Below are 110,744 nucleotides of genomic sequence, written 5' to 3'. Positions count from 1 at the left end.
GTGACTGCCAGCAACCGCTCACCAACCAGCTGGAGAACTTTTTTCCTAGCAAACGGTGAGAGCCCTTTGGGACTGGGGCAAGATAATAGCTGTACTTATTTAAAAGGAAAAACAATCAGAAACAAGAGCACTCAGAGAGGGTAACTCCAGCTTGATCTGATTTTCACCAAAATTAAATTAGCTATTGAGCTATTATTGGTATCTGCTATCAAACACCATTTGAACATGATATCTTGAAAATTGTGGATGCCAGACTGCCAAACATACCTTACATACTCCATCCCTTCAGGGGGAGAATCGATCTGTTTCCAAAATGCCGTCCATTTTCAAAAGCTGTGTTTGTTAATAAAGCATAGAAGAATCAGTTTGTAAAAGTGTTGATGTTTACTTAAATGACTTAAGACTCATTTAAATTTGACGTAGTTTCCCTTTTTAAAGTTGTGGTTGTCTTATTTTGAAAGAAAACCATGTCAATACTGACGTACAACTTGGAGAAACATTCAGTAGCTGTGGCGTAATCAATCCAGTGTAGTCATGGTGTAATAGACCCTCTCGTCAGTATCAGTATGTGTGATTATCCTAGAAAATCTTGTACGTGAAAACCCAGCATTAGAGCGGAAACTGGTTTTATTCTTAGTAATGTATTATGCTCCCAACAAAAGTAATTTAAATGTTTGCATTATAGTTGAACCTTTTGGGTTTTTTAACATGTTATTTTTGTGACTTAATTCCCAATTTTGACATTTAAAGAATGTACGTGGTATGGATAGTCTAAATACAAGTGATATCAGTTGACTGTTAGAGGCCAACAATAAATCAGAATGAATGTAAAATTCTTGTGAAGCAATGTAAGTGGGTGTTCAAAGGTGTTTTTGAAATACAATGAAATATTCCAAGTCAGGTCTGAATCAATAGGAACATTTCTGCCATATACTGGATTTTTTTTTCTTTACCATACATGGCAAAAGGTTTTTAATAAACAGGGTTTTCAGGTGCCGTTGATCATTTGTTACACTGATTTCACAGCCAAGCAATACAAAAGGACATTCACGCCTGCCTCCATGCAAGTCTTACTCATGCATTTGACTATTTGAGGTAGCTGAGGACGGGGATGTTCTCAGAGCTGCCACACAAGTGGGAAGTGGGAACTGCTAGTGTAAAGATATATTTATGTCTTCTCGAGTCCACATCTTACAAAACAAAAAATATAACAAGGCCAGAAATTATGCATATTGTTGTGTTTTGGTAGTTGTTCGTATTGTCACACACTTCCAATCAAACTTTATGCACTATTTTCCAATACGCATATCTAGTGGGCTGAACTAGCTTATTATGTCACCTAATTAATCAACTGTGTCAGCAATCACCTGATCTGATAATCACAGTATTCAAAGGTCAGTTGAGATTTTTAATCAATACTGCGTAGTCACGATCTTTGACTATTCTTGTTTTGTGAATGTTTTATTACCTCGTTAATACTGTTTAAATCACTTACTGTATATTTAACTACAGCACACCACATTTAACCATGAAGCTCTACTGTTATACTGCCAGTTAAAGCATAATGTGACCAATACACATCTGGACTGCAACATCGGTAAAGATTAAAAGAACGCTCCTATGAACAGTGTTGTTCACAGCGATAACTGGAATTTGTTTGATCGCTGTTTTTTCATTATCATAAGATCCATTTGAGTACCTATTTTACCTAAGCAATGTCATGTGTTATTTTCAATACAGGATTACTTTGTTTTTAAAAAATGAACTTTTTCTTTAAGTGGTTATCATGTACTGGGAAGTTTCTGAGCAACTCACTGAATGTTTTCCATATGTTATTTTTGTGTTGTGAACTGCAGTTCCCATATTGTTGGTGCCCTGCAAAACCTTGAATCCTTAAAACGGCAGTAATGTTTCACTGTGGTCCAAGGTTCATGACAGTGTCCTTGTATCTGCAACTGCTCTAATGTTCATACAAGATTTCTACAAGACAGCACAGGCACACATGTACAATGATCACCTGTAGTTAGGCCCAAGTCACACACACCTGGAGACCAGTCAGTGACCACCTGACAACCAGCTGTTACTGAAGGAAAATTTTTATTCCCCGACCATTTGGTGAGTGGTTGTTGGATGTTTCTGACAGTCACTAGGTGAAATTGGTTACAAAGACTGCCTAGTCTGCAAATATTTGCCAACTACTCAACAAACTGTATGAAACTTGAAAAAGTGCAAATCAAATTGGAAACTGAGGACTTTGCCTTCAAAGTAAAAGCTGTACCTGTTTTAACCAATAGTCACAACTTTTACTTTGAAAGTGAACAATTGGAAGGCATTTGTAGATAAGTTGACATCTTCCTCCCACACTACGAGTGACCGCGGCAAACTGCTAGCAACCAAAAGCGACTGTCAACGACCTCCAGTGAGTAGTATCCGTCTTATCAATGGAAGGTTGCCAGAGGATCATTGACTGGTTTCTAGGCCTGTTTGACTGGGGCTTTAATAGACTTCACTAACATTCCAGGAACAAATGTAACACAATTTACACATTAAACATTTTTTAACTTGTTTACTCACTGACTTTTTCTTTTGCAATAGGTAGACAGACACCTGACATATGGTAGGGCCTATTGTGGCAGCACTAAAAGTGACGAGCACATAATCACAGAAACATTTCTAGAGCGCTCAGTTGACAGTAGCAGTTTTGGTGCTTTAAAAATACACACACACAAAAATACACACATTGTATATTTTTGTTCCTAATTTATACTTACAGATGGTTGTGTTGTCCCCTCACTACACACACACACACACACACACACACACACACACACACACACACGCACACGCACCCCTCTCAAACACCACCCCAGATGGTATCATAACACAGAAGAACCTTTGAGCTATGTCAAAAGACCACTTTGATATCACACATTGGAGCTTTTGGGACCTTCTGTTAAAAGTGCGCTCCAGCTGTACAGAAGTGAAGTGTGATTATAGTGTCAACATTAAAGTAATGTTTTAATAACTCTGCCTTGTGCTTACACATTCTTAAAACCTAGATGATTTGCTGCTTTTGCTCCCAGTGAAACTGTATCTCTCAATTCATTAAGACATAATGCTTACATTGGAAGCCAAGTTTCGATAATTGATATGAATGCAATAGTTTGCAGAAATTGTTAAATTTCCCTCTGAATATTAAATATAGAGTCAGTAAAGCATTTGTTGTTTAGATTGATCAGTGGAAAGCACTCACACACACACACACACACACACACGTATATATGTGTGTGTGTACATGTTTAACATCTTGTGAGGACAGAAAATTGGCACGTTCCTATACTTGTGGGGACCAACAGTCACTTACAGGGACAAAATGGCTGTCCCCGTGAGTTTGAAGGCATTTTTGAGACTCAAAATGTGGTTTTAGTGTCAGGGTTACGATTAGGTTATGGTTAGATTTAGGCTGAGGTTTAGGATTAGGCATTCATTTTTGATGGTTAGGGTTAGGTTAAGCGGCTTGGGAAAGCATTATGTCAATGAGATGTCCTCACTAAGATATGAAAATGTGTGTGTGTATATTAACTAAATAATATCAATAATATCAATCTGCTACAACTAAACTCATTTACACCACACAATTTCTACACTCTGTGCAAATCAGTTTCTTTAACTGTGGCCTTTCTTACGCTCATGTGACACACTCATGCTCATCTTACAAAACCTGGATAAGTAAAGGAGGTGAATCAATTCAGCAAAGAACTAAGGCCCCTCTGTTACGTTTAACTCCACAGAGAGCCTGGGGCTTGTTGATAAGAGCACGGCATGACAGAATAAAAGGACAGAAAAACTTAACAGAGAAAAGATTTTTTCCTCTTTTATGTGTTTGGTAATAACTTTGCATTTAAAAACTTTGGAAAAACATCTCCAAAATACATCAAAGTACCCAAACTATAGAGGGCTGACTGGGGACACATCCTTATACACACTTACACCCCTAATCTTTGACTTCAGGTTTTTCCAGTCCCATTGTCATATATTTGATGATCAACTGTAAGTGGTATTATTGCAAAGTGGAAGTGTTTAGGAACCACAGCAACTTGACCAGAGTTGGGGTTGTAGAGTGTGGAGGCATACACTGTGTAAAAGTCACCAACGTTCTGCTGACTCAATAGCGGTAGAGCTCTAAACCTCCTCTGGCATTAACATCAGCATAAAAACTGGGCTGGGAGTTTCACGGCATGGGTTTACAAGGCAGAGCAACTCCAGGAGGAGAAGGTGGCCCCTCCTGGATTATAAGTGCCCCAGCATTTTAGTCCACAAAATAAATCCTTTTGCTGTTCACTCTTCTTTTTACTTAATTCAATCCATCCTGCACATGTTACTGTTTACAGTTTGCCTTTCTATCAAAACTTGAGTGTTAACAAGCCTCTGGGAGCTCTGTCATTTTCTTGAAAATGCCAGGAGACATTTTTGTTAATTAGCAAATCATGTTTCCTTCCACCAAAGTGATTCCCTCTGGAAATTAAATCAGCACAATAACCTAATTCAGTCAGATATAAGGGCACAGCTATGGCGAGAAAAAACTTCAGCAATGACATAAAAAGAAAAAAAACTGCATGCTTTTTTTAAACATGAAATAATGCAACAACAGTCCATCCACAGGGGAGAAAAGTACGTTTAAGTTCGAACTTGCAAACAGGCAAATGCATTGGAATAAAAAATTAAGTATACCAAAGGTTTCAATTCAGAAAATCATCTAGAAGTCAACCACTTTGACATAGTTTTATAGTTTTGCTTACACAAACCCAGATGTTGGGAAGAAAATCTACTTTTTAAAATAAACATGTTGGGAAGAATTAAAATTGGGCAGCGACAGAGTTGAATAAAACCTCAAGCAGAAATGCAAATGGATAGTCCGATTCATTTGGTTCCATCGGCCCTTTGGCTTTATGGTTCACATATGGTTTATCTTTCTTGTGGTATGCAGATAAATGAAATGTTCAGCTTACTTCACTGAAAAAAAGTGTGTGTGGGGTCATTTATAAAGAAAAGCAACATATTGATCAGAAATGTTATAAAAAACATTTATTTAATGGAATACTGATGTAACCAAAAATGAGCCTAATTTTCAGCAACCATCACTCCTTTATTACAATGTTATTAAATGCAAGGTAATCATGTTACGAAAAGATGCTATCAGTTGCTGATAAGTTGATTACAGCTTCCAGTACTATTGTTTTAAGAAACTGAGACTTCTTCTAATTCAAATAAAAAATATGAAAAACAAAATGCTTATTATCTCACATACAACTCAAATGTCATTAAGTACAATTTATTTTAGAGGTCTTTTCTTAAATATCTGTTTAATTTTAAAGTCATGTTTTGGCATTCTCTACCTGAGAAACCAAAAATAATTCATTCAATAATTCCCATCATTTTTATCAATCACTACTCATCACAGTAATAGTACACCAGCTTCTAGCTATAATCACACAAGGTAGAGTGCATATTTTCAACATAAGTGGTAACAATGTTTCAGTCCTTTACACAAACTACTCAGCTATCAGAACTTCATCTTTTGGGCTGTGCCCTCAGAGAAGTCACCAGCATCACCAAAGTCCTGTTGTTCATATCGATCTCTTTTCTGCTTCCTCTTCTGAGCTCCACTTTTTTGCTTTGATTGTGTAATTTAAAATACAGCTGCGCCGGCTAACTACTCTATAAGACATTCACTGAAAAAAAAATCTTTGCTTCAACAGCTTCAACAGATCTTCTTCACAACATTTTTGAAAAGTATTAGTGGAGTGTAAAATGACTAAAATTAAATTCATAAGGAAAATAATCCTGCATAAAAAAAGTTAGCTTTGAATTAAACACACAGTATAGTGAAACTTTTATAAGTCCACTTTAACATAATGCTGGCAATACAAGTATCCAGTGTATTGTAGAGGAGGGGCCTTAGCACATTAACATTAGAAAACTCTTGTTTTTCCCCAATAAAATGATATTTATTTGAATAATTTTCACTTCATATTTGTTACCTGATTTTCCACACCCACCTCTAGTGGCCCACAGTTTGAAAACAGCTGTTCTAATCAAAAATCACCAGCAATGTAATAAAAAAATAGATTTTTACCATTTTTAATAGGAAAGGAAAGAACAGACTAATTGCCAAAACTATATGTTGACCATGCATTTTAAGCAGCATTTTGACCTGTTGGCATCCATCACCAGATTAATGAAAACCTGTTTAGGGTTAGATTAACATCCATATGTATTTTTCATATATCTACTGAGGGTTAACTCAAAAGAAGTATGAGGCCAAATGCGTGCGTGCAAATTTAGCTTTGTGTAGCACGTGACTACAACACAACCTACCTAAAAACGTCAGTGGCGACTCAATGAATGCATCAACAAAGCTTATCTGATATTACTGTTCAGGATAGTGACATCAGCAGGCAACGTTCAGAATAAATACTTTTAGACTAGCTGATTAGTAACTGTTAGTATCTAAGCTCACACTAGCATACCCACAGAATCTTGACTAAGACCCTCTTCTCATGTAATAATTTTCAACCTTATCATCAAGCTCACCAACAACAGGCTTATAGAACAGTTGACTGATGGTTTGAAACAGACTTACTCAGGTGCTCTGTGTGACTTCAGCAGCAGACAAAAGACGCAATTATAAGAATGCAATTATACAATGAATGGATTGTGTAAGCCCTCTCTGCTGCCACACCAGTAGTGATACAATTCTTGGGGTTCATGAAACGTGCATTGCTGGACTAAAGGGAAGTTTAACATGTCTTATTCAATTACTCAGTTGATTTGACTTCTGACTGCAGAATCGGTTCTGCAATTACATGCATGAGGACATATATACAGTCATACATATCTTTTATGCGCGCAGTAAACAGAGAGGGACTGTGCCAGTTTTTTTTTTTCCTTGTGACTGCAATAAAAATAGGAGCCCAGTGAGAAGCTTCAGATGACAAGCTGTCGAGATTTCATAGTCTCTGACATGACAAAGTGAACAGGCTGCATATTCTGCTGCAGATGCATTCAATATGAGCTGATGCTTATTAAAAAAAAACAGCTGATAACTACGTTTTATGAGTCATAAAGTGAGGAAATGTGGGAGATTTCTGTATTTACAGGAAAAATGCACTTGTGGCATTTAAATGAATACAATTGGTGTTTTTTTTAAGCAACAGCTATACAGTCATGGTGTTCTTTGGTTTGATGTACCTGGAGGGCTGAGGCATTTTGAAATATGCTACACTATAGTTAAGTATTTATAGGTTCAGTTTAAAGAGCATTACAATAACAGTAGATGTTTACTGGAGTGTTGATCTCATGATAATTTCTTAATGCAAAGAAGTCATGTAGCATTTCTAATGAAAAGGCAGCTATGTTAATTATGAAGGGCCAGAAAAGATCACAACACATTCAACTGTGCTGCAGCCAAGCTAGATGTTAAACAAGGGAGAAATTTCCAATTGCAAAGCAACTTAGCCTTGATTGTTGTGGAGCAAATGAAACAGCACAATCTGAGACTTTCTGAAAGGAGGCACACAGAGATTAGGAATGTGGAGCTCCTCTGAGAGATGCCTAGACAGCAGACAGAGACACAGGGAAGTCTTTCCTCTAGATCAAGTCAAAAGAAAGGTCATTGTGTTATTTTGGGGATAGGCACAGTTGAGATACTCTGATTACCTCAGAGAAGCAATGCAAAACCTTTGGAGTTTGTGATAACTTGGGTTCATAGTGTTTTACCTTATTAATGAAAGTTGCTTTATTTCAGCTCCTCTACCAAATTTTGGGTGTTGTATTCCTGCACACTGAAGATTTGATTCAATCATAACGGTGAGTGCTGCTGTTCATGTTTTTTGTGCATAAAAGTAAGATAATATAATGATATCAGTATGAACATAATAATTGTAAATTCATTAATTTACCTAAAAGTTAAGATTTCACTAAATATGGAACTAACTGTACTATAAATGCATACTTGTGTTGTGCTTTCATGAAGATATAAATACAGTTTGCTATCAGCCTTCTTTACTCCAGTATTTTAGTGAATGTTCTTCCTTGTCATCTACTAAGAGATTTCAGTCAATCCAAAGAAAAGTATACGTGTGACTGTGAGATAAGTACACCTGGACCTCCAGTGTTGTTTGCGTGTTGGTCCCAAGTCACATATGAAATTCTAAGGAAAGTATGTTTAAAAATATTACAGCTTTAAGATTTATATTTGATCGTTTGTTTCCCCACCTGTCCTTCAAACCTTGCTTATCCTTGGACCTGGTTTGGACCCAGAACTGCCAAACCACTCCAGGTCCTTTTGGAATCCTTTTACAGACAGATTCCTTTTATTGTCTACCTTTTAATAAAAAGAGCATATAATTTTTTTTATAGTTTGTTACTTTTTCTGAGCTTGAGTTGTTCCTCAGTTTGGGTGCACTTTAAACGTGCTGCTTCATTGCTGAAAAGGTAAAAGAGACACAAAAAGAAGCTTGGACTTTAAAAGTCCCTCTATTTCTGCCTCTGCTGCTCAGGCATGTCTAACAATATCCTTTTGTACTTTAGCTGTAAGCACAGCAATTTTTAAAGTAAAGTAACCATTTTATTTCTGAAGTCTCTCCTTGAATGTACCCACAACATTAAAAAAAACCCCAGAATGAAATCCTTTGGAAGCAATCTACCCTAATTGCATACTTAATAATAAATTGCAAAGTATGAATCTAGCAATTATGTAAAATGAGAGTAAATGTAAATGTACATAAACTTAGAGCACTTGAAAATGTGTCTGATCCTCTGTGGAGTGCTTAGTTAATCAAGAAATGTCACAGAGAGGGGAGTGACAACTGAAAGCAAGCTGATGAAATTCAAAGTCCTCTGCAGCTTAATAATATCAGTGACTTTGAAAATGAATGCTTGCGAACCTTTTGGTTCACAAGAAAATTAAACCGGCTCCCAAATTATTCTGCAAACTCAATCAAGGCATACATCGATCATTTTCTTAACCATTATTCCAACAAGGGTTGTAGAGGGGTGAGAACCTTTTTTTTAGCTAACACTGAGCAAGAGGTGGAGTACACGCCATCACGAATTCTGTAAGGCTACATGCTATTGTGTTTTATTTCATGGTTTACTTTTCCGCTTGTACTAAAATTGAAACTTTCCAATAATTTGACATACTACCTTCAACACAACTCAATTCTGAAATGCACACAGCCCATTAACATATATACATACAAAGCTTTTCTGTCACCTGCAAAGATATCTTGTGTGTCTTTATGAGTTGCTCAGCACACAAAATATCACACCTCTCAAATATCTAACCTCATTAATTAAATGCCACTTCATGTACTGTTCAATCTAATGACAATGTAAATGAATGCCTAAATGAAACAGGCAGTAACAGTAATGCAAAAGCCACCCATGTCATTTATGTCTAAACTGACATACTGCCATCACTTTAACACACTGACAAAGCTAGCAATGATATGTACCCCATTTCTGCAAAGTCCTCTGCAGCTTAATAGTATGGACTTAAAAATGTCATATGATGTATTAATTTAATTTCCTTCATTTCTGTGTCAGCTGATCTTTTTTTCCCATTTACTGGTGGCAGTTCATTCAGGTTGCAGACATGGCATATAATTTTTAGGTCTCTTTGTGCTTGGAGACTGGCTGCACCTCTTTATCTCATTTCTTTCTTTCACACCCGTTCCATGAAAGGTTTCTCACCTTTGCTTTGGCAGTCTCACAAAAGTCCTCTGTGATGGTTAAGCAGCAAAGTCACATAATAGACCCAGCACTATAAAATTCTTGACTTTATTTTGAAATGTAGCAGGCCACCCTTGGAGCAAAATTTAAAAAAACAAACAAAAATAACATATCAGCCAGCTAATATCGATCCACACACTTAGAAAGGGAATTTATTTTGCTGATAATTTATATTTTAATTCCCTACAGTTCTCTCTAAGAGTTAAAAAAAACAAAACAAAACAAAGATATTTCACTGCATGCATATGAAATAAGAAGGAGAAAAACGGCGTCCCTACACTGTTCATTAACAATAAGTGACAGCAGCCCATTACAGTAACAATTCTCTTTCAGGAGAGAAACAAAACTAGAAAATTACAGCCCAAATAAAACAAGACGGGAAGAAGCAGCTTTATATTTCTCCAGAGGAGCATAGCAGTTGGCAGAATTCAAAAGGCAGAAACAGAACCCATGTTGTCAGCTAAAACGAGCTCTTCTGCAGTGAAACTACTGTTGGACTAGTTAATAATTCATTTATCCACTGTCTGTAAGGAATTCTGACTGTAAAGTAACTCTGAGAAAGAAAAAGAAGAGCATGTTGCGAGTTTTTACCGATTTAAACTGCTTTGAAATGCTCTTAGTTTTTCCCAGTAATCCTAGAATAACATCTCTTTATGTAGACATTAGTCAATAAAACTGCTGAGGCCCAGTTATTAAGGTTTTAAATAAAGCTAGTAATGGATTGTTTTGGAATTAACCTCTTTATTTGATGAGGTGCCACTATTTCGGGGCCTGAAAAAGGTCAAACCAGTGGGCCGTTTTGGTTGGTTTGTTTCAAGAAAGACCTCAAGGATGGTCTAGGGGCTTGTTGATAGAAAAAGACATACTACGTTTTATATGAAGGGCATACTAGGAGTGCGTATGTTCTCTATTTAAAATTCAAACGAATTGATTAGCATGCTGCACAGCTCTTTCACAACAAGAAGGTCTTCTGTTCAAATGCACTGACTTGTTGGAGCCTTCACTGTGCCTGCATGGCTTCTCTCTGGGTACTCCAGACTCTTCTTGCAGTCCCAAAGTATGCAGTTAATGGGGTTAGTTTAACTGGTGACTCTAAGTTGTCCACTGTTGTGAGTGTGAATTCTCTTTGTTTTAGCTCTGCAATGGATTGGCAAACAATGTAGAATCCTGCCTTTTACCCTTTAAAGCCCTCTCATGGCTGTATGATAAAGCCAAAGTGATATCTATGTGCTATAAGCTGTCTAAGAAAAGGAACTATTAAAATATTTCCATTGTCCCATAGGCACAGTGTTATTTTTTTTTATTATTGACCTACACTTCTATCCACATTTATACACTCTACTGCCTTAAATGTAGAGCAGGAGCTGCGGGCTACAGACTGCTAACACAAAACCAGTTCTATCATCTTGCCCTGACACACATTTTTGACTTGACCTACGTACAAAGACAGGAGTGGATAGAAAAGTATCCTACGTGTTTTACCACTTCAGGAATATATATTGTGTATAAACTGTAAGACGACCACTGAAGTATCTCAACATTCTTGTTGAAGATTAAATAAAAAGGCATGTCAGGAAAGTTTGCAGGACCAACTGAAAGAAGGAAACTGCCACGCGTGAAGGTTTCTTACTGTAGTGTGACAGGGTCCAAAGGTATAGTAAATGTCACAATAGTGATGAGGACTTGAACAAGAGAGACAGTGAGGTTTTTTTTGTTAAGAAGGATGAAGATAAGAATGTAGAATTCTTTTCAAGGATGCAGTACAGGAAATTGTTTGATTCTGGCAGAAAGCTTTGAAAGGCGCCAAATTCACTGTCATTTGGAGAACTGATGTGACATGCACAAACACGCTGCTAAAGTCGCTGAGTAAAGGTAAAGTTTTGGCATTTTTTAGGGAACTGTCTCCTCAAAAAAATGAACATGAACTACCAGAAGACACTCTCTATTAATAACAGACCATGTAGAAAAAAAACAGTCAAGATCGGGTCTGCGGCAACTTTTCAAAGCCAAATTTTAGGAAGCATGCCGAAATTGCAGACAAGCCGACAACTAACATTAGACAAAGGAGATCAATGATATGTCATTATTAATGTGGCTCCACCTGTGTCTGGCCCACAGGCCTCCAAAATTGGACCGCACTATAAGTAAACTCACTGCAAATCAAATCCACACCCTTCAAACGGCATTCACTTCAATGCATTTGAAAGGAAGGTTATTACGAAGTCCTTATAATGTTTGATATGTAGCTTTATTAGTAATATACAAAATAGCTAATATAACTTTATATTTCCATTTTTGGGTTACGCTGTTCACATGAAGTTGCATTTACTCATGTGAAGATAAAAAAAGGTATAAATGAAGAAATAAATGAATGAGAGACCTAAATGAAGCTTCAGATTGTCTGCATTTCTACAGGGATTCAGGAGCTGCTTTTCTTCCCTCCTCTCAATGAGATCCAGGTCTCTTCCCAGTTGCCTAATTCACACAGACATTAGTGTTTGGTTGTGTCTCTCTCACCTGTCTTCTTCAGCTGACATTGTCTAGGTGTTTCAGTTTCATCCTGGATCCCCTGAGCATGGCTAAATGGGCAGGATGACAGTGAGGGGAAAAAATGAGAGCGTTTCAATGGAGTTTCATTTCAATTCAGAGCATTTTCTTTGATGATATATAAATTGACATGTGTGATAGCAGTTTACTATAAATCAATTTAACCCTGAAGTAGCCAAACTATTTTTTCCCCTTGTCAGGATTCTTGTCTATCACTGCAAAATATTTTTTTCTTTAATAAATAGAAATAGAAGGGCATCAAAAAAACAAAAAACAAAACAAAACAGCCAAATCAAACATGCAGAGGTATCTTGTGTGGTGACCTATTGTGCACAAGGGACCAGTAAAAAGTAACTCATGGTCAGGTGTGCTTTGACATTCTGTGATAAACATCTTGTTTATGTAGATATGCAAAAGCATTTAAAAGCTTTTGCAGCAATAAATCTTTAAGTACTCGAGGTCTGCTAGCCAAGGTTTACTGCAAGGCATTCATTATAATGTTAAATAAAAGATACTTGTCACATCTTGTACATATTGACAACAATTCTAACCAAAAACCTAATTTGGATTCATCACTCTGTAAGACCTCTTACCCCTGATTTTCAGTCTAAGCCTCGTCTAATCTGGTATACATCAACTTTTGTTTCATTTCCCTTCCTTAAGGATGGCTTCTTGACAGCCACCCTTGACATTAGATGGATCAGCTAAAGCCTGTGATTCATCTCTCACGTCATGTGTCAGGTTTCTTGCTTGATCATTTCTATTTCCATAGACATAATCTTCAGATACTGTTCATCTGCTGTACATATTCATTTAGGTCTGATACTTTTCAGCAAATAGCTCTTTAGAAATCACCTTGTTGGTGCAAAAATATAATTTTATATATGTCAGAGTGTGTTATCTTAAACTAAATATATGGGAACAAAGTGTATTTTTGTAACAGGCGGCATGCAAAAAAGCATAGATAGGTATTCGATTGGCTATGGCAGCGCACACATCCAACGGTTACAATGTTACAATAGAAATCTAATCTGGATCATCAGCTGCATAATTTGGTCACATCATCACAGTCAATTACCAAACAATAGCCAGTTCCAGCAGATTCCAGATGTGGAAACTAAATCATTGAATTCTCTTTCCTCCTTGAAAGCAGCAAGTCGACTGTGAGCCCTGGGTGTTATTAATAGCCACTGCAGGGGTGTTGAGGGTCTTTTTACTGTCAAAGGGTGAGGTGGCAGTGCTTTCAGAGTAGTACTGAACCAAAGGCAACTGAACAATGATTTAAACTCAGATAAAACACGTCTCTCTTTTACTAATTTGTTTTTAAAATGTAAAGGGAGGAGTGCAACAATCTACCAGAGGATGGCAGTGTTGACTGTCACTCAATATGAAGCTCTTATATATGTTTATCATGATGTGTTGTTCCCACTTTAATCAGAGACAAATCAAACAATTTGGGTCACTAAAGTCTCTCCACTTCACTAATAGCAGATTATAAGAATAAGAAAAGAGATCACTTATTTAACCTTTCTTTTTCCAAGTAAAAAGTTCTTTCCCTGTTACAGCAACAGAGCACAGAAATGAAAGTGCTCCTTTTGGCTGTTTTCCACTGTGTTATGCGCAACAGATGAGAGCAGCAGGAGGGTCCAACATTAGTCATGTCCTGAGGCCCACTACAGCAGCACAGGAGGAGTAATCTTTGGTTTTACAGCTTGTTTTTTTCTTCTTCTTTTGATAGAGCTATTTCTTCACCGAAGTTACTACATTCAGCTGGTTTTTATGTACTTCTCTTAGACTCATTTTAGAATCCTGGTGGTGTTTGGCTGTCATTGCTTTTCTAAAATGAAGCAGTTAATACCGCACACAGTCTTTTTAGTGTTGGTTTGTCACATAGCGTTTTATGTTTGAAAAGACAACAAGATAAGTTGTGTGGTTTCAAAGGTGAATCAGCTTGGACTGTGAATTGAATACCAGCCAATTAAACAAAAAAACACAGAGAAAAAACAAAGTACTAAAGTCTGAGTCATAATCACTTTAACAAGCACAGCAACAAATTTTCATCTTCACTTGCTAAATGGGCATGTTTAATTGTTTTTACTGTGATGTTGAAAAGGTGTAGGTCATTGGATGGGATGAGAGTGACTAGATATATGTGTTTTACTGTTAAAGATGCACAATAGATAGATAGATGGACAGGCAATGTAGTATAGTATATATTTCCAAATCAGTTAAACCTAATAAAAATCCCTGAAAACCCAGTTCAGTTTAAACTTGTATGATTTCTGTATCCAGATAATGATTACAAAAGTCTAAGTTAAACAGGCCTAACATAGCTGCAGCAGGATAAGCCTGTGTGTTCATTAGCTACAGTGTATGTGTTCTAATACTTTATCTCTCTAACTGGCAATCTCAATTATTGGCAGAGTAGCAGAATTAATATTAGTTTTAACTCGGATGAGCATCCAGCTGCTTAATTTAGATTAACATCTTGCTTTCTAGGCAATTTCTCTGCTGTTAAACAAGTAAAAAAAAAACGTATATAGAGTTATTTGAGAAAATTATTCTTCCTTAAACAAGACAAAGCCCAGTCAAAATACTACAACCACAGCGACAGGCTTTCCCGCTGACTATTAAGATGCCTCTCCTCCACCAAGTGAGCTCATAGCAACCGACCAAGCTGGAAACCTCTGTGTATGCCACAGAAGGAGCCAATCAGAGGTGTTTGTCAGGGATGCAAAAATCAAAGAACAGCTCGCTGCAGCAGCCATTCTCCAAGTTTTTTTTCCATATCATTTAAAAGAAAAAAAAAAGAAATTCACTTCAGAACAAGAAAGCTGCTTTCCACAGTTGATCTAGTGAAGCCTAGAAAGACACAGCAAAATTCATAGATCTGCTTATCACTGCTGCTCATACTCTATTAAGCATTTACCATTTTGGTTAGTATAGGAGAGGCTTCCACAGAGGAAGACAGTGCTGTTGGACCAAGATGAAACAGCAAACCAGCAGTGCTCCCTACTGGCAAGAGAAAATTCTAATTTTGTTTATCTCAGTACACTCTGCAGCCTTTATCAGAGTTACACGCATGGCAAAGGTTTCAGTCAGGACACATGATCCTTTCATATGGGAAATGTTGAGAGCAACAAAAATAAATATGGTGTGCATTTCTTTTCAGCGTGGGTCATAAAAGTATTATTAGATACCTAAGAAACAATGTGTGAACTCTAACTTTGTGCCACATGTATTAATCAACACAAATATCTATTAAAGATCAGTTAAAAATGTTTATTTCAGATAAAATTTAAAATAAGACTACAATACACACACCAAGCTCCATCTGATTTAGATAAATGCTGGAATAAACATAACTATCACTGATATTAACGTATAAATCTGCCAGATGTAATTATCAACAACTGAAGAAGGCTGTGCTGCACATCACGTAGACTTCTTAACAGATAATATTTTGCCTATTTGTGGAATGCAGCAGTGGACAAGATTTAGCAAACAGTCACTACATATGTAACATAATGTTTCTTCATATTGTAACAAATTCAGTGTTGGAAAATTACCCAGTTAAATTAAATTAAATTAAATTAAATTAAATTAAATTAAATTAAATTAAATTAAATTAAATTAAATTAAATTAAACTAAATTAAATTAAATTAAATTAATGAGTAAGCAAAAGTATTATCCAGATTTGGTTGGCCTTCAGAACTTCAGCATGGTTCTCTAAAGATCTCAGATATGGGGAAAAAGAGCAAACACAAAGTTAGTCATTACAGTCATTGATAAGGAAATTGACCTCTGGAACTGACCCCATCCTGCATTATGAACTTTGTGAATGAAGCATTTCTGGCACTGCCGTCACAGTTTCTATGTCACATGCAGCTTTTGTCAAAACACATACATCTTAATTTTTTCAAACATAACAGATTTGTTTGAAAAATATTGTTCAATAACAGATGACAAGAGGTTATTGCATATTTAATATGATGTATGCTTCCAAGTTTAAGTTTGGAGGTGAAATATATTTTCAGTCAGTTTATCCTTAGACAAATGTTCCTTTGATAATGGATTACCTATAAGCAGGAAAAAAACAAAAAAAAAAACTGAAAAACATCATAAATTCAGTCAATGCTCAGTGCACTGGGTTCATCTTATCTCTTTAACACTGTATCTCAGTTAAAATCTACAGTAAATGCACTCAGTGGCATGACTCTGACAGCCACCTGGGCTGACAATATTTGAGAAAACTTACAAAGAAATGAGATACATAAAAAGACAAATTTCAGCACAGCAAAAACCGCAGTGAGGAATGGAAAGTCTATAATATTCTCATTTTGCAGACTTTGCTATTATTATGTTATTATTATGACACTGAAATGATCAGTATTGATGCTAGGAAGAAAAGTTTAGAAAGCCCAACTGAAAATTCTAAGAAAAAGTACATGAATAAATGTACTTACTAACAACTCTGATGGAAATGAATGGGTTAATGGTGCAGAAAAAGTGGACCTGACCAAAAAAAAAAAAAAAAAAAAGAAGCTGGGGGCTTGGTGGACTTTTCATTCTGCATACAGTTGCACAAGGATCAGTCATTCACTATTACACAGGTTGTCTGCCTTAAATCATGACCTCTGAAACTCAAGGTAAACAATCTTTTCTGGCCTTTAACTATTAACAATTTTAGAATTGAATGTTTATTTCTTATTTCTTAACCATATTTTGCATTCTATAATGAATTTATGTATTACATTTTTACATTTACATGTTAATATTCTCTCCACAGCTGGTATGCAAATCACTGCGCTGATGGTAGTCTGGATACTGGGAACATCACTGGTGTTTCCACAGTCGGACACAGCAGCTACAGAGAAGGTGGCTGAAGATCCCATTCCCTGCTCTAAGGTGTGCACCTGTCAATACGATGATTTCATCTCGGAGCTCAACATGTACTGCAGTTCTCGCAACTTCACACAAGTACCAACTGACATGCCACCATCCACTTATTCTCTCTGGCTGGATGGCAACCGGTTTACATCGCTCCCAGCCGCAGCTTTTCGGGATTTGACCAACCTGGACTTTTTAAATCTTCAGAATGGCCAGCTGACGACAATTGACCCTCAGGCTTTCAAGGGCCTTGGGTCACTAGCACACATTCACCTTGAGCGGAATCGCCTCCGTGTATTACCAGGTACAGTCTTCCAGAATACACCCAACCTTGCTTCACTTAGTCTGCATAACAACCAACTCAGTCGCATTGAGGAAAGACTGTTTGCAGGACTCTCACAAATATGGCTTCTTAACCTAGGTTGGAACTCATTAACGGTCTTACCTGAGACAGCTTTCCATGACCTGCAAGGTCTACGAGAGCTGATACTCGCAGGAAACAGACTTGCTTACTTGCAGCCACAGCTCTTTCAAAACCTTGGTGAGCTCAAAGAGTTAGATTTGACAGGAAATTACCTGAAGGTGATCAAAGCTAACGTTTTTCTTAAACTAACTAAACTGCAAAAGCTTTACCTGGCACAGAATCAGATTTTAACAGTAGTCCCCAGAGCTTTTGCAGGCATGAAGTCACTTAGATGGCTGGATCTGACAAACAATAAAGTGACTTCTCTACATGATGACACCTTCCTTGGCCTGCACAATCTCCATGTACTTCGTCTTTCTCACAACTCTATCACTGGAATTAGGCCCAGGACTTTCCGTGATCTGCAGTACCTAGAAGAACTAAGACTGAGTTACAACAGGATTAGAACTCTGGGCGATAGGATCTTCGAAGATCTTGGCCATTTAGAGGTCCTAGAACTAGAACACAATCAAGTGCAGGAAGCACACGTGGGGGCTTTCACAGGCCTCTCTCATGTGGCTGTCATTAACCTTTCTGGAAGCTGCTTCCGCACTCTACCAGACCAAATGTTCAAAGGTCTGCCAAGGCTTCACAGCCTACATCTGGACAGAGGCTGCTTAACTAAGATAACAACTCAAGCTTTCAGTGGACTGTCTGGTTTAAGGAGGCTTTTTCTGCAACACAACAATATCTCTGTTGTGGAACACCAGAGTTTTGTGGATATGGTAGGTCTATCGGGACTAGATCTGAGTTTCAACAAGCTGGGTGCTCTCACCACCCATACATTCTCTGGCCTCAAGAATTTGGAGTACTTGCTGTTGTCCAACAATGAGTGTAGACAGTTTTTGCAAAATGGCACAAGGCAGATTCTTCCAAGGCTGCGCTACCTAGACTTGAGAGCTAATGCTTTAACAAGCTTGGTCCCAGACTTCTCTGATAATATAGAAAAACTATTACTGTCTGGAAACAGGTGGAAATGTGACTGCAGCACCCTCCCACTTAGAAACTACGCGTTGAGGAAGTCACAGGTGATTCCTCGGCTAGTGGAGACCCACGCAGAAGGTGAAGAGCCTGATACGACAATCACCATATACAACAACATCACATGCACCAGCCCACCTCGCCTAGCAGGTCAGGACTTACGGGATGTGGACAGTGAACACTTCCAAAACTGCTAAGCTGCACTACAAAGACAGTTTTACGGAGCTGGTTGGTTAAAATTCTGCTATCAGCATTAGCATTTCAACATTGTAAATTAATTAAGTTTGATTTGAACATCAAAACTGCAATACTGAAATGTGTTTCATGTTCTTATATAGCTATTAACAGATAAGCTCCTGCCATCTCATGCTTTTACAGAAAATGCTATTTGTTTCTAAACATATCTGGATTCTCTTCAAAGGAAATCCCATGAAAACCAATATTCCTTTTGCTTCATTAGTTATGTTAAATATGTGGTTGTGGTTGAATGTTATGACAGTTGGCAGATTGTCAACACTAGGAAAAAGAAAATGTGATGCAGCAACTTCACAATGCTTTGTGACACATCAATTTATGTTAGTATTAGAGAACATGATGGAATGTGAAGAGCTCAATTTGTAATACCTTTGCTGAAGTGCTTCATATGGATATGAGTTTGCCTGAGATATTTAATAAAACATTTCAAATGTGCAAATGTGGTTCATTTACTTTTGCTAAAATAGTTATAAAATGATCTGTAACAGAGATAACTTAACTTTAACACAGAATGTATTAACATTATGATAAGGCCTGACAGTACTTTAATTGCAGAAATTTCAAGCAAAGTAAAATAATAATATTAATAATTATGATCATCATCATGGGCCTTTGAAATATGAAGAAATGTTTGAACATGAATATCTCAAAAACTATCACAGATTAAATCCTGGCATTTTCACTGGCCTGGCTTACCACAAAAATGAAACAGGATCTGCAATTTGGAACAAATGCATCAAAAAATGTCTGAGTATTGGTTAGTTAAAATTAGAAAAAAAATATCAAGCAATCCTGTAAAATCCTAAATTTGAGCACACACAATAGAAATACATAGTGACAGTTTTAGAATTGCATATAGTTGCATTTTACGATAACGCATGAATGTCATGTTGGGTTGATCAAATATGACATTGTACCATACAAACGATATATCGGTCTAATCTAAATAGAACAAAATTCTGGAGTTTCAAAATGGTATTCTAAATAACTGAGAAAATAATTGTGTTAAATATGTGTTTTGAGCCCTACTTTATAAGTATGCATATTACCCTTGAGGAGTCTGATAATTCAGATTAAGTTCAAAATATACTAAGAAGCAATCAAATTTAACTTTTCATATAGGTATATTACATTTCTTGCAGTATTCATTGAAGCAGTCAGTACACCGATTACCTGATCTTTGCTTGCCCATAGCAGTCGTGACACTAGGGTTAGCCTTGGGTTAGGGACTTGGGGAACTGTACCACACTACCAATCATACTATGTTGACATGGCAACAGCCTTGCAAGACTACTCATGTGAAATTGGTTACTATTCCCCTTTTCATGCTATGCTATATGTTTGTTTTTGTTTTTTTTAATGTACAAAAGTTTAAATTGTTGCTTGTTGAGTTTTTAATAGTATATTTTAAACTTAAATAGAATTATAAGACTCCTTCAGGGCAGTAGGCCTTGAAATAGTAGGTAGAGTATGGCTATGCACAGCACCTGTAGGGGTGTCCAAATTCATAGGCTGCATCCACCTGAGGACCCGGCCTTCGCGGTCTACGTGGGCCAGGTCCTCCGAAGGCCGGTGAGGCCGGAAGTAAGCGGCTGTGAAATTGGACGGTCTAGCCTTCAGTTTTGCGTCACCGGCTGTCTCGGTGGAGTTAAATAAACTCAGCTGTCTGCTCCTTTCTGTCTAAAATATAACAGGACACTGGCGTAAATTTTCGATCATCTCACACTTCTGTTTAATTGGTTTTCTGTTTGACGTTTATTCAGCTGTGTGAAAACTACAACTTTAACCAATTTTAGCACGGTAGCTAGCAAACTAGGAAAATTTGTTTAAAAAGTCATAAAAAAAAGAGTGTTAGCCAGCATAAAAAGAACATTTCCCTATATTTAGAAAAGTTACAGCCTGGTGAGCTTACCTGCCCTAACACACACACAACACAGCTTTGGAACACTATGCCAATTTAGTACTCGTTTGCTTTCATATTTTCGCGAAACTTTCGCGTTTCAGTATGGGAATTTCTGGCAGCATTTGAAGGCAACACTGTTGTGAAGCTTCTCGTTTCCAATGGTAACCAAGAAGTACCCAGGGACTAACAATTACACGTTCAGCGCAAAGAGACACTAACAACACAAAAAACGTTCTTACTTTAAATTAGTTTCTTTTTATACATTGTTACAAATGGATTTTAACCGTTCTTCGTGTTGGAATTCAATTTCGGAGAAGGTTAAACCAAATATTCCTACCATGGACTTTGACTTTTCACCTGTAAGTTGTGTTTTTAAACTTAAATCTTGCTAACGTCCTCTAATAACTATTTTTTTAATATAATTAATGTCGTTTTAACGTCGTATAGCCAGAGAAAGACGAAATTATCGCCGTATATCAAAGACCAGCTGCTCTTTCACTGAAGCTTTCTGAGGACTTCAACAGTTTTTCAGTAGATGCTGAATTTGAGGTCAGTGAATATTTTTTTCCCTCTGGGATTAATAAAGTTTCTGTGATTCTGATTCTGAATGATTATTGTTATTTCTTATTTTTCTTATTTGTATTTGCCTCGTTTCCCTTAAACAGGAGCTCCCAAAACCATTCTCCGAAGAGATTTGCAAAAAGATGGATGTTAGTGAAACTGTAGAAAGCAGTACATTAGCCTGTGTGGATGATGCTGAGGTGGGATATACTGGTCTGGTTAGAGCACAGCACCATAAAGCCACAGCACTTTAAATGTACTTTGTTTTCTTGTTATCATTAAAGGCGGGTGGTGGTGAGGATAATTCTGAGGTGTTGAATAAAGGAGTCAAGCTGAAGGTCTCTTTAAAACCATACCTGGAAAATGTGAAATCCTATGATGGTTGCCCTGTTCTCTCATTTGCTGTGAGTTTGAAAAGTAGAAAAACATCATATGAAAACAGTTATAAATAATGCAAGTAAATATTCTCTAAAAAATTACATTCAGAGGCTTGACCAGTGGGATTTGGATGATGCCCTTAAAAATCTAAAAGAGAACAGGCTGTCTTTGCAGCCCCATGTAACAGTGGCACCCCTGAAAACGCATCAAGGTAAGTCATTATGAAACGATTCACTGAGGCTGTAGTGATCGATGACAGGTTTATGAACTGAATCTTTGTTTTGCAGGTGGTGGCATAGACAAGTTGCAGGAGAATACAATGGATAAATTAGCTGCTTTCTGTAAGAATCAGTCTGCGTCTGTGTTAGAACCTGTGAGTCCAGACTCCGACAGGTAAGTCATATCACTGCCCAGGATCCGTAAGCCTTTAAAGATAATATTATTATAATAATCGCCTTTTTCTTGCAGAGAAAATAGAATGTCGAGCAGATCCGTGGAAAAGTGTGGAATAGATTTGCAGTTAAGCCACCGGGAATGTCCCACTGTTTATATTGACCTGCGTTGCCCTGATCCCTCAGTAAAACCAGCAAGAACATCCCCAAATCTTCCATCAGAGTCGTCAGCCAAACACAACAACACTCACCAGAAAACACCACCTGCAAAGAAAAACAATTTAAAAGTGCACACTGGATTGCATATGGGAGGCAGGTAAATACATCCTGTGTCAGGAACATTGGTCACACTTCAGTTTGGCTTGTTTTCTTTCAGCTCATGTTGTCATTGCTGTGCTTGCAGGGAAGAGACTGGAAAGAGTATGTTGCTTAAAAAAATAAGGGAGATGAATAGAAATGAGAATAAATATCCTGATAAACGTATGCGTCATCCAGAGCTTGGCGTGGAAGCAAGCACAGATGTTAAGTCAGAACATCTGTGGGTAGATAAACAATCCGAACCTGAAGTGGAAAGCCCACAAACTGTTTTGGGACGTTTAGTTAAAGAACCAAAACAGCAGAGGTATGGAGTTTGTTTTGTTTGCCTTTATTTGTATTAACTCTTATAAACAAATATGTTAACCGCGATGATGACGAACTATTAGGGACCAACTGAGACGACGGGTTAAGAAGGCGTCTCACCATGAACAAGCCCAGGAAACTCTTAGGCAGCTGGAAAAACACCGTCCAACCAAATCTGTGTCCGGGAAGCAGCCAGCTGCCGAAATGACTGATGTTCTCTATGAGTTTGTAAGTGTCACTGAATTCAGAATAAATGCACAGTGCATTTCCCTACACTTACTACTTCCCGTTTTTCAGGAAGCATCTCATCAAGAGCCAATCAGCACACTACCAGCAGGTATTGAAAGTATAGGCTCTATGCTGCTGAAAGTCAACCTCTGCAGTGCTGGTGTGATAGAAGACAGAGGACATGGGAAGAGAAAATATCCAGCTGCAACCAAATTACACATCTATAACACTTTAGTGGCATGGTTTCTGTCTCTGATTAGTGGATAATGGCTTCTATCTTCTTATGTTAGCCATACTGTAGTTTGTTGTTTGAGTTCTTTCCCCCCCTGTGTTCCTGTTTTGTCAGGTCGGCCCAGAGCCATGTAGCAGTGAAGACGAGATCAGTGCAAAGGTCCCATTCTGGGTTGCAGGACTTCAACAGCTGTGGACAGAAGATGGACTGGCTTTGCATGTTTTAATTGTGGCTCGTCACTGTTATCCAGCAAGGGTACATGCAAAACAAAAGAGAAAGAAATTACACACACAAAAAAAAACATTTAAACTGCACAAAACTGATCTTTTAAATTCTGATTTGAGCCAATTCAGTCCGTGGCCTAAATCAGACACAGGTCTGTATATAGTTTGCAAAGATTGTAGGTGCATCATGAGTTCAGACTGAACAGTAAAATCAGAATTCATGCAGTCGGTCTCTAACCTGACCTGAGAGTTGAGTGGAGACGTGCTGGCAGACACAGTAAAAGGTACTTTTTTTTCAATTACCCCCTGCAACTTTAAGCTAAAACTTTCACCACCAGGATGCAACATTTTATCAGTGACTCTTTCTGCCTTTGAGACTTCTTTGAAGCTAACTTAGTTCCTCAATGACACTCTACCCTTTCCCAGACTGGCATTGTAAAATGCTCGTAGGTTTTTTTTTTAGTGCTTTGCCTGCTTAAATAAAGGATAAAGTGACATGGTACTTGGCATGACATGAAAGTATGGCCTGGCTGTAGTTCAGCTGCACAGGATATCGCTTCAACAAAGTTATCAGATGTTTTGGATATAAACTCGTAGTGATTATCTTTTCACATTACAAAAATGTTTTAGCTCTTTTTCGAAGGATTTTTACCGTCAGATACAAAAAGCTTGACTTAAAAAGCAGACTCTCTTTATTCTCACTCTTCTTTATAAGCTTCTCACAAAGTTGCTGGCTTCCGCTGTACATCGACTTATTGAATTGCTGATTTTATGTATAGGTCTGTAAAACAGTACGGCTTTGTTATTGAATGGGCAAACAAACAAAAGGATGTAAACGGTGGCTCAGATTTGAGTGCTAAGGCTTGCAGTGTGAATGTAGCCTTTGTCTCATGAATTTGACAGTGACACAGATCTCATGTTTGTTTTCTAGAAACGGGACACAGACGTCCATGCACCTTTCTATAATGATGTCTGCAGGTTCCTCTCTGAGACCTCACTCACTGCAATTACCAGCTGGCTGCCTCACATTAAAAACCTGTTGGACCAGCAACCCTGCACCTCTCCCATTCACCTCCCTTCATCCTGTTTAAATTGTTTTATCTCTGCCACCTCCAACCAAACGGTGGGTTGCTACAGCAAGGTTGCTTTAAGACTCCCAACATCAGAGTGCTCAGATGTTTTTCCTTCCTGTCTTTTGTTTTTTGTTTTTTTAGGTCATAGAGAGGACATTTGGTCTAAGTCCAGGTTTTTACTGGCAGACAGTGGAAACTCGGGATCGTACTTTTAAGGGGAAAGAGACCACACAGGAGCTGCACACAGAGGTGAGCAGGCTGTCTTTAAAAGTGCTATCTGCAGGAGTAATTGTGCTTTCTTTAACGGCTTTCTTTTGATTGCAGGAAGCACAGAGTCAGAGGAACAGCAGGGACTAAATTTATTTTTACTCGACTTTTGTTGTAGGTGTCAGTTGTTCTGGGGTGCAGTGGCTTCTTTCAACATCCTCTTCTAACACACTACGCCCTCCAGCTGGTCCTAGACTCAGGACTCGATGTGTGTGGTCTCCGGCTGCTTTATCCACCACAGGAGCTTCTGAGTGAGCGCTTTGGTAGGACATAACTAATACCATCTGTGCTTAAAGTTACTCTACTTGGCCTGGATGCTTTTTTTTTACTGATTAAAAAAAGTCTTTGAAAATGTCTCCTCTCATTCAGGTAGCACAGCGGGTAGTCTGAGAGACCATGAGCCCTATCATCCTGTTGTTACTCTAGCAGTTCGAGGTCCTTATGCCCACTCCTTGTTGAAGGACATAACTAGTTCCTTAGATTCTCTGCGACCCAAAAAGGCAGAAACCACTTCCAGCAATGGTCTACACTGCAGAGATCAAGAACCACCATTCATCTATACCCCCCAACCGGCCAGTCAGGTCCACAGTGAGCTGTGCCTGTGGTTTTCAGGAAGACTGCAGGGAGGAAGTGCACAGGATTACAACAGGTGTGTGGAAAATGTTCTTTAACTATGTCCATGAAGTTTTTTTTTTTTTTATCAAATAACTGATTATTGCACATTTTCCGCCACCCTGGACAAATTCCAGGGTATTTATTATATTGAATTGATGCCATTAACTGATGGGTGTTGGTGTAATCCTGTGGGGATGACTGGAGCTTAATTTAAAGTGTTACAGTGTGATGTTTTTAGAATCAGCTACCTAACATTTTCTTTTTAGAATTGTGCCTTCAGATGACAGAGCTGGAGCCATCCTGTCTAATCCAAGCAGATCATCTTCTTTCCTGTGTGCCACAACTAAAGGTACGGTAATTCAGCGAGTCCAAACTGTCACAGTGGGGAAAATTTGTCAGTGCTCACCTTGCATTTTAACTTTTATCATCCTGAGTCAAAGTCCTTGTTTGTATCAAGGATGAAAACATTTTACTTGAGTGGAGCTGCTCATCTTTCTCTCCCTAATTCTTGTAGCTGATTTCCTCCTCTTGGTGTCACCTGTTGTTCCTCCATGCTGCTATGGCCAGGTGCTGGCTGTATGTGAACGCAGAGGCTTCAGTCTTAGAGGGCTGCAGAGGCTGCAGGTTCATAGCCATGGGGCCTCCCTTCTGGGCCTCAGCAGCTTCCAGGTAGAAGAACCAAGACACTCACTCAGTACATAGAGCCTTAGAGAGAAAAGCTCTAATCAATCAAATCTAAGCAACAAAAGTTTGGAAAGTGATTGTCTTAGGTCTCAAGAATTATTCCTTCTATCTGTCTCAAAGGTTCACACTGAATTTGGAAAAAGAGCATTCAAATGCAGCTTTTTCCTGCTGGAATCAGCTGCAGAATCAACTAAAACTTAAGGAACTAGCCTCACCTAATGAATTTAAGGCAGTTCAGGTTTCAAATGTTTTGTCTGAAACACCTGAGTAATTAGTCATTATTATTGTACTGCTGTTTGAATTATTCTTTTTCGTAGTTAAATAAGGGTTAATAATAATAATAATAATAATGATAACAATAACAAAAGAAAAGAAATATAATATGACTTTATTTTTACTCATAGGTACAAGTCAACCAATAAAACATATAATAATATATAATTTGTTGGTAGGCTGCTTGTAGGAGTGCGATTTTTTTGAATATTTGAATGGAAACAATAACATCAACTGTTTGACTCTCAGCTGATTAAGGTGTACCGTTTACTGAGGAAGCAGATACTTCTTTTTGTACTTATTCCATTTTTGATGTCATCAAATCTTGAAGTCTCTCTGTGTATGTTTTAGGCATCTGTGTTCTGCAGTCCACCTGCTTCCACTCCAGATCACAAAGAGCTAGAGCCGCCCTCTCACTGTCTCGTGTTACTGCTGAGAAAAGAACATGCATCGCGTCACAGTGTCGGTCTACCAGCAGGTCTCAAAATCTGTCTCAACCCTTTAACATAATTCATCTCTGTAACGTGAAATGTCAAAATGTGTGTCTTATAATGCAGGAAGTCTTTGCTGTCAACATAATCTCGTCCAACTGTCATATGTTTCAGCGCTAATGAAAGAATTCAAAGCTCAAAAGCTTCTGGGTTACATTCACTCAGGAAAGGATGATGTTCACACATCAGAGCCAAGCTTGTGTTTCCACACTGTACCGATCAACAAGAGCTTATTCCAAAACTTTGGTAAGCAGTTTATGGTCAGTACAGATACGAGAAGAAGATCCTGTGCTGAAACTCTCTACTTATTTATGTTTTCTTTGTAGTTAGTTGCATGTGGGCAGTGCCAAATCCCTCCAGTGTGATCCTGTCTCATCACAGGTGTTCATTCAGACCTGACATGGAGCAGGTAGTAGTTTTGACTCTGTGTGGGAAGGACTTGACCCAAGGCCTCAGCCTCCTAAACAGAGTGCTGTTAGGAGAAGAAGGTAGAAGTATCTGAGAGCACAACTAGCTAAACAAAGCTCATTCTGAGTGATTTTTTTGGCCTCTTCACAATTCTCTTAATTACCCTTATTGTTTCTGATTGGTTGCAATACTTTTTTTTAATGTTATAGGTGATGAACAACATGCTAGATTTAGGCTCCTCAGCCTGAAGTGGCTTCCTGTGCTGACTCGACTTCAAGCCCAGGAGCTGAGCCCATATGAGGTGGGAGATCCGCTCTGCTACACCAGCGCGGAAACACTGATGTCGTCTCCAGCTCTAGTGTGTGCTTTGAGAGGGTTTGTTGATTTTTCTTCGTTGAGGAAGCTCCTACCGCATGACTATCCTCAAAGCCTGAGTGTCCTCATGTCTCCCACACCTGAAGTGGCCCTCAGACAAGCCTCCCTTTTTTTCTTTGAGCATGAAATGATTCCCGGTAAGTTTGTTGTGCTCTATGAAAGTTGCTCTCAGTGATACTTAAGAGCAGCTAACTTTCTGTTCAGACCCACAGATGCTGCTCACCGTGTGCCTGTTGAAACCACGAGCCTGGAATCACAGTCTCACTAAAATAGTCAGCAAACTCCAGCAGAGTGGCCTCACGTTGGTGGGCCTACGGGTAGTGATCCATGACAAAAGTGGTGCTACTTCACTGCTGCGTGCAGAAAGTGGGCACAACCTGTGCTCTGGCCCCTCGCTGGCTTTCTGCCTTCAGGGAGAAAATGCTGTGAAGAGGCTGCTGGACATGCTGAGCCAAGAGGACTCTTCAATGTGGATGACCTGTCATGGTACGACCTACTTGTAGCTTCTGTGATCACTGCCCTTAACTGTATACTCGTACACTTTCGAGAACAGGATTGCCATGCAAGTATTATGTTTAAAATGTCAGTAACCAACGTTACAGGATCAGAATCGTATCAGCAGGCAATTATGGATGTGAGGAGGTTTTTTCCTGAGGGGCTCTGCTGTACTGAGACCAACACAATGAGACAGGAGCAGGTATGCTTGTTAAACACAGGACATGGGTAACCAGACTTCAATGTTGAGTACAAGGGTTGTAATTTTGGCTAAAACCAGATGATTTGTTTTCCCCAGATACTCCGCTTATGTTCAGACCCTTTAGCCTCCATAGAGCGTCAGCGGAGCTGCACACTGACTCAAGCGGCTCGGAAAAGTCTTTCAGTCTCCTCTGAATCACGACCAAATGGAGGTTCTGGTGTTTTTTTTAATATGCCTGTATTATACGGTATTGTTGCTGACAAAACAGAGCTGTGAGCAGCTATGCCTTTTAATCATAACGCATTAGTGTACTCATATTCATGAATCCACATCTCCCCGTTATTAAATATGACTCAGTTTAAGTGACAACAGTGAACATTGCAGGGCACACTAGTTATTTTTAAGCAAATATGTCCCTTTAAATGATTTATCTTTTTGGCAGAGGTTCTCTTGGAAAGGATGTTGAAATATGACTCAGTTCCAGGTAACCTTTGTAAGCTATACACAAAACAAATGTTCTGTTTTGCTTGTTTGTTGGTACTAGGGTCCCTGAAGCACAGGCAAACAACCTGTCTGCTGATACCCTTGAACGCTACACCAGGCAGCCAAGTGCCTTCCCAACTGGAGATAGTGGAGCAGGTGCTGGGATCAGACTGCCATCTGGTGGCAGGAAGGATGAGCATCCTAGATGATGAGCAGCAAAAACATATATCTGAGACACTTAAAGTGTCAAGCATAAGGGAGAAGGTGAGGAATGGGGCCTTGATACAGGTTTATTTGGACCATAAATTCATGCAGAGTGTGCAGTCAGCTGCTGACTTTGGCTGTTGTCTTATGCTTTCAAAAGATGGCTCCTTTTTACTCAACTCCTTGTCTCATCATGGCTCTCCGAGGAGAAAATATCACAACAGAGTTTGGCCTGATCCTTAAAAGGTATGGAGGAAAAACAAACTTGATAAACTTAGACTTTATTTATTTTTTTAAAATTTACTTAGATGTAAATAACTTTCTGTTTGCATTATTGCAACAGGATTTACAAGGCAAGGCCAGACCTGGAGCAAGTAGGGAAAAGCATCGTCTTCCCAGAAAATGAAAAAGAGGTACACCTGAAAAATATCAACTTTTGATTCTTTTTTATTCTTAATATATTTAAATAAACCACATCCTCAGCAGCTTAATAACCCTAACGATGTGTTAATATACATTTGAAGTTTGTCCATTTTATATTCTTTTCCAGGCTATGCTGCTGATATGCTACCTATTTCACACCTTGTCTTCTGAGAGCTGTGATGTCACTGTGCCATAAACATTCAAATGTGTGCACGTGTAAGCATATTTTCCAAAGATTGCTCCAAAAAGTGCAAAGAAATTTATAGCTTTCACTTGTTTTAGTTTTTAGATATTGTTCAATAAATATTTATTCAAAAACAGCATTTCGCGTCCTCTGCTAGTCCACTTCCTCTTTAAGGCGCAAGCCCTTTTCTGTCAGTTGTTTGAGACAAAAATTAATCACACATTTCAGATGAAAAATTATTTTAATTCTCAAGATGATAAAAATAATTTTGTGAACTCTGTAAACCATTGCATAACTGTAGTGTAACAATTTAACAAGTGTTAACAAACTAGTAATACACTACAGTAAATATGCGGTACACAATCCTCAATGTAGAAAAGAAACATCTAGTATTCTAAGACTTGCACCTGTTTTTGTGTTCACAACACAAAAATATCAATATATACCAACAGAATAATTTCTACAATTATCAGTATAGAATTTCCTACATATCCATACAGCTCATCACAAAATAAGGGACATATGTTTTAATCTATAATGTCTAAACCCACTTACATTAAGTAAATAGATCCATGAAATGCAGTTTCCTCAGATTTAACATTCTCTAACAAATCACTGTTTTACCCTGAGAAAAATACATTTCTTTCTTTATAGTTATTTTATGATTATGCTAACAAATAGAAACTTGAAAACTTGCATTTGTTTAAGTTCTAATAAATTTTATTGAATAGAAGTTCACAACTAGATGCTACATCATCATCATCAATTAACTGCGCTCCATAATATCCAGTGACCTATTCATTGAAATTCTAATTTAGAGCAATACATTCAATATTTCAGGGTTTCAATGTTAAAATAACATTTTTACTGAAATTTTCTAGAGTACATGGAACAAGTGGTTCCACATTAAGATCATTTACTTTTGACTTTACACTAATATTTCTTTTTTTTTACTTAATTTGAACAGCTCCATACATCATACATGTACAAGATTGCATAAATCTTCTGGCTCCATTTTTATAATGTTGAAAAGAAACAACAAAAAAACAAAGAAGACACAACAACTAACAATAATGCAAAATAGATTAAACTATTCCAATGCAGAGCATAATGATACATCTATTACAGTTCATATACAAGATTCTCCCTGTTTGGTGCTTTTCTTTGCAAACTGTTGGGTTTCTGATATCAAATGACAAATCCACATCAGATCTGTGTGTTCAGTGGTCGGGCGTTGCTGTGTTTTCTTGAAGTGCATGGCAAATACAGACGATTATCAGTCAGTTTGAAAAAAAAAAAAACTGCTTCATCCTCTTAAACTGGTGAAGCAAACCTCATTAGATTAGCCTTTTTCCTTTCAGCTGAAGTAGGCTGAATGTATGAGACATTTAGCGATCACATTATGGTCCACAAAATACTGTAAGGCACTGAACTTTTGATTCCAATTGAGAAAGTTATATTTTGTCTCTTCAATCAATCCACATTACAGAATTATTAAAAGGCACAGACGCATTTGAAAGCGTAATTGGTCCGTTAAGAGAAACAATTGAAGAAATCTGAAGAAATGTAAAGAAAAACCAAGCTGTGCTTCCAAAGAGAACGTTTGATTTCTTCTAGAAATTTTTGGCAGGTAGACTAGTCTCTAGAGAGACTGACGGTCAACAACAAATTAAGTGGAATTATGTCTGTATCTGCCATTGATGCGTCACAATCGTCATCTGTCCCAGGGAAAACAAAAACCAATTTGGACCACGGCTTTAAGAAACAGAAAACAGAGTTGGATAAAAAGAAAGCACCTTACAGGCCTAGCATAACAGTACACAATGCTATTCATTTCCAAACTGATTTTTATGTAGATAAGCAAAAATCAACAAACAAAATTGACTTCACAACAGTAGTGAAGTTTATATGGCCACTTCAGAAGCACAAATGTCATTCACCTTTGACATTCCTTCACTGTAGACAACAATTAAACTTACACTGAATCCGCGCTTAAGGTCAGCATGTGCTTGTGCCATAAACGTCAATGTATACTTAACACAAAAATCAAATGTACGAATACACATTTTGTAAGGATCTGACCCATGCATTTTTAATCATCTGCCACTCACTATGACTAGCTTTAGATAGAAAAAAAAAAGATTAATTACTGTTAATGAACATTAACTATTTAAGGTACTAGGTGATTTACTTTTTTAAATCAATTTCACTTTTCATTAATGAAGACAAATGATGAAATGTAGTAGAAAAGAAATAACAATACAGGTCTTTGGTAAAACTACAAAACATGGGCTCAAGTCTGTTACTGTTGTAAGCAAAAGCCATTGGCAAAGTCCTGTTATTGACTCAAGAGGATATACTGAATGAAATATTAAAGAAAAAAAAAAATCCATCTAAAAACAGAATTCCTGCCACTCACAACGCTGTCTCACCTGTCACCTGGAGAAAGACCGAGCTATGCTGACAGCTACAGGGTGATCTGCCCAATACTTGAGTACTTGTCTAAATTCTGTTCAAGGGTAAATTTTCCCCTCACAACACATAATTGGACAGCTATTAGACCACCGCTTTGGTTCATTTTTAGATTTTCCCCACTAGACATCATTAATTTCGTTGGCTTCACAGGCAAAACAAAACAGACCAAAAGGATACTGTGAATTAGCTGCACTGTACACTGCTATCCAGTGTATAGGGGGTGGGGAAACAAAGCCAACCTTCAATCAGTTCAAATAAAAATAAACAAAAAAGGGACCATCTACTGTAGTGCAGGTCCTTGACATCATTTTAAGGATTTACAAAAGTACTGAAACTTAGACTCAAATGAATTTACAAATGAAGAATTCAATTTAAAACAAGAAAAAGGTCAAGTTAGATGCAGAAGACATTATTCCAGGATCTGAAATCTGAGCTGTGGATGCACAACAACATTCAAACATCTAAATGTTTACAAGAAACTACATTAATACCTTTTCCAGTAGCAGCGAAGCTTGCAGAAGTTATTAAGCCTTAACTACACTAAAATAAGTCAGTACAAATATTCTGGCAGTGTGACACAGTGCGAACATTTTTTTTTTCTTTTTTTCTCCTTTTGTGTAGCTGGTTAATATATCGCATAACATGCAATACCAGAAGTGTTTAGCCTGCCTTTTATGCTTTAATATAATCATGAAAATCCTAAAATACCATTAACCTTTCTTGATAATTTTCCTCTGAGTTTCTTAATTGTCATCTGTGTAAATGTAAACAATGCATTTTCCCATTTATAAGTAGCAAAAAGTGTACCTGGAGATACAGGATTTTCTACTGGTTTTAAAGCAAGAATAAAAAGGGTTTTTTTGTTTTTTGTTTGTTTTTTTAAACACAGTAGAAGGTCATCTGAATTACGGGAACCTAAGCACAAATCCAGAAAATTACTATGGAAATCTTCATTCACTGCAGAATCATTACAACAAAACCTACTGAACTGTTTAAAAAAAAAAAAGCATTTTGTATGTTGCTATATAAATTCATGTAGCCTAAGTTTGCATACTCCCAAATCTTAAACTGGAAATCTAAATTCAAAGACTGAAGCTGCACCAAAAGAGCACCACAACCAAGGAATGAATAGGTGAGTGGGTTGGTGGAGCGGAAGGTTCATTTCTAAGGGCAAAGTCAGGACACAGGCACTGACAATTTTCATATTCAATCGTCTTCTGCAGAAATACTTAATGGAATTTGGCCAAATACACTGGCATATATTTATATATACACACATATAGTCATAAACATGTCAATGCCTCTGCAGAATTAAAATACACATTTTGCAGAAAACGCGTGCACAAGCTTTGACTACTTGTGTTTGCGTTGACAATTCTACACATAACCTTTTGAACTAAGGCAAGGCACTTTAGAGTTAGAGGCCGATATGTTCTAGACAAGGTCAAGAGGCTAGATTCCTACAAAAAATAAGAGGAAAAAAAATGTGGGAAAAAAGGAAAAAAAAACCATCCCCGTTTCAGGCTTATAGCAAATACAATACATGCTTCTCTAATGGATAGGCTATATAAATTTCTACAAAACAAAACTGATTGAAAAACAGCCTTAACATGTAGCATGTGCCTTACTGATATTACAGCTGCTGGTTATGCCTAAAATGCAGTTTAAATTTGCACTTATTTGATTGAAATTTTTATAAATCTAGCTATGAAAGTAGAAACTATGAAGTACTTTTTTTTTAATATGAAATCTTAATATGTAGAACCATGCTATGATCTAACAATAGGAAACATGAAATATTCAATTATGTTTCACAGTACACACAAAAGCTTCAGACATTGTGTAGCTTATTATGTAGAAAACAAATGTATAAATCTAAAAAATAAAGACACAAAAGAATACCTACAAAGCAGCTTAAAGCAAATTTCTATATTTATATATATTTATATATACCCTTGAATAAAGTCCCAGGTCAACAAAGTGCTTTTAATAAGAAAAACTTCTTCAGAAAGTTGGTCAAATAATGATGCTTGACTGTTTGCATTTAAAAAAACAAAGTTGGTGAAATTTTATTTAAGGGGGGGTTAAAAGAAAATATGACTTTAATTAAAGAGGACTGCTTTAAATTGTGTTTTGACATTTTCTGTTGATTTAAAGATGACAAACCTTACTGGATCTGTAGTATTTTATGAATCTGTTTTTTACTACAATGAAAATTAGAGGTTTTCAGCACATAAACAGTTCTCGTAGCGCTGTGTTCAATAATGAAATGTATACTAACTCCGCTTGACACAGACCTGCTTTATGGTTCTCCACCACATACACCAGTGCACATTTTTTTGTCCTGATCAGACTAATTCAGCTTAAAACAAATATGTGACTCCTGGATTAGACATCAGTCACTTTCAGGTGCTAGGATGTCTGGTTTCTTGAATTGCTTCCAAATTATTATTTTTTGATCCAGATGAGTTCCTCTGTAATTAAAGACATATCTGCTTTGAGTTTTGCTCACTTTAGGTTTTCCATCAGCAGAATAACCTCAGCTTTTGATGGCCACCATGTTCCCAACATGCCAATTTTTGAGATGCCATCCTAAAATGCTTATGTTTTAATGCTTCAATGTTTATTCACATTAAAGCAGTTCATAATTGTAAGTTATAAACATTGCATACAGATACAAACTCAGTCCTTATGTACTGAGCTTTTACGTAAGCTTAGTAGCAGACTTCTAATGTATAATTTTGTATGTACTCTTGCCTAGGTGGGATCGTAGACAGATGGTTGTGTGCTAGGAGGACCTGATTTTATGCCCTGTACAATGTTTTAGTCATGATTCCATATTATTCATTAACTTTGTAAGTGCCTGGTTTTCATATAGAAAGTGCTTGGCTATTTGATGTAAAGTGAACATAAAATGAGCAAAAACCACAACGACTGAATCCCCTGTATGCAATCTGATTGATAATACTATTTGTTTGGTCAGTCAAACACCATATCATCCTAACAGACACTGCTGTGTAGAAAATTGTAATATCTATTAGTAGTTTTTCAAAGGGCTAATTGATTAAATAGTACCTTAAGTAACTGTACATCACCACTTCAATATTTTTGTTCTACAGTAGGGACATTCTGTTTTACTAGGTGCACAGTTCTCACAGAGTACATAATGTTGGCAAGGCTGCAGAACAATGCAACGATCATGCTTTTGGCAAACTATACATTTCTTTGACTGAAGCTGATATATTACCTGTTGGGGGAAGAAGAGAATTGAGATCAGCTGCAACTTAGGGAAATGCAGTTCATGCAGACTTTTCAAATAAACATGCTTGATGACAAACATGGATCTGAACTGTTTTAAAACTAAACCGATGCTACAAATGAAATGCTGTGTGTGCTCTGGGCTTTCTTACCTCATCTATAAGGTCTAGGTCATTACGCAGCTGACTCTGGATGGAGTGAAGCTTAGACAAGGGGAGCTGGTCCAGCTCTCCATAGCTACGTAGAAGAGGTGTTCCAGGGGTGCGACAAAGCGCATCAAAGTCCCCCTGGAGCTCTTTCAGCTTGCGCTCTGTTTCTTCCCATTTCTGTTCTGCCAGCTGCCGCTCTGCCTCTGCTGTCTTTGCTTGCTCCTTTGCTTCGTGAGCATCTTTCTGGCAAGCTTCACAGGCCTGAAACAAAGGTGAGGGTTGAATTAAAGAAAAGAAAAAAAAAAAAAAAAGTATAAAAAGGGAACTCTCTGGCACACAGTCAATTTGTATACTTACTTGCTTCACCTGATGCCAGGCCTCCTCAAATTGTTTGATCTTCCTCTTGGCCTCATCCAGCTCTCTGAAAAGGCGGGCCACATCTGCACTGGTGGTTGTGGAGGTTAGGCTGCTGAAAACTGGAGATGGACTGGGTGAAAAGCTGCCACTTACAAAGTCCCAAATGCTGCTAGCTCCTCCGTTCAAGCCTAGGTAAGCGACGTGTTAAGATAAGAGTGATTTAGATTAAACAAAATCTTGGTTGCACTAACTTGTGTCACTTTTTATACGATCCAACTCTAGTCATACTTTCAGCTTCACTACTGCACACAGAACTAGATTAAACACCGAAGGGAAGCTGAAGGAAGGGGCTGATGAAAGCAAATGCTTTCCAGCTTGCTCGGGGGAAAATGCGATCAGCTTACCCAGAGAGTTCTGGGAAGAGGAGGTGGGTGTTCCCAGAAGGCCGTGCTCTTGCTTGGCTAGCATGTTTGAAGGTTGATTTTGCTGAGATACTGTCCCCGACAGCAGGGACTGTGACAGTGACTGGGAGAGAGAACTTAGAGGGGAGGTGGAGAGCGATGATGAAGAATTAAAAGAAGATGATCGTGCCAATGAGCCAGGAATGTTGACGGGAGCAGATCCACCTAGCACCCTTTGACCTGAAGGACAAAGCATATACAGGTTTTCTTTAGAAACACACAAATCCTAATGGAAGGATTTGTGAGGAATAAGTGCTTGAAACATATGAAGTGACCTTACCTGCCATTCCCACACTGTTATCTTGATCCTCTAACTCCTTATCAAGCGATGCAACATTAATGTCACTAAAGTTGAGGTCCAGTGCGGATCCTGACGGGAAACAAAACAAATCTGACTGAAATTTGACAACAAACTGCAGAGTGACAGTCACTTCAAGCTGTTTTCCCTTTGTTTTGCATACACTTACCAATGACAGACTCCACTGTGTTGCTCCCTGGATAGAAAGGAGTGGCTTTTGCATTCATCGTTGATAAGGTGGTGGGTGAAGAACTGTCTGAACCAATACTAGAGGCCAAGCTTGATGTTATACTGGAGGTAAAGCTTGATGCCAATGGGTTCACCACAGAGAATACAGTATTTTGTGTCTAAAAGCAAAGTACAGTAAAGCGTTTAATTCCTATGTTCTCAATTACAAGTTTCATAATAAAATAAACGCATTATGTAAATGACTCACTAAAAACAAACCTGTTTTTCTTGGTCCATCATTTTTTGATCCACCTGCCCCTTGTTCTTAATCTGAAAATGATCAAATGGCATAGAAACAATCTATTTCAATGCCATATCCTTTACATCAAGCCAGTATTAATCAAAATAATTTTATTGCACCTGCCCTGGACTAACACATTTTATCTTAACCATTTTTCACCGTCCCTGCACTTAGGCTCCCCGCAGCACTCGCGGCTCTTGTCATTCTGATGATTAACATTTATGGAGCAACTTTCTTCAGACTGATTGCAGACTGTAATTAAACCGATCGCATTACTTCACTCTGCCTTCATCTTGTAGCACTAGCAAATCGCGAGTGCAGGAGACAGTAACATTTTACTGTGAGTGGAAGCCTTCTATAAAGTGAGAAAACATTAAAAATTCCCCTTAGGGGAATTCTTAGCAAGGAACTATAAAACCACAAATGCAGTCTAAAAACTATTTGCTGGCCAGCTTGATCATAAGACAATGCTATACTTCAGAAGATTTGGCATTTCTTTAGATGGGGAGGGGAGGGGTGCGGTGGAGAATATTTTTATTCCATATTTTTATTATAGGGCTCTAATAAAGCATCTTTCTATGATTCACAGTTCTAATTGTTATTTCATCTTATACTGGGCCTTAGTGTAGTGTCTCACATTTTAGCTCCGTTTCACTTGTTTTAAAATGACTTTAAAGTGTCCTGTAATATTCTAGAGGTGTTTTAAATTTAATAAGTCATCATCACATACATATAGTGCATGTAAGTAATGGAATATTTTAAAGAAATCAATGACATGACAAGCAAACAATGAAATATGAGGAAAAAGGCTTGAGGTGGTCAAATTAAAATGGCATGACAAACAATAAATGAGTGACAAATGGCTCCGATAACAGTGTAAAGCCCTAAGCTGTGTGTGGGGTTTACTTTTCCCGAGGTTAGAGAGAGCAGTCTGTGTACCTGATCTTCACGTTCAAAGCCCGGAGCTTTGGGATAGTTAGACGTCAGAGATGAGACACTGGATGTGGTGGACTCTGAACATGAACTATTATTATTTAAGGATTTGAGCCTGCTGCTGATGGATCCCATTGGGGATAACAAAGTGTCGCTTCCTGAGCTTGACGTTACAGTTGAGCTATTAGAACATGAAACCTGAGAAAGACAAGTGCACATGGTCTTATAAAAACGATGAATACAAAAAAATGACACGAAATAAAAGCATCACAATGGATGAGCTATGAAAGTAATGACAGAGTTCTCAGATGTTTGAAATCAAACTGTTTAAAATTGTGTCTCGTGTGAGTGAGAAATGGAGACAACCTACACTTCCTACTTGTCCATTGCTACTGGCTGTGCTGTTGGTGGAGTTTCCTCCACTGTTCCACTCAGTGACTGGACACTCCGAATACTGCTGAGAGCTCAGCTGGGACTGAGAACTCGACTGTATCGCTGTTAGCAATGAGCTCATGGTCTCTTCTGTAGAAGGAATTCCTGAAAACAAATGAACATAATATATGTATATGGTAAGTCTCAAAAAACCCTCAAAACCTTTTCACTGTACTCAGATAGCATTAAGGCAAACATGCACTTACTTTCTACATGTGCAAATGCACAAAACGGCCCTCTGGGACAGTACCCAGTCTGGCGCATGTCATTGCATTTGGTGGATCTGTAGATCTTGGGAGACAGAAAAACAGGATTATAAAGAAATAAGATGAAACTGTATCTCACTATAGAAAACTAACCACAGCATCAGTCTCATCAACAAAACAATATAATGGTTCATACATTAGAGACTGAGGAGATGAGTGATGTAATCACAGTAATCTGACTGTAGTACATGAAATCTGTCTGTGTGTTTGTTTTTTCGTCAACAAACTCCTTCTAAACCATCGGGAGTTAAGCAGCTAAACTTTGCAAGCAGGTACACGTTGGAGCCCTGAAGATTCTTATCTACATCAGATATTATGACATTGTTGTGTTCACTACCAACCACATAGAACAAGCTAAAATAACCCAATTTTGTCATTTTTGCACCTTACAGGTTTTATAAGGTGTTATCACTGACACCTATAAGGTGTTATGCTGGATCGGGTGACCCTGAACCAGTCAATGATTATGCTGCAATAGGCTTAGGCTCCTGAGGGGCCTCTGATTCTATACCACTACTGCATTTATTTTAGAGCTGGGCGATATAAGATTTTTTCATATCACGATATGTTTTTTTCATTTCAGGCGATGACGATATATATCACGATATAAGCCAAATAACTATATTTGTAAGATTTAAATGTGCCGTTGCTCACAAGTAAAATGTGAAATAATTAGCAGCTTGTTTTAATTAAAATATTTATTTCCCATAATAAGTTCAACAGGGTAGATGTACTTAAGGAACATGAGACTTCAGTTTCAGATAAATAAAGGCAAATATTGCAAACTACACAAAAGGCAGCCGCTAAAGCGTTTAAGTTTCAAAATAGAACAAACAAAACAGACCACTAAATTGTCAATTCCACTTAGAAACAAAATATTAATTCTAAAAATAAATCTTAGTTTGTTTTACAGAAGAACAGACAAAATTGACTAACTTTTGTCAATATCAAATTAACTGAGAACTAAAAGGAAATTCTCAATCTCTCCTTGTTGTATAGCTTAGCTTTTCAAACAGTTTTAACAGTTACTTTAGTCTGACAAAAGCCGAATGACGAATTAGCGCTTTCAGTCAGAGATTGAGCATGCACCGCTTTATTGTATTTCAGACTTGCTTTCGGCACAATTTACAGTGCGCGCTACTCTGTTTTTTGTCAGACTTGAAATAGCCGAAATACCTTCACACTACGGAACTTCTGTGGCCCTTCCGTTCGACAAGCTCTCCGACATTGGAACCATCATCTGTTTTTTCTCCAGTAACCTTCGCTCACGCTCTCGGTTGATTTTTCTCTAGTCGGCGCACTCATTTCCTTCATTACCCGGGCTGCACGGCTGCAAAAACAAATACACATGTGCGCCTTGGCGCTTGTGCTGTACGTAACAAGTCACGTGACGTGACGCTGCGGCTGTGATTGGTTCGGCTCTGCGCTACTTAATTTGGATTGGCTGTTCTTCTTTTTTTTTTTTTTTAAGAGGACAAGAGAGATGAGGCCTATCGCAATAGTTTAATTTTTCTATCGAGAAAAAGTTATTTCGCAATACATATCGTTATCGTTTTATCGCCCAGCTCTAATTTATTTTTTACAAATTTTTAAACACTGGCTTTTTCTTCCATAGTGTGCTTTTTGATTGTTCATTGGGGTGAGGGTTGGGGGGTTGTTTGATTGTTTGGATTTATTTCTGATATTGTAGGCTTTTTACTTACAATAAACAAAATAAATATAAAGCACCTTGAGGTGGCTGTTGTTGTAAACTACTGCTAGACAAATAAAACTGAATTGAACTGAATTGAATCTATATCCACAGGAGTTGAATTACGCAGGATCTAATGCCATCATGTTGCCTGGAAACCACCTATCAATGGGCGACAATCCATTTTTAGCCTTTCCTTCAGCACCTTATGAAAGCTTCCTATTGTTTTAATTTCACAACAACAACAACTCACATCACAAAAATTTAATTATACATGCCTAGCAACAAGGCTAAAATTACTCTGTTTTTCCATATAAACAACATCTACCAAGCACTTGTAATTTTTCTCAATGATATATGTATCTGTCTGGCAGGAAGATGAACAGGACAAGCAATACGGTAGCATGGGCATGTACTAGTAATGAAAATGTGCAATAATCTTATCATCATAAATGTTCATGTGTTATGTAAAATTGTTTTTTAACTGGATAATTCTGAGCTGTCTGAAAAACACTAAGTGAAGAAATTATTACATGACACCAAGTGTCAAGTGGGAGATTGAGGAAAGATTTCAAAAAGACTGCCTAACCTTCGTATGGGAAAAAACAAATCATGCAGGGTAATGGGTAAGACACGAATAATCAGGTGAATGGCAGAGAAGCATAAGTATGGACTTCAGACCCGGAAGGCCTGCAGCACTTCATCATGAACAAAATATACATGAAAGTTAACTTGAATATGTACAAAAAATGAATATACTACTGCAGAGATCTGTGAAGTTCTTTTTATGAAGAGATGAGACTAAAGTGGAATGGCTGCGACTCATAGATCAGTGGGATGCCTCGTGTGAAAGTATGTAAACTTCATAAGAGCAGGGAAACATTTTCCCAAAAGATAAGTATAGAAGACTTCTACCAATTTGAAGATGTTTTGGAGATCAGTGTCACAGGTACAGTTTGAAGGGAAAAAAGAGAGATGCCCAATCATTTAACTTTCCAGCAACAAAACAATCCTGATTTTTCCAATTCATCAAAAGCTTTGTGCTCCTGAAATGCCTTTAAGTGGCCATCTTTCTCACAGCTCTTGAAAACAGAGGGTTAGGGTTAGATAATCTTTGATTTGATTTTTTTAAATGTAGCACCAACACCAAATGTTAATGAACCATTTGCAAGCTGGTAGATACGTAGATGAGAAATAGGTTAAAATTATGGGGGTGGAAGAGTTTTTTTTTCTTTTTTCTTATAAGCATTTCTATGAAGATTTCGTTGACATTTCACACTACTTCTAGGCATAACTTAATGTTCAAAAATACATCATATTATGCATTATGGCCATTGTATTTTCACTCCAAGCTTGAAAAACTCGCATCGTGACTAAAACAAACTTAACTCACCTCTGGGTGAAACTGCTGTTCAGTACGAGAATGGCAATACTGGCAACTGTCTCCACTTTCACACTTTGAGGGCTCGCCCCATTCATCACCGTGCTTCACATTAGGGCAAGGAGTTGACCTGCATTCAGAGTAGGCAGCTTTAACATTTTAGAATTAGAAGCCTTCATATTTTAACTTATACTGAATCAGAGCTCACCTGTACTTGAACTTTCGAGGATTTCTCCTCCGATCTCTACTGTTGTGGTAGTGGGGGCAAGCATAGCCCTGTCTGCATAGTCTGGGTGGCTTAGTACACTGATCTGTTTTATAGTTGGCTAAAACAAAGGTGGTATCTGCAAAAAGAGGCATCCCCAGTTTACTTTCTTATACCTTTCACAATGAAATAAATAAATAAATAAACAAACAAAATGAATAAATAAAGAACGTTGATTTGATTAGCATTCAATACAACAAATGGCATGCAAGTTGGAGTTTCTTACCTTGCCACCGGGGATCTTCCGTCAGAGTTTTTTCAATCATAGCTTGGCTGGCTAGCACACCAGGCTGCAAATCAGGAATCCCTTCCCCTGATCCCAACTGTCCATTTTGGAGGGCCTCTTGTGCTTGGATTTCTCTGTGCACAAAAATAAATAAATAAATACATTTTTAATTCAGTGTACCTTAAAAAAACAAAGCAACAACAACAACAATACCAAAAAACACTTCTAAGAAAACTGAAAAACACTATGAAGGGGAAATCTCTAAGTCTACTCTCATAACCAGTCAAAACCAACTTTCAATTAAATGATATTTGCTTACTTTGAAACTCAAAATACTACACAAATAGATATAAAGGGACACCATATCATGGACTAACTGCATATAGTAAATGCAAAGGAAGCTGCAAACCTACAGTCTGTGGTCTGGAACTGGACCACTAAAGGATCCAACAGGGCCCACTGTAATGGTTTTTGAGAGTAAAACTTTCAAGGGATTTTGGAGAAGTTACAGCAGGAAACACTGACAATGATGTCATGAAAGTAGTAGTGTGAGCTGGTAATTTAATCTGAGTCTGAACCATTGTCACTTTCACAAAGACAGACGGTGTGAAAACCAAGATGCTATGCCCACACCCTTCTTTCATCTGCAATAGTAGCATTTCTTTGTAATGTGAGTATAGTCCATGCTGGAAAAACCTAGACATGCTGTCTTTTTTTTCTTAATTTGGCTATCACTTGTTTTATAAATGACTAGTTAATTGTTAAATGTTAATGTTGTCAGACTGTCTTCACACGAGAACACGAGAAAAAAATTTCTTTTTAACAGGTTGTCATTGATGTGTTTTACTTGTCCAGCTCACATGAAAGTCAGCAGAGCAGTACATGACCATTACTTATGAGTGTATGCACTGATTTAAACACTGACTCCTTAAGATCATTAAAACATATTTATCTATTATAACTTGTTCAGAAAAAAAAAATAAAAAAATCGCTCTACAAACCAAATCCACACATACAAAATAGCTACTCTGCACTGCAGGGGTTTAATGTAGCTCATTTGTTACGTGCATTGTGAAGCTCTGAGTGAAAAGTCTGGCAGGCATAAAAGAGGCCACTATTTGCTTTGCATGTCACCTGATATCATAGACTGGAGGTCGGAGATCATGTGGCCCATGAGCAAAAGCACAGTGGAGGCCATTCTTCACACAGTGCCCTCGAGCATCTGTCTCATGGATACAAGTGCCAGTCTTGTAATATCGTAGATGGTACTTGCGCTCTGTGTCACCAGTGGTCCGGTGTAAATAAGGACAGCTAAGAAAAACAAAGAAAACATTCACAACTTTCACCAGTTGATCCAAAAAGGATATCTGAACAGAAACAATCTGGCAAGGCAATGAAATAATATGTAACATAAAATGTCCAAAAACTAAACATATAGCACAGGTACAATTATTTTAAAATGCTTCATCCTTCTTTGAGTATTAATGTTAATGCTCTAACAATTCACTATAAATCCATAAGGATTATAAAGAGAAGGAATTCTTATAGCTGTACATATTTTAAGATTCTGCTTTAAGTGCAGGGCTCTGGAAAGTTTTAAAATGGTAACTTTGCAGGCCAGTGATTCAGACTTTTAACCTTGATGTAAATGTTGCAATCTGTGTACCAACCACACAGGTTGCAACACACTCTTCCAAGCAAACGTTTTCAAACTTAAAAGCAGCTCAGCGGTTATCAGTGCTCAGTTCAAAAGCCTGCATCTCTGATCCGTATGATATGGGGTATAAGGGTACATTAGTACCTATGGATTTGCCAGATTGCAAAGGCACCATCAAAGCTAAAAAGATATACTGGCTTTAGAGGAACATATATTCTGATCCAAATAAACTTTTTCAGGGAAGGGCTTGAATATTTCTGCAGGACATACTAAATCCCAAACTTCATCTGTTACAGCAGCATGGTTTCACATCCAAAGATCCAGTGTGCTGAACTGGCCTGCTAGTAATTCAGACCTTTCACCATCTCAAAACATTTGTTGCACCATGAAATAAAAAAATAATACAAGGAAGACAGAACTGTTGAGCAACTAGAAATCTATATCAGACAATAATATATCTTATATTTATTGATTTTTTTATTTTAAAAAAGAGGCATAGAGGTTGTTAACCCCAACCTAATAATATCAAAGATCTTTAACTAATGAGATTTTCCCTGCGGTTCCAAAATACATGTATTTTTTTCTTTTTATGATTTCAGGTCATTTTTTAATAGTTTCCAATATTTTATCTGGATGACATATTGCTTTGTAAGCACTTCTTTTTATGAAGAGTATTTACATGAATATGTCATTTTATTTATCCACTGTATCTTTCTTCTTGCTGTTTTAAAGTGTCCCTTGTAATGGATATGTGTGACATTGGATGAAAATGTTTTTTTTTTTTTTTTTTTTTAAATACCCCTATTATTTACATTCTTCCTGTCTAAGTGTCAAATTAGGTACCACCCTGGTTTTCTATTGGGCACGCCCCATTTTCAGGGACAATGATTGGCTTTAAGCCACATAACCATACACCCAGCCATCCTTGCTGTTGCCTCTTTCATGGATATGTATGTTGGCCATATACGAGTGGTTTTACTTATTTATTTAGTCTGCATAGTGCACACATTAAAATGTTGCCTGCAACATGTTTTATAATGATCCTGATGAAGGCCACAAGCTGAATCCGTCAATATTAAACTTGTTCTTTATACACATGTTGCTTGAGCTTTAATCGCTTCAGACTTTGTTTTCCTCCATACATGTTGGAATAGGTGAAGTTGCGCTAAATGTTCTATTCTGTCACCACAATGCAGGGCTAACACACTACCAGTGCCTCAAGATATGTAGAGCAAATAAGCCTCTTGAATAAACCAAATTTTCCTTTCTTGAGCAGTTGCTATAGCAACACATAAGGTCATGCAAAAATAGCTTCCATTAGTAGAGGAGGAATTGTAAGGATTGAATACTTTAATCATTTCATTTCTTTTTTAAAATAATTTCTATCAGGCACTCGATTAAATGCGCCATCACAATTTCCTGTCATACAGAGAGGCTGCTGTCTGTATATACTACTCGGCGCAAATTATTGCATTAGTATTGGGAATGTCATTGCAACCCTTTAGCAGCTCGATAATTAAACTTTCACCTCGCCTAGAAGCGCAGCCCTTAAGCAAAACCATTTTTCCCCCAGGGACAGCCCACAAAATACCCAACACACAAAACTACAGATGTTCCATAATCAGTAATCACATATTAAACTATAAATGGGGCACTATAGTAAACGGATATTTCGAAAATATGACGCCTGGAATATAAATAAATGGTTATGTGTCAAATTACACAGCCTTTAGACGGAGGTAATAGCAGCAGCAGTAAATATCATGCTGGAGGGCAGAGTCAGCCTCTCAAATAGCCCATCTCAGGGACAAAAGGGTTTGCTCTCATACTACACAAAGGGCGAATCCAGTCAGAAATGGTCATTTCAGACTTGTAGATTTTTATCAACATCCACAAATTAGGACATGGCCAATATTTCATTTATCTGTTGTGTCCCATAATTTTGCACTGGCTACATTTTCAGACAGTCATAAAGAGCTAAAAGTCTCTGAAATAGCTCCATTATTTATTCATAAGAAAGAACTCACACTCTTCCAGTGAGCATCAACATTAGACCACAATTCCAGCATCAGTGTATCTCTAAATATTACATTAGTTGCATATTTTTTTTTTAGATTATATGTAGTAAGTGTATGAGACACCAAAAGGCAAGGTGATACATTGTCAGTGCAATGCTACATCTGTAACATTCTGACAACATCTGTGGCAAAAATTCTCTTTTACAAAAGGGATCTAAATGATAGATACAGCCAATTTATGAGTCAATACTGGCGTAGTAAAGATATGCAGGAACGTTTATGTCTGCCCTGCACCTATCTGCACTAATGCTAAGAACTACATGCAATGCATGCAACACTGGTGTGAAGTCATGCAATGCCTTCATACAAAACTGGTAAAAATTTGTTAAAAAACAAAGAAAACAACATACATACATTTAAACAATTTTGGCTAATATATACTAATAATGGAAATGTTTCCCCCCCTATTATCACTATCAAACTAGAACTGCACGATTATGGCCAAAATGCTTATCACAGTTACTTGGGTCTATACTGGGATCGTGAATAGTTATCAAAATGATTGATTCATTTTTGTGATTAAAAAAAAACAAAAAACAATAAAAAGATATAAAGGTGTTTTCATACTTCTTGGCATTCCTGCTAATGTACAAATTTTTGCATTAAAATAAAACTGGTCCTCTAGTGATTCAGTGAAGCTTTTAGAAGAAAAATATTGAAAGAAAAAAAAAAAAAGCCCCAAAATAAGTACTTTTACATTGTGGTCCATTACTATTCATTACTATTACTATTCATTTAAGAAATTCTGAGGTGTTGTGTTACACACCAGACCGAAGTGCACCTTTTGAAGTACAATATAAAGCCTTTCACACCATTTATTGTACCTGCATGACGAACCTGAATACCACTCGGCAGCTGTGAGATCCCCCTCTAGTTCACATGCAATCTTTTGCATACAGCGGCAGTTTCGCCACTTTGGAAAAGTACAACATATCTTTTCAGCAGTATGTTGACCATTTTCATGGAGGCACATCGTTGGCCAAATGGAATGTGATTGCTTTGGTGATTTTAGGGAGTCTTTGTAAAGCGGATGGAACACTGAGTAGTTGTGCTGCTTTGTAGTGCAACACATCTAGAAAAAATGCTGCAGGCTTGTTGCATTTATTAACATCACCTGCCCTAAATCCAAAGCATTTCTAAACAAGAGATGATGATCCAACTTCTAGGAATGAGCTCTTCACTTTCTGCTGTGCTGACAGACTTTTTCAATGGTTTGTTATCTGCAGTATGTCATCACTGCGGTCCAGTGCATTCAGGAAACCTGAGGCTGTGTAGCGTGGTGCAGGTAACGGCTATGATTGGCACAAGCAGACATGTCGTTAGGGAGTGTCTGATTTGCTTTGACTTTACATTCTATTGACGAAGGACGTATTTTCAATATCGATTAATCATCATCATTTTATTGTGGAAAACCAAAATCATGATGAGATTAATATTCAATTAAATGTGCAGCCCTATATCAGAAACACAAAACAATGGCTAATTTTTTGATGGGCATTTCTTGCATAAACTAGTTTTAATATTAATTATTTAGGAAGATTCTGGACTGATAGCAATACTGATGTTAAAATTAAACACATGAAGTGTTACCCAATGCTGACATCATTTTCTCTTATTTGCTTTTTTACTTGTTATTAATTTCCTTTTATATGCGAGACAAACAAAGAAATCTTCATTACACATAAATAACTGAAATTCTTTAAAACCTTTCATGAAAGCTATTTTAATCATATCGCCTGAAAAATGTAAAACAGGACATGACAAAAGTAAACTGAGATAAAACAAACATGCTTCTCATCCCAAACATCAACAGCTGGCAGGACGCAGTGACACACTCATGTAGCTGCTCTGACTGAAGTTGCGGGACTTACTCATCGCCATCTGGGCAGATGCCTGTGGTCTCGTCGTACTTGGTGCAGTAAACGTCGGGACTGTAGTTGAAAGTCCCGTCCCTTCTTCGTATGGGTCGCCTTCGTCGCTGGTTGAGAAAATGCCAGTGAAAGCACGTAAAGGGTCTGTGCTGCGTACACTTGTGCTGGAGGAACAACGGGCACTGCTCTGTCCTGAACTCCTTCAAGTATCTGAAACAAGCAGGGCAAACACGAAGCGGGATTTAAACGGCTATCCACTAGCAAGCAAGAGCTAAGCCAAGAGAAAAGTTTAGCAGGGAGTCGTGTTGTAGCCTACTATACATTTTGGGTCAGTAGCGTTAGCTTGCTATGCTGAGTGAAAACTACGCATGTTTTTCGTCGTAAAGCTCGTACAGAGCACCTGAGCGTACGTCTATAAATGTGCGTAGCAAGAGGGAACTCAAAATAAGGCCGAGCTATTTACAAGCGGACTGGTTAGCGAGTTCCTGGCTAATCATTTAGCGAACCAAGTTGACGGTGTAATATTAACCAGACCCATTAAAACCCTTCATCAACAGCGCGAAACACTTCAAAACGATCCCGCTAATGGTTGGCTAACCAGTTTGGTGATTTAAGATCCTAGAGTTTCCTGTATTGACGCAGATGTCGTTAGCGTACAGTCGCTGTCTGCTATGTAACGTTAGGTAGTCACAAAGCCAGGAAAAGCACCATGTTTTTAACGCACGCACAGGAGTTGAGGAATGCTGGAAATGCACGCGAGCAAAGGTGCGCGTGCAAACGAGCATTTTCAACAGCGAACGATTTTGTTGTTTCTTTGCAGCAGCTTTACTCACGTATAGTGGGTAGGTTTCTCGGTTTGAGGAGACGCATTGGCCGCCGTTTTCGAAACCGACGGCATTTTCAGTCAAAACAATGAATTGCGCATGCGCTCGGATCTGTTGCTCCCGTGGATGCATGTTCGCCTGCACGCCAGCGCACTGCAAACACCAAACGCGGCCGCACGGGGGCAGTATGGGGGCACTGTAATCACGGAACGATGACTCACTTCCCACACTGTTTATGTCTTATTCACATGCCTTTGTTGCGCCTCATACCAATATACCTGTATTTGTTTGTATTGTACTTAGATTTTTATTCGTTTAGATATTTCATGATATTTCAGTCATTCTTTTTTGTAGTTTTTACCTATGGATATGGCGTTCTTTCTTTTTCTTTTGTATTTATTTTTAATAGTCCGTATAGCTGGTTTGCTATAGGTTGTGTTTAATATTTGGCTTAAACACAAAAGTAATTCATCAGCTTTTGTGTTAAATAATTTGTCTGCCTTTATTTGCCTTTATTTGTCTGTTTGTTTTTAAATACTTACAACCGTTAAGCTTGTCATGTTAAAACCTGTAAAACACTCAGTGTTACTTGAAAAAAGTGACTTTGGTTTTAAATCAAGATGTATTTGTTTAGTCAAATGCCCCTTACTGCTTGTGATTAGTATAAATAAATGGTCTCTCATCCAATTAAACCTTTTAAAGGATTATCAAGCCATCACTGAGCAACAAGTGGAGTTTAAAGCTCCAGTCAGAAAGGGGCCAGAAAACCAAACTTCATCTTAGAATAAGATGTTCATTTAATCTAACCGATTTCAAGCCAACTCTCTTTTATGTCCCAGGATTTAAAAAATATGCTTGAATGATAAATTATCTGGAATGACAGATAAAATCAATGTGATGTAGTTTGTAGTAAGTAAGCTTTGATGTAATAAGTTATGTTAAGAGATGGTGATATATCAGATTGTTTCTCTGTTTCTTTATTGTTGAAAAATCTAAAGGAGTAGTTGTTTTGCTTTTTGCATTTTTCTCAGCTTACCAGAATTCCATATTAAATTGACATCAAGTAGTTTCAAGGGCCTTTACTTCTGTATCTGGGAATATAATCTGCACTGTTCAAGTTCTTTTTTCCTGGGATTTTAATGTACAAATGCAATTATACAGCTCATCCATTATTCAGCTGCTCAGGTGCACCGAGTGCACTGCCTTATATTTATGCATAAGCTCCAGAGCATCCCGTTGTAATTACATTGACATGCCCCACCCATGCTAAGCTTACAGTTAGACAATGTTGGGAATGTTTGTTATGTAAAAATAACATTTAAGGAGCGGAATCATATTTTTCAAGCATTATTTTTGGTATGCTTTAAGCAGCTCATGTTCATAGCGGAGGATAGATTCTTTTTAGATTTCAGCAATACGAATCGTACAACATACAATAATGTGCAAAAGTCTTGAGCCACCCAACATTTCTTTTATATTTTGCTAGAAAATGGGAAATAGGTGCACAGCTTTATTGAAATGTGCGAACATGCATGGAAATACTGTACATAAAGCTAAAATAGAGTTAACAGAAATATTTTGAGCTTAAAAGTCAGTGTCTGGTATGACCACCTTTATTTTTCAACATAGCTGGAACTTTCTTGGACAAGCTTTCTTGTAGTTTCTTTAAGCGGTCTTCAGAAATAGGTCTCCAGGCTTCTTGAAGGACATTGTAATTATACGTTACAATATAACGTACCTTGAGGAGACTGCTGTTGTGGTATATAAATAAAATTGAATTGAGTTGAATTGAATGTAATGCTCTTCTTTAGATGCTGGCTGCCTTTTGTTCTCTTCTCTGTCAAGATGATCCCACACTGCTTCAGTGTTATTGTCTGCACTCTGGGGAGGCCAATCCATGACTGATATTGTTCAATCGTTCCATGCTTTTACTGGATTAGCAGTATGTTTGGAATCATTGTCATTCTTGAAAAATCAAGCCATTGCAAGTCAGATACTTTCTAGATGGCACTGCATGGTAGATCAAACTCTGACTGTACCTTTCTGTGTTCATATTTCCATCTCTTTTGGCACAATGTCAAACACCACTGGCTAGAATTCAGCCTCAAACCATGACAGAGCCTCCACTGTGCTTTACAGATGGCTGTCAACACCTCTTTCTCAATCTCCTCCATACATGCTGATGAAAAAAACAAACATTTTTGAATTTGGAATTATCACTCCATGAGACCTGTTGCCACTATTTTTCAGTTCAGGTCTTGTGTAATACCTGGCATACCTCAGCCTTTTCTCCCTGTTTCCCTTCCTGGATAATGGCTTCTTGACAGCCACCCTTGCTTGTCTGAGGCTTTAGCAAACAACAGATGGATCAACTGAAGGGTCAGATGCACCTCTCAGGTCCTCTGTCAGGTGTCTGCTGAATTTCCTCTTATTTCTTAAGGACAATACTTTGAGAGACTATTCATCTGCTGTAGATAGTTCATTTAGGACTGCCACTTATTTTGTCCTCCACTTGTTCAATTTTCTCAAGTTCTTTAATGACACCATACTGAGATATAACAAGTATCTGGCTAATAGCTCTTTAGGAATAATCTTGTTGGTGCAAAAATGCTCGCAAACTGTGTTATCATCAACATTTTCTTGTAGATTCACCTAAAAACAATAGGAACAGTGATGTATTTGGCTGTCAGAAATTTAAAACTTATGTGTCTGTTATATGTAGACACATTATTGGTTCATCCCTTCAGTTAGCTACCTTTTGAATTAGCTGCTATAAATGATTCATAAGTCTATGTTAAGACAAACAAAAACATTCTTCTGAAAAAGGTCAGGTAAAAGCACTGGATTCAAATGACGTGGGAAAGCAGCCAATGAAGAAGAACTGTTAAAATCCTCCAGAAAGAGTGAAGAACTGTTGCTCAAGACCACTTTAAACAATTACAATCGATTGTTTTTCCATGGAAGCAAAATATGAAGAAATAAAGCAGATCTCCGTCTTAAGGAATGACCAAAAATTCAAACATTGTATAAGTCAATAGTATTTCATTCTGCGCTTTTATCAAATGGTTCTTGCTTATTGTGCAATTCAGAATTATCAAGAGGACAGACTGAATTTAGGCAGTGGAAAAGTCGCACCCTTTTCCCTTCTGTGACGTCAGCCACCACAACCCTTTAACCTTCCTCAGTAGTCTCAGCTGTTCACATAGTTCACAGAAAAGCTCTTCTCACAGTTGTGTGTGTTTATATGTGTACAGATGGTTTTTTTTTGCCTCTCCTTCAGGGCTCAACAAAGAGGGTCTTGGCTCTGGAGTCTAGGTGTTGCTTGTTTATATCAATGAACGTGACAGCCCTCATTGCATTATTACTTGCCTGTCTTCCTGTTTCTGTGCCCTCACGGCACTGTTAGAGCTGTGTGCCGTTTACAGAACATTATAAATCTTCAAATATGTCTACGGTCATATAAAATTTCCAAATATACAATCTGTGCTTAATCTTTGTTAAGATTAACAGATTTATGGACAGGTGTGAAAAGCAGAACTTGTTGAATGGGGAAAGTGCAAAACAAAAAACAAAAACTAGCGTAATGGAAACACTAGTCGAGAGAATTTTTAGCATCGTGCACCGCAAAAAGTTTAGCATTTTTTGCAGACGTCTAATAAACAGTCACTGAAACAATACTCAGAGTAGCTTTCCCAGGCTGAGGGCCCGTTACAGCTGGAATAACAGTTTGTGGTTTGGACTCCTGTTTTTCCCAGTCACGCCATTATCTTTGGTCGCCTAATGCACACACACACACACGGCCTGCAGGCTGACAATACACAGATTGCATATAAAGATAACCTGGTTGTGATGGCAATTCCTGTATCCAGTATTCATAATGCATGATACTGTACAATGTTTGCTTTTGTAAAAATGTAAATAACGCTGTCAATATGCTTTGAACCATGTTATAATAAATTGTAAAATATATTATTATAAGGACTTGTGAAATTAAGAAGGCAGTGCAGTACTACACAAGAATTTACGACGTTGATTACAGATCAACAAACAAAGAGGCTGTAAATTATGACAGGTTTCATGCAACCTCTAATATGACGCCTCAGGGAGCATACAGTTGAAAATTTGTATACTGCACCTGCTAATCTGCATTACATTAACCTGCGTGGTCAATATCTTAATGTTTATTATGTTCTGTCAAAATCATTTTGTCAATTTACAGGCAACTATATTGCAGTGATGGCCTCTGGGAACGCAGTGAATCTGGAAGAAGAACATATCTGACTGGCTAAATTGTGTTACTGCCATTAGTTGTTTGATTCTCCCTAAAAAAGAGAAGTTTTTACCTTGTAAATAAAATATGTGGATACAGTATGAGAAGATGAAATGTTGTCTGTCAAAGCCTCTGTACTAAGAAATTAAGAATATATGTTAAAGAAAGCCTGAATGAAGCAGCTTCATGTTGTTAGCATTGAATGATGTGTTTACTCAGTCTTCTGCCCTCCTGGCAAAACAACACCTGCCTCTTTGCTTTACCATCATGCTAACAGGAACTGACAAGTGAGGTAATAACTGCAGCCATCTTTAAAGTGAGCCCTGATCCTCATTCTGACATTGGATTCAAAAAAATTTGAGCACAAATGTTCTGCTTATCAATTAAGAAATAAAGGTTGTGTGTTAACTTCTATTTACTGAAAGATCTACAAAATAATCTCAATATTTAAACAGTTTTATTGATGCTATCAATAACTTTGACTTTCAGTTCATGGAAAAGTGGGACATTTTCTTTATTTATAACAATAAATTAGATTGTGAACCTGTGTTTGCATGCTCCAGTGGATGTTTAAAGTGGACCTATTATGCTTTTCTTTGTTTTCTGTCATGTTAAACACGGCCAACATTTCAGATTTCTAAATCCGTGTAAAAGAAATGTAGATTTTCATCTACTTATAGCTCTTTATGAGGCTGGTTATACCAAATATGGCTGTCAGACATAGATCTGCAAATCTTTTGCTTGCGAGGGGCAGCTAATAAAGACTAGGTTGGCTTAAAGGAGCTACAATGTCTTTTTTTGCAGGGAGTTGAACTGAGGGGCTGAATGACCCCCAGTATGAGATAAATATGGATTATTTGGAGCTGTGAATCATGCAAAGTCACTCCAGTAGAGTAAAAACATAAAAATCTGGAGTTTTAAATAAGTTTAATAGGTCCACTTTCACTAAACATGGCAACATTTCAACAAAAGTAAAGAAAAACTTAAAAGCAGAAATAAATAGGCACTGCATTGTCTTAGACAGGAAGAGAGCAAAGACGGTCACTGCTACTTGTTGTGTCATCAATTTAGTTCCAAATGCGGCCACATGATGGTGTGGATGTGTAGGCGTCCTTATGCTATGTTTATTTATATATATATATATGTATATGTGTGTGTGTGTGTGTATATATATATATATATATATATATATATATATATATATATATATATATATATATATATATATATATATATATATATATATATATATATATATATATATATGTATACATAGCACACAGGGTAACATATTTTATTATTATTATTAATCTTAATCTCACTTTGCTGGACTTTAAATAGCACATACCAACATCTTTCTTGTCATTCATTTTCTGGCATCAGAAAATGAATGACAACTTAAGGAAAAGTAAATTTGGAGATTAGCATGAAATAGATTTTATATACTGTATTTGTGTGTTTGATATTTACTAAACACCTTGTTTCCCTTCTCATGGTGCAAATCCTTGATGCTTTTGTTCAGAAATTGAGCAGGTTAACTGAGACACTGGCACAGCTACTGTATGAGGCCAAGCTAAATAACAGTTGAAGAAAACTGATACGTAACTTAAGTAACTGTCTCTCTTCACACCTCTGACACCTCACCCCTGACAGGGAGGTGTAAATCAAGACCATGGTGGCAAAAGCGGTTCACGGCCGACCAGCTGGCCTTCTGCTTAATGAAGAGACGCAGCTTGTCCCTGAAGGTCTCTCCTAGAAAGCTGTAGATAATGGGGTTGAGGCAGCTGTTGGAGAAAGCTGCCAGATTAACAATGTGGCCTGTGAGCGGGTAGTCATGCCACAGGGTGGTAGCAGTCCTCTGCGATGGGTCAGCTGTGCCCTGCAGTAGCTGAATGCTGATGAAGACGTTCTCTGGCAGCCAGCAGATGAAGAATACCAGAACCACCACCACAATCATGCGCAGGGCCTTCTGCCGCCGTGGCCACAGTCCACGGTGCTTCTGGGCCCTCATGAGAATTCGCCCAATCAGAGAGTAGCATAGACCAATGATGGAGAAGGGCACCAAAAAGCCAATGGTTACCTCCAGCCACTGAATCTCAAAGACATTGGCGAAACAGAAGTGCACCTCACCCCTGTGTTGGGTCTGCACAATGGTGAAGGGGAGAAGCGTGGCCAGGATGGAGGCCATCCAAATGAGGCCACAGCTGAGCTTGGCGTGCTGCATAGTCCTCAGTGGGTTGCTGCTCATGGAGCTAGCCAAGGCGATGTACCTGTCGAAGCTCATCCACGTGAGAAAAAAGATGCTGCTGTACATATTGACCTGCAGGAAAAGTGACATGAAGGTGCAGAGGACGGCGTAGTCGTAATACTTTTCATTCAGATTAAAGACCTCAATGAGGGAATCTGCCACCAGGATGAGGTCAGCTACAGCCAGGTTAACAAAGTAAAGATCGGGGATGGTCATCTTCTCTCTGTGGTTCAGGTTCACCACCAGGATTAAGATGTTACCAATAAATCCAATAGGAAAAAGGAGGATGGTATATAGGCAGGAAAGGAAGAGACCAACGATGTATGACTGGTATTTGTCTGAGTTTTCGCTCAAGTCTGTAGCATTGTATGGATATGAAGTGTTCAGTTGTTCCGTACTGTTTACATATATCCAGACCCAAGAGGTTGTCTGCCCTTCCATACTGTCTGTGGTCGGCCTGTCCTAAATCATAAGCCACGTGTAAGTCATCTGTAGCTGCTACATCGTTACACCACGCTAGTTCCCAGCTTTGCCTCTTCAAAGGGAGAATCATCTATGCTGTGACGGCATGCTGGCAGAAGTCAGGTGAGTGGAGAGAATCATTTATGGCTTCTTTGACCCCATGCTTACATCAAGTTTCATCTACCAAAAGATGTTTGATGCCGAACAGGAGCGCCTCCATGTCTTTAAATGGCCATTGGCCCTCAGCTTGTCTGATTCACATCACACGTGCGGTCCTGAGATTAAAGGGTGGCTTTCTTTCTCCTCTTTTGAGTCATCTGATTTGAGTGCTGATTTGTCTCTTTAAGTCCACGTGTATCTCTATTCAGCAGGCCTTGACCCAAGATGTTATTGCTGTGACACCTGAGCTGTCTGAACAAAAAAGCCCCCCCAAAAACAACAACATGAAAGATAATTAGGGGTAAAATCTTGGAAAAACAACATAAATCATTATAATTATGATACAAATGAGATATATCAGGTTTATAGCAGGTACTTAAAAATACTATCAAAGATAAAACATGAAAATTATACGCCTTAAAGAGAACATTTAGAGGAATAAATGAATAGAAACAACCAAATGTGCACATTAACATTCAAGCTTTAGACTTAAACAGATGCATTGAAATCCTTCTTTAAAATCCTCAGCCAATCCGAACACCCTCAAACCGGTTTGTTCACACTGACTATTAATATGAGATCAATCCTGACTGTTAACAATTAATTTAAGATGAAAAAAAAAATACATTTCGTTCATTCTTAACCATTTTTTTGACACACACCAGTCAGTTTTGAGTGTGTTAAACATAAAATACGTTTTTTCAAAAACATATTTTTCTCTTCAGTCCCACATCTCAAGCTTTCCCTGGTGAAATGCAGAGTGTATTCTGTATGGCAAACTTGACCTTTAACAAACATTCTCAGCTCCCAGGGTTTTAGTCCCATCAGAGTAAACCCCTCTGCAAAATTAATGCACTCTTGAGAGGCAAATATAATAAATTAATGTGTAGACTATGAATCTCACAAAGCAATATGTGTGCATTATTTTTATATCTTTACTTTAAATGTCTCTGCTCTTGAAATGCATTGCACGTCATGATTATCTTTGTAATTAGGCTTTTCTGTTTGAAGGCAGTGCAAACCCTGAAATCTAATGGCAGCATTGATCAACGAATCATTCCTATGTTTTTTCAACAATCTAAATACTCTAAAAACATCTTAACACTTTTTTTTCTCTTTCAAGGTCGAGAATTTCAGTAAAAATCATCTGAAGATCATTGACATGTAAAAAAATTAATATATTACAGCTTTCTGAGTGATTACTCAAGTTGAACAGCTACTTAAGGATTACATAACTTGTGTAACTGCATTCACACGACAAGAGAAAGCCCCATTCACATTATAAATGATCAAATACATAGAGTAACACCCACATGTCTATTTTCTGTCTTTTTTAGACAAAATACATAAAATACATAAATCTCCAAACAGTACAAAGAATTTGGTGATTAAAAAAATACACTTACATATAAATCTAGCATTTATTGCGCCTCCTTGCTTGCCTGGTGTAGAAGTCAGGGAGCCAGAGATTTGTATATCCCATGTCCAGGCTTCTCTTCTGCACCACCTGCTGTTTGGCCCAACCCTGTCTGGAAATGAGAGGAGGGTGGGAGAGACAGAGAGGCAAGAGATCATCTGTCACCTATAGTTTGTCAACATGCTTCATTTGATTATCTTACTCTTTCTCCTCTGACTTAATGATTCCAAGGATCTGCCAAACATCTAAATCCTAAAATCCCAGATTTGAACTGGATGGGTGCTTAACTTTAAATCAAAGAAAAGTTCTGCAACAATTAGATGCAGCGTGGCGTTTACCTGGACACAACCAGCTTGTGTTGTTATAGAAACCACTTATATTTTTTTTAAGTATTTGTTCACCTGGGTTGCCTCGCACTTAGTCCTAGGGCCAGTGGAAAATACCGGTCATGACCTTGCTTTTCCATTAGTATGTTTGTATAATAAGTAAAGTATTGATTTTTTATGTACAACAAAAAACAGTGACGGTTGCTTATTCAATACCCACGGTCAATACAACAATTACACCCAGATAAATCTTTAGAACACTGTGAGGTGTCACTTTCAATAAGTGGGAAACAAAACAGGCATTTTGCTACTGGCCAAGGTTTAACATCAGCATAATTTGTGCTAATTTATATTACACCTGAGACTATGGAGAGCTGTTGGATGTAGTGTTGGCTGATTTGGCATCTTCCTGACCACTCAGATGGATTAACCACAGATGCCTACAATTATTCCAGACATACAATAACCATGTGCTAAAACAGAGCTATTTACTGAGAAGACATCAATGTGAAATTAAATTATGCTGGAAAATATAATAGATAAAACTATCCCAGTATAATTTATTGATGCCCTAAGCCTAAACCTACTGTAATTAAGAGTAGGTATTCCCAAATGATCAGTTGGCAGCTGCGAAAAACAGTAGCGGCTACCGAAAACGATGTAATCTTATAATAAATTAACTCATTAAAGGGGACCTTATATAAGCATCCAGTGGTGGATGCTTATATTAACCTGATCCTGTAATTCCAAGTGTATAATATTTAATACAATAATATTTAAAACCTCTATTGTTGGTATGACCTCTATTCACTTGAAACACCTAAACAAAAATATAGGCTGTAGCAAAAACGATATGACTAATAAATAAAAATTTATACTTAATTCATTTGTCTGAAGGTTGAAAGAGCGATTCAGGAGATCCCTATGAGAAGACCATCGAGGGAACACCCCCAGGGAGGGTGCCCAAGGGCGAGCGTCTGGTGGCTGGGCCTTAGTCCACAGGGCCCGGCCGGGCACAGCCCGAAAAAGGGACATGGATCCATCGTCCTGCAGGCCCACCTGCAGTAGCTGAGTAGCTGAAAATTCCACATAGAGTTCTGGAATTGACCTATCCCTATCACTCACAGTGACCTGTGAGCAAAAGGCTTGATGTAGAAAGTATTTTTCTAATCTTGGCTTTATAATGTCATTAAACATCTTAATATCTCAATATGAATTATCCAAAAACACAATGGTAGAGTCTAAGGATAAAAATCTGGAACTATAAAAGAGCATAATATCTCACCTTCAAAAACAAAAACATCTAAGAAGGACTAAAGGAAAGAAAGTTGATAATTCAGGCAAAAGCTTCCAAAAGACCAAACTTGACTGTAAAGTCCTCACAAGGTGGGAAGGTCGCTTCATTTAAAGACACCCTGGGGAAGGCAGGCAGTTGGGGTCAAAGCTGCATCACTGCTGGTAGGTATGGTGTTGAAGTTCCTTTGGTATTGCTGTGCACCAGCCTAAGGGGTTTAAAAAAAGATGTGAGCAACAACAAAAAGCCTGTGGAGGTAGCGGATTTAAAGACAGGGAAGGTCAACGCACTCAGAGGCGTCTGGACTTGAAGTTTGGAGAGAACAACAACAATAAATGCTAGAATTGAAGAAACTGCAGCTAACACAAAAACAATGCCTAATGATGCTGAATGACTTTTTTTCTCGTAAATAAAGTGATGAGAGGATTAGACAAAAAACAAACAAAAAAATGAAACAAGCTGAAACCCGAGGACTTTGGACATATTAAATATCAGCATCCACCACTTTGAATTTATATTTGGCAGAAGATGAAGAAAAAACTATAAAAGGTTCCCTTTAGAAAGGAAAAAAAGGGAAACATGTGAACCTTATTCCCCCAGCACAGGATTAAAACTCAACCTGTTGTGTGTGGAGTAACTCACATAAAGCATTACAATCTTTACTGTGTTTTAATAATGTAAGACATAGCAGTATTATTGAAGGCACTTTTAAGGGATTAGTTGAATTTTGCCTTTTAAGCAACAAGAGTATGTCACAGAGCTTCATGTCGTCAAGGAGCTGTGTTTTGGCAGTGAGGATATGGTACAGCAGAGCAACACTAACAGTCTGAGGGAGCAGACAGGGTCAATACAGCAGCTGGAAGCCCTGCTGCTGCAAACAACTTTGGGGTTTTGACAGGAGAATGGACAACAGAGAGCCGTTTCTGTGGGTTACATAAAAGAGGATTTTAGCTGCGGTAGAAGGTCAGCGCAGCAGCACACACGAAGAAAGACGAGAGCAGCAAGTCCGAGAGGTCATACAGTCAGCCAGACTGGTGTGATTGTTTTTTTTCCCCAGCTACCCGAAATCTGAGTTATTCAGTCTGCATGACTTCACACAGATAAGGGGAAAGCGGGGATGCAGTGGTCAAATGTCCAAGTCAACAAAACCAAATTCATGATGACTGCTGAAGCACACTTAGTTGTATTTGTTTTAGTAGAGAACAAATACCTCACATATGCCATTCCCCACCAAAGCATGATAAAAAGCTGAAAAAGAAAAGGTGGGGCACTGACCGATTGTTGGATTTCTGTACAGTATGAAGCACTTCTAAGAAACAAATCAGGCTAAAGGTTAAATAAAGACTGGGCCTTGTCTGGATAAGGTTTTTTGTTGCCTAGCATCCAGCAAGATCTTGCATGTACTGACCATGGCTGAAAAGATATCGAGCGAGACACTAAAACCAACTTAAATATGCTGCAGCAAATTTCTGTTTGACATATTTTGCTCTTTATTATACAGATAAAAAAAAAATCGTCATACCAGTTTTCGCCTTTTTCATGATCTGCATAACTCTGCTAACATAGAATTTCCATACTGTGCTTCAATTATATATTTCTATCTTGAGGCGCTTCAACTGGATTCATATGCTCATTGTTGTCAGAAAGGATGCAGTTCATGCATATGTCCACTGGATGGCCCACTGGCATTAACAGTGATTGATGTTGGAGTGGGATGAGCAGTGGGTTACAGGAATCCAGTAAAAGTCTTCTGTGGTGTTTAGGATGATTTATGAAAGTGTCTGACTTTTTCAATGTATTAAAGCAGGTCGGATGTTGATTTTTTTAATTCTAAAAATAGACAGTAGGTCAACTAATGAAACTGATGGATAAATGCATGACAAATCGAACATTTCGTTTGGTCTCATTTTTAAAAAATTGAGCCATAAAATTCTGTTATAACTACAAAACATACTATTGTTATAACTCCTCTTTAAGAACTAGGCTAAATATGGAAGCAATATCAGTACAACCAGTGTTAATGGGAAGTTTTGGGGTTTAACTGCTTGTGGTTGGGGGAGTGAAAGTGGGAGGTCTGGAGGAGGGAGGGTATAGCACCCTCATCTGCCTCCACTTACCGGTCTGATGTGCTGCTGGCTCTATTCAGCATCTCCCACAGCCCCAACCACAAACTCTGAATGGAACATCCTGCCTGAGTCCAGCTCCTCTGCACTGCTTCCAGGCCTATGTTTGATATTTAGCTGATGCTGGGATTTTTATTGTTAGTCTATTTTTTTTCTTCATTTCTGGAGATGAGAAGCAACAAGAACAGGTTTGGCAATGGAGGAAGGGTAGGTTGAATTCAAAGCATCTCCCCAGAGCTGAAGTGATGCGGTGGGCTGAACATGAAGGTTCCTTCCTGAAGCTTTCTGGTCTGTTCTGAATTTATTATGGTGGGAGATTTCAAACGTGTCAAGGCCAGACCTTCCACCATGTGAAAGGAACTGTAGCCCTGTTATTCTGCAATTTATCAGGAACATATTCACCATGTAATCTTTAGATTTGTTTTTTTGTACAACTGCTATCTTTTTGCTGTGCACCTGCCTTTTCACTTCCTTTGCCCTATTTATTGTATTGACTGTTATTCTTTCACTATCACGTGGAGCGTTTTCCTGCCTGCAGTCAGACACTTTTGCTCTCTCTTTCTTGTGGCTTGGTTGCTCTAGGAATTCGGGATTTGACGCCCCTTCTTCCCCTTTTTCTGATCCCAGCGTGAGATACCTGCGTGAGAACTGTAACCTGTTTGGTCTTGCTCCTGCCTTTACATTATATAGCCCAGTTTTCATCCACATTACGAAAAAAAACAGCGGTGGGCTAAGGTTTGTGTGTGAAATGTGGATGAGTGCCAGATAAAACATTTCAAACCGCAAGCCAAATTCTCTGTCTTCATAGGTGGTCTCTGATACTGTGTGTAAGACCGAAGCCGACCCTCATACTTCTGGTCTGGCTGAACCTTAAAAGGAGAAAAACAACATTAAGACTAATGTAGCACATTACGAAATCTGTGCTATGTCAGCATTACTCCATTTCCAGACACATGCTGGTACACTTAAGAGCTTTTCCTGGTACACTTAGCAAAATAAGGACGAAAGTGTGAAACTTGTAACCTGACACACTTCACACTTCACGCTTTGCTTTTATTCCAAGCAGATAATCCATACCAGATAATGTGTATGTGTAACTTTACAGTATATGGCAAAAAAAGTAGTTTGACATTATGGGAAAATATCTTCTATATGCTTTCCTTAACGCACCTGCAGGCCTGGGGGAGTCTGTATCAAGTGCAACATGTTGCTGCACAGTTCCTTGAAGGCTTTTGGTGTATGTGCAGTTGTTTAGGTTGTATGTCTTTTGTATGCTGCTTTGGACATAATCATGTGGGCTTGTAAACATGTCCAATTACCCTTTTGTAATCAGCTCGATGATAACAACACATATGAATAATCATCCCTGCGTGCATGACGAGTTTCCTGCTCTTTAAGAGTGACAAACAACTGAAAAAGTCAGTAACTGTTGAGTGATGGTTTGTGCTTTTTGAGTTAAAAAGCTCGCAGAAAGTTCAATCCTCAGAGATGGAAACAGCAGCCATGACAACCATGTTTAATTCACTCCATTATCATATCATTTCCAGATGCAGTGCACATAATTCAAGACCCCTTCCTCCCCTTCCCACTGTAGATCTTATGTTTTCCCTCTATGTTTTGGTCTCTCAGGTATTATTAATGCACACACTGTTGTGCAATACAGTGTAACTGCTTCCTAACTGTAATATGAACATCATAACTGATTACTTCAGCCTGTTCAGATTTAACTGAAAAGTTGGGTGTTTATAATGTCATCCTGCTAACTCACACACTTCTAGCGCTTGCTTGGAGACAGAGGCGCAGCTCTAGTGTGTACGGCATTGTTATTAGATGCCTACACAACATTGTTTTGTGACAGAGAATAGCAGCAGCAGCCTTGGACTGTCAGACCCACAGAATGTTGGGAATGCTGCTATTTTCCCCAGCCTGTGCGTCCTGGTTAAAGGGTCCCTCCACAAACGATGTGGTGTTAGGCATGTGGTAAGCAGGAGGGGAGCTGTGGCATCGTTCACAATCGCTTTCACTGCAGCTTAGAAATACGGAACAACCTACACAACTTTCACAGTCCCCTCCCAGATCTGATAAAGGTCTGTGACATGCACTCAGTCTTCCTTAAAAAAGAAAAAGAAAAAAGAAAAAACAATGCTTTTCACTCTATCCAGCCTTTATCATTAAAATGTGTAGTATTTGGGCATTCTCGTTTACACTCACCAGCCACTTCATGTGGATACACATGCTCAACTGTTACTGCAAATATCAACCAATAATCAGCCAATCATATCACAGCAACTCAGTGCATTAAGGTACGTAGATGTGGTGAAAACAACCTGTAGAAGTCCACACTGAGCATCAAAATGGAGAAGAAAGGTGACTTTGGACATGTGATTGTTGGTCTGAGTATTTCAAAAAATTGCTGATTTACTGGGATTTTCCAGCAAAAACATCTCTCGGGTTTATAGAAACTGGTCTGAAAAAAGCTATACAGACAGGAAGGCAAAAAAATCACTTACTACAACCCAAGTATGCAGAAGAGCATTTCTGAATGCACAACATATTGTCCCACAAATGATGGGCTACAGGAAAAGACCACCCCAGGTGCCAGTCTTGGTCAGCTATAAAACTGCACTGAGGCTTTTACACAGGCTCACGATTTTTGCTGTAACATTAAGATGGTAGGTTAAAAATGTGACATAAACAACATGAAAGCATCTCGTTGAATCTTTACTGTCAAGGATGAAGGCAGATTTGGATGTTCCAATGTGGTACAAGCAAAGTGTAATTAATAAAGTGGTCAGTGAGTATATAAATGCCTACATCAGAGCTGATTCACTCATCCCATCATCTAATCAGGGGTACTACTGAGATTAGTGTCACTAATGAACAGTTCACATGCATATGCACCACCAGTCCACCAATAACCAACATCTCAATATGACTTTAACTTTAGCCAACATCCACGTAATCTCAGATCTATGGATTCAAAACACAAACGGTGGCATTTGGTTTGGCTCCTACTTTAAGCTATTTGTGTTATATATGCACAATTTCATCTTGCTGGACTTTTTTGCTAAAGAATATAATCAGTTATGGATTTCTGAGGTGAATTTCAGTTGTTCCCTGATTGGATGATGAGATCATTTAGGTAGCTACTAGGTGTATATACAGGAACACTGAGAATAAATGAATTTAATTGTAGTTTCCCTGCATGATGTAAAAACATATATTTGAAATATCGTTCCCTTGAAACATGTTCACTATTTATAAACAATACAAACAGAAACATTGTTCACATGACCATACGAATGGTAAGATTTCACTGAGACAGGAAGGAGCGGTTATATCCATGTTAGTTTATTGTTTAATCAGTCTTTGACTCAGCTGACAGTAGAGTACTTACAGAATCTAAATATATCTCTCAGAAAATAATACTGTATTTTTTCAAAGAGCACGGTGTCCTCCACACAATATATACAAATCATTTTGTACTATACATATACACTTGTATACACAGTCACAAAAGCATAACATCTGAATGTGGATTCATCTGGATGTTTGAGGTTTGGTTGTTCAAATAACTAAAATGTATCTGTACTCGTTCAACATACAAGAACTCTTAGGGCTGTTTCTTTGCGCCGACGTGAGGTTTTGGCCGCCTCTGAAATAATAAACCATTCTCAGACACGAGCAGCCATCTGAGTTAGGTGTGATTTGAGCTTTGATCACGCTTTAGTTTCTAGTTGTGAACATCACGCAATCACTCCATGTAGTGACCGCTGATCATTAATTCTGCCAAGGAATTGGGGATGGATAGTTAAAAAACATTAAAAAAAAACAGACTAATGGATGAAATTACAGCAGTGGTTAAAGAAAACTGATCAGGCAAAGTTAGGCAGCACATGCACACATCATCTTCAAGCAATTCAGAAAAACTCGATGGTATTTTGAAGCAAAACAGTGCAGTTATTTAGCTACTGGAATCTCTACATGATTGTCATTCTCTTAGTGTTGTTTGGTGCAGCTTCAGGTCTTATGCTAAACAAGATTAATTATGAGCACCCTCTGTTTGGATATCTTTTCATAACACTTCCATGAAGTTGAGAGTACATCACATGAACTGCATAAGCACGTACAAGTTGTGCCTGTTCAATTTAAGCATGTTTTTCGGAGGAATGAACTTATAATCACAAAAAGTAGCATAGAAAATACAATTTCTATGCTACGTTTAACAAAAAAAAGGACTTTTAGAAATTCAGTCCAGTGTTTGCTCTTCATTCCTAAATGCTCAGTTCACATTAGGACACTGAACTGAGTGCAAATAATGATTAACTGTGCCAAAAACCATCCATTCAAGGATTTTGTGGGGCAGCACATAATGTGTTTTAGGTGAATACTATTTCCCACTGACCGAATCCATATGCATGTAACGAGGGTAGCACATGAAATGGAAAAATAGAGAGTGTGTACGTGACTTTGTTATAATCTTGACAGCAAAAAAAGGGTCAAACCTGTTAGTACATCTGGCATTCCTTCACATTTTACAGCAAAAGCGCACTCGCTGAAATACTTCAAACATTTTAGCTCAGCTTTAGGTCATTAACAGAGTTAATGTGTGCTTGAAGGTGTAAATTAAAACTGAATACAAACATACGATTCATATCAGAGCGTGCCCGTCTCCATTTAACTTCGAGTGGACGCCCCACCTTGCTGGTGTATCATTTCACAGGCTGAATAATAAACTGGCCCTTTAATTCAATATGCAAACTAATGCAGTGAAGCAGCAGACCAAATGCTAGAACATGTTTTTAGTTCTGATAGCTGGGATTTATCGCCATCAGATTGTTCTGTTCACCGTTTACCATGGAAGCAAGGAAGCAAAGCAGCTTTGATAATAATGTGCATATTACCTTAACGCATGTGAGCAGCATTACAGTTCAAACTCTTCTGTATCATACACACTGCTTCCAGGTGCTTATCAAGTGGGCTTTTCATATGTTTAAGAAGGTTTTTGATAGTGTTAGTGCGCAAAAACCTCACAGCCAGTCATGAGTCTTGTGGCCTGTGCATGACAAACCCTCAGGGCTCTCTCTGTGACCCTGTGTGGGCTTCACTGACCCTAAGTGAGGCTCTGGGTGTATAATTCCTGCAGAAATAGATCAAAAGTTAACAGAACACTGGCTGTCAGCTCAGCTTAATGAGTGGATTTCGAAACTGTTTGTGGTTATCAGGTAAGGTTATAATCAGCAGAGATCACAAGAGGTATACCGGTTATGTCTGAACCCTGAATACAAGCTTTACGTGAGTGTTATATTTAGTTTTGTATGATTTAAAAGTGGTGTAGATGTGTGTGCGTGTGTATCTGTATTTTTGACAGTAAAAATAATCTCTTTGTATGTTTGAGTGGATCAAAACTTCAGAATACAATCTTTAAAATTAAAATGGGAACATATCTTAATATCAGTACTTAGTTCTAGCCACAGGGTAGTACTGGCGTGCATCCAAGACACACTTAATATTGTACTCCACCTTCAACATGTGAAGATTATTTAATCTGATAATCAAAACCAATTAAAGCAGAAGGAAAACTGAGTTCAAATAAAAAAAAACAGAAATGGCCGAGGCTTATAGTTTGAGGGCGGTAAACAGTGATTTCCACTGGCACGCACACCGTTCATTAGCGGCGGTTGCTTATGGGTATACCAGCAACCGTCATTGCAGGGGTGGAGAGGGTTCTGTTAAAAAACAAAGTAACTTGGCTGCATTTGATAATTAAATTTTTATAGCTTATTGGATCTGCTTGTGTGTTAGAGGTGAAATGTAGGCACAAAAACCACACCCACTCCCAAAGGAGGACGCGGAAAAACTGGATTTTTTGTTGTGAAACTCTGTCCTGGGTAGTTATTGGATGATTGTTTCCAATTTACTACCCTTATACTAGAAGCCTGAGTTTCTTGGTGGAGAAATGTATTAAAAACAAACAAACAAAAAAACAGCACTTAGTGGTTTTTTGTTTGCATTGTCCCCTCATTGCAGAACTAGATAGATCAGAAGGTGACAGGAAATTCCAGAGTTAGCTACGTCGCTCTCAAAACAGTCCGGGGTTGTGAGAGACCCCGTCAGATACTGGCGCTATAGAGGGGAGATAAGTGCTGGGTAGGCCGATAAGTGGAAAATGCAAGCAAGGGTGGCGGGGGATCTCACGTCACCACTTGCTGCACTGTTGAGCGTTCACGAGGGCAGGACTGGTCTCTGCAATGCAGCCTCCTGAGCAGCCGCTGGAGCTTGTTGGAGAAGTTTTTGTTCATCTGCCTGTACATAAGAGGCATTGCAAAGCTGCTGGAGAAAGCCAACAGTTTAGATACGCATCTCAAGAAATAATAAGTAGGTAAGTAACGTGCACTGCTAATGTATCCTGGTGCAACAACTACAGTATGTACTAAAAGAGTCATGTAGTACGGAGTCCACAGTACGAACTGCACACAGACTGAAGCTAGCAGCAACCTGTGTATGGAAGGGTCCAAGCGAGCAGAGTCCTGATCCAAAGGTGTAGATTCCTTCCTGATGCGCAGAATGAGCACAAAAGCGTAAAGCACAGCCAGGGCGGGCACCACGTAGCCGATGAACATCATGATCGAGTCCGCTGCCTCCTTGTTCTGCATTTTGGAGCATTCGACCATCTTGGTGGAGATGTGGTTGCACACATAGAAGAGCAGCGAGGAGAAGCTCGTGAGCACTGCGCCGCCCCAGATAAACCCGCACACGTGTTTGGTGTTATACACACTCGACATGTACGTGCGAGGCAGCGCGCGCTCTATGTAGTAGTCCAGACTGAGCAGCGTGGTGGAATACATGATAACCAGAGATGAGATGTTGAAGAGGATGAGTAGGGTGATGTAAACCTCATCGTTATACTCCCACACATGCCAGCGGGTGAAGGTGGAGCTCAGCAGCTCCACAGGCGCCACCAGGTTGAGCACGAGACCCGCAATGGCCATGTTGACAAAATAGACATCAGGCATGGTCATGGACACCTTGTTTGAGAGGTTGACCACGACCAGCAGCACATTGTAGCACAGGCCCAGTGGGAAACACACCAGGAGGTAGATGAGGGAGAGGATTGACAGGATGAGGCCAAAGTCCCGGCAGAGCCGGAAGTCCACGCTGGTGTCCGTCTCATTGTAAACCATGCAGATCCACATCGCTGGGTTCTGACACGGATCGAGCACTCTCAACAGGTCGACTGTGGACAGAGTCAAGGAGAAAAGAATTAGTCATTAATTAGATATGTGTATGATAAAGGTAAAAATAACATAGAATTCTTGGTAGATTCATTAAACTCTTAAGCTTTGCTATAAGGATTAGTTTACCATTCTTCTCAAAAATCATAAAGTTCACAACATCCTAAAGTTTTTGTGGCTTTTGTTTTCTTTTTGTTTGTTTAACATATATGAATTTCCCTCATCATGTGCTTTCACTGTCAGAAGCTGGAGGTAATGCACCTACACGCCTTTTGCTAACTGCCACTGTACAAACAGGACGAACACGCAAAGCCTGAGGTTAATAACCGTTAAAGAGTAATGTTTGGAATTCCTTTGAATAATAAACAGAAACACAGTGCAGTGCAAATTAGAACAGATAAAGGTAAAGCGTGCCATAAATTTACCACAACTATGCAGAGTCATCTGAGAGCGAGCTTCAAATAACAGTCGAACAGTTACCAGAGAAAGCTGAATAGCACGTTTGCTATTTGAACTCTCCGTCATTTTCAAACAGAGCAAATCATTAAATCACTTCTTGTGCCCTTTGAATCAGGGCATTGTAATCCTGAAAAAAACGACTCTAGTGACACACAGGGACCTCTGAAATGCTAATGATGGTGGCCACCAATGAGGGCATAAGTGGTGAGCCAATTAACAGCTTAAACAGGAAACATATTAGCCAATCCTGTTGAAGGGTTACAGTAGAAGAAGAACAGTAACTCCTTCTCACTCGTGATGCATGTGTAGCGGTAGTACAGCTTTCAAGAGGAAGAAGCTTTTAAAACCTTTTCTTCCTGGGATCTGACTGTCGATTATAAACATTTGATTTTTATGTCCCAGTGACGTTAAAGTGACAGTCATTCTCTTTTCCCCATTCATTTAGATAAGGGCTTTAAAATAACAATCCAGACTTGAGTCGAAATAACAGTCAAGTCACCAGACTTTCTTTTAGAGGGGCTTTGATGACGACCATCGTGACAGAAATGTTTCATTATAGGATAAAAGCAGTCAGTGTATTTTGTCTTGCAAAGGGATTTCCCTCTTAAGGGGCACAGACATAGCAAGAGCACAGCAGTGACCATAAAATGTCAGTGAATTCAGCAACTTGTGGTGACGGTGGGGAAAAATAACCACTGGTGACACAAAGGGGGCGGATACTGAGGTAAATGTACCTCACCTTTAGGTGAGAGACTGAAGCAACAATCAGTGGAAGTAAAGGATACAGCTGTTGACATATGACTAAATACATTAGTGGATTACCTAGGCAACCGTCAGAGGTAAATCCCTTTATATGCGGACTGGGCTTTAGGGAACAAGTGCACCTAAACAATGTGCACAACGAAATACGCTCAACAGCTTAACGGAGCCAGTGAGTTCAGGCTTTTCCTTTAATTTGTCATCTATGCGCATAGAGCAGTATATATGACTTATTTTTAACATCACCCAAAACTATATATTTTATGTCATATTTATGGATTTTATGAAAAGGTCTCTGAATTTATTCTGCGTGATATTATGAAAATGATTTGTTTTTTGTGCTGGCTAGAGCACTAAGCAAGGCCACGACACAAAAACACGTCCGCCACGTCTCGCCTATTATGCCACGGGTAACACTGTTAATTTCACTTCACTGCATCTGACTGACTGAATACAAACGCCTCACAATATGTTTGATTTGCTAGCTCAGCCTCAAAAACCCACCATTTCTCCTCACTGGCCAGAGCAAATGAGGCCTTTGTTCTGGTGGAAGAATACAAAACTGCATTTGTTTGACACCTTGGCAAGCCTTTTCTCCCTCGCTCTGCCTCGGCGTCCTCGTTCTCCCTCCTACAGTTGCATGCAAGAGCGCCGCTGACTGTGCAGAGCTGCCCTTATATTTTTCATTCACATGCAGCATGATAAAGAAGAACATTTCACAGACAGCTTTGGTGCCGAGTCAAAGGCATTTATCTTCCGTTCAAAGTTACTGCCAAGCTGCCTGGGAGCTGGGCAGGCGGCGATGGGTAGATTTATAAAGAGTGAAATGTGAAGCAGGCTTTGGTGAAGGGTCAGCGAAGAACGAGGTGTAGGTTGGAGTTCAGGACAAGGTCGAAAAACAAAGGAAAGGGGGAGACAGCGTAGACGTCAGGAACATTTGGGAGCAAAGCTGATGGGGCTGGATGATTTAGATGTTTCCTTACATAATTAACTGGGGTAATTCTTAGGAAGATTATCATTATAAGTGAAAGTAAGTAACTCAGATACACAATATTTCATTTCCTCAGAACTAAATTGACAGATATGTTTCCACATGTCTGGCTTCACTTGTAAAACTACTTTTGGGAAGGGACGATAACATTTTTACATGGAAACAGTACGCCGGCTAATCTGTGCAGAATTTTCTGGAAATTTTCTCCCCGAGAACACCCTGAAACAAAATGTAGGAAGGCGGTTTTGTTTTCAGGGGGATGAGTAACGATGCCAGTAAGGGAGAAACATTCTTCTGTGTGCTTACGTAACACCACTACAGAGAGGCTGTTTTGGCCTTAAGCCTCTCACACACACACAAATACACTCAGTCCCTCCTCTGTGCTGCTTCAATTGGCTGCAATGGGGCTGTAGTGGGGGCTGGAGCACAGAGATGGACTAGAAGTGGATCGGGAGGAGGGCAATCTTCACCGAGTCGGGAGCACTGGTCAGCCCACTTGTAAACACTGCTCTCAAACACTGGCAGCTTGGTGACTCATTGACGAAAGCAGACCTTGAAAAAAAGCACACTATAACCAGTGCTCCTCTTTTCATCGATTTGTGCTAAACCCCCCTCACCACCACCACCACAATGCTTCCATATACTAAGAAGTACAGTAAGCTTATTCACCCTTTACTTCCTCCCACAACCTTTCATCACTTCCAGAGAAAATGACTTAAGGGGAAGTTTCTGATTATTAAAGAGGACTCACTGCAATGTGGCTGGCAGTCCTCATTAATTAGCACCTGCTGTATACAGACATTTCTAACTCCCTGTCATTAACACGTTGGCTGACTCTACAGCTTCTGATAGCTGCAGGAGATGTTAAAAAAGAGGGCAACTGTTCTCTCTTGTATGTATGACTCGAACATTTGCACTTTGGGTAGGTTTCTAATTTATTTCTATCTAATTATCTTATATTTGTGAATATCTGATTAAAAAAAAGACTATTATGCTTGAGAACGTGAATCCCAAGTTAAGAAAACAGGTTAAAAATATAATTCTGTAACACTGCTGGTGAGTTTTCTTTGCATTTCCTTAAAACCATCTGTGGGATGCCAAAAACCCTCAGGAAAAACAGTTTATTCCCCGACATTCTTCCCATCCAAAGGAGTGCTCATCGGGCCAAAAACAGAACTTAGTTTGCTTTTCAGGAACAAATTTAGTGACCTTCTGGACAGTACTCCCCCCATGAGGACAAAGTGGTGCTTTCCTTTTGCGGGGAATCACAAAGTCACTCAGGATGCAGTGGTGCTCAACAGCTCCAGAAGAAAAAGCCCATTAATAATCTCCATAGGGAATCTGAGCCGTATTGTTGTAACCCTCCAAAGCAGAGTTAATAGGAGCTGTCTGCTGTTGTTGTGGAAATCCACTAACAGAATCTGCATGTTTGATTAAAATATCGATATCTGACAGCAGCATATCAATAATTGCATTGCGAGAGGAAGCAATGCTGCCGTATAGATATTCTTCTCCACTTACAGGTCGCATTTTCTCTCTGCTTCTATTCTTTTTGAACAGCAGGAAAAAGGCCGTATGTTATGTGAGAGAAAAAACAATGGGACCGTTCATGCTCGCTGTTATTGCCTTCGTGAATGACAACAGTAACAGTAACAGGCTTTTTGCCATTGTGGTGCGACTGGCGTGACCATGTTGGAGACACGATTGCACGATCGTGTTGGTCTTAACCGCCATTTCAGTGATATATCGGTGCAGAAAGTCACAGATGATATACACAGAGAGACACTGCAACAGCTTGGAAAAAAATGGAGTTTCTGGAGAAAACTCTGTGACGCCTTTGCTTCCTGTTTTGACTTTTTCCAGCATTGATGCTGAGGTTTGTTTGTTTTTTCGGAGCTCTGACACCTGCCATGCAGAAGAAGACTGCACACCAAAACAAATTTCCCACGTGTGGGACTAATAAAGGTTATCTTATCTTATCTTATCTTACCTCAAATGCCAGTGTCAAATGTTTTCGTATAATTCTTTTGGACTGCTCGCTGTTTACCATAAGCATTCATTCACTCTAGGCAACAACCACTCATGTCGTGAAAGTCAGTGCACTTTAGCTCTGCGCGTTTTGCCAGCAGCCCACGATAATGAAATCTCTAGTTTTCTACTCAGCTGAGGGAAAAACAGGCGAGGTGTAAGAAAACGTCCACCCCTGACTCGGAGGCAGAACAGCTTCATGCTGCATGATCCACGTGTGTTTTGATTCAGTGTAATGAGGGCCATTTCATTTTCTAGCCCATTTTGGAGCCTGTCAAGGCTACAGCTGGAGGTGACGTTGTTGGGGTTGAGTGAAGGTCAGAGAGAGACACTACACCCAGCTGTTATTACGGCACGAGCGCTGTCAGAGCAGTTGTGGTCAGGGCTAAGCTCATGCAGCCATTGAAGTATGCATATTATCTTTTATTAATTTCCAAGGAGAATGGCAACTTGTCACTTTATTTTCCTTTCATATGGTTGTTGAATAAAGTATTTCAAGGACTGTTCCTTAGAGAACATGCCCATCACGGTTCCCTTCTTTTATGCTACATTAATTATGAGCTGCGCTAACAGGAGATGTAACTATTCATTCATTTACATCTACTGCTATAAGCATACAAACCAGGACAGAGCTCTATAGCCTAAGCTGAAAACTCTTGAACGTGACTTTGACTGCAGTTGTACACTTGGTTAAACCTTGTCTGAACTTTTTGCACTACGCCATGTCAAAAGTGGTTAGGTTTAATATCCCCAGAGGGGGCAGCCCTGCTTCGGCATGCTTCGGCCCCACCAAACACGATCGTGTAACAGTGACGCCCACGTGCTTGACGTCTCAGCGTTCTGAAGCCAGATATCACTGCCCGATGGGAGCAGTGTGACATACTGGGCCCACACCCCTCGTATATCCTTACTGGAATTTACAGGCCCTTCTCAGAAAGCTGCGAGTGATGTCACATGATTTTGTAGCCATGTCTACAGCAACACAGCAGCAGCAGAATGTACTACAGCCAGAAAATAAGATTACGCCACTCATTTTTGCACGTTTTTGTGCAGGGGTGTTTCCGGGGCTTTTTCAAACGGCTGTCCACGGGACGGAAATCATAATATTTGATTATAAATAAACAGTGAAGAAAATTGGCTTTGAATATATTGGACATCACTGAAGATTGTTTTTGCATGGACTATTTGTTTTCCAAGTATTTAGACTGTTAAAAATATATAAAAAATATGCTTCAAGTATCTAAAATTAAAGCAAGCGTTATTCTTATCATCATATATATGATATTATTGAATCATAACTACTGATTTATTAATGTGGACATTGGTTTGTTGTTATGTATGTATTGTATAACTACAGCGTTGATATAAAATGGTACGTTAGGTACAATCTTTACATTCAAAATAACCCACACTCTGAGGGGCGGCCAGTGGACTTGCCTCAGATATTGTGCCTATGCAACACTATCAGACGTGACAGGTGACACAATATAACACATAAGTTTCTTTAATAACCCACAAATCTACAAAGTAACTTATTGCAACTTATAAGATACCTTGTTTTTCTTTCTCTACATTTAGCAAATGAAGAACAAAAATCTATCAATGGTAATTAAAATCCGTGCATTCCAATTCAAGCCCTGGGGAAAGGTTCTATGTACAATTGCTATCAGTTTTTGGACAGTGGAGATAATAGCTTGAGTCTGAAAGCTTTTAAACTGCACATTTTCCTGCAAATGATAGAGATCTGCTCCCTTGATTAATAAGCGCATCACTGACGCTTTAATGGATTATCTCCTTCACAAGGGGTGTCAAACATCATCTGATTATCTTTGAGGAAACAGTAGTTCCTCTAATCGAGTTCTAGTGTAACAGAGTCTGGTCAAACATAGGTCAGTCTCAGTCTCAGCAGCATTCCCGGCTTCTTTTCCGGCAACTTGCTGAACTGTCAACGGCTTCAACAAAGTCAAGAGTTCAATGGTCAGCACAAAGCAGGCTTACTATCATTAAGCCACAGCCACACACCCCCAGTTCGCCTCCGGTCACATGGATGAAGCTGATGACAACAAGTGCAAAGACCGAGTCTTAAGAAGCATTTCATTTGGGTGACAAGCACTACTGACTAGTGGCTAGAGCTACTTCGCAAGAAAGTGGCACCCATTTCAAAATGAATGATAAAATATAGTAATTACCAGTAATAACCTTCCTGCATCTGCTAAAAGCAATGATGAAGTAAGAAAAGGACTGAAGTAGGTAAAGCAAAGACACACGATCTGTCAAAACAAACCCAAAGCTGCGTGTAAAACCTCATTAAAATTAAGACTGTTTTTTGTATATATCTTAATGGTTTAGCACTACAAGACTGTATATGTGTAGGCTTGGATATAAGGGAGCGCAAAGCTGTGCTCATGTTGCAGCTTGTCATAACATACATATTCCTCACAGTTAACAGAGCCACTAGTTTTAGCTCCCAACAGAAGATATCAACAACAGATTGGAAATGATTATTCATATAAAGAGCAGATTACCTGAGAGGCCTTTTGATCACAATGCTACAACTTTTTTTCTCCCCTGCACCTCAGAAAGCTGATCCCGTGAGAAACCTCGTCAGGTGTTGTTTTCCAAATACAAGCCCGTCGCTGAAATTGTGGAACTTCTGGAGCTGAACAAAGCTAAGAAAACGCCAGCTAATGGAGTTGGAGGGGGGGTTATTTATTTTTCTTCACGCCGTGTCATTACACTTGACCAGGCAGATGAAAGCGAGGATAGCTGTCACGACTTTACCATTATTTATTCCACCCCCTTTCTTTGTTGGCACAACTGCGACTACTCACTCTCGCATCTAGTCATCCCCAGCGGTGCAAATTCACTTCTTCCCACTTTCAGGTGAAAGCCAGAAACCGATACCTTTCGCATATGTCGAGATGAAACAATGGAAACGAGAAGAGAACTCACCACAAACGTATAGGCTTGGATCGGTGACAACCCTATGGAGGCATTGGGTTTTGATGTAGCGTTTCCACTGGCATTTCTCAGTCGTTTCATTTGGGTATGGAAAAAAAATGACTTGCGCTCGTGAAAAGTAAAACAGCGGGAGGGAAAAAAAACACGTTTCAGTGGATTTCAGTTGTTTCGCTCCGCATCTATCAACTTTTCGGACGAGGCTGGATCTGAAAAGGGGCCGACCGTTACAGGCATTACTACTGCTGGAGTGCTGCTGAGCTCTACAGTGTGTACACACGTGACCCTCCCCCACCGTCTCCTCACTCCGCTCCCTGCTGCTGCTGCTGCCGCCGCTCCACGGTCGCGAGGCCCGAGTGGCCGTTCGGTGCTCTGATTGGATGGAGGACAGGGAGGTGGGGCGCGAGGGAAACCCACACACACACACACACACACGTACACACACACAAACTCGTGTTTTCATCACTTTAGAGGACATTACTTTGATTTATGTTTGTTTCCTGGAGTCCTGTCTTAACGTTCAACTTAATCCAAACCTTATCCAAACCTCAAGCCAAGCCTTCATACTAAAATCAATTACGAACGTTTAGTGGACTTACTTTTTTATACCCCCCAAAAAGGAGTCCAATGAATCTCCAGGAGATCATGGTGCAAAATATACACAGTGTAACTCGTAATTCATCAGAAGAATGGCGCAATACACAGCCTGATTTGTTATGGACTTCTCTGTGAATGGCGAAATCTCAAAACATTCATCATGAATCAACAGAACATTTTTGTAGCAGTCTGTCCCCCCATATTGTTTTGCTTAACTCCAACCAAAAACTTAACCCTTTTATGCAATGCTTAATTTTAACCATCCAATCAACCTAATCCTACCCAAACCTACTCCCAACATAACTAGTTGTCCCTAACTTACCTAACCTCTACCTTAACTTACTTACCTGTTCAAAACAACATGAAAAAAATATACAGGTAACCTACACTAAGGTAACTAATTTAAAAAAAAAAGAACCTGGTCCAAGTTTTGTCACAGGACAGGCAAAGTGCTTTTGTGATGATGCACGCACAAAATAGGCATGCATTCCTCCTCCTCTACATTCCACACATTAGTTTGTAACAGGATCACTGAGCGGCATTATTTTTAGCTTAGCTTTTGGGATGAAAGACAAAACAGCTACCATTGTGATGTTTTTCTGAGATGTAGCATCCTGTCTGAGCAAAGTATTTTTGAATTTTAAGTGCATGGGTCTGTTACTCAAGCTGTATTTCCCAGTTTGGTTTATTGCCTCACCACAATCTAAAACAATCCAGCTCATTGTTTTAAAAGATGTGTTTTTTTAAAGGCCAAATGACCCCTAACCATAACCTAATTTAATGCTGGATTCAGACAACCCAATGATGGTAAGTCGATTGGTCTGGGATCATTGTATAATCTGTCAAAGACATCAGCTTGTGAAAGAATAGGGCAAAAGCTGAGTTTGTATTCTTGAAACTCTGGGGTACAAAGAACATTTCTAAACCTCTTTTCCAACTAAATGTTGCAAGTTGCATGACTTGCATGACTTTTAAACTCTTAAAGTAATTCAAAAGCTTTGACATCCAACATTTTTAGGAGCTCTTGCTCAATTCATTTCAATCAGAACTGGTAGTTGCGCAAGTTTCATCCATACTAGAAACGTATTTGAATTTGAGCTTCAACACCATTACTGACTTTCATAACACCTGCAAAGTTCAGAGTGGCTTTGGTGTTTCTCCAGCTGATTAAACAGTAACTGTTGAGAGCAACACCAGAAACAATTGAAGTCTTGATAGGGATGAAGACAGATGCCTGTATATACAATTTCTGTTGTGGCTTTGCATGGTTCCTGAGAATAGTATTGTGTTTAAACTGAAGATTTAATATATTTTTGACACATTTTTATAAACTACAGAGAAAATTAAATGAGAAAGTAATGATGACGTTCTGTTTATGTTCTCTTTAATGAAGATGAAATGCAATGCTTCCGTCTCTCAGAAAGAAAGAAAACAAACGTTACATTCATAACCCTGAAGGTAGCGTACTGGTGGATTTCTACTTTGTTACACACACGAGGAAGAAATTGGAATATGACAAAGCATATAATCAGCTTGGGGAAACATTACAATAAACGCAGTACAATTAAAATCATTTACATTGTTCTGCTGAATGGACTCTGAAAAAGCAGCTGGAGTTTGGTTAAGGAGATTAAGCATTATAATGCAAATTGTTTACAGTTTAAAGCAGAAATCAGGATTATGAGACATGTCAGAAACATAAAAAGTAACACTGTAGGATTATTGCAACTAATAGCTAATTTTGCCAAACATTACATTGTTACAAGATAATGAGCCAAGTTAGAAATTCATTCATTTAAAAGCAATGGTGTTTTAAGAAGAAATATGCAATTATTAGGATATCATCATTTTATAGCTGAACTGTAGCTCAGTGATCTCAAGTATTTAAATTACCCTACAGCAAAAACCTTTTTGTCCATACAGGAGTCATACATAGAGTGTAAATTTACTGCTTACCTGAGAGAAGGAGGAATACAGTAACAAAGTAAAACACAGTATTCAAGGACATAAAGCATATAGTTCATTAATATCTAAGAGAAGTAGAAGTACAGTACCTGTGCTTTGTGCTTTGTTGTGTCTCAGTTAGTACTCCTGCCCTTTAAGAGTGCTGAACATTAGTCTCTTGTTCCACTTTCAAAGAAACAAAGTAGCTACGTCAGCATAATATCTGGTGGGTACTTACAGCCAGTCAAAGATACTGAGAACTGTGATGTTCAAGAACATTAAGTTTAATCAGATAGTCGTAATACAGGAAACTGTATGCTAAACCATTTCCTTTGCGATTATCATTGACTCTGTCAGCTAATAAGAACTGAAAACTCTGTGCTGTACATGCAAAAGGCAGGGATACTAAGTATCACATGAGTGTGTTAGTTTATTAGTCAGTGTTGCAAAAGGCTTGGACCAAGCAGAAAAATGTCAACAATAGTACAACTATCTAGCAACATAAAGTCATCATGAAAAAGAGTCAAACCTTTACAAAACAGCAGCAATTGTAGTTCAGTTTGGCAACTAGATTGAAAGTGGCCACTCTGTAAATTGAGTATCACTTCAATCCCCAAAGTTCTTGTAAAGTGTTTATTTTCCTTGTTCCTGCTTGTCTCAGTCTTTTATCATTGCTTTTCAGCTAATTGAGGTGCTGCAGTAGAACAGCACACATTCGCTGCACTTCTTGTGAAAGCATCGCCCTGGAGACAGAGATGTTGTTCCAGTGATTACACCGTTGACTGTGTTCCTTTGTCCGATAAGACATTCAGAATTTGTCACGTTGTCCTTGGAACACAAAGTGCTCATTCATGCAACCACCCCCTCTGCTTGCTTTTGAAAAGTGATCAAATTCATGAACGATTGGTTTTCTTTACAATCAGTGAATTTCAGTATTATGTTAATCTCACAGCCCACCGTCTCGCAGATTGCCACTCTGTTTTATGTCATGAAATTGCATTAAATTGTATAAATCACAAAAACAAAGTCCTTAAGGGGTGTTTTTAAGGCCGTTGAGGCGAACTTTAAGTAAGAAACAATTAAAAGCAGGGGCAGGTTCAACCCCACAGGTATTCATGAAGGAACATATACTTAAATGAGTGATCATTAAAAAAAAAAAACCCTAAACCCCCCCACATTTCCTTTAATACACAGAGATCTAGAAAATAGATACCTGCTACTGTGAAACCAGTTTTATTTATTTAACTACCACATGCCCATGCTACAGTATTGTTTGGCCAATTTGTGTGTTTCTTGATCACACTGGAGGGGGGAAATGTGTGGTAAATGTTATTTATGTGCTAATATTAGGTCGCTTTAACATGTTGCTAGGTGGTTGCTAGGCAGTTATAATTAAACTTTTATCACCATAAATGAGAAGCTACCAGGTATTTTAAAACTAGAATGCTTTCATGAGAAGTGATGGGTGGAAAAAGGTCCAAATAATTTCAGCCTGTTGCTAGAATGTTGCCAGGCAATGTGATCGCATCATAATGCATCATCATATCAATTCAGCTTTTGTGGCTATAAATTTGATGTCACTGTTGCAAAATAAAAATGATCTGATGTGTCTGTAACATTTTACAGGTGTATAAATGTTTTTTTAAAATGGGTCATTTTAGCCAGGTGAGGTTTGGTTGCTTAACTTATGGTGTTAAGCAGAGGAGTTTGCAGATAAAGAAACAAACAGAATGAGATTTTGTGTATTATACTTACCATTTTGTCATGTAAACTTGGGTCTGCACAGACCATCCAGGTTGGATGAACAATTCTGACAACTTAGATATTTCAGGTTCACCTGTGCTGTACATCTGTTGTAGCTAATCAAGACACAATATCTTGTCAAATATTTATTTTAAACTATCATATACCCTGGCTGAATGCACTGCTTCATCCACATCTGCGTCACAACATAGTATACAATATGATATTTTTCCAAATCTTTTTTTTTTTTTTTTAACATTCATATGATTAATTCACCAGTATATGTAACGTACAACTTAATGTGCTGGTCAGAACAACCCCTTACTTCCACCCTCTTTGTTCTAAGCCAATCTCACAAGATGAGCACAAGCATATGCCCATTAAAAACCCATTCTCATACCCATTGTGCAAGAACACCTTTCATCCTTGGAAAACAGTTTGAGGCGCTGTGCTACTCATCCGATCTGGTATGCAGAAACCCATGTTCATCCAAAGTCTTTTTTGTTCATAGGTAGCTTAAGGAGCTATTGGAGTCTTTGCTTTCTCAGGCCACTTAAATTACAATATGCTAAAAAGCTGCTACTGACCCCTTTTTTTGTTTTTATTTTTGTCTAGTGATGTAAAATAAAATTGCCTTTCACAGGTTTCTGTTCTTGCTTGTATGACATGTAAGAGCTGACAAGATGAGTGACATTTTTTAGCTTTGGTAGTTCTTGGTCTCAATTTCTGACAACATGACATGAACCCTATTATTATTATATACAGTGGTGTGAAAAAGTGTTTGCCCCCTGCCTGACTTCCTATTTTCTTCTGTATTTTTTCACATTTAAATGTTTCATATCATTAAAAAAAATTAAATATTAGACAAAAAGTGGTGAACCTTCCCAGGAGTGGCCGGCCGACCAAAATTACCCCAAAAGTGCAGGGACGACTCATCCAAGAGGTCACAAAAACCCCCAGAACAACACCCAAAGAACTGCAGGCCTCTCTTGCCTCAGTTAAGGTCAGAGTTCATTATTCAACAATAAGAAGAAGAGAAGAACAAAGAGACTGGGAAAAAATGCCACCCATGGGAGAGCTCAAGGAGAAAACAATTGCTGACCAAAAAGTACACAAAGACTTGTCTCACATTTGCCAAAAAACATCTTGATGATCCCCAAGACATAACATATTCTGGGAAATTATTCTGTGGACTGATGAGACAAAAGCTGAACTTTTTGGAAGGTTTGAGTCCCGTTACGTGTGATTTGAAACAAACACAGCATTTCAGGAAAGAAACATTGTACCAACAGTAAAATATGGTGGTGGTAGTGTGATGGTCTGGGGCTGCTTTGCTGCTTCGGGAACTGGAAGAAATGGAAATAGAACTGTGAATTCTGCTCTCTACCAAAACATCCTGAAGGAGATTGTCTAGCCATCTGTTCGTGACCATAAGTTGAAGAGCACTGGGGTTCTGCAGCAGGACAATTATCCAAACCAAACCAGCAAGTCAACCTCTGAATGGCTTAAGAAAAACAAAACAAAGACTTTGCAGTGGCCTAGTCAAAGTCATGATCCGAATCGGATTGAGATGCTGTGGCATGACCTTAAAAAGGTGGTTCATTCCAGAAAACTCTCCAATGTGGTTAAATTACAACAGTTCTGCAAAGATGAGTAGTGCAGCAAAAGACTCATTGGCAATTATTGCAAACACTTGATTGCGATTGTTGCTGCTAAGAGTGGCCCAACTAGGTTACTAAACCTAGGTTACTAGGTTTAGGAGGCAATCCCTTTTTCACACAGGAAAGAGGTTTGGATTTTTTTCCCTAATGACAAACACCTGCATTTTGTGTTTACTTGTGTTATCTTTGTCTAGTATTTAAATTTGTTTGGTGATCTGAACCATTTAAATGTGACAAACATACGACCAAATAGGAAATCAGGAAGAGGCAAACACTTTTACGTACCACTGTTACTCTAACCAAGAATTTAAACCTTGAATTTACACCTCATATTTCCCGTGTTTATATCAGTTAAAGATCAGAGGGTTTTGCTTCATATTCTTGCAGTTTGTTGTGTATAGTCTAACACCTTTTCATTTTTAGATTAATGGGTGTCATCAGGTGAATTGTTTTAAAGTCTTGATTGCAGGTTTAAACAAGGAAAACGTGCTGATTTGTATTTGTTTGCGTGGCAGTGCATGTGATGCTGGCATTTACTCCAGCAGGGAGAAAGTGAGTGTTAGGGGCAGAGTGTGTCGTGAGTCTGAGGACTAAACACAGTTTATCCCTAATCACGCTAAAAAAAAATCTGTTCTTCTTGGAAGCCTCGATCCACTGTAAGGTTCTGGTCTGAATTTACTTTCCCCTAAATATGTTTGGCTGCATGACGACATAGGGGTTGTTTACAAATCCTCATCTACACTCAGCTTCATTCAGCCCTGGATGCATCTGTTTGCACAGTCACTTTGGCACCAGATGGTCTCAGACACGTAATGTGAGTCTAATGATAATGACAAAACACAGTGTCTGTGGACACTCTGAAAGTATGAAGCATTTCAGCAGATTTTAGTCTTACTTTGTGTCCTTTTACACAGACAATTGTCTAAATAATCAATGATTAGGTTGCTCAAAGAAATTTGAGATATTTCACAGGAGCGGACACAGCTAAATACTTATTTGACTTACAAAAATATTTATGTGAGAAACTGCCTCCACGCAAACACATTGAGGCAAACTGCATAGCACTATGTTGTGCACACTCCTTTTAAGCTCAGAGGCCTGGGAGTGCACATTAAGCTCATTAAGTCTGTGGCGGAGATTATGGTTTACTGCAGACCGGGCAGCGCTGTCCAGCGGCTTGGACATCTCCTCATTTTTAAAGGCCGGGGAAAAGAGTGGAGGAGCTCTTCTTATTCACTATCGACACTTCCGTTTCAGACAAAGGGCTAACTGTAACTCTTACTGCGCTCTTACTTCTTAATAAAGGATTATTATAATATGGTCGCACACAAAATACCACCAAGAACAAACTAGAGCAAAGCTTTGTATAATATTTACATCTACTGGAAGAGGACAGAGCAAGCTCTCATCATAAAACATGACAAGTTCATAATTTAAACATCAGTATGTTCTGTGCAGCTTGTTTTTGTTTTGCAACACACTGAGGTCTGTTATGCTGTCAGACAGTTTCCTGGAAAAAGACTTTCAATATGGTAATATGCATTTGTGTCACCAGGTTTGACTAATAGAAGCATTGTCTGTGTTTTTGTGTATGTGTGTGTCTGTGTGCCAGGGTTTTCTTACTAGAAATATGAATGTAAATACGGTATTAAAATATTTAAATGGTGGACCAGGTATAGATGAATACATATAACCAATGGTGTTTCTTGAAAGGAAGGAATCCCAATGGAGAATGGATTAATATGACACGACATAAGCTTATCCCTTTAAGCTGGTGTCTGCGTGTGTTTCCCTGCTGGGACGAATTATGCTTTGGAAAGATTTTTGCTGTCAGTTTTTGGTAGTCCCTTCCCATCTGTTTGTGTCATCCATTTTTCTCCAAAGATTCATTAACATTTGGGCTTTGTGAGCCAAATAATGTCACGAGCAGCAGTGATATTTTCTTTGTCCTGGCTCATCCTCATATTTATGCTGAAATGAGCAGTATGCCTTGGAGGGAGATGGCAAATAGCACATCTGTCAGTCTGAAGAAACATCTTACTCTAATCAGTGCTGATAAAGGTATATTGGCCATAACAGAACACTTTGAGAAGAAGTCAAGCACTATAATTTATGTACAGTACTGTAAAGTGTGTGTACATCCATTACTTTAAGTACTTTAAGTACTTAAATGGCTGAGCACACATGCATCATGACTGACTTCAGTGTAGAACATGTATATTTTAAAGACATGTAGCTTATATGTATAACAGTGCAATACTGTCTCTAAGCTTATACTCATTATACTATGTACAGTTGTGCTGCGAAAGCCTTTATAAGTTGTGGTTCCGGGTTTCTTATTGGGATCCATTTGTTTGTTTTTATGTTTTCATACTTCCCTCATCATATTCTTACCATATATAATAACTGTTGTGTAGTCAATATCCAGCTATTAATTAGACTAACCAGTTATACCAGTAATAGACTGATTAGCTGACTTATTAATTAAGGCTAATACATCTGACGTTCCCTTTTGTCCAATAAAAGCTGTTTCCAGACTTGGAGCAATATATTTGTTCCCTCTCACACCATGGAAAAACTGTATTTGAGCTAACCATGACCATAACCCACTACATGCGACTTTTGGAGTGAGTCATATTTTATAACAGGAAAGACGTAATTGTCTGATAGGGAGCTGAACAGTTTGCAACCGGCAGCAGAAAAAAAAAAAAATATTATGTGCTATTCCTGTGCTGCCCATGTTCCCAGCATCTGCAATAAAAAAAGAAATAATCAACCTTGTGTGCGTACTTTCAGCACCTGTGTAATATCACAAGGTCACCTAATGGTTCACGTTAATAACGGCAGTACCAGAGATACACATTAGCATGGTGAGCTATAGTGCGGCCTTGTGCCACATGCAAATTTGATGTATTTATATCCAAACCATCAAGTTTACACATGTAAGTAGCTACTTTCAGCACAGGAATATCAACCCACATAACATGTGTATGTGTGTAATTTACCTTCCCATTCACAAAAACAACATAGTTGCTCTGAGAGTTTTTAGGAAGCTATAATAACTCACCAGGAAATCTCATAATTAAACCTATAATATAAAGTCAATGTCTCAATGCATTTGGAGATATTCCTCATATAAAATGAACCATGTATAATGTAGGGAGACATTATTACATATACAGGGAGTGCAGAATTATTAGGCAAGTTGTATTTTTGAGGAATAATTTTATTATTGAACAACAACCATGTTCTCAATGAACCCAAAAAACTCATTAATATCAAAGCTGAATGTTTTTGGAAGTAGTTTTTAGTTTGTTTTTAGTTTTAGCTATTTTAGGGGGATATCTGTGTGTGCAGGTGACTATTACTGTGCATAATTATTAGGCAACTTAACAAAAAACAAATGTATACCCATTTCAATTATTTATTTTTACCAGTGAAACCAATATAACATCTCCACATTCACAAATATACATGTCTGACATTCAAAAACAAAACAAAAACAAATCAGCGACCAATATAGCCACCTTTCTTTGCAAGGACACTCAAAAGCCTGCCATCCATGGATTCTGTCAGTGTTTTGATCTGTTCACCATCAACATTGCGTGCAGCAGCAACCACAGCCTCCCAGACACTGTTCAGAGAGGTGTACTGTTTTCCCTCCTTGTAAATCTCACATTTGATGATGGACCACAGGTTCTCAATGGGGTTCAGATCAGGTGAACAAGGAGGCCATGTCATTAGTTTTTCTTCTTTTATACCCTTTCTTGCCAGCCACGCTGTGGAGTACTTGGACGCGTGTGATGGAGCATTGTCCTGCATGAAAATCATGTTTTTCTTGAAGGATGCAGACTTCTTCCTGTACCACTGCTTGAAGAAGGTGTCTTCCAGAAACTGGCAGTAGGACTGGGAGTTGAGCTTGACTCCATCCTCAACCCGAAAAGGCCCCACAAGCTCATCTTTGATGATACCAGCCCAAACCAGTACTCCACCTCCACCTTGCTGGCGCCTGAGTCGGACTGGAGCTCTCTGCCCTTTACCAATCCAGCCACGGGCCCATCCATCTGGCCCATCAAGACTCACTCTCATTTCATCAGTCCATAAAACCTTAGAAAAATCAGTCTTGAGATATTTCTTGGCCCAGTCTTGACGTTTCAGCTTGTGTGTCTTGTTCAGTGGTGGTCGCCTTTCAGCCTTTCTTACCTTGGCCATGTCTCTGAGTATTGCACACCTTGTGCTTTTGGGCACTCCAGTGATGTTGCAGCTCTGAAATATGGCCAAACTGGTGGCAAGTGGCATCTTGGCAGCTGCACGCTTGACTTTTCTCAGTTCATGGGCAGTTATTTTGCGCCTTGGTTTTTCCACACGCTTCTTATGACCCTGTTGACTATTCTGAATGAAACGCTTGATTGTTCGATGATCACGCTTCAGAAGCTTTGCAATTTTAAGACTGCTGCATCCCTCTGCAAGATATCTCACTATTTTTGACTTTTCTGAGCCTGTCAAGTCCTTCTTTTGACCCATTTTGCCAAAGGAAAGGAAGTTGCCTAATAATTATGCACACCTGATATAGGGTGTTGATGTCATTAGACCACGCCCCTTCTCATTACAGAGATGCACATCACCTAATATGCTTAGTTGGTAGTAGGCTTTCGAGCCTATACAGCTTGGAGTAAGACAACATGCATGAAGAGGATGATGTGGACAAAATACTCATTTGCCTAATAATTCTGCACTCCCTGTATATCAACATACTGTCCATCCATTTATTTTTCAATTCAGCAGTCATAATAATTATTTAATTTAGTTTGATTCGGGATGACTATATCTAAAGTCAGATAGCTGTTTCTCGGAATGGAACAGGGAGGCATCAATGAAATGAGGAGCTAAGGTGGAGGTGGGTTGCTCAGCGGCTTGCAGCGTGCAGGCTTAAAAAGCTTAAACAGTATGCCCTGTTCTAGATTAGTCAATCAGCTGCATAGAAGATTATCAGCTGATCGGTCAGCTGATACAGGCTGGCACACAGAGAGCAGCTGATCTGCTGGGATTGGAGCTTAGCTTGACATTTTGGCTTACTTGAACCGACACAATTGTCAATTCTTAATTTAATCTGCTTGAGGAAATGCAAAACTGTATAACAAAGAGATTCAAATTCAAGACTCTGTTTGCACATATTCCAATAAGGAACAGGGCAAAGGACAGAGTTAATCTGACTGCCTGTAACTCTAGATACAAAATCAAGAAGATATATACGATCTGTGGCTCACAGTTACATAGCAAGTACAAAGAGAATCAAACAATATTTTACCATCATTTGAGGCAACATTTTTTTTTGTCAGTTTCATATAGTCTAATAATTCTTTCTTTGTACATTTTCTTGAACTGAAAGATATTTACACAGCCTCTTAAGACATTCTTCAGGGAATTTCACAGTTCAACTGCTAAGGCTCACATCTGCTTTGAAGCAATGAAAGGAAACCGTTAAATGCAATTTCCTTTGGCTTGTTTTTTTCCACATTTTCCGTTGATGCTCTGCTTTTTGAGCTATGTAAATAAACAAATACTGATTGCTTGTAATCTGATACACACTTGACTTGGTTTTAAACAGAAATACTTTTATATACCTTCGTTTTAAATGTGCTGTTGTAGTGAAATTGCACAGTACATGGCTGCATGGCCTAACATTCCTGGAGTAACTAAATAGGACTGATGTTTTGGGACTGGGCGTATTCGAGAAGAAGGTACAGAGTAACCGAGAAGGTGCTCAAGCTCAGGGAGGAAAACAGACAGCTGCTTCCATACACTGCTCTCCTGTTACCTTGTCCCAGTGACAGAATGAGCACTGACCTCAGATCAACCTTGTAATCTATCCTTTTCAATAACATCCACCTCAGCTGTATGCTTTAGCGGTAGTTTTATGGCACGTTCCTTGAATTTTCCTTGTATCTCATGGGAAATTTAATTGTTGCCTTTTGTCACAGTATAGCAGTTCAAATGAGGCCAGCTTGTGTGAGGCTTTTAGTGGTAATAAAATCCAGAAGATTTGGGTGACCTCCATGAGGAATGTGAGTGATTAAATAGGTCTTGATTATGTACTTTCTCTTGCTGGCAGATTCATTATTGCACAAACTTTTGCTGCGCAGCACATTTAAATGTCCTCTCCATATGTACTCATTATGTTTTCGATGCACTTCTTTTGGTGTAATGTGGATGAACACAGCCACGTTTTGGATTGCTTATAGGTTATTAGTGGTACTTAAGCATCTCTCTGGTGGTGCTGTTTGGCACCAGCATAAAAGACCTATTTACAACTTGCCAGATTAGCTTGCATTAAGGTCATACTGAGAAAACAATACAAAAATGGGTGGATGAACACAAGCAGGTATTGCTGAGATATTCTGAAAACATGGGCAAAACTATAGCGATAAGAACATTTAAATGGGTAATTCTGAAACCGCAATCCAGAATAAATTCTTAGAATAATAATAATCAAACCAATAATGTCATTAGTGTGTGCATGCAACATGTTTGGGTTATGTCATATTGAAGTGCAAATCCTTTTCAGATGTTTGTGTTGATTAGAGCTGCTGAGTCTGGGGAGGCCATGCAAATCCTCTTGCACCTAATCTAGTTAAGAATTTATTGGGTTTAAACACGTTAATTGTGCAACAACCTTGTTTTCAACAGCTTTTTGTTGCTTATTTAAGAAAAATAACATTTAGGAATGCACTACACTGTCTTCAATGAAGTAATTAGCTGAATTTGAGAGAGTAATTAGAATTGGGTAAACAATATTTTACATAGCTAAGTTGCTTAATGGTTTGATGTGATTCTACCTATGACCATTCCCCTTCAAAACAGGGCAAAACCAAGTGAAAGCCTTTTTAGACCTATGTGTGAGTTTTATCCTTGGTTTCATCATATGACAAAGAGGATCAAAAATGGGATTCAGTGAAGGAGACCAGGACTTTTGCCTCATGGGCTCCCCTGCTCTGATGTGGCCATAAGCCAAGATTATTGCACTGTTTGGTTCCACCAGATGTAGCAGCACAACTGGATGGGCACTGTCTGGCGCTGATGAGCAGATCTAAGAGGGATTAGTGAGCTGTTGAACACTGGGAGGCTGTCCACACACAGCTGTGTATTTTTGTGTTTCATAATGCTCTGGCCTCTGGTCTGCCTCTGGCTTTGGTTCCAACCCTGAACCACTTCTCCCTCCCGCTGACCTCACAGTTCAGGGAACTCTCGGACTGCAGACAGCAGGAACTCCTAAATTTCTGGAACAGCATGAAAGCTTTTAGAGAAACAAGACTCTCCCTGAGGTATTGTGGGAGAGAAGTGCTCAGACAGACACCATCATCTGACAGCATTGTCTCTTTTTTTTAATGGCCACAATTGCTAGAAATTTATATAGCGTTGTGTAAAAACATTTCATGCATTTAAAATGAAAAATATTCAGAATGCAGTATCTTGGGGAGACATGTAAACAGTATTTAGGATAATGCAATGCATGCATTAAGAAGCACATTACTGTTCCTAAATTCAGTAATCACATCAGAGTTAGGAATCAAACTATTAAGTAACTTGAGTTATGTAAGTTCTGCATTAGCACATCCATCTGCCCATTATCTGCCTTATGGGTGAATGGAAAAAAAAGCCAATGGGCCTATTCATACACACTTTTACTGACTGGTGAGTGGTTGCTGGCTGTTACCAGGTGAAACTGGTAACAAAGAAGGTGGCTTTCCAAAAGTGTCTTTGTGATTTCTTTGGGTAGTAGCAGATCGCAGCAGTCCTCCATTGTACACATGAAAAATATCAATTTGTCTGCAAATAATTGCCAGCTGTTTGCAGGATGAAGACTGTTTGCCTTCAAATTCCTTCATTTGCCTTCAAAAGCTCCTACTTTTGAAACTATGTGGTTGCAGCATTAAGGAACAACTTTTGCTTTGATTGCAAAGAGTTTCCATTCAGCAAGTAGTTGGCAAGTGTTTGCAGACAAATAGGCGTTCTGCAAACTGGGATGTCACCTAGCAACTGCTGGCAACCGCCTGCATCCACCCACCAATGAGTCAGTTTTCCTAGTGACCAGTGGTTGCCAACTGATACCCTTGCTGGTCTTAGGAAAAAAAGGGTGACTTTATATCCTTTTGGCTGCTATAGTCATATTTCACCTCCCTGTAGCAGCCCCTGTTAGTTGACAGCTTTTATTTTCAGAAAACGATCCCTGTAGAAAAAAAAAGAGTCAGATGATAAATGTCTTAGGGAAAAAACAGCTACAAAGCACTGATGTGGAAAAATATATTAAACACAGTATTATATTTATCATAGGCTTTGGAGACCACCATTTTCCAAATAAGTTGTGTCATGACACAAAAAAGAAACATTGGTTTCACTTTTGGAGATAAAAACTGTGTTCTTACATTTGTGGTATGTGAAATGGAAAAACTGGGTGTGTTGAAGAGTTTTTGGAAGACACAACCTGACCTTACCAGCCCTAGTAAACTTTTCAACAAGACCAAACAGAAACAATATCCAGGAGAAACACTGGTTCAAAGGTGTCTGATCCACAGTTTGTGTTGTTGACACAGGCTGTATTGTTGCATTGTTTCTCAAGGACTTTCCCTATAAATTGGAAAGTGGAGTGGTCAGGAGAAAATGCTGTCCTTCTAAGCTTTTTCTAGAAGGCTTTGGTCTGCACACAACATTGCTAACAATTTTTTTGATTCAGTGTGTCTCTCCTCTCACTCGCGGTGTGTGTCTGTGTGTTTGATGTCGTGGTTTGGCTGTCCTCTAAAGTGTTCATTTCAGAGTGGTTACTTTGGGCCTCATTTTGACTCACTGGCTCTCTGCCTACACCCTGTGGTCTACCATCCACTACAACAACTGCCTGCTTCGTGTGTGTGCCTATGTGTGTGCATGTGTGTGTATACACAGTATTTCTTCTTGTGCACCACTACTGTAAATTTCATAATAAACTGTCACTCCTATATGCTGTATGTACTTGCTGCAAAACCCACTTATTCAGCCTGCAGAGGAGGTGAACCATAAAGAAGAGCCCCTGGCTGTCAGCCAAGTAACCAACAACCAATCCCAAGTCAGCTGATGTTTTTCCAGCTCTGCTCATCATTTAGTTGCAGTGTATTGCAGTCATCTCATAAACCTATTATTGGGAGGATGAGGAGTGTACATAGAACATGCTCATTACTTTTTAATGATATCCATCATCTTTAATCACGGTCAGACTCGGAGCAGACTGCTCATTTAGGTGCAGAGCCTATTCTCTCTTGTTAAGAGTGCTCTTCGTTTAGTTTTTCAGGAAACTAACATTTGTCACACTTCCTCAGTGCCCTAAACAGCAGATAAACCATTACAAATCTATTCTTAAATAGAAGCAGAAACAGAAAGACTTTGACTTATAGGAAATGATGACTCATGCTAAGAACAGCCTGTTTATTCGTTACTAAATGCAAACTTTGTAACTGTAGAAGAAATGGTAACGTTATCCAATATATCATTATTTATGCTAACATAAACTGCCTGCAGAGTGGGTTGTTGTCTTATATGAGTTCATGGTGTGGTTAACTCATGTTCTTATTTTTCAAATACTTGTGTTATAGCGCTGTTTACAGGCAGATGTCAAAACCTTTGTGTGTTTATAAACACTTAAAAACCAAGTAATTTATACATATAGGATGATATATACATAAATGTATATATTCAATGTCTTTGCAAGCTACATAGTCAAGGCACATAGAAATCTGTTCAGTTTTAAAGACAAACAAAACCCAACCTTTAAAATGGGTATGCTGTTAATGTGAAATACTGTAATGTTGATATGGGTATATACGAATATACGAAAAAACATATGCCTTAACCAGGCATTTAAGAGACATAGTTCATGCACTGATTTCTTTGGACAACAATTTAAGTAACAAAATTCTGTCACAGATGCAAAATCTGGTAACTGTCAGTTACGTACGGATGATGTACGTTGGTCCACCAGTTAAAGAGGAGAGGCAAAATAGAGATATAGATACCTACATGTGCCACGAACGTGATAGTATGGTCTTATTTATATTTTTTATCTGATGTAAATCAATCATTTATTATAAATGACTGTCTGTAAACTATTTCTGAATGAACCCTAGTTTTATGTTGAGGGAGAACCTATTTTAAGACCAGCTTGAGCAGATGGTTAGACATCCTTTCAAAGATGGTTTAATTGCAATGACAGTGTAAAAATGTGACACAGCTTCCAGGTCTGAAAAGTGGACCAAGTGCTGAAGTGTCTGAAAGCTCTTTCTAATAGCTTGTAGGTGGTGAGCAAGATTTGTCGACGTCTATGGGGAGAATAACCCTCAGCTGCCTTGCTTTGTGAACTTAAAAAAGGTTCAATGGTTGAGGCCTTGTCAGTCACAAGTCACCAGCCAATGAGATGGCAGTGTCAGAATTAGTTCTATCTATACTTGCCAAAATTCTGCTTTTGTCATGTGACGTGTTTTGGATTTTTTTTTAGTTAAATTATGCATTTTCTACTGATTCCAATATAAAGCGGCAATTGATAAACAATATCGCAAACTAGAAAGTAATCCCTGCAGGGTTTAATTAACTTTCCCATACAGCATTTTTACATCTACAAATCTACTCCGTGGAAGTCGGACAGAAATATTAATTTGAATTCTTTTTGTGTCATAGCAAATTCAAGACTGACATAACAAATTTAGGAAACTGAGTGTCTTTCATATATACACAAGTCTACTTTCATCTGTCTGATGGGGAAGTCGCCAACTGTGATCAGCACAAACATCTTTGCTTTCTCTGTCAGCGTTCAGTTTCATTCTGCCTACAAATTGTGGTGCCACTTGAGAGTGCAACGCATAAATCAGTTTTTATTGATATTTTATGTCATGTCTCAGTATACAACCGCTTTCCACTGCCTAGACTTCAACAATGGAATGGCCTTATGATGACTAATGTGTTACATAAACATGCAACTAAGAAAAAGTTTCATTTGATCACAAATGGATTGATTTATGAAACCGCATACTTCTGCTTTTAAATTTTCTGTGTGGAATCCTGTTGACAGGGCATCACATATTGTGAATATGTGATGCCCTAGGGCATGCCAGTGTGGGTTCCCTATGAAGTCATTTTTAGAATAACTAAAGCAGAGACAGACAGGAACTTTGCAGGGACTGACTGGAAGCGAGAAAAAGTGATCAGGATCTCGTCCAGTCGAGGACCTCTGTGTTTATGACTTTTGATCGGCACGAGGAGTTTGTCTCTGCTGCTTGGCTGTATGAGCTTTTGGCTGTGAATCAGGGCAGCCTCTCTGAGTGAGAAGAATTGAATTGATGTGGGTATTTGTACAAGGGACTGGATGATGGCAGGCGAGGAAATGCTAATGCTCTTTATGGGGCAATAAACAGGACATATATCTTCAGGTTGAAAGATGCACATGACCTTTGCTGTGATTTAGTTCCACTGAGTGAGTGTCAGGGGAAGAATGACGTCAAAAGGCATTTTGGAGTTTTAGTGAAGCAGAGATGACAAAACACAGAAGTTGAAAAGCTCTTTGCCAGGACATGCTGTTGACTCTAGATCATTCTGTTCTTCCGAGCATCATATATTGCAACACCTCCTGTCTAAAAATAGTTTCCCAACTTCCAACTTCTTTCAAACTATGAATGACTCACTAACTCTGATGTGTCACCTTTCGACTACATCTGTGTATATGTCATTTGTTGTAACATTATTGATCATTCTGGTATCTCCCAGTTATTGACCTCTGGTTTATTTGCGAACACTAGAACATATAAAATGTTTAGATAAGAAGTTTTTAAGATAAGGGAAGAATAGTAGGACACTTCACAGTGGATATGCACACTCCTCGGTCCAAATTCCACAAGGCCTCGGTAACACAGGCCTAGAGACCAGTTGGTGATTGCTTGTCATCCACCAGATGCTAGGAAAAAGGGGTATTCCTGCACACTCACCAACTGCTTGCCAAGTAGTAGACAAATGGTGAAAAGTGCGACAAAAAACCCCAGAAACAGTTTGCCTTCAGAGTAAATGTGCCCTTTGAAACTTGGTTTCAGTGGCAAGGCACCAATGTTAGTTGGTGAGTGTTTTTACTTACTCTTCCATGCAAGTTAAGGCACCACTGGTAATCTGCTGATTGGTCACTAGGCCTGTGCCACTAATGGTGGCATAAGTCTTATGCCTCTCATGTCACAATTAGTGGTGAAGAGATACAACTGATTTTGAACTTTTTCAAAAACATAGTACTAACTTTCTTGCTGATGCACCACCAATGGCTTTATGGTCAAATTAACATTGTAAGTACTACTAAAACTTAATATTTAAACAACAGTCACTTCCTGGGCTGGAACTTGCTTTTCTTTGCACAGTTAGTTTCTTTGGAAAGAACTGGTTCTAGTTCATACATTAGCTTTAAAGCCTCTTCATTAGCTTTGGCGATTGTGCTACAACTGTTGTATAGTATTGGAAAACGTTAGTGTTAATTTGCAAACTGCATAAATAAGTCAAATAAAGTTTAAGAGCTGTGAGAAAGACCTTTCCTGAAGAAGAATGATTTACTGCCTGAAATAAAAAAGCTTTACTTCCTGGAGCCAGTTAGCTTAACATACATACTATTGCAGTCACTTTTTGGTACAAATTAAACAAGCAAGACGTGACATGTTTAGCATCATTCCTAAACATGTCATGTCACACCCTCACCCTGTCTAGCTGTTCTGTACTCTTTTAATCTTTGGGTTAACATAGCTACTATAGCTATATTAGGGTAAGCTAGTAAGCGATAGAATGACACATATTTCACAAAATTTTAAACTCAAATACACAATTAACCTCACCCTTCTACTAGTTTATTAACGTGACAGTTTTTTTTAAACTACTTTTGTGATTTCTGAATGCAAAGATATGCTATACTGTGTAATTTAATAACAATAGCCAAAAAACAAGAAGTTTTATGACTTCATGCTGTGGTTGTGGCAAATGTTGCAGCTTTAACACGAGATCAGGCTGAAACCATAATTTGTAAGACGTTTCTCTTTTCACACCGTTGTGGTGTGCCAAACAGCCACCAGCGGGTGATCTAACATTAACCATGCATTTTTGGGGAAAAAAGCCGCAGAATCAGACCACATGTTTCATGCACAGTCCCATAAGGTACATGCTGACTTGCAAGTGTTTGAATGAAACAGCTCAAATAATGATTTCTACATGGGGAACATATACTGTGTAATAATATACTTCAAGGAGAAGTTGACAGTGCTAGCAGATGTATGCAATCCAGCCTTAAATTACTTATTTATGCTGCCTCCTTCTTTTCATCAACCTCAGCTGTTAGGCCTAGACTTCTAGATTAAAGCACTCTTAGCGTCACTTGCCTGTACTTGTGTTTTAGTTTTTCAGTCCCACATACCTGATAGCACAGTCAGTGTATGAGGTGGGACTTTTTAAATTCTGAATTCATTATCCTAAGCTTCTTTTCAAGTTGTTAAAATTTCTAAAGCCACAAAACATACAGCTGTCATTTTTGCACAACCAGCTTCAAACGCTGATAATCCACGTTCCTGCATTCAAGTTCAAAGAGTGCTTTTTCTCTCAGAGCTCAAATTATATGAAACTACATACGCATGAATTCTATTGATCTTGCGCTGATGCTCATTATATGGATGACTGGCTCCATGAAATCTCTTAGTGTTAAAAGCTAGCACACCCAAATTAAAACATCTGCTGTGTGCATGATGTTTAAGTGGCTGTAGCACCTGTTCCAGCTTGATGAATAGTGCAGATACGGATCAGGTTACACTTGCATGCAGATTTATGAATGCACAAAAGTTGATTTAGTATTATTTTTGTCTATTTTTCTCAACTTGAGCTTTTCCAAGCAGAAGAATGCTTTTATTAAAGGAGCGGAAGGAAAACGAATGGATGTGAAAACATGCGCAAAAACACTGTATTCATCAGAGACGAGGTGGGTTCATGTTGAAATAGCTCCCGAAAGATTAATCATTAGCTTCCTTACAAAATACACAATTCTGCTCTGACTCACGTGGGGATAAAAAGGGAGGTTAAACAATATCAGCCTTTCTGGCATACTAAGTTGTACGATTAAAACATCATCTTGGCTGTAGGGAAATCTTTGGTTACCATGACTCAAGCCACAGTTAGGGAGGTCTGGACAAAGTTACCCAACATAGCGTGGTTGAGAAAGGGCAATAAATCTGAAGGCTATTATCATAATTCAAACCTGTCACATTTCTGTATTGTGTGGTAATAGGCACTTTAATACTGTGAAGCAAAACCGTCAAGTTACAAACATGTAAATGACTAAAACAGCTGTGTTTTGTGCATAATGCCAGAAACCTGTCTTAGACTCACAGTAAACATGTACTGTTCTTGCCTTTGTTTTTAAATTCTGCTGGCAAACATGATATAACTGGAAGTGAAATCTTGCAGCTTGCTGTTGTTTTACTAATGTTACACAGATGCCCTGAGAAAACACTATAATTTTTGTTACTGAAAAAAATCAAGTTCATTAGCGATGTCATAATGAGTAGAGTTGGGTGTGTAAAGGCTGGGCTGAAGCTGCACAATTTGAAATGCGCCTTTATTTCTTGTCTGGGACCAAACACTCACTTTATTAGGTACAGCTTTCTAGCACTTGTTTGGACCCTCTTTTGCCTTTAAACTGCCTTAATTCTTTGTTGCATACATTCAACAAGACATTTTAAGATATTTTAGTCCATATTAACATCATAGCATGATGAAGTGTACCAAGTGTACCAAAAAAGAGTACACACCTTACACCACTATTACTAGCCTGAACCAATGAAACGTGGCTGGCTGGACCATGCCATCATATTGATACGCCTAAGTTCTGACCATACCATGTGGATGTTGCAGCAGAACTCGAGACTCATCATACCAAGCAGCTTTTTCCAATCTTCTGTTGTACAGTTTTGATGAGCCTGTGCGAACTGTAGCCTCAGGTTACTCTGAGAGGAGTGACACCCAGTGTTGTTTTCTACTGCTATAGGCCATCTGCTTCAGGATTTTCAGAAATACTCCTTTAAATATTTTGGTTGTAGCCTGTGGTTGTTTCAGTTAGTTCAGTTGCCTTCCTGACATCTCAAAGCAGTCTGGCCATTCTCCTCTGACCTCTGGCATCAACAAAGCATTTTCACCCAAAGACCTTTTGCTCACTGGATATTTCCTGTTTTTCTCTGCAAATCCCAGCAGATCTGCATTTTCAACGACACACGTGGCACATTCAAAGTCACTTAAATTAATCTTTTAGCCTATTTTGATTCAGCAGGTCAGGTGGCCATGTCTGCCTTATAAAGTGGCCTGCTGGTATAGAAAGGATAACTTTTCCAAGTTTCTCACAGACAAGCTTGAGCTAGCTTCTTCAGTTGTGCAGTGAAAAAATAAAATAAATACACCAATAGTCCACCTGAGTCAACTACAAGCTTGGTTGTGGTTGTTCTGAAGAACAGCCAATAAAACCAATTGTGTTTTCAGCAAAAACTAATCAATGTGCACATTGAGCTTCCAGATGTGCTTTTAGGCAGATGTTGTTTTCTTGGGAGGGAGTTAAATCAAAACGCTTCTTAGCATGCAAAAGAATGGTATTAATCTTTTCATCCAACCTCTTTCTTATTTTGACTTTGACTGGATCACTATAGAACTGACTCGTGCAATAAGCTGTTGGTCTGTCTGTATCTTGTACCCATTTGGTAAAACGGGTAATCTTCACTTAGAAGATCATTTCAAATGGAAAATAAAATGGACTCTTTTCAGTAGTACTTTTGTCTCCTAGAGAAAAAAAGCACACAGTATTTGAATCTAACCTTGGTTAATGTTGAGAAAAGATGCGGTTTAAATAAAATAAACACATTGTCTCTCAGGTCACTGTAAACTTTATTTGTGTAGACTTCAATATTTTGCTAACCTGACCTCAAGGCTGCGAGGGTTGCAGTCACCACAAAAGAATATTGCACTGCAAGATGCAATAACTTAGCAATGACTTGATGAATTAAGTTAGAAAATGTCATCCTTTCTCCCCAAAACATATTACTGTTGCAGTTTAACTGTTAATACATTTATTTTCTACATAACTGTTTAAATTCTTCCACAAAAGCCCTTTTTAATAAGAGGTCTGCTCAACACACACACATACACACAGTACTAGTCTGTTGCCTCCATGTTAGTGACATGATGACATGACAGAAAACCCCCATCACACTTTGTATTTTAATTTATTCCAAGCTCCAGAGTCATTCCCTAAAACCAGTTCCTTTCAGCAGCTGATCTTACGGTTGGAATATTGGTCGGTTTGGTATCTGAGTTACGAAATGTAGTTGCTGATCTGTGAAATAGTGCAAGCAAAACACATTAGCTATGCTGTTTTCAGAGTGGTGCTGTGTGTGTGTCTCTCTCTCTGTCTGGCTACACTGTGGGCCTTTTCAGTTGCCCCTCTCTGGGCCTCCTTCCCCTCCAAAACCCTCCTACTCGCTATTGTTCATCTGTTTGGTGCTTTGTTTGAGGCTTTCTCTTATCATCTGTACAGGCTCCAACTGTCCTATTTATAAACATCTCAAATTCTGCCCCCCTGTTGCTCGCTAACTGCCTGGCTCCCGAAAGCTGCAATAACAAATATAACATTAAACACAGCTAATTAGTTGACAAATCTACAGGACATATTTGTCTGCATCCATCACATATCACCAAGTTTTCTTCACTCTCAGGACATTCTCCACCCTTTGCCTGCCAGCAGCCCCTTTTATTGGCCCTTTTAGTGCATTGTGGGAGGCTTGTGTGGAGGTAGAGTTAAGGCTGCCCGCCCTTGTCTGGAAGGTTTGTTTTATGGGAGGTCTGCGTTCACCGCACAGGATTTTCTAGAGACATGCAGAGTTTAGCAGATGACAGACTTACCTCTCTGTCTGCACGCAGAGTTAGAATCCACATGATGCAGGTACATAAGGGATTGTTCCCTTATTTATATGCTTAAGCTGCAAGAACGGAAGGTCATGTCGGGAAAGTAAAGCTATATAGGTGCGACTCTGTGTTTATAGTCATCACATGGAGGACCTCAGCTAGGACCACTGAACCGCAAGGGTGTCATTACACAGTTTTGCTTACATCAGCCACATATCCTTCACACCCCAAAACACATGACTGTAGTGCAAACAAAGAGCATGCCTCCGCTCTGTCCAGAAACTCAAAGGCAGACTGACTGCCCTCACCACAAAGTTTGACTTCCCAAAGTCCTGGGTTTTCCAGGGTGACATCTTGAACTTGAGTTACTCCAGAGCAGCTGTGCAGGAGAGGCAGACTTCAAGCTTAAATGGCTTGTACAAGAAAGCCTGAATAAATGCATGGGCCTCCATGTGCTTTCAATCAGATAAGAGTAAGTCCAGGGAGCAGGCATGGACTTCTCTCGGCATTCCTGTGCTGCTACACAAGACGGCTTTTGTCTTCCCTCCGTAGCTGTGGCCCCTATTTCACTGGTAGTGTTAGATGCGTGCTGTTTTTAAGATGCAAAAGGCTTTATCTGCTTGTGCCTAACTGGATCACACAGAAAGATGATGCGATTAGAGCCTACATCTACTGTAGATAATGGGCCACCCAGCTGTAGTATGTGGCATTAAATGCCATATAAATTTCAGAGAGACAGTACTGCATCTGCATATTAAATAACCAACTTAAAGTTTTATTTAGCTGCACTTACATAATTATTTTATACGTGCAACTTTTTATGTTTTGTTCACCTTTCTATAACGATTCCCTTTTGTGTGCCTAAGAAACTGCATCAGACAGCACATGTAAGTTAGAATTCATCTTGAGCTTTGCACTGTAGCATTCAGCTGGAGCTACAAGGGGTTAATGTTCTTTGCTGGGACACAGGGAGAAGTACTATCATTATATTCAAAGCCCTCTAGGGCATTTCTGAATTTCCAACACCTGGCTACATTAAATTCAAAGAAAATATGCTGCACAAGTAAAAAAAAGAAAGATCGTTTACATTTCTGTGGTAGATGTAGTCTTACCTGCCAAGACTTTTAGCATCTCTTAATCACAAAGAAAAGGATGAAATACAATCTGGCCACTTGATTAGGTACATCTCACTAGTATTGGGCTGGACCCCCTTTTGCCTTATGAACTACCTTAATGTGTCATGATTTAGAAATAACAAGGCAGTGGAAACATTCTGAAAGTGAAAGCAGTTTGAGATTACTTGAGCTTTTTGACGTGGTGCGTTATCCCGCTGGAAGTAGCCATGAGAAGATGAGTACACTGTGTTCATGAAGGGATGGAAATGGTCAGCAGCAACACTCACAATCCAGCCTTTAACAAGCCTGCTGTGCAGTCAACTTTACAGTAAAAGTATAAGGATCACTTGCACATTTGATTATGTTATTTTTCCCATATGTTCACTTCATTACTTCAATCTTGTATCCTGTGTTTTATCACTTTACTATTTTGTGTTCCTGCAGGGAATACAGATGGAAATTAACTAACAGCTAAATCTGGAATGAGGAATGTTTTTTTCTCATGAGATCAATGTTTTTGTGCATAGTCCCTAACAAATAAGGAATAAAACTAAATTAACATAAAACATCTTTTCATATCTAGAAAGTACATCTTTCTTTTTAGTCAGAATTTCTTATTAGGTAATGTATGCATATAATTGCAGGTTCTTTTTCCTTTTGACTCCTACTTCCTGATTTTCATACATTGGATCTAAATCTTCTGTCCATCAAATCAAAAGTCACACTTATGTTGTCAACCAGCTTTCATCACAAATTGCTGTTGAAACTGTAAATCTTTTTCCGTTTACGGTAACACACCTCCGGAGTTTTGCTGATGGATGAAGTCATCATGAAGTCTTTCCATCCCATTAATATCTGATGTCATTATGCTGGCGTTTATTTTTGCAGCATTCAGTTTTCCTTAAGTAATATTTCATTAAGTCTAATGGCTTGTTTACTAGTTTTGGCTCGACGAAGAGTGTGATGTATGGTTCTTTAAATGTTGTACACTACACTGCAGTTTAGCCGGGACAGAGATTTATGACACCGATTATTGTCTAAGTGTGCGCATACAAGACAAAAAAATGATTTTAAACTGAGGGGTAACTCTGTGTACGTGAGGCTCGTGAACTATTTTGAACTCAATTCACTGAGAACATTGAACATTTAATGGTTTCTACTTTTTTGTGTGCTCTATCCACCTGGGAAACTGAAGATGTAGATTAACACAGAGCCAGACTAACCTGTTTGTCATCTCCATTCAGACATCTGCTCCTGCAATAACGGCGAGATAAATGTTAGATGAACAGACAGAGCATAGTTTTACAGTAGGGTTTCATCCTCAGATGATAAAAAAAAACCCAACCACTCCCCACTCTCCTCACTTCAAAGAGAGCAGTGCATTCTGGGGCAAACTGCAGGATTTTACTGTTGTGTAACAACCATGGGGTGTTTCTAGGATCTGAGTGAAAGGGAAGCTGTATCTGTGTGTGTGCGTATGTGCGTGCGTGTGTCTGTCTGGGTTGATATGTGTGAGCGTGTGGATGTTTGTATGCACTTGATCTGATAAAGTACAGTCTGTCTGTTCATGCACTGATTACCGAGGCTGTTTGGTATTTTCCATTGAAGCTTTGGGAGATGTGCATATAAGCAAAGACTGGCCAACCTCGGTTTACATTCACGTCAGTTGTTCAGCTTATATAAATGTTATTTCATGACATAATACATTGTTCTTTTTTTTGTCTTATTTCGACAGAGAATCCTTTGCTTTTACTGACAATCACTAAGCCTTAAAAATAAAGCATTGACACTAAAAGTTAGTGGAAGACCTGCTCACGTTTTTGTCTGATTTTGGATCATTTTGCTGTTAAAGCAAAGCTCCGCTGCTATGTGAGGAATCAGCCATGTTGTTAGTGGAATCCACTCAGGGGTATAGGATGAGACAGTGCTGGTGTTGCCAAATAGCAGGCATCTGGATTGAGTTTCATCACGCTGAGGCCTGGTCCTCAGCAGATGGTGCTCGCCAAACAAGCAACACTGATTAGAACCAGAGGGGCAGCCCTCTCACTTATGTGCACACATTTCATGCATGCTTGTCCAAAAGCCAGTTTTAATAACATGTATGGAAAGTGAGTGCTGTACACGCCTCTGTGATCAGGGTAGGGGAAGCTTCATTTACAGTAAAAAGCTGGTGGTGACTGATTAACAGCATTGTCTTTCTGTTTCTGTTCACTTTATCGCGACCCTGAGTGCTGATTGTAGCCTTTACTGGCATTTTGGCTAAGAACAAAGTCTACAAATTTGTTTGCATGTTACGAAAGAATTTAGGGACAAATGGTCTTTGTCAAGCATGCCAGCAAGAACAAACAAGTACATTAACATAAAGAAATGCCTACTATTGAGCATGAGCGGGATCCCCGAGCTACATTTCCACTGGAATACAGGATGGCAATTTTTTTTTTCTAAATCTCACCATATGATGTCCACATGATATGAAAACACAGAGCAGTGCTTACCCACAGTGGCCACAGAGTTTTTTAACTGCGTGGGAGCTGATGAGAGCAGACTGTGAGTGTTGGCAGCTGCCATGGTGGTCCCAGGGACTCAGTGATGGCATCCATTGGGGCTCTGAGCAAACTAAATAGGCTGAAGGTGGGTTTTTGGCTGAAGTCTAACTGTAGAGCATTTTGACTTGTCGAGGCCAAACAGTTTGCTTTGCAATAAACTGTCACCTTTGAGCCGTTTGTCTCCTTCTGTGTATGCATCTTTGTTCCAGTGAAAAACTCAAATGTTATACCACTTACAATACAGAGAAAAAGGCTTTTTAAAATTTTTGAATTTCTTCAGCTATGTGGTCCCATACTGTGTTTAAGTGAGGCTGTTTATTTATGCAGACATGGCATGGCTGGAAGAATGTTTTGGAGACAACAGGACTATTTCTGACAGCCTCAGCTTTCCCCTTTGGCTCATGTGAAATCATTTGCATGTTTCAACACCAGTAAGACAAGCTAGGGTCTGTGCCTTTGTTCCCGCCTTTCGTGGTAGATTTCCTACCTACTCTGATAATCTGTTAAGAGGCGTCTAAAGTCAAGATCACAGGAGACTGCAAAACAAAACGTGGGACAGCTGAGCCGGCTGTAAAATACGTGTGATTGGACAGGATGTTAGGATAACATTTTAACAGCTGCTCCCGTCCATGAAAAAACACACAATTTGAAAGTGCCAACACCCCCATAACCGAGACCCCATCCACCTACTCTCCACCACCCAGGGAAAGTTGATTTGGCTTATGTGGAGGTCTGGGGGCATGGGAGAGAGGCTGACATTTATACGCTGCACCCACAGGCCGAGAGACCGCAGATTTGTGTTAGATTTGTGTTTCTTACCCCTATTCTCTTTTGGGAGGATTCTTTGAGTCTATTCCCACAGCCTCCATGCAAGAGGTCCGGTCTGGAAAGAGAAAGGGGGGCACTGTTTACAGCTGTACCCTCTACCCTGTGAACCTCGACTTTATGGCACTTTCAGGAAGTGCTGCAGAAATAGTCCCTATTATCGCAGATCTCCTCGGCGTCCATGAAGAAATGTGTGCTATTTTATTTCATCTGAGATTGTTGAGGATATGCGTTTCCCTGTTCAATACAGTTATGTTTCACCACTTCATTTGCACACTGCATTGTTCAGTCATCCAGCTAATGCATGCAGTGAAAGAGGGCATGAGATCCTTCATGTGAGCTGACTGGAACTCTTCCAAGGAAACGGAATAGCTGGCACTGAAAAACAAGACAGCTCTTTACAGCTCTCACGTATACTTTATGAATTTGCAGTCATACAAAAGCCCCCGAGGGACAAGAGAGGAAACACAGTGTGGTGGAGTCTGCTTCAGCAGCCAGCGTTTCCTGTATGAATCATCACAAGCTTATGAAAGTTATAAAGGAGCAGCAAAGGTTCGGTACACAATTTATATCTTGTCCAAAAAAAGTTGGGGAAGTGTGAAAAGTCTGCTGACCTTGAAATGAACCAGGAGATTTCAGCTGCAGTGACTGGTCACATTCTCCCTCTTTCACCGCTGGTGGCCATGGATACAGTTGTCTTTATTAGTTAGTCACCTTCAAAGACTTCAAAGATGGAGCTGTGGGCACTTTCGCTTTAAGACTGACCACTTGACCCTCAGATGCCCTGCTCGTGGAGAGCTGTGATAGGAAATGAACTGAAGATTAGTCTGCCTACAATCAGTCAGGGGATAAAAAGAGGCTTTACACCAGAGGATATTAGCCTTTGCAACAAGAAGCGAGAAGAATACACCAGGCACTCAGAGATAAATACTAGGGTGGTGGTCCTTCAGATTCAATTAATACTGACTTTGGGTGGCACGGCGGCTACTTTGAAGAATTCAGACTTTGGTTCTGTTATTTCTTGCCTGTGAAAAGGGCAGCGGTGACAACGAATGAATAACAAGAGGTCTAAACAACTCTGGTCAAAATGTCATCTTTAATGTCACCCCAGGCATTGGTGCAATGGTGTGCATTCTTTGATATGCATGAGATACAGATCCATTCTTTTGGATGCGTTCCCACCTTCTTGCTCTTTCGTGAAATTAGAGTGAGTGTGCTTTTTTTCCTTCCCCATTTTTTAAAGGAAGTGAAAAAACTTTCATTGCATCCATCAACACAGCCAGCATGAGCCAGAAAGAGGAAAGGTTTAGGTTTGCTTGTGCAGTTGTAGTAAAAGTAAGACTGCGTCACATCGTATGACTAATGTGATGAAAAATAGATTTAGTGCTGGATAAAAATTATTCACTTTGAACTGTTTTATCAATGCCAGATTACTGGCACGATCCCTAAATGCAGTTCTCCTTAAAGCCTGCCAATGTTCTCTCTCAGTGCCAAAGCAAACAGCATGAATAAGTGCACATTGTGTTGAAATAGTGTGTTTTTCTAATTAATGCTATTGACTGCATTGAAGGAATGAGGTATCGAAAGCTATTAGGGAAACACACAACAATTAAAAAGTCGTTTATTTCGCTTTGCTCTCATAATAAGCAGACCAGAAGTATAAACAAGTACCCCTAATTGTAAACGAAACTACGAAAATAAAAACATCCTTGTGGTGAGATATGTTTCCTCGTGCATTTAAAACCTTAAATACAACCTGCATTTAAATCCAAAATTAAAATCACACACATTCCACTGAAATGACCATTTATGGTATGTGTTTTTCTACCAAGCGCTATATTTCCCACTGATGTTTGCAGCGCCACACAGCGTGGCGAGTTATGCACAATCTCGCGTCTAGCTCAGGTTTTAAATCTCAAACTTTCCGTCATTTACCATTTTACATCTGCTCTGAACCATATGTTCGCTGATGAACATTAAATTTTAGCGGCATCTTACTGATGAAGACTTGCTCGAAGAAATCAGCAGCTTGAGGCCAGCCTTGCATGTAAAGTCCTGCCAAGCAGCAAATTATGTTGGCCTCCTGTTAAACTACAGGCTCATTTTAAGACTACCAGCAAAGTTAGGAACAGTTAGTCTCTCCATTAAGACGCACTGCCAAGAGAAAATCAAGCATGAATGCCCATACTGTAGACAAAGGAGAATACCAGGGGGAGATAACAATGTTTAATGCTCACTTTCAGTCATATAATTACTGTACCAACGTGTTTTTTTCCAGCGTTGTGATTTGTTTGGGAGCTTTGCGTAAGTACATACTGCTGTGGAAGTATAAGTCTTTTATAATGTTGCAGAAATAGCTGGGGATAGATGTGCGTGTTTGAGACCAACTGAGTGAACTGCGGTTAGTGTGCTCCCCGCACTGAGTGGATAAACAGAGGATTCATGTGGACATGCCCTGCCACAATAATGACTTCTTCACAGAAAGAAGAAAGAAAACCGTTCTGTTTTTATTTAAGTCCCAAAATGAACATCCTTCACCGACATCAAAGCACAGGGCTGGCCTGCCTCAACTGTGAGCTCCTGTCTCTGCTTTCTGGGCTCTGGGTTTGTGCAGCTGACCTCCTCAGTCCATGGTCTACCAGCAAAGGAGTCATTCACATGCAAGCTGTCTAGTAATTCCTGGAGTATGATTAGAAAAAAATCATCTGATAGCCTTTTTCAGTTATCATAAGTCAAAAAAGGCCAGAATGCTCATTGTGTGCTGAGGCACTGCACATTTTTTTGTGTATACAATCTATTGTTTAGCTGTCATAACTAATTATTTACAGCTCTTCAAAGCTTACAGCACAATTACTGTGTGAACACAATGGAGACATTTGAACAAGAGCACGAACAGAAAGATGGAGTGAAGGCTTTGAGGCAGACTCTGCGAGGGCACCAGCAGGGGAGGAGCGAGACAGCGGGGTGTCTCCTTGATTAGTTTGTTCTTTAAACTACTTCCAACTGTCACTCCTTCAAGTGAAGAATGAGGAAAAGTTAATTATTATTGCAACCCGGGAGTCATGTCATGTGGAGCAACTGTGGACAAAGAAAACAACAACATAATGCACAACACAGAGAGAAGAAGGGAGTTCAGTGGCGTGCGAGTACATTGTGGAGACACAAGGTTAAACACAAATGTATTGAAGTGTCAAATAGTATTGTGTATGTTGTGTAGGTTACTGATATTCTGACTTCTTTTTGTAACTGAATGGAAGAATTTTCTGGCCACTTGGCAGCAACTTTAACAAACCACTGGCATTTTAATATCTTTTAAATTCATAGGTAACTTATTGCAAATTCCTTCCTGCTCTTTCACAAATGTCTCAGGGAAATAAATATCTAAATGCTCTGCATAATAGGGCTGAGGAATTTAGCAGGACAAAAAAACAAACAAAAAAAACAAAACAGTTACCTGGTTTAAACTTTGTTTGAATGCTAAATGAAAATGGACAACCAGCCATTCCCAATTTTAAGCCCCCCAACGCTCCTTTTAATCTAAAAAACCTTCTGCAGGCAACCCAAACATTTGATAACACCTCTGATCATCAAGCAAGTCAAAAATGAAGTCTGGGTTTTTAAAAAAATTCATTTTATTCTTATAATAATTTACCTCTTGAAGTCTATTCTACATTAATGACTAAACTTCCAGCACCATCGATTTAGTTCTATCACAATTAAACATATTGTTTTTAAAAAGCACAAAATTTAATGTAATTTAAAACCACAACTTTCAATAGTTTTCATTCTTTTAAAATAAAAAAAATGTGTCACTTTTGAGCAAACATAAGTTTTATTATATTTATTTATTTCAAATGATGTCAGCAGTACTTTCGCGACCCATCAGGGGGCCGAGCTCCAAACAGTTTACTTAACCCTTGTGAAGCGATCTGGGTCACATTTGATTACTTAATTATTTGCAGTCTAAATTTGAATGTGTCCTGATGCATCCCTGACAAGTACAGATCAAGGAAATATGTCATCACCTCAGTACTCTGAGGCTGGTGTGGCAACACTACCGGCAGTAATTTGTATTTATGTAAATACATGCACGCTAGCTTTTGAAATATTTCTGTTTAATTATGTAGCCTGGGGGTTGCGTCAAGAAGGGCATCCGGAGCAAAAGTCTGTGCCAAATCAAACATGCAGATCCCTCCATTGTGGCAACCTCTCAGGAAATGGGGGTATTTAGCCTGTGCAAAATAAACCTGAATTAATAAATGTGTGTGGATTTCTTTCACTTTCTAAAAACATTGTTTCTTGGGAAATGCTTAACAGACACAGGTGTGAACAGGGATGTATCTTGGTAGTTGTTTCAAGGTAGTTCACTTGTTTGAGGTGAGGCCACAAGAAACTGGTAATCAAACAATATAGCACAGCTTTAATAGTTTAGAAGATCTTTATTTAATGGCTGGATCTGAACTTTGCTGGCTTTACTCGCTTTGCTGGTAAGCCACGGTGGTTGGCACTTGTCACCCTTTGCCCTAAGTGGTGACCTACATGCTTGCACTAACGTCACGGACAGGATAACATGAATGCATGAGGATAATAGCTCAAAATAGCATATTGCTCTTCATAGTGACCGGAGCACAGGCATTTCTGTGGTCAGGGAAGTGAGGCTCATGTTTTGTATCTCATTAAATGAGTGTTACTAAAAGGGGGGATAATAATAAAGCCATATTGTTATTGGCTCAGATCATCTATAAACATTAGAAATGTGTTATTATTGGATGAACACACTGCAATGGTGCCTGGCTACATTCTTGTAGGCCTAAACTTGTTCTTTCCAAATCTGGGGTCAAATCCAGGCTTTGGGTTTCCCTTGTAGTTCATTTTAATAATTTAATGATGCTATGAATTATGGGTAATGCCCCGACCACCAGTTGCTCCCGATTCTTGGATTCTGACCTGGTGGAAACACACGACTCGAGACGGACTTCTCAGTTCAAGAACTTCTTTATTCACCCATGTACAAGAGGAGATGTGCACAGCGCGAAGCCTCCTGCAGATCTGAAGGGCAGATCTTTGAAATGTTACATTTCAAAGTTCCTTATTCAGCGCCTACTTTTCCTGTTATTTAGTACTCTGTGTTCCCGTACCCTTCATGCACAGTTTTGATCAAAACATTTCCTCCTTCCTTTAACATTCTTATCTTTTCCTTTTACGGTCTTACACGACGATTCATCTCTCCTTCTCTGCACATGTCTTCATTTTCTATGCACGTGGGTGCTGCATGTGGGGTCTCTAAATAAGCTAAGCTCTCTACCTAGTTCTACGTTTTTGATCTATACTTATCAAGATGTGTTAGAAGGCAGTTAGTGCTGCCCTTTTCACCCACTCCTGTAATGCTATTTCTGCACCCTTTCTTAAAATGCACTCTTTCCTATAATGCTATTTTTTTGTTGTAACTACTTGCTCCTGCAGTTAAAAAGGGCCTGCTAGCAGTATAATACTATATACAGATCCACAGTAATTCTTTTAAAAAGTGTTGGTGGGACTGTAGACTTAAGAGAGCCCTCAAGCACTTAGTGCTTGAACATTGGGTTAAAGGTAATGTATATGTCAAAACCCACGTGTCTATATTGATGGACCAGGAATAGACTCGCTCCCTCACTCTATAGAGATCAGTCGATACAACTTTGTGTGAAGATGATTCTGCGATGGGTCTCATTAAAAAGCTCACTGGCTTTGGCCCAAACACTGTCCTATTTGCATTCCTCATAGGCAAGCTGTCCAATATTATCTCTACTCACTCCATCACAGGCCCCTGAAACCACAAAGGACTTGCTGTGTTGGCTTCTTCCCACATCATATTTGCTGGAGAGGAGAGGCCAGACAGAGCTGCTTAATAATGCTGACGCCACACCAAAGGATGCACCTGCAGTCAACAGGTGTTTTTGTCCTCAGCCTGCGAGGAGCCTTCCTTTATTCTGAGGAAAGCTTCTGAGGTGCTGCCAGTGTGCTGTGTCTATATATATTCACATTTTCCGTGAAGCCTCAAAGGTGGATCTTTCTCTGGAAGCGATTCAGATTTGAATTCCTTTCACTGATTAAAGTGGAAGTTTTTAAAGAGTTTTTAAAATAACTCAAGCAAGCAAGCGCATGCTGGTATACATGACAGATTGTTTAAGCTGAATTAATAACCTCCCTCTCCTCCTTCAGCACATGTGTCAAGCTACATAACTAAACCTGTGATGTCAGTCTAAGAAAGCCATACAGTGCCTTCTCTGGAAACCTGCAGGTGTGAAATCTTACATCTCAGACAAACAAAACAAAAGTGTCTGCGTGGGGGATCCAGGCTGACCTGCTGCAGTGGGAGGAGACGGCCTCTGCAGTGTAACATTACTGTGTGGAGGATTAGGGTTGTTTGAGGGAAGATAAGCAATTGTGGGATCAGTGCGCTGTTAAATGTATCTGCCAGAGCCGGCAGAGGAGCTACAGCAATGCGGAGACTCTGCCAACATTCCTGGGGATCAACACAAGCTAAATGCTCCCACCTCTCTCCTCCACGGCCAGAAGTTAAAGAAAACCTGATAGATGGAGTTCACTGGAACTTCCAGCACACTATACTGTCTTCTTATGTCTCTATTGCTTTGTTTTAAATCAGGTTACTGACCAAAAATAAAAAACTAAACTCTGTTGTTGGAAAATACTTACACTGTAAAAAATACCCCTGATAAAGAACAATACTGGCAGGAAAACACATCACAAAAATGGTATTATAGGCCTATTCTATGAATGAATATGGACTATACTTTATGATACTGTCTGTTTGGTTGGTATAAAGTGTATTGATGTTTCTCCGCAAAGTTTATTACAGTAAAATATATTCGCACTCCCTCCCCCTGTACTCAGCAACTGTTGCCCATTCCTTGCATTGCAAGGGGACAGAAGTTTAAATGTATTCATTACTAATGTCATTCACAGTGGCCCACTGGCAGCTATACCTTAACACTGTTCTTGGTCACACAGTGCAAACTGCATCACACTTCCACAATTAAGTCTACATATATTGTATTTAAAAAAAGTAAAGTAGCTTGCTCTTATTTTCTTTTACCATAAAGGCCACCAATCTAGCAGTATAGCAGATTATTTTAGAAAATGTCCTGGGCTTTCGTAGCAATTTGTTACATTGTAAGTACTTTTACTCATGTACTTCTACACCACTAAAGCTCAAAGAGCAACATTATTTCTCTCATCTCTGTCTCTCTCTTTGGTCCATTAAGATTTATTTAAGATTTGTCACACAAACATGATGATAACCAATAATACCGTGCATTTTCCCACATTTAATTACATTTGCTTTTCATGTTTTGACTGAATCAAATCACTAGCCACTGCAGCAGGCGCTTATGTCTGTGTGTCTGAAAACACCATGCCCCAACACCCAGCGTCACCGGTTGAAGGCTGTCTACAATCAGACATTGAGTCCTTTTGATAGAGGAAGAACCTTAAAAGGATAAAGTAGTCACTTCTTATTCTGTGCTCCTATCACAAAGTAATGTAAACAATCAAGTGACATCAGGCCTAGGGCGACCCCTATAAGGCTGAGTAAGGATTTGTAAAGTTACGACTACATCTAGTGGTTAGAACTGGAAATCCTTGGGACCATTTCTGTCTACTGAACACCTCTCTCACACAAATGCATGTTATCGCGCAAACACTGAATATAGCTTGTATTTTACAATCCAGAATAGATGACAGTCAACCAGCGAGAGCATTAATAATCTGTACGTCGGCTCACAGGTGCACGGAGACATTAAAAGACCAGAGAGCTGTCATATGCGCCGACAGATGTAGTGAGCGCTGGCACTGACTAGAGGGCATAATGTCTGC

General features: G+C 38.9%; 6 protein-coding genes across 10 annotated transcripts; 3 read left to right on the top strand and 3 right to left on the bottom strand.

Moving 5' to 3' along the window:
* Positions 1-16,903: 16,903 nt before the first annotated feature.
* On the top strand, positions 16,904-19,367 carry igfals (insulin-like growth factor binding protein, acid labile subunit). The gene is made up of 2 exons (XM_031737390.2): positions 16,904-16,992; positions 17,133-19,367. The coding sequence occupies exons 1-2, from the start codon at positions 16,974-16,976 to the stop codon at positions 18,872-18,874; spliced, it is 1,761 nt and encodes a 586-aa protein (XP_031593250.1). The 5' UTR covers positions 16,904-16,973; the 3' UTR covers positions 18,875-19,367.
* A 1,640-nt stretch (positions 19,368-21,007) lies between these two features.
* On the top strand, positions 21,008-23,365 carry LOC120439985. 2 transcript variants are annotated; one of them, XM_039611535.1, is made up of 10 exons: positions 21,008-21,194; positions 21,283-21,384; positions 21,504-21,596; positions 21,681-21,800; positions 21,883-21,985; positions 22,062-22,167; positions 22,243-22,482; positions 22,570-22,788; positions 22,871-23,015; positions 23,085-23,365. In XM_039611535.1, the coding sequence occupies exons 1-10, from the start codon at positions 21,108-21,110 to the stop codon at positions 23,280-23,282; spliced, it is 1,413 nt and encodes a 470-aa protein (XP_039467469.1). In that variant the 5' UTR covers positions 21,008-21,107; the 3' UTR covers positions 23,283-23,365. The 2 variants fall into 2 exon arrangements, with proteins under 2 accessions (XP_039467469.1, XP_039467468.1); XM_039611534.1 differs by having other exon boundaries at positions 21,501-21,596.
* On the top strand, positions 23,102-30,497 carry LOC116318406. Its single transcript, XM_039611533.1, has 19 exons — positions 23,102-23,124; positions 23,362-23,502; positions 24,403-24,594; positions 24,686-24,793; positions 24,930-25,074; positions 25,181-25,460; positions 25,693-25,775; positions 25,941-26,095; positions 26,735-26,861; positions 26,989-27,120; positions 27,201-27,362; positions 27,492-27,794; positions 27,862-28,143; positions 28,245-28,354; positions 28,451-28,565; positions 28,899-29,101; positions 29,202-29,287; positions 29,385-29,454; positions 29,592-30,497. Exons 10-19 carry the CDS (start codon positions 26,994-26,996, stop codon positions 29,658-29,660), a joined length of 1,527 nt encoding a protein of 508 aa, XP_039467467.1. The 5' UTR covers positions 23,102-23,124; positions 23,362-23,502; positions 24,403-24,594; positions 24,686-24,793; positions 24,930-25,074; positions 25,181-25,460; positions 25,693-25,775; positions 25,941-26,095; positions 26,735-26,861; positions 26,989-26,993; the 3' UTR covers positions 29,661-30,497.
* A 429-nt stretch (positions 30,498-30,926) lies between these two features.
* On the bottom strand, positions 30,927-48,882 carry unkl (unk like zinc finger). Of its 4 annotated transcripts, none has more exons than XM_031737391.2 (16): positions 48,748-48,882; positions 47,915-48,124; positions 43,443-43,619; positions 42,309-42,442; positions 42,026-42,161; positions 41,830-41,947; positions 38,687-38,771; positions 38,419-38,585; positions 38,055-38,246; positions 37,094-37,144; positions 36,816-36,993; positions 36,629-36,739; positions 36,292-36,528; positions 35,888-36,075; positions 35,534-35,791; positions 30,927-35,370 (listed from the first exon to the last, which is right to left on the bottom strand). In XM_031737391.2, exons 1-16 carry the CDS (start codon positions 48,810-48,812, stop codon positions 35,215-35,217), a joined length of 2,463 nt encoding a protein of 820 aa, XP_031593251.1. In that variant the 5' UTR covers positions 48,813-48,882; the 3' UTR covers positions 30,927-35,214. The 4 variants fall into 4 exon arrangements, with proteins under 4 accessions (XP_031593251.1, XP_039467466.1, XP_031593252.1 ...); XM_039611532.1 differs by having other exon boundaries at positions 35,888-36,006; XM_031737392.2 differs by having other exon boundaries at positions 36,629-36,718.
* A 5,750-nt stretch (positions 48,883-54,632) lies between these two features.
* gper1 (G protein-coupled estrogen receptor 1) lies at positions 54,633-55,697 on the bottom strand. Its single transcript, XM_031737362.1, has one exon. The coding sequence runs from the start codon at positions 55,695-55,697 to the stop codon at positions 54,633-54,635; it is 1,065 nt and encodes a 354-aa protein (XP_031593222.1).
* Positions 55,698-64,367: 8,670 nt separating this feature from the next.
* gpr146 (G protein-coupled receptor 146) lies at positions 64,368-75,810 on the bottom strand. Its single transcript, XM_031737385.2, has 2 exons — positions 75,462-75,810; positions 64,368-68,274 (listed from the first exon to the last, which is right to left on the bottom strand). Exon 2 carries the CDS (start codon positions 68,231-68,233, stop codon positions 67,232-67,234), a length of 1,002 nt encoding a protein of 333 aa, XP_031593245.1. The 5' UTR covers positions 68,234-68,274; positions 75,462-75,810; the 3' UTR covers positions 64,368-67,231.
* Between the last annotated feature and the right edge of the window lie 34,934 nt (positions 75,811-110,744).

The sequence above is a fragment of the Oreochromis aureus genome, linkage group 4 (assembly GCF_013358895.1).
Source record: "Oreochromis aureus strain Israel breed Guangdong linkage group 4, ZZ_aureus, whole genome shotgun sequence".
In the NCBI taxonomy this organism is placed as follows: domain Eukaryota; kingdom Metazoa; phylum Chordata; class Actinopteri; order Cichliformes; family Cichlidae; genus Oreochromis; species Oreochromis aureus.
The sequence above is the reverse complement of the archived record's forward strand: the minus strand, read 5'-3'. Positions and strand labels throughout refer to the sequence as shown.

Excerpts from the sequence above, each read along its gene's own strand:
- LOC120439985 (XM_039611534.1), top strand. The coding sequence starts at position 21,108 with ATGGATTTTAACCGTTCTTCGTGTTGGAATTCAATTTCGGAGAAGGTT. Across the intron at positions 21,597-21,680 it reads CCTGTGTGGATGATGCTGAG|GCGGGTGGTGGTGAGGATAA; the intron begins GTGGGATATACT and ends TTATCATTAAAG. Across the intron at positions 21,801-21,882 it reads GCCCTGTTCTCTCATTTGCT|AGGCTTGACCAGTGGGATTT; the intron begins GTGAGTTTGAAA and ends AATTACATTCAG.
- LOC116318406 (XM_039611533.1), top strand. The coding sequence starts at position 26,994 with ATGAAAGAATTCAAAGCTCAAAAGCTTCTGGGTTACATTCACTCAGGA. Across the intron at positions 27,363-27,491 it reads AGTGCTGTTAGGAGAAGAAG|GTGATGAACAACATGCTAGA; the intron begins GTAGAAGTATCT and ends TTAATGTTATAG. Across the intron at positions 28,566-28,898 it reads TGAATCACGACCAAATGGAG|GGTCCCTGAAGCACAGGCAA; the intron begins GTTCTGGTGTTT and ends TGTTGGTACTAG.
- unkl (XM_031737391.2), bottom strand. The coding sequence starts at position 48,812 with ATGCCGTCGGTTTCGAAAACGGCGGCCAATGCGTCTCCTCAAACCGAG. Across the intron at positions 36,994-37,093 it reads TGATGGACCAAGAAAAACAG|ACACAAAATACTGTATTCTC; the intron begins GTTTGTTTTTAG and ends CTTTGCTTTTAG. Across the intron at positions 36,529-36,628 it reads TAACAGTGTGGGAATGGCAG|GTCAAAGGGTGCTAGGTGGA; the intron begins GTAAGGTCACTT and ends TTTGTCCTTCAG.
- gper1 (XM_031737362.1), bottom strand. The coding sequence starts at position 55,697 with ATGGAAGGGCAGACAACCTCTTGGGTCTGGATATATGTAAACAGTACG.
- gpr146 (XM_031737385.2), bottom strand. The coding sequence starts at position 68,233 with ATGTGGATCTGCATGGTTTACAATGAGACGGACACCAGCGTGGACTTC.